The following is a 134,288-nucleotide window of genomic DNA, read 5'->3' as shown; positions in this document are numbered from 1 at the left end:
CCTCTGACCTTCTGAAGAAGCCTACCATGTGGAAGCTTGTCAAATGCCTTACTAAAATCCATGTAGACCACATCTACTGCACTACCCTCATCAATCTGCCTGGTCACCTCCTCAATGAACCCTATCAGGTTTGTGAGACATGATCTGCCCTTCACAAAGCCATGCTGGCTGTCCCTGATCAGACCACGATTCTCTAAATGCTCATAGATCCTATCTCTAAGAATTCTTTCCAACAGCTTGCCCACCACAGATGTAAGGCTCACTGGTCTATAATTCCCTGGACTATCCCTACTACCTTTTTTGAATAAGGGGACAACATTTGCCACCCTCCAATCCTCCGGTACCATTCCCGTGGACAACGAGGACTCAAAGATCCTAGCCAACGGTTCAGCAATCTCCTCCCTCACCTCCCAGAGCAGCCCGGGGAATATTCCATCAGGCCCCGGGGACTTATCTGCCCTAAGATTTTCTAACAGCTCCAACACATCCTCTCTCTTGATATCAACATGCTCTAGAACATTAACCTTCCCAACACTGTCCTCAGTGTCATCAAGGCCCCTCTCCTTGGTGAATACTGAAGAGAAGTATTCAATGAGGACCTCACCCACTCCCACAGCTTCCAGGCCCATCTTCCCACAATGCATACACATTACAGTGATATCCATATGTGACAAATGCTAAGACATTACTGAGGTGTTCCTATCTTAACCAATGCACAGACTTTACAGGAGCATTGCAAATTTAACTAAATGTTCAGGATTTTCAGGGGTATCCCTTAAATAATAACAATAACTTAACTTAAACAATACAAATCCATAAGAGGGGTATTCCTAACTTAACTGATGCAAAGGCATTATAAGGTGATACCTAACTTAACATATTCAAAGAGGGTTATTCTTAACCATCCGCAGATATTTCAGGAGTGACCCTAACCAATGCACTGGATTACAGGGTTTGTACCCTACTTATTTCAGTTTGTACCACTATTTCTGACACCACGGCTGATCACTGACCTTATTCCATTGGCTGTCAGCTGATTGCTGGAACTCCTGCACTCTTTCCTGTTCTTTAAGCCACAAGTTTTATTAGACCTCAGTCTTCAGATGCTTGTGAATATGTTTTTCCACCCTTGTTTCCAAACCAAGAAGTCCTTGCACTTATGACTTACTGACTCCTGGATATCCTGGTCATTTTTGTCAAATCATGCTCAATGCTTTGTACGACTCCCTCTTACCCACTTTCCTCTATTGTTTATGAGGGTGAAGGTTAACAGTGAACAGCACGATGACAAAAACTCTCCTGAATGTTTTGACTTCCTTGGAAGAGGAGTATTGACCAAGGAAATGGCTATTGACAATGCTACAGTAATTAATGATAAAGGTATCACCATACCTAGTTCTCTTTCTCTCATCCCACTTCTTCTGAACCCCTTCAGTACCTTCAGACCAAATATGCTTCAGAGCATAGGATTGCTGTGCTGGAAGACAGCATGGACGATGGGCTGAATAGCCTTCTATGTCGTTATAAGTAAGAAACTAATTAATTAAGGATGTAAGCATGCACTTCTTCCTTTTTCCTCTCCTGTCAATACACTGCAGTGCTTATTCCCTTTGAACTTCAAATAACCAGTATCTAGAATCTGTCCACTTAGGACAGGAAGAAGGAGCTTAACTGATATACTCTCTCACTCTCACAGTTGCACTCACTAGATACTGATACATAGCTTATTTTCTGGAATTGGATAGAGCAGTGAACTGCATATAGTGAGACACTGGACTCGAGTACAGAGGCAAGGTGGAGGGAAAGGATAGAGTTGATGCCAGCTCACTGGAAGGTGATGTTACACATTGTTTTCTGAAAGAACCCAGATCAGACACTGTTGGGACAGATTACAGGTGGCTGATTAAAATAAACAAATGCCTTTGTGCACAGGAAGCTTGCCCTAATGTTAAGATAGGAGTGGAGAGGGTCCGGCAAAGTTGGCAGAACCTGGAGCTTATCTTTTCCCAACATGAACAGGTGATCACATTTTCAGCAACCTTTAGTAGTAACCATGATATCCATAACTCTGATGGCCAATGTTAAAACTTTCGAAAGAATACTTATGGGTCTGAGTGCCATTGTTCAAAGATTATTATTGGGTCTCAGAGACCATCTGTGTGTTGCCCAACCAATGATAGAATTTTCTGAGGAGCAGGTTTGATGCATTAAATCTATTAAGTATGAATCTGTTTTCATCTCCTCAGAATAGTGATGAATGCTCCCACCATGGTCACTCTGCAACAGCCTTTACTGCTGCATGCCATCCTTGTTGGGAGTACTGCAGGCTAGGCTGAAATGTTGAAGTGCACAATTTAGCTATTTTAGGTCAAGAGAGGCTCAAAGCCATTCTCCAAGACAATCTGAGCTTCTTCTACCAGCCTTCTTCTGGACATACTGCAGTCAATAAAGGATCAACTTGAAGGAGTTAATTCAAGGCATATTGCCTTTTGCCCAGCCAGACCTAAACCTACCTTTAATCTACTCCAGCAGAATGCAATCACGGACCTGTGGTATTTGACCCCATTACTTAACCCTGTGCTACACTAAGACAGACCTGCAACCATCAGTGCTGCATTTGCTTTGTAGAGACCTATGCTACAGTATGATAGATTTGTGCCTGCCAATAGTGCACTCTAGTGTTATGCACCCCAGAATCATACCCACCAGAGTACATCTGGGATTAAAGATGTACATGGACCCAGATGTGGACTCTCGATCAGAGGAAAGACTGGGCCTAACATGATCACTGAGCCTCTGGTCTTGGGCCCACTTGGTTCTTGGTGCCAGACTCCATCAAGCCCTTGTTTTCAGGCCCATATAAATAGTCATGGTCCAAGCCCTGGATTCAGATGGTCCCCAAGATTCAATATCAGGTGAGTCCTAAGGTTCAGGGGCCAGTGTTGGGAGGGATCAAAGCTGGGAAGGCCCTAGGTACCCAAATCCAGCATCTTGTGGGTTCTGGGCACTTAGGCACACACTGGGAGGACATCTGGGGGCCAGACAGACAGCAAGGGAAGTGGAGTCCTACTTTGGATCGTCAGCCTCAAACTCCATGCTGCATGAGATGGTCTCCATCCACCTCCTCTGATGATATCCCAGGAAGCCAACAATGGGGGACAACCAATGAAGGAAGCAGGACAGGGGTGGGGTTGCGAAGACAGTGCACGTTGGCGAGACAAACTGTCTTCGCGGATGGCTAAAGCTGTTAGACGGCTATAATCCATCTGATATTGTATTCAGGTGAACAGAGTCCAGAGGATGTGGGCTGTTGCATGACATTTCACATTGATGAGCGTCATAGTCTATCTACATGCTGATGGTGGTTGTTAGGTGTACAAACACAAACCCATTTACAACAATGGAATTTGGAACACTTCTTGTTGGAAGCCTGTTTGTGAATTGCAATAACACTTACAAATACTAGGAGGCAGTGTTGTGCCTTTCATGACAAAACAAGGACCTGAGTTTAATTTTTTTCCCCTCTTTATCTTACATGAAAATACTATTTATTTTCTTGATTCTGAACTGGAAAAGAAATCACATAGACTATCAAGCTGCTGTCTCCTGATACTTGGACAATCAGATACTGCACAGTGTTAGTTGGACTACAGGGATTTCTTTTCCTGAAGCAGTAGCTTTTCTCTGCAGCTGTGATTTCCTTTAGCTGACACAGCATAATATTTAAATGTCAACCTTGGCCCTCTTCTCAGCTGCTTCTTGGAGAAAATGCAGTTGAATGCTCATTTTTTCAATAGCTGGTTGAGTCAATATTTAAATTGACACAATGAATCCCTGAATTGTTTTTTGTACCTTGTAGCCTGATGGAATAATAGGGAGAAAACTCTAAAGTTATGCCCTTTGTTCTGAACTGAAGTGGGAACTAAGTTTGACAAAAGGGCTTTCCTTGAATGTTTTTGTCTTGTGATTAAAGGAGTTTTTTTTAAACTGCAGTTGGCTGGTTCTCATCCCCATGCTGTGATTCATAACTCAGAGGAAGGAAGAATAATTTTTAGATTCTCCTTGACGCCTAGGGACTTCTTTAAATTCTGCAAATGGTGATTAGTGCAAAGTGGAGTGAAAAATAAGGAACAAAATCAACTGTCCCTTTCCTTTCGCAGACAGATATAAGGGTTGAGAGCTTCAAGTTCCTAGGATTGAACATCACCAATAGCCTGTCCTTGGTCCAACCATGTAGACGCCACAGCCAAGAAAGCTCACCAGCGCCTCTACTTCCTCAGGAGGCTAAAGAAATTTGGCATGTCTCCTTTGACACTCACCAACTTTTATCGATGCACCATAGAAAGCATCCTATCTGGATGCATCACGGCTTGGTACGGCAACTGCTCTGCCCAGGACCGCAAGAAACTGCAGAGAGTTGTGGACACATCCCAGCACATCATAGAAACCAGCCTCCCCCCCATGGACTCTATCTATACCTCTCACTACCTTGGTGAAGCAGCCAGCATAATCAAAGACCCTACCCACATGGGTCATTCTTTCTTCTCCCCTCTCCCAACAGGCAGAAGATACTGGAGCCTGAGGGCACATACCACCAGGCTCAAGGACAGCTTCTGTTCCACTGTTATAAGACTATTAAACGGTTCCCTTATACGATGAGATGGACTCTTGACCTCACAATTTACCTTGTTATGACCTTACACCTTATTGTCTACCTGCACTGCACTTCTCCGTAGCTGTGACACTTTACTCTGTATTCTGTTATTGTTTTTACCATGTACTACCTCAATGCACTGTGTAATGAATTGATCTGTATGAACGGTATGCAAGACAAGTTTTTCACTGTACCTCGGTACAAGTGACAATAATAAACTAATACCAATAACCAATACGTATGCCACATGGGAAGTGTGCAGAGAAGAATTCAAAAAAACTGCAGTTGCAGGAAGTCTGAAACAAAATCTTGGAAATACTCAGCAAGTCAGACAGTACATGTGGAAAGAGAAACAGAGTTAATATTTCAAGACCTGAAACTGGTATAAATTCTGACAAAATGTGTTCGACCTGAAAGATTAATTCTATTTCTCTTCCCACAGATGTTGCCTGACCTGGTGAGTGTTTACAACATTTTCTGTTTTTGTTCCAGGGTTTCTAAACCTCTGGGAAGCCTCAGACTAGGGATGTCTGAAAATAAGATCCAAACATTTCAGCAGTGAACAATTTCACATGCAGAAGCTGTTATAAATTCTGAATATTCTTCTACAAATAAAAATTTATGCTAGGTCAATTTAAATCTAAATCTAGTAGTAACCAAGGATATGTGGGGATATAATGACAAGATGAGTAATAGGAGTTAAGTCACAATTCAGCTACAAACTCATTGAATGTTGGAATAGGATTGAGCCAAGTAGACTACTATTATTATACTCCCATCTTCACAATAGATTATAAATTGTGGCAATGAACCAGCTGGTGAAACTTAGGGGGGCTAGACTGTATACTAACCCTAAGAAACATTCAATTAAGTGTGGGCAGGTAACCCATGCCTGTTGGTCCTGTTGCTGTTGGTACTTGTTTTTTGAGCTGGTAAATCTTGCAAGAGTGTATATACATTTGATGCATAAATTAAATTGCTTCACCCATTACTGAGGGTTAAGTGTGAATGGTTTTATGAGTACCATGCATCTGTTGTAATCAATCATGCTAACTGACGTCAGGGTCCTCATTCTTAAAGAAGAGCTGAGCATTTAACCCAACCGCCACTGGAAGTTACTACAAAGCATCTCAATTGCTGCAGAGAACTATGACTACCTAGGACTTGGCACGCATACAGGAGGGAGACTTTCAGCTCAGTGATGTGAACCTTGAAAGACCTTGAAGAAATGACGGCCAAAAGGAGATCTGGTATGCAAGGGGCACAGGAGGCCACCCCTACCACTTCCTTGAAGGTGGAAGGAAGAGGTCAAACCTAGGAATGATACTCCATGGTCACAGTGCTGAAAGAAGTTTAGTGACTTCACTTGGCTAATCAAAGCTGCTGTTGACAGCCACAAATACAATCTGTCTGCACAAACACTATAACATGCAATCACTTATCATGACTCCAACTATCACAGGCTCATCTTACACCTTGCAAGCTATTCAACCATGGTAGCCATTTCATTCACACACACTAAAGCATGCTCTTGAAGTCTGTTGTAGGAATAAATTGTGCACAGGAGTTGGCTGATGCCATAAACTGGAAGGGTCACCTTCATCAGTTCAACCATTTGAAGGCAAAGGTGCGTGCAATCAGCTGACTCAGCTAGTCATCACAGGAGGATTGAGGCGATGTCCTGTCCTGTTTGTTCTCTTACATCTCACTTACCTTCTTGCTGCAGTCTCTCCTGCCTGTGAACTTCCAGTGTCACTCTTACCCACACCTTCACCTCACCAAAACCACACATTTGTAATTTTCACATTCTGCATTAACAGGGAATCCTACCTGTGCAGGAAGTGCCAGATGAGGTGCAGAAGATGTATATCTGCCATTCTCGTCCATCAATTCAACTCCTGGGTCCTCACAGTATATATGAAGTCATTTATGCTCAGGAGTCACATACAGTGGGGAACCTTACACAAATGGACTGCCAACAGGCAAGTGGAAAGGACAGCTTAAGTGTCAATTTCCTGGAGGACAAGGACGCTGTAGATAGTTTCAGCCCTAGTTGTCAGGGATTTACTCATTAAAATAAATGGATAACATCAGTCCTTGATATCAGGGCTGCCCCTGTCAAGGCAAGGCAATATCTTCAGTCCTTGTAATTGGGATTTCACTCGTAAAAGCATTAGATATCTTTTCTCAGTGTCCTTGTAGTTTTAGAAAACATCACTCCCATCCAGGACTTTAACATATGTATGATAAGAAAGTTATCTAATCATTGTTGCCATGGCAGTTTTTCACATAGCCCTAGTCATTTAGTGCCTAGTTACATTATTCCCTGATCATATTTGTCTCATAGGGAATAAGCAATGTTAATGCTGTTGAGTCTTAAGGGAAACAGCTTTGACTTCTGCTGATGTGGCTGGTCATTGGCAATACTGATAGGTCCCATGGCAACTTGCCTCTTGGAATACCAGATGAGGTGGCAAAGCCTAGGCACATTGGGATATGTGCTATCCCAAATGGAGTCAGCAGAAGGGTGGTCCTCAGAAGGATTTCCAAACTAGGAGACGACTTTAACATGTCAAGAGAGAGCCTTTCTCCATTACCATCTGCTGCTATCCTCCTCTCCTCTTCCCCTTCTCTTGCAGCTCTAATTCCTGTTGCTGACAGTAGGTAATGTCTGTGTCCTTATTATAGCTAATTCAACTGGAATGCAGTAGATTCAACACGAGGCCTTTCTTGGACAGTGCCTCTGATGGATCTAAGCACTGGAACCTCCATTAGAGAACCAAGATGTCACTCCCCACTAGATTTTTAGTGGCCCCATAACTTTGGTTGTAATTTCACTCAAATAGAAGCCCAGAGAGGGACGACTAGCCAGGGAAGGAGAGAATAGTTCTGACCCCAGAGAGCCATTCCTCTCACCAGCAAAGCACAGTGGATGACCTGAAAATGGAAGAGTTATACTACACTTAGAATACATGATGCTGAATGGAAAGATTCTGTACTGGTGGTGAATATTCAGGGTGAGATAGCCTTTGTGGTCCAGGGTGTTGTTAGAGTGCAGTCTTTCATTCCCTAAACCTTTGAGAAGCACATGTTTTGGGAAAAGTACTTAAGCTTAAAACTTAAAAGTTTTGGTCTCAAGCAGGCAGAATGACAGAAACCTCTCTCATCTTTACTGGAAAACATATGTAATCCCTTGTGTGGTGAACTTGAACATTTAATTAAATACTGTTGCCATCGAGAATGATCCACTAAGCAGTTCAGGGTGGCAATCATCTTCTCTCTTAGGTCAGAACAGTCCAAGTGCCCGTGCGTTGCCTACAAAAGGTGACAGATATCCCTGATCGCTGAATTTGAAAACTTCAGTTTCCAGACATATTATTCCTGAGAGAGCTGGGGTAGGTGTTTGCCTCTAGGAAAACCTTTGTGAGATAGGATGTCCTGGTCCTGTGCTCCTCTATCTCCATGCCCTCTCTTCCTTTTGGAACTGAGACTGAAGCGCCAGTTTTTCAACTTGCAAGGCAGATTCGTGGAGCTAGTTTCGTCCTGACTCCACAAACGAGTTCTAGCTCTTTCTAAAACGATCTCCAGGTAGGTGGTGATCCCTGTAAGCCTTGCTTTCCCGTGTGTGGCTCAAAGTTAAACATTCGTTAAACCTTAGAGAAAAATCTGCAAATGAGCGTTGCACAAGAATTGACGTCGTTCACGCTCGGTTACTTTGCTCCATGTGGCCGTTATGCACGTAGGAATCACGCGTTGTTGCTGACCGATGGCAGTTTGCGAATGAGTTACTGCTTGAAATCAATCGCGTGGAATGAAAAAAAATCATGCACTGGATAAAATCGTTATTGTAAGTTGTTTCGAATCGTTGACTTATTAGGGCACACATTGAACTTTTTGTCACTAGACTGAAGATTGAGAATTGATTAAACAAATAGGATTAATGAGGATAGGTAAACAAACGGAAATTTGTTCAGAAGCTTTTGCAGCGGCTTAGTTGGCAAGTGCAACATCTGCTGTTCTGACCCTTAGACTATTTCTGTTATCCTTGGAGATCCATTCATTGCTCTGCCTGTCTCTCCATTTATCCAAGTATTATACATTGCAGATGTCATATTTCTATTACAATATTATCATCAAGAGCAATAATTCAAATTTTACTGTAAAGTGAAATTAATAAACATGGCAGCAGATAAATAGGTGGATAATTTCACCCATATTGTTAATTACAATACAAGTCTTTTGATTATACTGGCGGCTTAGAACATGGTGATGGTGATAGCTGAGGGTTGTTTTAGCAATTGGAAGCCTGTGATCAGTGGTGTACTGCAGGAATTAGTGTTGGGACCCTTACAGTTTGCTATAAACATTAATGATTTGGAAGTGAATGTAGGAGGTAGTGATTAGTAAGTTTGCAGATAACAAGACCGGTGTTGTTGATAGGGGGGATGGTAGAATGCAGGACGATATTGATCAGTTGGTAAAATGGGCAGAGAAATGACAAATGGAGGAATGTGAAGTGTTAAGTACTGGGAGGACAAATAAGACAAATGGTAGGTCCCTAGGAAATACTGAGGAAAAGAAGGATCTCGACGAACATGTCCAAGGATTCCTGAAGGCAGTAGCACAGGTAGATAACATGGTTAAAAAGGCAAATTGGAGTTTTGCTTTCATTAAATTTTTTTAAAATTTTACTTACAGCGTGGTAACAGGCCCTTCCGGCCCAACGAGTCTGCGCCGCCCATTTTAAACCCAAATTAACCTACCCGTACGTCTTTGGAATGTGGGAGGAAACCGGAGCACCCTGAGGAAACCCACGCAGACATGGGAGAACGTACAAACTCCTTACAGACAGTGACGGGAATCGAACCCCGATCACTGGTGCTGTAATAGCATCGCGCTAACCACTATGCTACCATGCCGCCCAGGACGTAGGATAGAAGAGCAGGGATTTCATGAGGTTATGGTATAACTATACAAAGAATTAGTTACACAGCTGAGTACTGTGTGCAGTTCTGATTGCCATATTATAGGAAGAATGTGATTCCACTGGTGAGGGTGCACAGGAGATAAGGAGATTCACCAGGATGTGGCCTGGGATGGAGTGCATCACTTCTGATGACAGACAGGAAACGTTGTTTGCCTTGGAACGGAGAAGTCAGGGGAGCAGGGAGTGGGGGAGGTGGGGTGGTGAGGGGACACACCTGATTGAAGTGTACAAAATTATTAGGGGCATATATAGGGAAATAGTAAGAAACTTTCACCTTAGCAGAGGTGTATTTGACCAAAGGGCATTGATTGAAGGCAAGGGGTAGGAGATTTAGAGAGGATTTGATGAAGAACTTTTCACAAGATCACAAGATCACAAGATAAGGGAGCAGAAGCAGGCCATTCGGCCCATCGAGTCTGCTCCAAGGAAAAGGGAAAAAGAAATGGGGTGGGAAAAAAAAACTATTCTAATCCCATTTGCCAGCCTTATCCCCATATCCCTTGATACCCTGACTATTTAGATATCTGTCTATCTCCTCCTTGAATACCCCCACTGATCTGGCCTCCACTGCTGTGCGTGGCAAGGAGTTCCACAATTTCACCACCCTCTGGGTAAAGAAACTTCTCCTCATCTCTGTCTTGAAACTGTACCCTCTAATTCTAAGATTGTGCCCTCTGGTCCTGGACACACCCACCAAGGGAAACAGCCTAGCCACATCTACTCTATCCTTACCTGTCAACATTTTAAATGTCGCTACGAGGTCCCCTCTCATCCTTCTGTACTCCAGCGAGTACAGTCCAAGAGCCGACAAACGCTCATCATACTTAAGCCCTTTCATTCCTGGAATCATTCTCGTAAATCTCCTCTGAACCCTCTCCAACGTCAGCACATCCTTCCTAAGATGTGGGGCCCAAAACTGCGCACAGTATTCCAAATGAGGCCTCACTAGCGCCCCGTAGAGCCTCATCAACACTTCCTTACTTTTATACACTATACCTCTCGAGATGAATGCCAACATAGCATTCGCTTTCTTAACCACCGATCCAACCTGGTGGTTAACTTTTAAGGTATCTTGTATGAGTACCCCCAAGTCCCTTTGTACTACCGCACTATCAATCTTCTCTCCTTCTAGATAATAATCTACCCGCTTATTTCTACTTCCAAAGTGTACAACTGCACATTTCTCAACATTGAATCTCATCTGCCATTTCCTTGCCCATTCTCCTAAACTGTCTAGGTCCCTCTGCATTCTTTCTATTTCCTCTATGCTCCCTACTCCTCCACTTATCTTGGTGTCATCCGCAAACTTAGCCACACAACCATTTATTCCATCATCCAAATCATTGATGTACAAGGTAAAAAGGAGAGGCCCCAACACCGACCCCTGCGGCACACCACTAGTAACCGGTAACCAACCAGAACGAGATCCTTTTATTTCCACCCTTTGCTTCCTGCCAACCAGCCAATTCTCCACCCATTTTGCTACCCTGCCCATAATTCCATTTTCACCCAGAGGGAGGTTGAAACCTGGATTTCACTGCCTGAATGAGTGGTGGAGACATATCTTCTCAGCTCTTTTAAGAAGTCTCTAATATGAGGACTGGAATTGCCATGGCATGGAAGGCTATGGACCGAGTGCTGGTAAATGGGATTAGTGTAGAGAGGTATTTGATGGTCGGCACAGAAAGGGTGAGTTGGAAGCCTGTTTCTGTGCTGTATGACTCCATAACACCCAACAGTGATCAATCATTAATACTTTAATGACACACCATGTGTTTGATTGGAAGATGATGGAAGAATCTCTTTCTAGGTGACTTTAGATGGGGATAGTGAGGATAATTCAATTGTTTTGAGTGTCAATCACTAGAAATATTATTTTTGATTGATAACTCACAGAAAATCCTCCCTTTGTAATGATGGATTAAGTCAGGATTGGCTTACTTTTGATACATGTACAAGTTAAAAGGTTGCTGACACTTACTCTCTGAGTTAATGAAAAAATCTGGCTATTTATCGGTTAATGCAAAGGTAGATAGACGGACAGACAGAGAGACAGACATGGTGATGCACATGGTAAGTCTAGGATTACCACGTCCTTCTCCGTCCTCCTTATTTTGCTTGCATTTCTATTGCTCTTTCCTGCTTGCCTTTTTAACCCTGCATCTCATTTCTCAAGCTGTGCTCCTCACTGCCTTCCTTTTATTTTAAGCAACATGTACTGTAATGTGTATGACACAGTATTAGTTACTGTCAAACAACCTTGATCCTCTTATATTAAAGCGATGCCCTCTAGTATTTGACATTTCCACCCTGAATAAAAGTACGGCAACCAGAATTTCACACAATATATCAAATGTGGTCTAACTAAAGTTTTATATAGCTGCAACATGATCTCCTGACTTCTATACTCAGTGTCCCAAGAAAGCATGCTGCATTCCTTCTCTACCACCCTATCTACTTGTGTCACCACTTTCAGGGAGCTATGGGCTTGTACCGCAAGATCCATCTCTACATCAATGCTCCTAAAGGTCCTGCCATTTATTGTATACTCTCCCCTTACATTTGACCTCCCAAAGTGCAACACCTCACACTTGTACGGATTAAACTCCGCTTGTCATTTCTTTATCTATATCTCAAATTGATCTATATTCTGCTGTATCCTTTGACAAGCTTCTTCACTGTCCACAACTCCGTCAATTTTTCTGCTGTCTGCAAACTTACTCATCATATCATCTACATTTTTGTCCAAATCATACCCTCTGTCTTCTATAGCCAAGCCAATTTTGAATCCAATCTACCAAGTCACTGTGGATCCCATCTGTCTTAATCTTCTGAATCAGCCTACCACAAGGGACCTTGTCAAATGTCTTACTAAGTTCATGTAGACAACATTCACTGTCCTACCCTCATCAATCATCTTCATCACCTCCTCAAAGAACTCAATCAAGTTTATAAGACATGGCCCGCCATTGTCTGTGCTGCAAAGTTAAGAGAGCAGAGAACAATTGAACCAGGGTGTGCAGATACAATTTAGTCCACCATTTTAAAATATTTTATTTATTATTAGTATTTATAACCATATAAAATCTATAGGAATTTAGCAAGCAATAAACATAATTAGTCAGAACATTAGAACTTCTCTTTAGTTCAGGTGGAGAATCTGGGAAGTACAAAACTAAGATATTTAGCCAAGCATACACTGTTCCTAAATGTGTGCATAAAAAGTCTATATAGAACGAGCAAAAGAAAAACATTATGATAGAAAATAAAACAAATCGTAGATATAAATCACATGAAACATAAAACCTTTAATAAATCTTACCTCTATGCATACTTCTTGTCAACGGCCTCACTGCTAGAATTTGTACTTCTTGATCAGAAAACCATGTATTGCAGCCTTATTCCAGGAAAGTACAGCTTGGTGCAGTGTAGAACAGAATGCTGGACTGTCATTTGTGTTGTCTATTAAAAGAAACATGAGAACAAATTTGCTCTTTTAGATGGGTGTAAAAGATCCCATATCACAGTTTGAAGAAGTGTCGTTTGGTATTGGTATTGGTTTTGGTTTATTATTGTCACTTGTACCGAGGTACAGTGAAAAGCTTGTCTTACAAAACGATCGTACAAGTCAATTCATTACACAGTGCAGTTACACTGAGTTAGTACAGAGTGCATTGATGTAGTACAGGTAAAGGCAATAACAGTACAGAGTAAAGTGTCACAGCTACAGAGAAAGTGCACTGCAATAAGGTGCATGGTCACAACAAGGTAGATCGTGAGGTCATAGTCCATCTCATTGTATAAGGGAATCGCTCAATAGTCTTATCACAGTGGGGTAGAAGCTGTCCTTAAGCCTGGTGGTACGTGCCCTCGGGCTTCTGTATCTTCTACCCAATGGAAGAGGAGAGAAGAGAGAATGTCCCGGGTGGGTGGGTCTTTGATTATGCTGGCTGCTACGCCAAGACAATGAGAGGTAAAGACAGAGTCCAAGGAGGGGAGGCTGGCGTCCGTGATGCGCTGGGCTGTGTCCATAACTCTCTGCAGTTTCTTGCGGTCCTGGGCAGAGCAGTTGCCGTACAAAGCCGTGATATATCCAGATAGGATGCTTTCTATTTGCCTGGAGTCCTGGGCAATGTATCTCATTGTTTGTGGGATTTTCAGTGTGCAAACTGCTCCCACTTTCAGAGTAGTTCTTTTGAATGATGTGAAGTCAGAAAGACTCCATTATTTATGCCCCACGTGTCTGTTTATAAGTTGTCCACCACTTATGAGACACAATTCTTCAGTAAACATGGAACAGTATCATCACTGGAGAAATTTGCTATCACATTGCAACAATGTGATTCTTCTTTGGATTCGAAACTGGCTCGCCCATAGAAGACAGTGAGTAGGGGCAGAAGGCTGTTATTCTGGCAGGAGATCCGTGACCAGTGGTGTTCCGCAAGGATCGGTGCTGGGAGCTCTGTTGTTTGTGATAATTATCAATGATTTGGCTGAAAATGTAGATGGGTGGATTAGCAAATTGGCAGATGACACCAAGATTGGTGGAGTTGTGGACAGTGTAAAGGACTATCAAAGAATACAGCAAGATATAGATCAGTTACAGATATGGGCAGAGAAGTGGCAGACGGAGTTTAATCCGGGCAAGTGTGAGACGTTGCATTTAGGGAGGTCAAATGAAAGGAGAAAGTATACAATTAATAGTAGGCCCTTAATAGCATTGACATACAGAGAGGTCTTGGGGTCCAGGTCCATAGTTCACTAAAAGTGGTAATGTAAGTGGATAAGGTGGTAAAGAAGGTGTATGGCATACTTGCCTTCATTGGTGGGGCTGTTGGGTATAAGAGTAAGGAAGTCATGCTGCAGCTATATAAGACTAGTCAGACCGCACTTGGAATATTGTGCGCAGTTCTGGTCGCCCCATTATAGGAAGGATGTGGGGACTGCGGAAAGGATGCAGAAGATGTTTACCAGGATGCTGTCTGGATTGGAGGGTATGAGCTATATGGAAAGGTTGGACAAACCTGGGTTGTTTGCCCACGAGCGTCGGAGGCTGAGGGGAGACCTGATGAAGGTTTTTAAGATTATGAGAGGCATAGATAGCGTAGACAATCAGAACCTTTTCCCCAGGATAGAAATGTCAAACACCAGAGGACATACTTTTAAGGTTAGAGGGGAGAAGTTTAATGGCGACATGAGAGGCAGGTTTTTTACACAGTGGTAGTTGCCTAGAATGGGTTACCGGGGTAGTAGTGGAAGCAGGCAGTTTGGTGTTTAAGGGGCTTTTAGATAGATACATTGATATGAAGGGAATGGAGGGATATGGACGATACACAGGAAGAGGACATTTAGTATAAATTGGCAACATGATCGACACAACATTGTGAGCCAAATGGCCTGTCCACTGCTGTACTTTTCTATGTTCACAAGTTTACAAAGGCAGTTTTTTTGAATGCCAACATGTAACATAAATAAAAATAAATCGTTCTATAATGGTGATGTTGCTGTAGACTTTTACCCTGTTGGCAATGGTTTGCACTTTGGTGTGGCTTACGAGTCCCAGTCTAGCACGACGGTGGACTGAGAAGTTGCAAAATTTGCTAGCCTCTTGAATTTTCTGGGTCAACTGAGCTTTCTGTTTCTCCTCATCTCTTCTGGTGTCTCCAGAAGTCCCAGCCATCGGCAGTTAGCTGTGTTGATTCCCGCTACCTTCATATCTCACTTAGAGTTGTCCTTGTGGTGAGGCGCTGGATATCCAACAGGTTGTTGGATATCCAATTGTCAATGAACAATTGTCAATGGACAATTCATACTACAGAATGTCCTTGGAAGCATTGCTATCATCAATCCAACAAACATAGTTAATTAACCACAAACATCTCAGGCATCTTCTAGTAGACTAAGCATGCTTCAGAATCTTTAAGTTTGTACTGTTGGGAGATGCCTAGGGCAATAAAGGTGGAAACTGTAAAGCCTTTTTCAACCTTTCACTGTTGTCTCTAGGCTTCACTACTGTAGGGGTATACAGTGTAGGTATAGGCATGGAAGACTTGCAACTTAGTGTTCACCATAAGTTTCTGTTGTTCCACACTCCTTTGCTCAGCTTGGACACAACAGCTACAGTTTTGCATGTGTTGATTTCAGCATCAAGTGACAGATCGCTAGTGATTATGGAGCCTAGATACATGAAGCTATCGCATTAACAATGTTAACTGATGGTGGTATAGCAGTGACCTGGGTGATAATGTTAACCCCTTAAAGGTAAAGGGTGAACACTTTTACAATGGTCCCAGTGTAATAATGTGGATGAGTTAAAGGCATATGACAGCAGCAAAAAGAAAATTCCAAAAAGTGTCTCTGCCAGACTGCAACCACGTTGCTGATATCCAAGGGTTCTGATGTTGCAGGTCATAGCTAACCTTACCCCTTCTGTTATTGTGAAAGGAAAAGATCATGCCAAGCACCAAGTAAGTTGAGAACTTTAAAGCTCCCCCTGCAAGTTCAATAAGTAGTTCTTTCATGACCAGCAAACTCTGTATTCTATCTATAGCCTTCTTGCAGATGATGCTTTCCATAGAATACAACCTATGGGACTGTTCCACCCATATTTCTATCTGTTTATTCTGATTGGTGATGACCGCTCTTGCCATTCTTTTCAATGGAGCTGTTTTCTTTGTTGATGTCTTTTTGCCTTTTTCATCTTATCATATATGGACCCCATATTCCCTGTGCCAGAAGGCAACAGGATGCTCTGATACAGCTGTAACCAGTGGTCACTGGCATATCACCCAGCAGTCTATTACATTTTACTTCAAGCAGCTCTTAATCCATTCAGAGTCTTTTCATTTTGATCTCTTTTGTAGCTGTTGATGGCAAATGACCTGGCTTCAATATAGCTTTCATTATAGTAATCTTGGCCTTGAACCTCTTAGACACTTTCTGCTCTTGTTTCTGTCACATTGAGAGTGTATGTTGTAAAGCGTGTCTCAAATTACATTCCAGCACAGCATAAATTTTATATGGGAATACCAGGGTGTGGTTCTTCAATGGAAGTGGGGAATTGTTGACTCTTAACCAGATGGGCAATATGTATTTCTGTTTTGAATGGTAAAACTTTAAGGGTTGTGTCCTAATCTTGGAACATAGAGAGTAATCTGTGTCATAGTCAGTACAGTGTGTTAAGGATATGTGCTGAGCATACTGTTAAGAGACACATATGTCATAATGACCAGATCCAGCTGGTGCCAATATTCTGCTCTTGAATGTCTCTAGGACACATTATAGAATGGTTTGTTTTGAAAGAAGCTCATGATAGCAGCTTGGCTCTTCCTTTTATGAACTAATGCACATAGTATAGGAGCAAGAAAGTTATGATTGACTTATACCCAACATTAATGAGGCCACAGCTAGTGTACTACATATGGTTCTGATCACCACATTACAGATCAGATGAGATTGCTGAGAAGCGGGCACAGAGAAGATTTATGAGGATATTGCCAGGACTGGAAAATTTTAGCTATGAGAAAGGATTGGATAACCTAGGGTTGTTTTCTTTTGAACAAAGAAGGCTGAGGGGAAATTTAACCAAAGTGTATAAAATTATGAAGGGGCTAGATAGAAAATAGTAAGAATCTATTTCCCTTTGCAGAGGGGTTCAAAAACCAGAAGGGCATAAAGTAATAAATTGAAGGATTAGAGGGGAAGATTTCTCACCTAGAGGGTGGTAGGTATCTGGACTTCATTGCCTTAAAAGATGGTAGAGACAGAAGCCCTCATCACATTTGAAAAGTGCTTGGATGTGTGCTTGAGGAAGCTGTGACCTGTAGGGTCCATGGACCTGGTGCTGGAAGGTGCGATAAGGTTGGGCTAGATCCTTTTCAAACAGCCACTGTGTCTGCTGTAAGCTATCTATGATCCTGTTTTAGGATTTTAATGACTTTCTCTCAGCAAGTCTTGACTCTTGTAAGGATGCTATATCAATGTTCAGACTACCTAGTTCCGTGTCATGATGAAGAGTTGTTCCTCACACTTAAGTTACCCTTCATTGCAACAATTTTAATAATGGAGGACTCTTACTATCCAAGTTTACTATACTATACTATATTCACTATATTGAGATAACAAAATCATAGAGAGGGAGGAACTTAAATGGAGCAAGGGAAATAGAAGTCTAGTAAATTTAAATGTGGGCAGAAAACAGAGTCATGGTGAGTGAAAGGAATATGAAGACATTCTTGCAAGCTTCAACAAGCATTTGGTATAAACAAAGAGCTGGGGAATTAAAATAGTTCCTTCAGGATAAGTAAGACAGCAAGAAATCTGATAGTGTTAATATTTTAATTATATTCTTTCTGTGAGTTGAAGTAATTTAATAAATAGAGGTGTGGCAGAGCACCTCAGTGCAGCAGAATGCATGTTCTGTGTAATATGGAAACTCCTGAATGCTTCTTGTGTTCTGGACAACCACAGGTACAGAAGGAGACATTAATGGGAGGATCTTGAGCTCTGGGTTTTGAACTTAAGCAACAGCTGATGCCACCACTGACGCCAATTGAATGCATATTGTTTTTCTTTTAATGATTCTCCATCAGCGAGCCTTGTCTCTTTGTCAGGATGCTATATCAATATACAGACTACTTCGTTCCCTGTCAATCAGACCATGATGAACAGCTCTTCTTCAAAATTAAATTGCCCTCATTGTAATGGTTATGACAATGTAGGATTTGAACTATCCAACCGGATGTCCCCCCTTGACCATTCCCTCTCTGTTACTTCATTCAAAAATTCTATCAAATTAGTAAGACATAAATTGCCTTTAACAAATCCATGCCGGCTTTCTATAATTAATCTACATTTGTCCAAGTGATGCTAATTCTGTATCTGCCAATTGTTTTCGCAACTTTCACTGCCACTGTAGTTAAATTAACTGGTCTGTGGTTACTGAATTTGTCCCTACTTGCTTCTTTGATCAAGAGTGTAACATTTGCAATTTTCCAGTTGTCACTTTGGAGAGGCTGCAGATGAGATTTACCAAACTAATTTGAGGGATGAGGATAGACAGGAACAGAGGAAGTTGCAAGAAAACCTGAAAGGGGTATGTAAAACCCTTAAGGGTAGACAACAGCAGATAGAGACTGTTCACATTTCTGGAAGAGTTAATGAAGCAGGAAATGTAGAATGAAGGTGAATAACAAAATAATCAAAAGTGACATGAGATTTTACACAGCAAGTATTTAGGTTCTTGCCAAGAGCAGTAGAGGAGGGAAATTCAATTGCACCATTCACAAGAGTGCTGGATAAGTATCTGGAATGAAAGAATTTGCAAGGCAATGGGGAGAGGATGAGAGACTAGCTGGATGGGTTTAAAATAGAGCTGGTTATGTACTCGACAGACTGAATGGCCTCTGACCCTGATGAAACCACTCTCCGATTCCGTGATTCTCTGAAATTGATGCAAAAAAGGAAATGTCACGTCCGTAAATTTTATCTGTATTGTCTGCAATACAGCTGCAAAATTTGAGTTCACCAAGAAAATTAGATTGATGATAATTCAATACGAGTTGATACGAATTCAATCTGTTATTTAGCTTGTACATCAGGGGTTACTGCCTTCCAGCTGTAGGGTGTAAGTGTTCGGCTGGGCACATGTTTCGGGTCTTGCTCGGCATCCCCACACCTCCTCGGGGTTACTGGCGGTCAGTGTGACGTCACGTGACCCCCCAGGAGCCCACCCCCAACCCGCTGGTGACGTCAGGGAGTCTGAGAGAAACAAGCAAAGGAACCAGAAGGGGGACGGGGGACCGAAGAGCGAGAGCCGGACTGGATCGCACTGGGCACGGCAGGCACCCTGGGTCTGGTAGCGGAGCCCGGAGCAAGGCGTCGCCATCCGTTCGGGAGTTGGAACGGGAAAGGGGATCAGAGCGGATCTGGGGGGGAAGGAAGAGGAGGCGAGCAGGCAGGAGAGGAGGATGGTGTCGCCGGTTACCGTGGTGAGCGCGGCCCCGGGAGGGTCTGAATCTGGGTCTGGGGATGGGCCCTCATCACTCGCCCTGTCCGCACTTTGTTTACCTTTGAGCCGCTGCTGACGTTTGGGGCAGAACTCACGCCGTTCATTCTGTCGCTTTGCATCTTCTCCGTCCGATCCGGCAAAGCTACCAGAAGCTTCAATTTTTGTCTAACTTTTATCTAGCTCCAACCCCCACTGAGTGAAGCTTTGGTTACGGATGTTATTTCTGGCTGTGCACTTATTACATCTGTTGTGGGCCGCCGATCAAGTTCGCACGACAGGTTCTTTTGCATATTGCCTTGCCGTGAAAGCAGGTGGTGAAAGCTCTTTTGTTCACCGTCTTGTATATTTTTCTTTTGTTTTTGCATTCGTTTTATTCTGACAAGAGTTGTCATGTGACAGAAACAGATGCATGCGTGGTTCGCTGACTGCAGATGCTATTGGACAGGAGTAATTGCGGGTAGAAAGGATGGAGAAAAAGCTAGTTAAAATGGAGAAAATGGCGCAGTGGTCAACTTGCCAGACAAATAAACCAGAGGTTAAAACAGAAATGCTGGAAATACTCAGTGGGTCAGGCAGCATCTGCGGGGAGAGAAACGATTAAAGTTTCACGTCGATGACCTTTCATCAGCTCCGGTCACTGATCTGAAGCGTTAACTAGTCCTGTCTCCACGTTTCCTGAGCATTTGGAACATTTTCTGGTTTTATTTCAGCTTTTTCCACTTTTCTAGTAACCAGAGGCTTGGACGTCAATCCTGAGACCTGAGTTCAAATCCACTATGGCATTTGTGGAATTGAAATCAGGTTAATAACCTGGCATATATGTAAACAACGTCATTACTAGTGATGACCACAAAAAAAAACCTTATTTGCTTCTTACTATGTGCAGTTCTGGTCACCTAACTATAGGAAAGCTATCAGTAAGGTTGAAAGACTGCAGAGAAGAGTTACTAGAATGTTGCTGGGTCTTCAGGAGTTGAGTTACAGGGAAAGATTGAACAGGTTAGGACTTTATTCCTTGGAGCATAGAAGAATGAGGGGAGATTTGATAGAGGTTTACAAAATGATGGGGGGTATAGACAGAGTAAATGCGAGTAGGCTCCTTCGACTTAATTAGGAGAGATAAGTACGAGAGGACATGGCTTTAGGGTGAAAGGGGAATGTTAGGGGGAACTTCTTCACTCAGAGTGGTGGGAGTGTGGACCGAGCTGCCATCTGACGTGGTAAATGTGAGCTCACTCTTAAGTTTTAAGAATAAATTGGATGGATATATGGAGGGGAGAGGTCTGGAGGGTTATGGACCGAGTGCAGGTCAATGGGACTAGTGGAATAAAGTTTCGGCACAGACTAGAAGGGCCAAATAGCCTGTTTTCTGTGCTGTAGTGTTCTATGGTTCACAAATGTCCTTCACGGCAGGAAATCTGCCATCCTTACCAGGTTTGGTTTGTATGTGACTCTAGAACCTGCAACATGGTTGCCTCTTAAATGCCACCTGAAATGACCCAGAAAGCCATTCAGTTGTACAATAGCTGCTGCACTGAAACAGAGAAAGAATGCAACAGGATGGACCAGCTTGACATTGATGTTCTTATGGAATCATACCTTGCATACACTGTACTAGACTCCAACATCTTGGCCTGTTTCACTAGGAGGACAGACCCAGCAGAATAGGCAGCACAATGATATACAGGTGGGAGGGAAGGAGTCCCTGAGAGTCTTCAACATTCAATCCAGGCTTCCCATGTAGTCCCATGGCATCAGGTCACATATGGGCAGGAAACCTTTCCTGATTACCACCTACCCATTCTTCATGTTGAACAACAACTTGGAAGAAGTACTGCAGATAGCAAGGACACAGAAAGTCATTGAGGCAGCCAACTTTGATATCCATGTCCAAGGTGGCTTTGGTAGCACCAGATCTGACTGAGGTTGCCAAGTCTTGAATATTGCTAGATTGGATTTGCAACAAGAAGTTGAGTGAATCAACAAGAAGGATACAAGCCCTGTCTCAATGCTCCCTTCCACTTTGTCTCCCCTTTCCCTTTCCTGGCTCTATCTGCCCATCTTTTGTCTCCTCTCCTAAAGGTTGATCTCGACCTCACTGGTCTACATGTGTTAGATGCATCTGTGACTGCATTGGTAGATATGACCACTCCTTGTAGAAACAAATTCCCATCTTCACACCAGGATACCCTTTTTTTTGGTGCAGTAGTTTTGCTCAATGGATATGAGGCACTATGGGCCATTAGCAGCTGCAAAAGTGTATAGGACACAGTCTGTAACCTCATGTCTGGTATATTTCTCATGATTACTGTAACGCCAGGTTCAATAAGAAGTGTGGGAGTAAGATTAGCCATATCTAAAAATGTGATGATTGTGCAATATTAGATTCTATTCACAACTCCTCAGCAAATGAAACAGTTGACACCTGCCAGCAGCAAGATCTAGATAACATTTAGGCATGGACTGAGAGAGGACAAGTAACATTTCTGCAAGTGCCAGGCAATTATCATCTCCAATAAAAGGGACTCTTTAACTTCCTACCCTTGACATTCAATGACATTATCAAGCCCCCCCACTATCAACATCCTAGGGTCATTATTGACTAGAAACTCGACAGGAACCGCCATATAAACACAGTGGCTACAAGAGCAGATCAGAGGCTGAGTATCCTTGAACAAGTGAGTTGTCTATTGACATCTCAAAGTATTTCCATCTTCATTTAGGCACAACTTGGGGGCATGATGGAATACACTCCACCTGCCTGGATGGTTGCAGTACATCAATACTCAAGAAGCTTGACACCATCCAGCATAAAATAGCCTGTTTGATTGGTATCCCATCGACCACCCTAAAAAATTTATTTCCCTCCACCATTGGCTGCAGTGTATACCATCCACAAAATTTTTTGCAGTTACTGGCTTGTGCTACTCTGATACACCTCACAATTGCATGACTTTTTCTGCTAAGAAGGACAAGGTGCATGAGAACACCAGTATTTTGCAGGTTTACTCCAACTCACACACCATCCAGATGTGGAAATATATCATCATTCCTTCGTCATCACTGGTCTAAATCCAGGATTGGATCTGATCTGACTCCCCAGCACTATACATTGTATGTCATAGAATCATATGGCACCGAAACAGGCCCCTAAGTATCAATGCTGACCTTCAAGCACCCATCTCCATTAATCCCATTTCTCCTGCTTATCCTTTAACTCCCAGCCAATTCCAACCCTGCATCCACCAATCACCCGTCCCCTGCCCCCACCCCCCCCCCCCAACTTTTCCTGCCAATACTCTTCTCTAGGGTAATTTAAATACACTATGTGCTGTTAATACCTAAATCTCGATAATGGGAGAAAGATCAGGATCTTTAAAAAGGTGGGGGAAGGATCAGGATATTGTTGACATTTGTTTTCAGAAGTTCTAATTAATGAACTGCCTCCCTCCATCCTTTATCACAGATTGGCATACTATTTAGTTAGTGATAATGTGCTATTCAAGGAGAGGGATTTTACTGTTGGAGAAGATATATTTTCAACTTCAGATATCTCAGTGTCATCATCAAGCAAGGCGAAATCTGTCATTGAACAGGCAACACCCATGTGACTCGTGACTTTGGAACAATTTCAATGGCAACAACTAAATTTTATGGTATGAGAATACACATTCTGCAACAAGGCTATCCAGAATGGGAGTCGGACTCAAAAGCTTTTTGAAAAATATCCATCAATATAGTACTCTTTAAAAATGCTATACAAAACATTGAATTGATGGTTTTTTATTAATAGTCTGGTATTTTAATGTTCCACGACTGTTTATTGTGTTTATTATCAAAATCCCATATTTACCTTTTGAACTTTTACAATTATATTCACAGCATCAGAGAAAGGTTATGGAATGACACCCAGCAAACATCTAGATATTTCACTTTCTTCTACTGAGGTAGAAGGGTGTTAAGAAAAGTAAAATATAGTATATGCTGCAAATATGAAATGAAAATAATAAACAATAGAAGTACTCAGCAAATCAGGCAGCATCTGTGGAAAGACATCTGTGGAAAGATGCTGAAGCATTAACTCTACTTCCACAGAAATTGGCTGACCTGCTGAAATAAACATTTTCTTTTTTATTTAGTATTAATTTTTATAAAAATCTATGTCCTATGAATGATGTAGAGTATAATTGTCTAAAGAACTGTTCATGTCATTTTCCCACGACAAAGTAGAGTTAAAATTATAGCATTTTTCCATCTAGTACATTTAATGGCCAGTGACTTCATTGATTGTTGCTGACAGAAACAGTGCCAGCTGTCATACACTTACTCAGATTACAGTTACCTTAGTAAACCAGAAGTTTCATTCCTGTAATTTTATACAGGCAAGAAAATAATAATGCAATGATACAACTTCATTGTACCAGGAGGTGCAGTTTACATTTAGAATATATCGACTCAGTAGACATCAAAGGGGTGCAAAGTGCCTCACTTCAATCCTCACCTAATTGTTGCAGTCTCATGTCTCCAAAATGGCATTGGTAATTGGTTTATTATTGTCACATGTACCAAGATACAGCGAAAAGTTTTTGTTTGCGTGCCATCCAGACAGATCATTCTATACATTAAGGGAGTGCAAAAAGGAAAAATGGAATGCAAAATATAGTGATACAGTTTACAGAGAAAGTGCAGTGCAGGCAGACAAGAAGGTGCAAGAGCCACAACGAGATTATTTAAGAGATCAAGAGTTCTCTTTTAGCATATAAGAGGTTCATTCAAGAGTCTGCAACAGGGCAACAGAAAAAGCTGTCTTTGAGCCTAGTGGTATGTGTTCTCAAGCTTTTGTATCTTTTGCCTGATGGAAGGCAGGAGAAGAGAATGACTGGGGTGGGTGGTCCATAGTCTAGTTTATTATTAATGTCACATGTACCAAATATAGTGAAAAACTTTGTTTTGCATGCCATCCATACAAAGCATTCCAAATAATAGGTACATCTAGGTGGTACAAAGGGAAAGGCAATAACAGAATCCAGAATATATTGTTACAATTACTGTTACATAGAAAGTGCAGTGCAGGCAGACAAATAACGTGCAAGGGCCACGACGATGTAGATTGGGAGGTCAAGAGTTCATCTTTATCATATGAGAGGATGACCAGAGTGGGATGGGTCTTTGATTATGTTGGTTGCTTTCCTGAGGCAGCAGGAAGTGAAGACAGAGTCACTGGAGGGCAGGCTGGTTTTTGTGATAACTGAGCTATGTCCACAACTCTCTGCAATTTCTTGTGGTCTTGGGCAGTGTGGTTGCCAAACCAAGCTGTGATGCATCCAGATAGGATGCATCCTATGGTACATCTATAAAAATTGCTGACCTAGATCATTAAAACTTGTAACACTCACCAACCAGTAACTTGTTCAGTGACATTCAGTTCTGATTCTACCAAAATGATTTTGTCACAGACTTATTTATCCAAACTAAATATCATAGAAGTACTGTTATTTTTTAATCATTTACTAGATCTGGGTGTTACTGCTGGACTAGTATTTGTTGTCTGTCTCTAATTATACTTGAGAAGGTGGTGTTGAGCTTCTGCCTTGAACTGCTGCACTAAAGATATTCTCACGCTGTAAGTGGTGTATTTGAAACTAAATATCATAGAAGTACTGTTATTTTTTAATCATTTACTAGATCTGGGTGTTACTGCTGGACTAGTATTTGTTGTCTGTCTCTAATTATACTTGAGAAGGTGGTGTTGAGCTTCTGCCTTGAACTGCTGCACTAAAGATATTCTCACGCTGTAAGTGGTGTATTTGACTTTATTTTGAGGATACTCCTACATGGCATTAGGTACTTAGCTGTTGTGGTGTGACGAGCAGAGGGTGAGTGTTGTTCTGTCTGTTGCTTCCTTTTTGCTTGAATGTCATTACTCCCTGGATGTCTGATGGTGCTTGTCTTGTGAAAATATACAGGCTGTTTATATTGGCTGGTTGAAGGCATCCTGAATTGATTTGGCAAGGACAAAATATTCTCAGATTGTCAATCACAAGCATCCTTACTTCTGACCCTGTGATGGAGGAAAGATCATTGATGATACATTTGAAGGTTGTTCGACCTAGGAGATAATCATGAGGAACTCCTGCAGCAGTGACATGGGGGCTGGGATGAGTGTCCTCAGAATAACCATATCATCTTCTATTTTGTTAGGTATGATTTAAGCTATTAGAAAGTTTCCTCCTGATGCTTGTATACTGGTTAAGTGCTTTGTTGATGGCAACAGCGGTCACTCACTTGACCACTGAAATACATCTCTTTGTCTACGTTTGGTTTAAGTCTTTAGTGAGATCTGCAGATGAGTGATCCTGGTGAAACTCAGATGAAGCATTGGTTAGCAAGCATTTGGTGAGTAAATGTCTCAAAATAGCATTATCTTACATCACTCAGTTGATAATTTAGAGCTGGCTGATAATAAATTAATTGAATTGAATGTGCTCTGTTTTTTGTGGACAAGACATACCTTGGAATTTTTCCACTTCATTGGATAAGTGTTGTGTTTAAACAGCAGTATATGAAAAGAGGGACAGCATTTGGCTGAGTATGGGGCCCAGGAGCTCAAACAAAACTGGGATTAACAAGAATGAAAGGAAAAAATCCTTCCATTTGCTGAAATTGAAGACAGTTGTGGCAAGTCATCAAAACCCCAGAATACAACACAGAAACAGGCTTTTTGGATATAACGAATCCATTCTGACATATGTGTGTAACCTTATTCATGATTTCTTTAATAATGTTACATCTCATACTGGCCTATAGAAGGATGTGAACAACTTACAGGCTTCAACTGAGAAGTTGCATTCAATCAGACATCGTGTAATATTGAGGCAAAAGCACAGAAACAGGCTATTTTGGATATTACTAATCTATTCTGACATATATGTTCCAATGAGCCACTTCTATCACCTACTTATTCGATTTCATCAGTATATCTTTTGTCTAGTTATGCTTATCCAGTCTTCCCTTGTGTGCACCTATACAGTTTCTCTAAATCTCTTGTTCTAACAGAATCCATATTCTTGCTTCTGTTGAGTAAAGACTTTTAACCTAAATTTTCTACAGGATTTACATGGCATAAGTAGTCGAGTCCTCCTGGCTTTAGTGGTATTGCCATCACTATGTTTCCCTTTCAACATCTTGTGAGGAATGGGGTGGGGTGATGTTGTGAAAAGCCAGAATCTTGGTGGGGTCAGACAGAGCATAATATGGCTACAAGTGCACTGGAGGGATTGAATCCTCTGTGACAAGTAATTCACATTGTGAAACCTCAGTGCCTCTTCATCTAGGTTAATGATGTGTTGAAAAGTTTGTTGTTCACTTGAATGAGTTCTGCAGTAACAAGGAATCTCAATACATAGACTGGTTTGTTTTATGGTGTCTTGATATCCATCTCTCCATCTTTGATGCATCAGTTTCTACTATATACACAGTGCTGTATGCCAGCTTGTCAAGCTTACCATGACAACTTTTTTTTTGTTCCTAAAGCAAAATAAATCCAACCTGGCCAATTACCAACCTTGGTCCAAATATGGGCACGGTTTAATTTCCATTGGTAAGGTGAAAGTGAGTGCCTTTGATATCAAAATAGCAATCAATCAAGTATGGTACCAGGGAGGTCTAGTAAATTTGAAATCAAAAGCAATTGGGTGAAACCTTTCTGGTTGCTGGAGTCATAACTGACACAAAAGAAGATGGCGGGTGCTTGTTGGCGTTCAGTTAGCTCATCTCCAGAACAATACTGCAGGAGAATATCCTGGTTATAGATATCTACAGCGATCTAGAGGCCTGATATCAGGACAAATTAGCCTGCCTATTTAGCATTATGCACTTGCTTAAATATCCATCCCTCAACCACTGTTGTGGCTTCAGTTTTGCTACCTGCAAAATATACTGTAGCAACTTACCAAGGGGTTTTCAGCAGTATTTTCCACAAGCACTGATCTTCTTCATCTAGAAAAACAAGGGCTGAAAGTTAATTGGAAAACCTTCACACTGCCATGTGAGTCACACACCATTCTTAATCATGTTTACTGGAACTGGAGCTGACAGCATCTTAGGATAGTGCATACATTTTAGAAGTTCAAGAAGAATGTCTGCCATCACCTTAGGGTAACTGGGATGGACAATATTTGCTGGCCTTACAAGTGAGGGCACATCCCAAAATGAGTAGGGAAAAAAAAAGAAAGTTTATGAGCCCTTTGACTTCTGAGGATGACTATTGTCTTTTGGAAATACTCAACAGATCAAACACCATATGCCTGCTTGCTGAATTTTTCTAGCATTTTCTCTTATTTCATATTTCCAGCATCAGCTTTTTTTTTGCTTTTTGGACTTTTTTCTGTTGGGATTTAAAAAAAAAATGAATTGAATACCAATTTTCACACAAATGGAACTTCAGGAAAGGAGACAAGTGCTTTAAGAGCTAGTGGGAAACATACTTACTTGACAGCCATTTAACAACTGTACGTCAACGAAGATTTTACACAAGAACATAAGACCATAAGGAGTAGGAGTAGGCCATTTGTCCCATCTGAACTTGATACTTTCCTGTCATTCTGACCCAGTATCATACAAGTTAATATAAATGGAAGTACTTCAGATGAGTGTCCAGATCTTAAGTAGAGTTAAATTCATTGTCCACAATCTTAATTTGGCTTAGAAACTGGATTGCAGGAGCATTCAGACCCTTTTGTAACCATCACACTGTAAAGTTAGTAATTTCCAAGTTGCTTATATATCTCTCAACAACAAATTCGGGTAATAAATACAGAAAATGCTGGAAACATTCAGCAGGTAAGGCATGGGTACAGAGAAGCATTTAAGGTCAAAGACTCTCCATCAGAATTGGGAAAGCGAGGGAAAAACAACTTAGTTTTATGTTACAGAGAGATGGAGGAGGAAGGAATCAAGCAAAGGCAATATCTCTGGTAGAGTGAAACCAGAGTTGCTATTGTGATAAGCTGTTGATGAAGCCAAGTGATTGATAGTAGTTTGTGAGAGAGAAAGCAAAAAAAAGTTGGCATGTAAAAGCTGTGAAGTTAAATCTGTTTTTCCTTTTCCAACTGACACTGCCTGATCTGTATTTCAAAACTTTTACATGTTTTTTTTTAAAAAATTCTCTCACAAACTTTGTATCAACCAGGCAGGTTCATCAAGTTTATTACCATGGCAATCCTGGTCTCAGTCTACCAGAGATCTCCTTTTTGTCCTATTTTCTCACTACCCCCCCCCCCCCCCCCCCCCCACCCTACTGTCGGTTTCCCCAAACTGTGCAACTTAAAAGTAAGCTTTTTCCTCTCTTTCCCAGTTCTGATGTTGGGTCTTTGACCCGAAACATTAACCCTGTTTCTCTTTACACACATGCTGCCTGACCTGCTGAGTGTTTCCAGTACTTTTTGTTTATAGTTCAGATTTCCAGTGTCTATAGTGTTTGAATTTCATCAACAGATTCAGGGAATGGCTGCTGTTTGCCATCCCCTGATTTATGTGCAGCAGGAAGGAATTCATTGCGATAGTAGTTCAGAGGAGGGGCAATTTGCAAGTTCCTGTCAGGCGGCTTTGCAGTCAAAAAAACATTTGATCTGCAGGTGTAACTTCCCTGCATTTTTATTGCATTGAAATCAAAATTTATTATATGTAACATTTTGAAATGTTTAAAAGTATACATTTCCATATAATTACAGTTATAAAGAATTAATGCAAAATAGGAAGTCATTCTAAAACAAAATATCTAGTTTCTTGGAATGTCCTTTGTTGGTTAGGTTGAGCCTTTTTATGATGAGTTTGTACTCAACAAAGAGTCAATGCCAGTGTTGAAGAATGGAATACCTTTTTTTTTACTGGCACAGTGTTAATATTAAGCAACCCCAGATAAGCTACAGAAAATTATAATAAAACTTCATTTTGCCTTACGGTGTGGAATGGAAGCATGATAGTTAAATAGACGGAATACTAATCCAGATCCCCAGATTAATTATCAGGAGACATAGATTAATAATAGGGGACATTTTGTAAATCTCGCCACAGCAGCTGGGGAATTTAAATAATCTGAAACAAAAATTAAACTGGTACTAAACAGCAAAAGCAGTGTTGTGAAGACAAAGCTGAGTAATTAGTGGTGAATGGAAGTAGATAGTTACACAGCTAAAGATAAGGTGGCTCTAGGAATATTTTAGTCCTCAATGATTGTGGAACCCAGTACGTGAGTAGAAACGTAGTATTTCTCCCTTATGCCTATTATCCGAGTTTGGCCTGAGTTCATCTAGGTGGAGTAAAACTAGTCAAGAGCAGCATAACCGAAGTTCTATTGTAAAAGTTTATTAAAATTAAGAATACACTATGGTCAATATTATATAAAAATTGCAAGAAGCTACAAAGGAATCATATAAGATAAAATACTACAACAAAATACCATGGGCTGGTATAATCTTTATACTCATATAACACCATATAATTTATATAATAGTCTTACATAGTTTTAATTCAACCGTAGCTTGAACTCATAGGAATCTTTCCTTAACTCTGATTCTGAATGCATTGACCCTGGTGTTCCTTTGAAACAGCCAACTCCCACGTCTGATCCATTCTGTCCACAGTCCCTTGCAGGATTACCTTAAACTTGTTCCCAAACACTTCTTTTGTAATGCAAAAGAAACATGTCCATAACAATTGATTGATTATCTCTTCGGAAAACCCACACTCAGTGATTCAGAAACAGCTTCTTCCCCTCCGCTATCAGATTTCTGAACATTCCACGAACCCATGATTTGTTTATTTTCATAATTTATAGTAATTTTATGTGTTTGAAATGTACTGCTGCTGCAAATCAACAAATTTCACGTCATCTAAGTCATTATAATAAATCTGATTCTGTGCTCACTCTTTTTACGCCCATACATTACTAGATCCAATTAGTCTTATATCATCAGTTTTTATAGGACCTTACTACAGACATTTCTCAAAGCAGTGTCACAGCCCAACCATTTTCTGCAACCCTTTGATTTACCTTTCATCATATTAGCTGATAATTGCAAAGTTTTTGATTCAATTTGCAATTCTTCAAACAATTACAGATAATGCAGCAAGATTTGTATATACATTTGGGATGTCAAGTGCCATTTGTACCACACCTGCCAGACAATGACCATCTCCAACATGAGTGTCTAACTGCACCTCTTTGATATTCAGCCACATTACCATCAAGGAGTTTCCCATCATCGAGAATTTTGGGGGTCTCCATTAGCTAGTAACATCTGGACTGGGCAAGTAAATACTGTGACAACAAGAACAAGTCAGAGGTTGAGAATGCTGTGACATGCCAGTCACCTGTTCACTCTGCAGAGCATTTCCATCACCTATACATCATGTCAGGATTGTGATGGAATTCACTTTGCTGGAATTGTATGTTTTTGAAATGTATTATTTCTCCAGTGCGCATCATTCCAAAATCAGGCAGTGGTAATGTATCTTGTTCCTTGCTTGGAAGCTAACCATGAAGACACACTCAACATGGCTCATATGTAACCCTTTTTCTGAGTGGTGTGCCCCCATACTGTCATTGAAGCCTTTGTAGAAGTTGGGTGAGGGCAAGGTTGTTGGAAGGATGGGGGAGTTGGATGTGGATGGTGAGACGAGATGTCTGTGAGAAATGATTTTTAAAATGTATATTTATAGTATGATTCTATTTTCCCCAAACCACTTAAATCTTTGATCTAAAAGTGAAGGATGACCCATACTCCTGTCATGTCAGCTGGTGGTGAATGTTATCAGGAAGCATGGGTGCAAAAGTTTGCCCCAGACTCTGTGCTGTGTCATCAGTCCACACATTCCACTGAGGTTTACCTTTAAAGCCAAGAAAAATATGATAGGTTAAATCTATGAGTACTTTGTGGATTGTAGGGAAGAACTTTTCATGCTTGAAGAACTGCTATTAGGTGATTTATAACTGTCCTATCCTATTTTCAGTGCAGCATCCTGTGGGATGGGTCTATTTTTTCTTGACTTTATTTATACTCTGGTTTAACCACTGGTCTTTCGTGTTTTTGGGTCCGAATTATGCCTCAACCAACTGAATATAAGGTTTCTTTCTGGATGTAGATACTATAATAAATTCATATAGGCCTCTCATTCCTTCATTGTGTATTAGCTTTAGCTTAAATTGTGATACCATCTTGCTTTGTTGAAAGAAGCTATAACATTGCCAGACTTGAGGAGGGTATGGTCATGTGAGGTCGGGGCTAAGTCCTTATGAGACAAAAAGATTAGAGCTTTCCTCTGATTTGTATGGCAGAAGCACTTGCCATTGCTATACTTTACCTCGGAGTGCTTGACTGGGTGACAGTGAGAACTTTACGCTGTACCTAACTGTGATATACCAAACCTGGGGTGTTACTCAAATATTTGTGGTAGAAAAGAAAGGAAAGATACAATGATGTAATTATCAGGAGAGCAGCCAATGGCTGGTAATTGTAGTGTTTGCCATTGTCAACTTCTCTTTATATGAGCAACACAGCTTGTATGGAAATAATAGTCACGGACCTAAAATAACAGGGATTCTACAGATGTCCAATAGGTATAATGTCATGCTCATTTTCATTCTGAGATTCAAATGAAAGGAATTGACTTCTCACCACGTGGCTCAGAGAAAGCGTTGTTAAAATCATCCCCTGTTGAATGCCCTCATAATTAGACTTCCTAACACATTTTCTTTCTCTTATCTTTCCAACAAGCTTTCTTAAAATGTTAATGTTTCCTTCTCATTTTCCTTGGCATGCACTGCAAAGAATCAGCTTAAATCTGGTAGACTAGAACTCAAAATATGCAAGCGCAGTGCAACAGGTGGGCAAGCACAAAATGCTGGAGGAACTCAGCGGGTCAGGCAGCATCTATGGAGGGAAATGGATAGTCGATGTTTCGGGTCGAGACCCTCCTTCAGGACTGCAAAGAAAGAGGGGAGATAACCAATACAAAAGAGTGGGGGGAGGGGGGGAGCGAGAGCTGCCGGGTGATAGGTGAATGCAGGTGGGGGGGAGTGGAAATGATTTAAGAAGCTGGGTGGTGATAGGTGGTAGTGACAAAGGGCTGAAGAAGATAGAATCTGATAGGAGAGGACAGTGGACAATGGAATAAAGGGGGTGAGGAGGGGAACCAGAGGGGGGAATGTGTGGGTGATGGGCAGATCAAGAGGGCAGGGGAGGGGAAAGAGAAGGGGTATTGAGGCCAATGGACAGGAACTTCAGTACATTTTGTAAACTTGCTTCTTGATTACAATGCAAAAAAATTCATGCAGGAATAAATTAGAATGAACTAGCAATAGCTGAAAAATTCAATCTCATCAGTGAGTAATAGAAAATGAGAGAAAATGAATTTCAAAAAGGCTCTTAATTGTTTTTTTCTTAACTGGAGAAAAGCAAACATCACATGGGACAGACAGTGGAAGTATGTGATAGGGGATATTGAATTACAACAAAAGAAATGGACACCAGCATTGGCATTGTCTGCCAATAACTTAGCCTGTACAAAATTAATACTGAATGTGAGTCAGGTTCAGGTATCGCAATGATTCTCCAAGTGAAGAGAGAGAACCATAAGCCTGCAGTAGTCCAAGCCACTTTTTGGATATGCTGTGAAACTGTTTGCTGACAGTACTGTCCTAGAGGAATTAATCTTGTAGTGTTGTTATTCACGTAGATACTAGCACATGACTTTCCCTCAAACGAGCAGTGAAACTTCAGACATGCACAAATAGTCCATAATCAGCAGGCCTGTGTTTCCTGTTTGTTAACCTTAGTAGATATGCATAGTGAGCAGTCAGCAATTTCTTGTTGAAGGACAATGTGATACCCCTAGAAGCAAAGATTTGTGTGGAGCAGTACTGCTCTCAAAATGTTAATTAAATCCACACAGTTGCAGGAAAATAAAAAAAAAACTGCCAATTCTGGATATCCAAAATAAAAACAGAAAATGCTGGAGACAATCAGCAGGCCCAGCAGCATCTGCGGGGAATAAAAAACAGAGCTAACATTTTAGGCCAAAGATCCTCGTCAGCCCAGCTGAATATTTCAGAATTTTCTGTTTTTATGTCACAGTTGTGTGTCAGGCTACGGTAATATTAATCGATTCCAGCTTCTAATCAAGCATCATGGAGAGCATGTATTTTTTCCTCTCTAATCCTATAGCTGCTAATCTTGTCTGAGGTACTGTTGCATAAGTGTGAGGAATCAGGCTGGTACCAAGTCCCAGATGCCCATTCTTCATGTATGAGCCAGGAGATTGGTTTTATGCTCACTGGAAAATGGTGAGGCATTGAAATTTGGCTGACTTCATGTTTCTTTGATGTAGTGGTAAGAGAACTATGGATAGCAAACAGCTCTACTTGGTGGTTCCAGCCTTGGAACACAGTTCTGCTAATCCAAATCACATCTGAATCCCACTTACCTTCTTGCCAAGTACTATTCCCACAGTCTCTGCTGTCCAGAATCTCTTGTGTGTTAGCTTTGATTTTAGCAGGTTCAGGCAGTAAATCGTGTGGCTTGAGAGTTAAAATATTGTTTATCAAGCTTGATTCTTTTGCCTTCTCCCTCCCCCCCCCCCCCCCCTTCCCCTCTAATCCCCACACACCACAAATTAAAATTGGTCTTAAGAATTTTCTCTGACAAGAAGCTTTGCCTACCAGGAGCACATATCAGAAATTCAGGTTGTGCTGTGCAGAACTTCCTGATTTAATTAATGATTGGAAAAACATCGGCAGAGTGTGCTCTAGATTTGGTTATCATTTCCCATTGCTCCCTGCCAGAGGCAGAAGGGCATAAAAATGTCCTTAATAAATCAGGAAGGAATGATTAGTTTGGATTTTTAAAGTTTTGGGGAGTTTGTGGAGAAAGAGTGATAGAGTTGAGTAGTTCCACTGTCACGTGAACCTGAGGAACATTGTTAACTCAGTGTGATATCTGAAAGGAAGTGAGTGTGTTTATTAATTTGCAAGTACTTTACAGTTCAATAATACATGAAATTCATCAATAATAACTATAATAATATCAATAAGATAGAGAAGATCCAGAAAGTTTGCCAGAAAAATGGAATTTAATTTTAAAAATCTGTTATATCGGGTAAGTGTACAGAAATTCTGGTATCAGTACAGTGACTCATTGTATTTTTCTCTTTTTTTTACTCCATTTGTAGGTTAAAAGTGAGGGGCCTAAATTGGTACCTTTCTTTAAAGCTACCTGTGTATATTTTGTCCTCTGGCTGCCAACCTCTAGTCCGTCATGGTTCAGTGCATTGATCAAGTGTCTACCTATCTTCTGTCTCTGGGTGTTCTTGCTGGCTCATGGAATCAACTTTCTAGGAACACATCCCAGTGCAAGAAAGATCTTGGCAGGCCTGATATTTTCTGCTTTGGGGGATGCATTTCTTATCTGGCAGGAACAAGGATACTTTGTTCACGGTGAGTGCCTCCACAAACATGTTTTAAGCAGTGCTGCATTGGTTGCATGTATGAAAAATTAAAATTTATTCCTTTTTGCTCTTTTAATGGAAGCGCTTCAGTGTCTGCACACCAATGGTGTGAGACTCCAGTGCTAGTACTATTGTGTGTGATCCTAGTAAGCAGGTGGTGTGAGATCTTAGAGAGTGTGTACGAATGGAGTGAGTTCCCAATGTCTGACTACTGGCAGTGTGAGATCCTAATTTGAGTGTGAGGGGTGGGAGTGGAGCTTCTGACAGCTTGAGATTCAGTTTGTTGCTTGTGGGAGATCCCAGTGATTGTGGTTTGAAATCCTAGGTAGTGTTGGTTGACGGGGTTATATCACAGTGGTATAAATGGCATAAGATTCCAGTGGGTATGTACTACTGATGTTAGTTTTCAGGGAGCGCCCAAAGGTTGCTTTAAATACCAGTGAATCCCAGTGTACGTGTGCACATCTTAGGAGATCTCAGTGTCTGCACTGATAGTGTGGGTATTAAAAAGCCTACTAATTTTCTTCTCCTGTTTGCTGTTCTACAGCAAATTTCTTAAGTTTTTATGAGTTGGAGGTAAAAGGCTGATCAGCTCCTTTGCATTTTCCAATGAAGACCTTTTAAGCTCCATAATTGCTAATACAGTAGAACCCTGATTATCCATTATTTGACTATTTGGAAATCCTAATGGTTTGGCACTTGACTCACTGCTTGCGGATTCCCAGGCTCCTGACACACTGGTGCCTTAATTCCCAAGCTTCCTCTGACATATCTGGATCTGGTTTCCACTCTCACTTTCACTCTCACTCTCACTCTCACTCACCTGGATCCATATCCATGCGCCTCCTTTAAACTCAGCAGGGCTCCGTTTTCTGTGCTCCCTTTAAACTCGCTGGGGTCCCAGGTCTTGCACTCCATTTAAACTCACCGGGATCTCGGTTTCTGCGCTCCCTTTAAATTCACCTTGGGCCCTGTTCCCACCCTCCCTCTGACACAACGAGGCCCTGGTTCCCACACTTCCTTTCACTAATGGAGGCTCTGGTTCCCGCACTCCTTTTCACTCTTGGGGTCCCTGGTTTCTGTGCTCCCTATAAACTCATCTGGGTCCCAGTTCCCATGCTCCCTTTAAACTCATCGTGCCCTGATTCGCTTTTCCACACTCCCTTTAAACTCAATTGATTCTATTTCCTGCAGTCTCTTTAAATTTACCAGGTTCATTAGGAAATATTATTCTACTGTGTAGCATCTTAAAGTAGTGAATTAAAAGTGTGTTCAGGTAGTAATGGGAATAATATCCAATAGTCTTGACAATCTTCTAGTCTGGCATCTTCGTAGTTATAAGTGTGTTGGATTGATGGAAATTTACTGTATACAGCTCTTTACATTTTTAAATAACTCAAAAGCTGTACAAAGCAGATTGTTTTTGTTGCATGCTCCCTCAAATCCTACAATCCCTGTGGATGATTTTGAGCTTGTTGAGAGCCTCTTGCTACCTCATTCAGATGCTTGTTGTATTTATTGTGACTATGGGCAATGTTTGGATATTCTGCGTCTGAGGTTATCAGAGGTAAATACAGTCCCGGTCTGTCTCCATTGTCTACAGACACACACTTGCCCAGTGGGGTTTATTGGACTGGGTACCCTCCTGATTTATTTTTCTTTCTCTAATTTGTAAGTGATTAAAACCAGTTGTCTTCTCAAGTAGGATCACTTAACTCTAAGCAGAACAGAATCATTCTGATCAATATGGTTTTGGCTGAGTCCAGGAAATTTATTTAGCAGCAGAGCCATTTTAGATTGCTTTATTATATCTTCTTTCTCAACTCCTAATTTTGGAAACTTGAACTTTTTATTGTATTTTAATTTGTACAGGTTTAAACTGAAAGCCTTTTATTTATGTTTTTCTTGCTGACTCCTCAGGCCTGCTAATGTTTGCCATCACGCACGTTCTCTACTCCTCAGCCTTTGGAATGAGGCCCATGAACCCTGAGCCTGGTTGTGGGGTGGTGATTATCTGTGGACTCTCTTACTGGTTGCTGTACCCGTACCTTTCTGGTCCCTTCACCTACCTGGTGGCAGTTTACATCGCTCTGATCGGATTCATGGGCTGGCGTGCCATTGCAGGGGTGCAACTCTTCAACGACCTCTGGACGTGGACCAAACTATGTGCCTGCCTTGGAGCCATGCTTTTCATGGTGTCTGACCTCACCATTGCAGTCAATAAGTTCTGCTTCCCTGTGCCTTACTCCCGGGCCATCATCATGGCAACTTACTATGCTGCCCAGATGCTCATTGCTCTGTCAGCAGTGGAATGCAAGGATGATAATGATAGAAACACCAGAAAAATGAACTGATGGACAATCTCCCCTTGCACAATAACAAGAAAGTATTGCTGAGTTCCAGTGGGACACAGAAACCTGGAAAAACTATGGTGTGAATCTGATTTAGAGCCACATGATTTATTTTCATCGGTTTGCTTCTGTGTTAGCTCGTTGTTACCTCCATGAAGCAGTCTTCAGTCAGGAGGGTGTAAGGACTGTGGCTAATGCCAGCTTAGGTGGGTGACCCCTGATGAGATGGTCTTTCTCCTGCTGCAGTTTTGTGCAGTGAGTTCTCTGCCCATCAATAACTTGATAGAAGTTGTCCATATTCATTTCTGTTATCATCCCTAGAATCAGAGTGGGAGAAGGAGAGCAAGCGAGCAGGTCTCAAGATAGGAAAAAACTGAATTTTGTGACTGTCAAGTTAATCTCAAACTTAGCCTCCTAACAACATTTCTAAATGCTCTTTCAAAATTTGGAAGCTTTATAACCAATATCTGTGAATTTATGTATGTTTTGAGAAGAGATTAAACCAGCATTTGGATGGAATTGGATAGATTTGAAAGTGAAGAATATAAATGAAAAGGATACATTCAAGGATACGAAAACTAACAAATAGAAAAAGATCAAGTCCATTCAGTTTATCCCACACAAATGTGATAGTTTGCGCATTATAATAGATCTGTTCCCCAGTCCATCTGGAATCTATGTAATCTCGGAGAGATCAAAAGCATAAAAGTCCAGGCCACTTGGGGAGAAAAAAATGCAGAAAATTCTCTTCAGACCTCTTAAAGCAATCAAACTAGTCCAGGAGACTACTCTTGCTTTGATTATATTATACAGTACCTACCTCTTGTTTAAAAAGAAATAAAATCACTGCTTCAGGGAAAGATTAGAGGAACAGGATTACAGTAGACAACTCCAGTTGAATAGCTGGCACAATTTTGATGGCCGAATATCTTCCTCCTGTGCTGTGGCTTGCACAATTTTTTAAAATGGTGTACCTTTTGCTGTGATGCTCTTCTGTGCAAGCATGCTTCATATTCTGGAAAACATTTGGAGCATCCAACAGAAGGAATCTCTCCCTTACAAAATAAGGTGCATTTCAATCTTTTACTCTTAAGTAAACATCATCTTTTCAGCGTTGTGGATTGGAAAAAACCTACCCTTTGCTGTTCTGTGGTGCAGAGAATAACATCTGTTCTTTTTATGCATTGCACTGTGGTGCTATTTTATACATATATGTCTGTTTGTTGTTGTAATTTACTGAGTAAGTGCTGATAATGTGGACAGATGGGCAGACAATTGAGGAAAGAGTATCCCTGATTGGGATGTGTTGGCCAATGGGTGAGACTCCCCATTATTTATTCTGAAAATAATTCCAATGCTTTGGTTTTACTATGCAACTTTCCACAGAATTTAAACTCTTAATGAAAATGTAACAACATCTCTTCAGTGCACAGTTTATTTTGAAAGTACATCATTATGTTATGTTCTGTTTCTCCTGTGATTTTCTCTTCTACCCTCCCCCATCTTGAAGGTGGTGAGACAAGGTGGGATTTGGTTTGAAGGATGCCATCTGGTATCTCATCATATAACCATATACAGTATAAGCTAATGTAGTGAAGTGTTGGCTGATACATTGGGTGATGGAAGATTACATAACTGTGGTGGCTCAGTCCTGCCCTCACCCATTGTCTAGACATGCTCAATTTCCAACAGGGCTTACTGAATACCGATCAGGAAAAGGAGCCTTCCATTTCCTCCCTTTGCTCTTTCCAACAAGAAGCACCCGGGAACTTTGGAACACTTATAGTAATTTGGGAGTGGTTGACAATTGAACCTGAACCTTAATGATTTGTACAGCATAGCTTTTCACTTAACAAAATAAGCAAACTGCTAATTTCAAAGGTCATTTGGACTTAACTTTCTGACAGAGTTTAAACTCTGTAGATTGTTCTTGCATAGTAAGCAGAAACACCAGAAACTGAAGGCCACTTTCTCAGTATACATTCCTTTATTGTATTTATTTTTTTGTACAAGCACATGTGCAATTTGCACGCCTAGGACTACGAATTTACCAAGGTTTCTAAATGAATACATTCAAGATAAAGAAATATCCAGTGGGAGTTCTTTCTCAAATAACCTGTTTTAAGCCAGTTTTCTCTTGTTTCTGCTGGTAGGGAACTCTGAAATGTCAGATCTTTTTTTTAATTATATAATAAGGGTTGGTGAGGGAGATGCTTTGAACCAACAAAATACTGCTACTGGACTTAGCAACACACCCAAAATGCTGGAGGAACTCAGTAGGTCAGGCAGCGTCTATGGAGGGAAAGAAACAGTTGATGTTTCGGGTTGAGACCCTTCATCAGGACTACTGGATTTAGCTTCCCTTTTAATAAGTTTCATCAGAGCACAGCTTTCCTTAATATTAATTTATTTTCTCTCACAATAAGTCACTCAGTGTTTTTCTTATTTAATTTGGGGACTGTTTTCAGCATCACCTGAGAATGTTTATCGCCTAACAGTGTTACTGACAAGAATGTTAAAATGTAGGTAAGACTGCTTACTGAAGATTTCAACATATACAGTCATGAGAATATCTTGTCAGTATAGAGACAGTTATTGTTACAGAGAACACTGCATGTTTGTATAACCATTTCCTGTACAACACCATATAGTATGTAATTGCCTACTGTTCTTACACCACAAAATCAGCTGTGTGCAACTGTCTCCTGTACCTACTGATCAACATGCTTTAATTAAAATCACTTAGAACAGATCAGAGATCAAACTTTGAAACTTCCTTGCTTTGCCATTCACTTGCTTTTATCAGTTGAGCTGTCAGGGATAGATAATCTTTGGATAACATGATTGATTTTTAAAATTATGAATGTTTAGGGTTAACCAATAACACTGTAATCTTTAAGTTTTTCGAATGGAATCATAACCATAAAGGCTGACTTACTCTAACCAACAATTTTGGTGAGGTGCATGCCACAGATGGTGAAAAATAGTAATTTTAATTACATCTCAGTGTTGTGCCCTGCTTTTCAGCAAACTGTAATGGTGGATATGTAAAACCTTTATGCCATGTCTACTTGAGCTTCTGAAAAATCCTTCCAACAGAGGTTGTGATAGGAATGAATATTCTAACTATGTAAAGCTAGGGCGAAGTACTAACTCTTGCAAGTTTGTCTCCAGTGGTGTTAGAGAAGAGACTTTGAGATGATAATGAAGCTTCATGTACAAAAAGCATATTGCATGTTACAATATACTGGTTAAAGTGATTTTGTTCTTTCCCTTACCACTGAGTACATTGTCATAAATACACTAAGGAAGCACAATCTATTTGACTAAATACTGAGGGGCTATTTATTAATATGAACAGAGAATTGTTTATAAAAATGTTTTTATGTTCATAATGTAACACAGTATACAAAATTGTCTCTAGCAAGTGGAGTACATGCCACAAATCAAGTGTTTAAGATTTAGAATAGACAAAGTAAGACCGTTCTAACATATTCTTTGAACATAACATACAAACCTAGGTGAAGAACTAGTGCAGGGTATTACCTAGTTTAAAAAGAGCAGCAATAAAGACAAAATAAGTGAATGTTACAGTTTTTTTTAATGCTGATAACAGGGAAATATGGAGGGATGTGAGAAGTTCCACACCATTGAGCCCATTGTGAAGAATGTGTTAAAGTCAGATGAATTTTGATCTGAACAAAAGATATGTGAGAAGGTTAAGAGTATAGGGTGGAACTGAAAATGAAGAAGAGAGGAAGGTCAAAGGACCATTGACTGCAGTATTACTGTACCATGGGTAAATATAACAGGTTACAATTAAGAAAGGCTAGAGGCTCAATGTCAAGTATCTCTTGTTATGCAGCAACCACTTTCTTGCAAAATGTCCATGGTTATGAGAGAGGGGCAGGAATATATTGTGAATTTTAAAATATGAAATGTAAGATCTTTTTAGTGTTGACTTTTAAGTTAACATTCAGATGCTAGTGAAGAAACCGACCATGCATGCATACAGCAGCTTTTTTCACTTCAGAGAGCACTAATAACTAACTTAATATTTCAAGTTCCTAACATTTTATCATCTTTTCTTCACCCCTTTCCAATTTAAACTTAGTGAGACTGGTTATATCTCCCTTTCTGCTTTTAGTTTAAATTAGTTGACTCGGATCACCAAAAATTGATTTTTGGATTAATTCAGGACAAATGATGCTTTGAATTGCTTTACAGCTATATGTTTTGTGTCTGTTGAATTGATTGAGGTTCAGAAAGGAAGTTATATTATTGCTGAATCACAGGTAGCTATGAGAATGCTGATTGTGGATGAGATTGTGTTTTGCATATATTTCAGGAGTTTGTGATCCCTGTCAGTAGTACTTTGCAATAGATGTTATTTATGCACTGAACTAATGAAACTGCAATTGAAAATCTAGTTAGTTAAGTTGTAGCTTTGGAGTGACCTAATATACATAATATGTACAGTATAAGCAAAGACTAATGGATCAATCAGAACATGAATGGTAAGTGTACATGTTAATGCTGGTACTTGTGCAGTGTATTCCGGGTTAAAGGGAACAATTTCCTGTTGTCTGGCATATTCATCTCTCCATATATCAAAGTTAACTCAGATATAATTTATTCAAAGTAAAAGGGAATGATTCTCTCCTGTCTCAATTTCAGCTCTAGCAACTTTTGTACTGATAAAGATTGTCTGACGTCAAAGGAGATACTCTTTGAGAATGGGGTGTTGATGAAATATTCATACAGCTGGAATATCAAGTGGATATAGCATCCTTTCTCGTGGCATTTTTCATTCATGAAACTTGTAGATATTTTGCTTAAATTGTGTTTGGTTCTGCATGTGAGAATTTGTCATTGTGATTCATTTGGAAGTTCAGTTGACTTTGTCAGAAAGTTGTCATTTCAAATCCTTCAAGAAACTAGTTCATATGTTCTTGGCCTGACATTTTGGTGAGTAGGTGCTGTTTTTTTCTAGATGTTGTCCTTTCATTGAAATGCTAAAATGAGATCATTCTTGCCCATTTATATGTTATAATCCCATTCCAAAGTATTGGAGTGCTCTTGGAGTTTTGGCCCAACATATCACTCTCTCTGTGAACACCACCAAAAAAGATTAAATGGTGAAATCCTTTCTTGGTGGGGGAAATCATTACACTTGAAGGCATTTATAATTCCATCTGCTGCATTTTGAATTTCTGTAATGTTGAAAAAGTGCTTCATATATGCAGATTTTTTTTCATGGATTGGTGTTGGCCTTTGTTTAAGCATTTAATCTAAACTTGGGAAACAAATTTAAATTGTAATCTTTTTTCTAATTCATATCATTTATCAAGAATTTATTGGGAACCAGAATGAAAACAACAGTTTTTATTTCATGAATACTTAATTTTCTCATTTCTTTCCTGGGGGATGGAGCATTTTGCTGAAGACAAGTTACTGGGCCTTGGCTGCCCTTCATTATTTTTCCATTTTGGATGTATGCAAGTAAGCAGCTACAGAGTCGCTGAGACCATACAATCAAGACTGGTCTGCCCTCACCCAGCACCTACATAACATATTACAACAGAAAATATTGGATATGGATTTGGCACAGGAACCCCAAGTGACTTCTCTCTCTGAAAGGCATTATGGCCGATTGTACCTGTTGACCATCATTAAAACCTGTGTATTGCAGTGAAAGGGTTTCACTTTTTTTTTGGATAAAATTCTTGACTTCTACAGTCTGATCACTATCCTACTCTACTTTTTAAAAACTTTTATTGCCATTAGGTCCATGCTGAGCAATCCCATCAGTCCCATTCCCCTTAATATCACATAAAATTCCTTTGAAACTTGTGAATTAGTGTTAACCCATTAATTAGTATCCATTGTCAAAATAGTAGACAGAGAAATTTGACATGGACACATTAAGTGCCTGAACTATGATATTCCTGTGATATTTTTAATCCAGTTCCTCTGTACACAATAATCTATTAAGAAATAGTTTATTGTATATAGGGCAGTATTAGACGTAATCAAAGGAGAAATATTTGATAGAAACGCAAGCAAAACTTTGGTGTAGAGGTGATTTTTCTCTTGATCTTTTGCTGAAGAATTGATGTTTCTTTAACACAAAACAGGGAGGAAAAGGGGCCAGAGATCCGTTATGTTGCACTGCCCTTTAATTATCTGCACCCCTTTCTATGGACACAACAGACCTCTATCTGTTAACATGCATTACAGTTCTAGATTGCGGGTACCCTAGTGTCCTTGATCCATTTTCCTTGGGATCACCTATTGAGTGCACAGGCCTTGAGGTGTCCATAAAAAAAAACTCAAGTGATGTGGTCTGATCTGAGAGCACATTGACTGGATGTTTTCAGAGCTGAGGGGCATGCTAAAGGCAAAATGATAACTGTTTTGTACCTCCTGTCGCTAGTGATGCTGATTAGCTAGAAGGTTGAATGGCATGTTTTCAAGGTTGCTTTGATTACAGGCATTTATGGTAGGTAAGTTGGCAGCTGTGTGCATATCAAATATTTTTAATGATGTTTGTTTGAAACAAGTAAAACACAAGTATTTTTGTAGAGCTTTCTACCTTTCCATGTGAATGATGCATTACACTTATTTGTGGACATAATGGGGTGAGTCTTCATCTCCATTTTTGTTTAAGGATCAAATTCTCAATAACTGCCCTATTGTCTAACAGCTTCTTAAGTCTGGCTTTGAACCATTCTGTAAACTATTAATATTCCTATTTCATCACCTATTAAACAGATTTTCTTCACACCAAGGGCTCCACACCTGTGTCCAGTCAGTATTAGTTTTTGGGATAGACAGTCCATAAAGTCAGTTGTTGTTGTAGCATTCCTGAAATGTATTCCATCTCCAATTTTTCCCATTTATCTTTGAAAGGTAATATTTCACAATGGCAATGGTTCTATTAGCACCAGCATCTTTTCTGTATTTTGCTCAAGTCGCTATTCTGTATCACTCATGAGACCAGAAGCCAAATGCTAGCAGACTTTCATAACTCAGCCTAGTGCTATTCCTACTCTACATCCACAAGCAAACTTGCAATAGTGGTTATCAGGCAGCATTTAGGTATGGGGTATCTGCCTGATATTTATTCTCTTTCTATCCAAGAGTAAGCAGAGGTCAGTTATGGTGTTAGCTGCTTGCTTGGTTGAAATTATATGTTTGTATGATCATTGATGACTTGTGGTCCATTTGAGACATTCTAGTTGTGGGGTTCGGGGTATTTCCCATTGTAAGGCTGCTAACTGGGCCACCTGAGTGCTAAAGTGCTTCAAATCTCTGCACAATCTCTTTGTCCTCATTACTTTATTTTGTGGATAAAGTTTTATTTATATTTTCTAGACTCTGGCCTGGTTTGTGCCATAAAATGATTTACATGATGTGTAAACACATAATCTTCTTTAATTTTTCTTGTGCATTGTACAACGTCCCTATATAATAGTACAGCTAAAGTCAGGAACTTGGAGTAGATGGGGAGAGAAATTTAACCCATGTTTTATTGTTGCCAGACCATTGTCAAATCAGTTTTTCATTTTTTATGTTCACTTTGTCATGTGATATTTCTGATTTGAAGTAACATATATTGGCCACAGACATTCTGTAGGGCATTAGAAAGCTTCATTATAAAAATGTTTTATTTATTAACTGAGTAAATTTATGACATATCTTGTTTCAAAAAAGGGAAGCACAAAGAACTTGATTGTAAAGGTGCTGACAGAGTATTAATTGCAGTTGGATGCTAGGCTGGTTCAGCTGCAACATTAGAGGGACAAGTCTCAACTGCTGAATGGTCTTCTTTTGCCTTTTCCTTTCTTAAAAAAACTGAGTAGATAAACGCATGTTAAAGGGAGCTAAGCCCTGAGTATTAAATATTACATTATAGACATGAATTGTGTTTAAAGCATAAGTTCCATGAATGTTTAAAGGAGTTATTTGGCCAGTAAGGAACATTTGTATGTAAGACATCTGTTCAGCAGTACCAAGTGGAATGAAAGCTGTCCTTTCTAGCTGCATATTCTTTGAAGAGCTCTTAGGTTAAACTGAAGCTCTCCATACATGGTAAAATTGTAAACCTTTTAAGAAACAGAAACAAAAGGAAGTAAATAATTGTAGCTGCTTTGTGGACTTCATTCATATTGGAAATGATTGAGAATGTAGGACTTCAATAAATTCCTGAAGTTAAAAACAAATTTGAGAAACTGATTGCTATTCCTCACTTTAATGGTTGTGTAGAGTTTTTAAGCATGATTAAGCAGAATTCTAAGTGAACGTGAATCTAGCTGCAGGGACAGCACAGGACTGATTGCTGTTGGGTCTTTGCAATAGCTAAAAGTGGGGTTTTCTGTTCTATAGTAATGATCTGGAGAATCCTAGTTTTACTTTCAGAGAGTGCAGGGTACTGACTCTCTCAGACAGATAATTGAGATCTGTTGTATCTTATTATATGCCACTCTCCTCATTTTGGACTGCACATTGATTTTTGTATGAATGTGGCATAAGATTGTAATCCTATTTTAAAGCTATTTCTATTAAAACGTTCCAATTTTGTAATTGTTGAATCTGTATACAGAGCATTGCTGTAAATAACTACCATGCAATAATTGCTGTTGTATTGATTGCTTTACAATGGGACACAAAACTTTTCATAATGGACCATTTCATGATTTGTTGATCTGTTTTGCCTATCCTATGATGCCATTGGCCAATTCACAAGTATAGTGTTACCAAACTGAGCATGGATATGCTGTTGGTGTTACCCTGGTGCATGTAATGAGTAAACTGAATTTTATTATTCAAATGGGATTTGTCTTCCATTTGTACATTTGATTTGTGTATCCTGGTTTTGTCTTTGCTTTCATTGTAAAGTGCTTAATTTTGACATTAAAAATATTGGAGTGAAATTGTTCATTGACAATACTAAAGAATGGTAGGCTGTTGTTTGTTTATAGGCAAAGACCAATTTCACTCCAACTCTACCTGAGACTAATGTTGCAGCCTAATGTCTGTTAATAAATTATATAAACCAAATTGGTGCTCTTATTTAACTACTTACATTACTCTCTTCCCCCAGTACTATGCTTCTACTTATTTGCATTATCCTTGTTGAATATAATTCTGTGGATGCTGTTATACCCAGATGTTTATAGTTCATGTGCAGGCTTGGATAGTGAATATTGACAAGCTCTTCAACAATTCTAATTTCACTCCTTGCCTTGTCATGCACACATGTACTTTTTCCAGAATATTCAGGGCAGTGGTCTTGAGTCACATTATTGGTTGTTCTTCCTCTTCCAACTCAATCAGCATCACTTCAGCTGTGTTCAGACTGGAGTTGGGATCTATGACTTTCTGGCTGTTGAGTTCAATTGCACACTATATTAATTGGGTTGAATTAAATCTACAATTTTCACTTCTGTGGGTTAAATCAGGTAACCAAAATGTGGAAAGGAAAATGTGCCAAATGAATACCTGACTAAATTCTTCTAATTCTTATGTTTCCTGCTTCATCCCTCTGTCCTGCAGTGCCTAAATATGTATCAATTTCACTCTTGAATATACTTATTCAACTGCTCCTTCATAGCCCTCGAGCTGCACATCAAAGATACACAACCTTCTTTATGAAGAACTTTCTCCTCAACTTTGTCCTAAAAGGCAAACCCACTATTCTTTAATCAATGAACCCTAGTTCTAGACTTCCCATCCAGGGAAATCTGCCTTTCAGTATCTAACCCTGACAATCCCATAAAGAATTATATTTGATAAACCAGCAAATTATGACTTATTAAACCCATGTAAGCAGTCTACCTTTTTTTTCCCCTTTGTTCATTCACATCTGCATTACCTTTTGCTCTGAATTGATTCCATCCTGACTCATCTTCATTTAATGTTAATCAGTGCCAACTGATATCTGAACCCAGGATTCAGCACAATAAACAAATTTCCTTGGATCAACTTTGAAGATTCGTTTGATAATTTGGAAAATTCAGTTGGGTCATTTTGAAGTCCCCTAAAGTGTACATAAAACTTCCAGTTAACACCCCAATTTCGGCGACTATCTAAGTTGTACAAAGTTGTATGAATGAACCTTGTCAATTGACTGCTCATGTGATGAGCAGTTATCAGGCCAAAACTTACTATGAAATTTTAATCTCCTACTGGCTTTTAATTGCTACGTCCTGCAACATGAAGAGTACCTTACTGATTTAGCTGATCCTTGAAAACTAGCCACATTTGGCCAGGTACATGAGGATAAGATGAAGGGGTTGGGGAGGGAGGGGAATCAGCACCAACGTTTCTGAAGAATGTGAGTGCTTTGCGCACAATCAGTCCCTCCTCCTCAAATCCATGTTAATTCCAATGTACATCACCAAAAGAGGCAGTGCAACAACACACCAACGGGACATCTACAACCCGTGATCTCGCTACAAGGACAGGGGCAGCAGGGCCAATGGAACACCATAAGGTGAACCTTGCTTTACTGACTTTAAAATACCTTGCTAATTTTTCATCACTGCTGTGTTAAAATCCTGGAACTCTCCACTCAGCAGAATGATGGAGTATCTTCTCTCGCCCACCTTCCACAAAAGAAAGCAGTAATGCTACCTTGCCCTTTTACTGTAAAAATGTAAAGAGTTAAAAACATTTATTTATTTTACAGGAAGTTATAGTTTGTAAAATACAAAGAATGAAAAATTGCACAGTTCCATTACAAACTTTCAGGTGATCAATTTCTCCAGTCTCCTTGGGTTTAAATCATCGGCAATGGAGCAGCTGTTGGTTTAGGCACTGGCTTCTTCAACATTCTACTCCTTGCATTCTTTAGACGATAAACTGTGCTTGCAACCTCATCAGACAACATCTGTTGGGAATTTAAGGTGGAAAAGGACATTTATTTATTTGAAGATAATTCTGAAAATTGATGATAGGCTTGGTACAAATAGGTGGTCAGGGTGGTGTATTCAGTTGACGGAGTTAGTTCTGCATCTATATGCTGTCTACAGAAGATTGGCTTCAGAAGAAGTTCACTCATTAGGAATGAACAAAAAGAGCTGCCCTCACACTAATGCCACGTCCCGTGAATTAGGTAAAGAAAAACTGGAATAAGATATTATAGGACTGAATATGATCATATAGACTGTGAGGAAGCGAATAAGTATGAGAATTTTGAAATAAAGACATTACTTGATGACAGAGTAGGTCAGCAAGGTCAGGGGAAATGGTTGAATGGGATAGCACAACTTAGGATGAGTTTTGGATGACCTCACATTTTCAAGGGAGGCCTATCAGGACTGCATCAAACAGACAAGTCCAGAGTTAACAAGGGTGTTGAGTTTTCATGAGTAGATGAGCTTAAGGCAGGACTGGAGTTGGGCAGTGTTGCAGATAGATAAAAAGTGATCTTATTGGTGGCATGAAAAGTAGATCAAAACAATTTGGTGTCAAGTATTACAGTAAGGATGCAAAAGTCTGGTACAGTTTTGGATAGTTGCCATGGAGGAGGATGGTGGTTAGGGAACAGAGATTGCAAGACCAAATACTTTGGACTTTCTGATATTTAATTGTAGGAAACTCCTGTTCATCCAGTCTTGGTCCTTGGACTAACTGATAAGTTAGAAATAGTGGAGGTTTCAGAAGAGGTAGTGGTGAGCCAGACCTGGTTATCATTCGTTTAAAAGTGAAAACTGATTCCATTTCTAATGATGTTGCTAAGCAGAAAACAAAGGAAAAAGATAGGGAAGTTGGAGGCAATGATTGACCCTTGTGGATCACTAGAGGCAATGATATAGGCACAGGACGAGGAGCTGCTGCTTTCCTTTCTCTGGCTGTGAATGGATAGATAAGAACGGAACCATTTTATGATGGTGATAAGAGCAATTTTGGTGTTGCAGCTGGGTCTGAAGCTGATTGGAGACATTCAAGAAAGGAGCTCTGGGTAAGGTGGGCATGGGTTTGAAATGCTGAATACATTCAAGGATGAGAGAAAAGACAGAGTGGAGTCAGACAAAATCAACAAATTAAATATTCATTTTTTTGAGCAGGTGGTGATGGTTTCAGATTTGTGGGGGAGGGGAAATAACTGAGGAGAGAACACCATTAATAATGCAGTTAATCTGCAGGACAGGAAGGAAAGCTGGGTGGTCAGTAGTTTAGTGGGAAAAGAGTTGAAGGCAAAGGATTTACACCCTGTGGACAAGGTGTGTGTGTAGTCCTTTAGTGGATAGGTGCCCCTCATGGTGGAGGCATAGAGTAATAGAACATGGAAACAGCCCCTTTGGGCTATTTACATTAATCCTAATCCCAACAATCCCCCACCCCCAGATTCTACCAGTCACTTACACGCTGGGTGCAATTTACAGTAGCCATTTAACCTACCAAACAGCGTGTCTTTGGCATGCTGGAGGAAACTGGAGCAGCTGGAGCAAACCCATGAGGTCACAGGGAGAACATGCAAACTCCACACAGATTGCAATGAAGGTCAGGACTGAATCTGTGTCACTTAACTACCAGCTATGCCAACTTAATAAACCTTGGCTCTCATGGTTTTAATTTCTTTCCTGCTATCAGATCTCTTCTCTCTTGAAGGCACTGATATTTGCTGGCGTAGTTTCAAGGACACTGGTAGCCTTATGGTGCCTCACCCAAGTAACAAATCTGTACACATGAACCCAAAGGAATTGACAGCCTGTTCTGCCAATTTTGTCTTAGTCACAAACTGCTTCCGTTTTTCTCCTCTTTATACAGAGTCTCAACCAGTTGCAGTGCTTCAGATTACACCACCACTACAATTAGCTGCTTCATATTAACATCTGACAACCTGTTTATTGAAGTGAACATTTACCTTGAAAACAGAGTCACTTTTTTCTTCATCATTTTTTGATTTTGCCACACTTCCCACCTGAAATAGGAAAATTTTTGGAAAAGGATCAGCCTAAATGCAAAGTAAAATAATGGACAAAATTTCTAGGAAAAGCTTCTTTAAGAAATAGTATGCCTGGGAATTTAATAATGTAGGACTAGGGTTGTGTGTGCTTGTGACACAACTTCTATAAAAAATATTTGGAAAAGAAATTTGGGAGCTCATCACATGCTCTGTGATATTTGTGACTTTCTTACTGGGTCCTCAGTGAGTCAGGTGCACTGGCACATGGGGCACATGTGGCAGGATGGCCTTGAGTCTTTTTGTTACACATGCATGGCCTCTGGGTGGTGCAGGTCACTTTTGCAGAAGCACTTATATGACCGCCTTGTTACTTAAAGGGTACCTTTCTGAGTGGGGAACCAGCTTCCATTGCGGTCTTCCTTAAGTGAAATATTTATCCCTTGTGGCAACCCTCCCTTGTTACTTCCCAACCCTGACTGATTATGGCTACAACATCTTTGATTATAAGCCTGATTCTTGCCTCCCAACAGAATTGTGACAAAGCTCCTCTCAGCAGCTGATTGGGCTCTTACATCATGCTCTCTTAACCCTTTAGACTCCAATTCCTACCTGATTTATACTTAACCTTCCCATTTTGCGTATCTCTCCTCTGCCTCCTGCCCCATGACCCAGACCCATAAGCTACCTGTGAGTGAGAGTCATTTCTGTGCACAACTGATGCACCTCAGATATTCAGGATCTCCACAGGTGTTCTACATTCTCACACATCTGGAAACATGTAAATTAATATTCACCTCCTCAGAATGCGTGAGGTCTTCACACACGACTGCTACTGATCGCAGCCAGTTTTGATAAATGTCATCCTCTTCTTGGTTATGTTTCTTTTCACTGAAAGGAGAAAGTCTTAGGTCAGAAACACTATAAACCAAACCTACTTTTATGGGATATACAATATTTACTCAGTACAGCAGAAGACCTGCATTTATAGGCTGTGTTTAATGTGTGATTCCACTTTATTTACATTGCATTCTTATTTGCCAGCAGAAGCTGATTAGTCAATGAAATACTGACAAAAAAAGGCGGCTGTCTGCATTGAGCTGCTGACATTCTTTAACGGTTGAATTAGAGCGGTCGGGTACCTTTTTTTTAAACCTGATGCTCTTCCTGAAGATTGGCCTGCTGCTGCTGCTCTAAGGCAAGTAAAATGCTTCATGTCTTCTCTCTGTGCTGGTGTACGGGCCATATTGTGAGACAAGTGAGTGCAGTGATGCACTCCCATTGAGGGATAAAGGCATAATTTGTGTTAGAAAGAAGAGGCGTCTAATATGGTATGCATGGTTTGGGAAACACCGGAACTGTATACTCTGTATGTTGGTGCTCATGCTTCTAATATCATGTGTAGATTTAATTTAATTTAAATTAAAACTTAATTTACCATCTTCTACTTTAGTTATTCTGTCTGAAAAAATGGTGTTTTCCCCCCTTTCTCCTCTTACTTACAATTCAGTAGGCTTTTAAAACCAAAAACTAGTATCACCTGGAGTCATAGAGTCATACAGCATTGAAACAGGCCCTTTGGCCCAACTCGTCCGTGCCGACTGTGTTGCCCAGGGAGCTATCCACGTATAAACCTTTATGGTTTACTTTTCCATTCTGGGCTTTGGCACATTACCATAGGCTTCTCACTTAACAAAATGCTACATCCAACTGTGTAATGCTTGATCTTATTTAGATGCAACTTCAAACTACCCTTCTCAACTCTCAATGCTGTTTCCTGGGGGATAAATTTATTCTTCAGGCTTCAGGGACATGGGAACACTGCCACCTGCAGGTTCTCCTCCAAACCACACACCATCCTGACTTGGAAATATATTGCCGGTCCTTCATTGTCACTGAGTCTAAAACCCAAACCCCCCCTCCAGAACTACTCTGTGCGGACGGGCAATAAATGCTGGCCCTGTCATCAATGTTTAGATCCCCATAATGAATCCATAAAAAGTATTCTATATCAGATTACTAAGTTAACACGGAAGAAAGTTTTATTACACAATCTTTTGGATGAGCTCCTTCTGTGCCGCCATCTCACTACATGCTTCTTTCACTCGGCCCTCCATTGTCAGTCGACCACTGAGCTGTGCTGCGTGTATTCCCAGCACTGTTATATTCACACTCTCCTCAACTAGGGAACTGAAAAACAAGGGAAAACAAGATCAGCTTTACTCACCACTCTGGAACTGGCCTGGAACATGGTTTAACATTTTCAGTATTCTAAAATAGATCGATTCATTGCAGCTAATGGAACTGAATGTGCAGAGAGGATCACAACCAGCAGTCAACATGGGTATGTTAAGGGCTTTCATCAAAATTCAAATTCTCCACCATATATTTATAAAAGGATGGGCTTTGTATCACATGGGGGAGTATAGAACAAGGAAATTACTGCAGACGAGTAAGAGAATAGCATCACAGAATGGGTACAGCATGGAAAGGGGCAAATCGACCCATTGAGCTTTATGCAAAAGCAATCCAGTTTGTCTCAGTGCCCTGGAAATTCTTTTGGAATCAATTCCTTTTACTATAGAGGCTACAGGAGGTAAGACCGGCACCACCTCTGACCATGTCATTCAATCTCTCATGGTCTCCACCCTATCACAGACCTTGTCCTTAGCTCTCTCCACTCCCAACAGCTTTCATTACAACTTAAGACCCGTTTCATTTCTAACTTTTTCCAATCCTGATGAAAGGTCATCAATTTAACATTCCTTGTTTCTCTCATTAGAGACGCTGCCTAATCTGGTATTTCCAGCAATTTTTATTTTTGCATTTCCTTTATCTTTGGCATTTTGACTTTGTTGCACAATGCTTTGAGATGGCATTTAGGAAGAACAAAACTGGTGGGAAAGTTACATTGTAACAGTACATAGGGGCTGTCTACATGGTGCATAAATCTACTGGAATGAAAGGGTCATAAAGTACCCAATAAAGATGGAGATAACAAGAACTATAAAACAAAAAAGAGACGTACAAAGTTTTGTCTTAGCTAGTTGACTCCCTTCAAAATGAATATGAACAAATTTGATTAAGGGATCCAAACAACTCTTGCAAGGGCTTTAAAAGTATATTTTTATATATAAGAGCTCCTTCAACCTTTTCATGACCCATATTGCATTGTGGCCAATAAAGTACTTCTGACATTTATTAACTATTTTACTCATGGAAACAATATGCAAATTTTAGATGTGGGACTGCATGTGCGAATGTGTAGGAAATCTTAAAATGAATGCCGGGTGGAGTACCTGTTGTTTGTGATATGTTTCTCCTGACTGATGACACGACAAGCCTTTCTTCTATCTCGAGTGGTAAAGTTTACTTGCAGCTGGAAGGGCAGCTTCTCATTATCCTGGAGAGCTGAGAGAATTGAAATATTTTCATGTTGTTTTAATCAATAAAGACAAGTAATTATAGATTATATAGAACATAGTATGGAGCACTTCTAATTGTGTATGACTACTTTCCATGCTCCCCAACCTTTTCCATCTGTACCCATTACAGACAATTCCTAGAACTGCCCCAACGCTACTTTCTTTCTCTTTGTCAATCTCCTTCCATCCTTTTAGCTTGGTTAATTTCTTTGGGGGATGGTTGGCCTCTGACAGCACATCAAAGCAGCCAATTTTAACTCATACTGCCTAATTTGAGTAGTTGGAAGACTCTTTGTTTCAATGACCGTCGTAGCCAGTTGACACCTTTCTAGAAAGGTCACCAGGAGGAAAAACACTTTCTAGAAAGGTCACCAGGAGCAAAAATGTTGACTAAATTTTAATGACGTTGTCAATCATACTGAAACTGAAAATATGCTCTGCAGATACAGGCTGTTGTTGAGAGATATGTCAGGGGTTGTTCACAAACTGGGAAATGTAGACAAGTATACGGTTGAATCTTTGAGTGTATGGGGTAAAAAAGTAGATTTTAGCTATTGAACGGAAAGTTGTGGCCTTATTCGTTCCATAGCAGGTGTTGCACTTGCCACTGGGAGAATTGGTTTCAGACAGGGATGTGCACAAAGGGGAGGAACAGGAGGTAAGGTCCCCAAACGTCAAGAATTGTCTAAGATAAACTAGCAATTTATGGATGCCCATGTTTAGTTACAAAATTAAGGGACAGCCTTTTAAAACTGAAGTGTTAGGAACATCATGCAGAGCATGGTCAGCCTCTGGAATTCTGTACCCCGGAAGTTTCTGGAAGGCAGATCATTGGAGGCATGTAAAGAGGAAGTAGATAAATCTTTAAAAGATCTGGGAATTGCTGGCAATGGGAATTGGCATGGAAGAGATGAGATCAACTATCACCATATTGAATGGCAGAGCAGGCTTAAGGGGCTGGGTGGCTTACTCCTGCTCTTATTTCCTTATCTATTTGTTTACAATATTGACAAGCTTGTGCTAAAGCCACCAAATTTGAATTCCTGCCATACCCGACTTGCAGAAAGGGGATAAACAATCTTGCGCCAAACCTTTAAGATCAAAAACGTCGAGCAGAAATTTCCTTAATGCCTCTCATGGAACACTTCAGCCTAGAAATTCCAGTCATTTAAAGGGTGTACGAGATACTTGATGTAGTGGGGCATTAATGTTTGTTTCAGTTGTGGGTCTCCCACTGGAAATTTCAGTAGGTTGGCAAGTGAGATTAATGGTTGGGAGGGATAGGGAAAGCGATGCTCTTGCAAGCTGGAGTGAGAAGGATGATGTGAGCTGATCAGAGGGTTGTGAGAGAGTTCAGAAGGTGGAGAGGGTTGTCGTGTGAAAGGGTCAGAGGGCCTAGGCCTTGGCCACTAAGGAGGAGTGGATGAGTGGGATGGTGGTCCATGTTGTATCCCAAAGAATCAACTTTACTGTACAAATCAGCACTGCAGTATCAAAACCTAGTTGTCCTGGGCATGTCCAACAGTAATTGTCCCAGGACAGCGCGATTTAAAATACTATAAACACAATGTTCCACGAGGAACCATGTTATCCCATGCCAGGAAGTTGTGTTAGACTCACAAGGACGAATCACTCTTTGAAGTAGCTGGTTGAATTTCTGGAGTGAAATAAAATGATGCAGAAATTACCTTTATCACTTTTGACTCTGAGCAAAGTCAACTTTGAAGTGCTGAGAAAAAGGGTTACATAATCAAATTTCTTGGCTTTTGACTTTTGTATGAGATGCATTTGTTTATCACCTAGCAGCAGATGTTGATAACACCCAAGATATTTTAAGGTGCCATTGTTTTGTCCATGTGCTAAACATCAGTATTTCTTTTTCAGATTTCAAATTGCCCCAGATTTTATAGTTTTTCTCTTTCTAATTGATTCAGTGCCAAGTGCAGTTTTTCCTGTCCACTTGTCCTCGCTCCAAAAATAGGAAAAGCCCTCCCTGGAAATGTTTCCCCTTCAACTTGCACCTCTTTTCTTTCTTTCCCCTCCCACAGACCCCAGAAATCCATTGGTCCTTAATCTACTTAGCATTTTTTTTTACAGAGATGCAGAAGAAACATTAAAATAATAGAAACATCAGAGGGTGGAGGAAAATTATAGATCCCCAGCGTCAGAAGACAATTAGTAGTCCAAAAGTTAACTGTTGCAAGTACCGGAAGCTGAAAGCTGTAAAGCCAACAACCTGAAATGTTAACTCCATTTCTCTCCCCATTGTTGCTACCTGGTCTAAGTCTCCCCAGCATTTTCTGCTTTATTTAAGCTGTACAGATAGCTCATTGCAAAAAAAATCCTCTTAAGACTTGAAAGGAGATAACCGAAAAAATATTGTATAATCACATGATATTATAGCATATTAGGAAGTTAATTCCTATATGTGACTTCAAGTTAAAAAAAATTAGGAAGTAGTATAATATGGGCAAACACTGAAGGCAAATTTAGGGCCAATATCATGAAGACTGTTTTGACTCAAAGTAGAGTTAACTTTTTAATTAAATTTCTGGGTAGATCATGCATTCAGAATGCTTGAAGTTATCATAAACTTGTTGAATTACTTAATACTATTTGTTGAATATGATGGGTTAAATGGCCATATTTAACCATATTTAAAAAAATAAATAACATACCTCATTACTGCACACTTTCTATGGCTGTTCCTGAACCTATTGAAACATCCACTCATTGCCCTGCCCACCCCATGCTGAAGTATTTCTCCAGGTTCCTGCCTCAAATGTTTTTATTCTCAGCACATCACTAGTTTTCTATACAAGAACCCCAAATATTTTGATCTTTCTTTTCCCTATTTAAGGCCATGAAGATAAACTGCATGACTGCAACTACAGCCTTCATAGCAAGGGTCAGGGATTGAACCTAGGACTTTCTAGTCACTAGTGTTCAGCACCAAATCAGACAATAGACCATTATTGTAGCTTGTGAGAGTTCACCTATATCCACCTTCATAGAAGAAGCCATTGAACCACAGCTTCAAACAAACTATACCTATAAAATAATCAATGGTTTTTATTAACTTAACTGAAGGATTTCAGCACAGTGGCACAGCTAGTAGAACTGCTACCTCACAACATCACCAGTCTAGGTTCAATCCTGTCCTGCAGGGCTGTCTAGGGGAGTTTGCAAGTTCTCTGTGCATTCCTCCCATGTCCCAAAGATGTGTGGGCTGGCAGATTAATGGGCCATTACAAATTGCTCCTCAGGTGTATATGAGTGGTTGAATCTGGGGGGAGTTGAAGGGAATGTGGGGAGAACAAAATAGCATTAATTTAGGATTAACCCAATGTGATGTTTGATGCTGGGCCATGATGTTTGACTCTTCAGTTGTGTGATTTCCTCTTCAGCTGCTCATATCGAACAGCAAAATATCTTGACCAGAAATGAATCAGATATGGAGTAAAGCTCTTTCTAAACTGTACTAACTACATGGCTTAACCCTACCTCAGAAGGTCAATCTACATCTATGTATTTTTTCTCCATTTCTTGTACCGATCAGGGGATGTCCTTTCATGAATTATGATGATGAATTAGCACCAAATCTCAGGCAGTTCTTTGCAATGGGCCAATGCTAATAAGACTGAGATGGAGAGCAATTAATCTGTTTTCCTAGACTCCTTCAAATGAACAATATTGCGTCCAGTTGTCTGGGTTAGAAATATCTCAGTTCATTCTCAGTCAAAGACCAGTGGTGAGCCCACTGCAACATCGAGTCAATGGTGTCCTTTTCCTTTTACAATTCGTGAAGTCACTGAGGGAGAAATTTGCCTTCGGTAGCAAACATTTGGCTGAGTCGGCTACCAATTGTACTCAAATGCTTGTCGCGCTTGACTTCAATTAAACTGAATGCATGGAATGCAGGTATAACTGGTATAGCGCACTCAAAAAGAATTTAGTGTCAGTGGCCAAAGAAGAATTCCTGTTGTTCATTGCCAACTTCAACTTCATATCTTTTGTTTTGTCTGCTGTCCTCTCCCTCCCCAACCTTCTCCATTTTGTATTTTTTTGCTTTTGCTGTATATGCAGCAATTCTGGGACATTTTACCACTGCATATTGCACATTCGTTTGTCTTTTCTGTTTGCCTGTGTGGCCCTTTTGTCAGCTGTCATTTGTTATGCAGTTTGTATTGAATTACCCATAAAGGGATTTGAGACATCCAGAGGCAGTGTGATATTTCCCCTCAACAGATTTACGCCTTCCTGCACCTAGCATGCCTGTTGGTTTTCTCTCCTCTCCTCTGCCTTTTTGTCAATCATTCAATCTACCTTGGTTACTATCTTATGAAGGCATCACAAATGCTGACTGATCTTTGCACTTTTAGTATTTGCAGCTTTGACTCGCTCTGAATTACAATATTTTGCCTGATAAGGGTGAAACAGGCCAGAGTATATGAACTTATGGAACCTGGCAGCCCTCTTCCTCCAGAATAATGTAACTCCCAATTTTAACAGTGATAGTCACCAACTGTGGGCTGTTTAGTTTGGTACAATTGGCAGTTTTTCTGACACTTACTTTGAATGTGAGATTCTTTTATTCCAAATTCAAATGTCAGCTCAGTATCTTTGGTCACATTTCCAACATGCTTCACTAGCTTATTTCCTTTTTGCTCTTCATATCGAAAATACCTAAAAACAAAATAAAAACAAGTTTTCTCCTTGTGCCATAAACAACAACAGCTTGTATATAAGATTTTTGAGGTTATAAAACATATCAAGGCACTTCATTGGGACATAATCAGACAACTGGCAACAAACTAAAGACAGAGATAGCAAGAGACAGATTAAGATACAGATAGCCTAATTTTGGAGAAAGTTTAATTTATGGACTGTGAAATAAGTACAACATCCAGGAGACAACAAAATAGTTATTTGTTGCTGACATTAATTCAGTTTGACTGGAAACAGCATTATTGGTGCTCAAAGACAAACTTTAATAATTGTATGGCTTGGCACTGTTCAGATCCAGCAATGCACCAATCATCAGGGCTTATGTCACTTAGTATTAGTTAGGCTTAGTCTATAACATGAGAACTTTGCTTGTCAGGCTCCGTGTCTCTTATGAGGAATATGTAAAGTCTAATCTGTAGGGCCACCTTTCATAGCCCAGATTTCAAAGAAGCAAATGCAAGAAAATGTATGCAAATAAATAACGTAAAGAATGTTCAGAAATATTTCCTGGTTTCCCAAACTGCTAATGATATAAACAAGAAAATAATTGTGAATGACAAAAATATAACCCTGTGTCAAAAAATGATACCCTTCAGTGAAAAAGTAAAATCAATGAAATTGAGCTATTTACACAGATTGGCACGAGGTTGTCTTCAATGTTGACAGAAAATTATTATGCAAGAATATCAGTGCCTTGGATATTTATTGGAAGTTGCTATTTTGCTGCCAAAATTGAAAGATTGCCAGAGTAGTGATGGAAATCTACTCCCCTTTGTGCTTTACAAAGTCCAAGGTTTTTCTCTCATCATAAGTGATAATGTTTAACTCTGATGTACCTACACCTGGAATTCTCCGCCTGATCTCTCTCCACTGGCTGCTTGTTACATTTCTTAACATACTTAGAAGATTCTTCAATATTGAGCTGCAACTTTACACTCTATTCCTCTTAATTTCTACTTAGTGTCTTTTCTGCACCTTCTTCTGTGAAGCACCCTGGAACATTTTACTGAATTAAAGGCATTGCATAGGTGCAAGTTGATGCTGTTGTTGTTGCTGCTGTTATATGCACAGAGAAAACAGTTGACTTCCAGTGAATTATTAGGTCATTGTCCAAACTAATGCAAACAGCAGATACCTTCAGAGACACATTTTAGCTCAGTAGATTTCACTTACATCTGCTCAGTGACTACAAAGGTCACAGTAACATCAGTTGCAATTACATCATCTTCCAAAGTCGCCTGAATCTCATTTGGCAAATTAATTGGATTAACAATGTTGACCTGAAATGAGAAATAATTAAATGAGCATGCTTGGCAGGAAGAAAAGAAAGTCAAAACGAAGAGTAAAAGGCACAGATCAGCTGTGCTTCATTGGACTTTCAGATTAGCATTGTAGCAAACAAAATGTGTGTCCTCAATACTAGCTGCAATCTTGCTGTTATGGCATAATAGAGCTCATTTAGGGATTGGATAGCTCTTACTCATTGACAGCTAAAAGTTAAGGAAAATAGATATGATGTGGGTATCTGGGCAAACCTTGAATGAAGAAAGGTACAACTGGAATGATCACTTTGAAGGCCCTGGATAACCCTTATGCATGCAGTAGCACCAATTGAAACTCTTGTATATCCAGTAAGTCTGATGGGCCACTCACTCATTGTTTGCAACAGGATACTTGAGGAATGTGACGCTGCCATCCTAAAAACATTCAGTCTTGGAGAAAGGAATCTAGTTCTGGTGGATACACAGGTATTGAAAAAAAGGTTGACAAAACTAGCAAGTTTGAGGTTATCTTTTACCATCTTTTGAAATGCAATTGTAATTGTTTGCCAACATGTTGTTCAGTGCTGGGAATTCCAGTGGTTAATTTAACAAGGATAACTTCACCTGAATAGTGAGGCCATTGAATAAATGGATGGCCAGGCAGATGGGTGTGTGCATATTGCATCTAGTTCACACTTGTTCTGTTAATAGAATTCCATTAGCTACAAGGTTTTTTTCCCCCTTAAGATGACCAGACACTCACTTCACTCCCCAATGCCAGACAAAGATCCTGTGCTTTAAAAATCTGGACTTGCAATGGAAACAGCCAAACCATTGACAGTCAGTAATTTCTAATTAGAAATTAGTTAGTCTAATTAGTCAGTCAGAAACTTTATACTCTAATAAGGGATATAACATGAAATACATCCAGCAGAGAAAAGAACATCAGTCAAATAGGGTTAGTGATTATCTCCTGGTTACTCGATATCTTTCTGGAAAGTAGCCACAGCTAATTTGTTTCTCCTGCCCCAGCAAACCTAGTCATAAAACATTCCAAATGCTGTCTCAACTAAGATCAATTAACTCATTACATGCCAGGAATTGAAGTGGGCCTTTCTTGTTGTTAGATTTCAATTCCATGTCACATTAAGCATTCCACCACTGAAACACTGAAGGAGATTAAAATTGGCACAGGATCAATAAGATCAGAGTTAAATCTGTGGCTCAAAGATTGGTGTGGGACAAGTGGGTTTGAATTCATGAGTCATTGGCACCAGTATTGAGGAAGGAGGGAGCTGTTCAGATTGGATGGGCTCCACCTGAACCATGCTGGGACCAGGGTCCTGGTAAATCACATAACTAGGGCTGTGGATAGGGCTTTAAACTAAATGGGGGTGGGGTGGGTCAACAGATTGTTAAAGTATGGATAAAGTAAAAGGGAAGGAGAGTGCAGGAGAGGTTACTGAAGTCTCTAGAATAAAGAATGAGACAAAGTTTAGAAAGGGATAAGAATTTAACTTCAGGCAACATGGAGACAAACTTGAGAAGAAAGGTGATGAATACAGAACCGAAGGTTATATTTGAATGCACACAGTGTACACAATAAGGTAGATGAGCTCATAGCGCAATTAGAAATTGGCAGATATGAAGTTGTGGGAATCACAGACTCGTGGTTGAAGGAAGATCACAGCTGGGAGCTAAATATCCAAGGATACACATCCTATCGAAAAGACAGGCAGATGGGCAGAGGGGGGGTTGGGTGGCTCTGTTGGTAAAAAATGAAACAAATCCTTAGCAAGAAGTGACATAGGATCAGAAGATGTAGAATCCTTGTGGGCAGAGTTAAGAAACTGCAAGGGTAAAAAGATCCTAGCAAGGACATGGGGTACAAATTACAACAGGAGATAGAAAAGGCATGTAAAAAGGGCAATGTTATGATGATTATGGGCGATTTCAATATGCAGGTAGATTGGGAAAATCAGGTTGGTACTGGATCCCAAGAGAGAGAATTTGTAGAATGCCTATGAGATGGCTTTTTAGAGCAGCTTGTGGTCTAGCCCACTAGGGAAAAGGCAATTCTGGATTTGGTGTTGTGTAATGAACCAGATTTGATTAGGGAGCTTAAGGTAAAGGAACCCTTATGAGGCAGTGATCATGATATGATAGATATTTGCAATTTGAGAGGGAGAAGTTTAAATCGGATGTATCGGTATTACAGTTGAGTAAAAGTCACTACAGAGGCAAGAGAGAGGACCTGGTGAAAGTTGATTAGAAGGGGACCCTAGCAGGGATGACGGTTGAGCAGCAATGGGAGGAGTTTCTGGGAGTAATTCAGAAGTTGCAGGATCAGTTCATCCCAAAGAAGCAGCAGCATCCTAAATGGAGGATGAGGCAACCATGGCTGACAAGGGAAGTCAAAGACAGCATAAAAGCAAAAGAGAGGGCATACAATATTGCAAAAATTAGTGGGAAGCTGGAGGATTGAGAAGCTTTTAAAAACCAACAGAAGGCAAATCAAAAAGCAATAAGGGGAGAAAAGATGAAATATAAATGTAAGCTAGCCAATAATATAAAAGAGGATACCAAAACATTTTTCAGATATATAAAGAGTAAAAGAGAGGCAGGAGTGGACATCGGACCACTGGAAAATGACACTGGAGAGACAGTAATGGGGAACAAAGAAATGGCGGATGAACTGAATAAGTATTTTGCGTCAGTCTTCACTGTGGAAGACACCAACAACATGCCAGAAATTCAAGAGAGTCAGTGGACAGAAGTGAGTGTAGTTGCTATTTCCGAGGACAAGGTGCTTGGGAAGCTGAAAGGTCTGAAGGTGGATAAGTCACCTGGATTGGATGGACTACCCCCAGGGTTCTGAAAGAGGTAGCTGAAGAGATTGTGGAGGCATTAGTAGTGATCTTTCAAGAATCACTACTTTCAGGAATGATTCAAGAGGACTGGAACATCGCAAATGTCACTCCAATCTTTAAGAAGGGAGGGAGGCAAAAGACAGGAAATTAAAGGCCAGTTAGCCTGACTTCAGTGGTTGGTAAGATGTTAGAGTCCATTATTAAGGATGAGGTTTCAAGGTACTTGGAAGCACATGACAAAATAGGTCAAAGTCAGCATGTTTTCCATAAGGGGAAATCTTGCCTAACAAATCTATTGGAATTTTTTTGAGGAAGTAACAGGCAGGATAGATAAAGGAATCACTGGATGTTGTTTACCTGGATTTTCAGATGGCCTTTGACCAAGTGCAGCAAATGAGGCTGCTAAACAAGATAGGAGCCCGTGGTATTACAGGTAAGGTACTAGAATGTTCCACAGTGTTTGGTGTTGGGTCCGCTACTTTTCATGTTATATGTTAGTTATCTGGAAGATGGAATTTATGGCTTTGTGGCCAAGTTTGTGGATGATACAAAGATAGGTGGAGGGGCAGGTAGTGTTGAGGAAGCAGGGAGTCTGCAGAAGGACTTGGACAGGTTGGGAAGTATATGGTCATGCACTTTGGTAGAAGGAATAAAGGTGTAGACTATTTTCTGAATGGGGAGTGAATTCAGAAATCAGAGGTGCAAGGGCACTTGGGAGTCCTAGTGCAGGATTCCCTAAAGATTAGCTTGCAGATCGACTTGGTAGTAAGGAAGACAAATGCAATGTTAGCATTCATTTCGAGAGGACTAGAATATAAAAGCAAGGATGTAATGCTGGGGCTTTATAAGGCATTGGTTAGACCACACTTGGAGTATTGTGAGCAGTTTTGCACCCCATATCTAAGGAAGGATGTGCTGGCATTGGAGAGGGTCCAGAGGAGGTTTACGAGAATGATTCTGGGTATGAAAGGGTTAACGTGTGAGGAGTGTTTGATGGCTCTAGGCCTGTACTCACTGGAGTTCAGAAGAATGGGGGGGGGGATCTCATTGGAACCTACTGAATATTGAAAGGCCTGGATACAATCGATGTGGAGAGGATTTTTCAGGTAGTGGGAGAATCTAGGACCAGAGGGCACAGCCTCAGAATAGAAGGACGTCCCTTCAGAACAGAGATGAGGAGGAATTTCTTTAGCCAGAGGGTGGGGAATCTGTGGAACACATTGCCACAGACGGCTGCGGAGACCAAGTCATTGGGTATATTTAAAGCAGAGGTCAACCAGTTCTCGATTAGTAAGGGGGTCAAAGGTTACGGGGAGAAGACAGGAGAATGGGGTTGAGAGAGAAAACTAAATCAGCCACGATCGAATGGCGGAGGAGACTCGAATGATCTAATTCTGCTCCTATGTCTTATGGTCTTAAAATGAGACTGACACCTCTGAACTTGTAAAAAAAAATCGATCATATGTTGACATTGTTCATTGATCTTAAGATACATCTATCCGGGTGCTGTGGTTTCTTTTTATTTCATGGTATTAATTGCACTTTTAAGTGAAGTAACTAACAGTGTTATTGCTTCCTCTCCTTCCTCTGCATTCTTACCCTTCCTCCTGTCCGATCTGCCAGCTTTCCGAGCTCTGCCAGTCTACAGTCTGTGCCCTCTATTGTCAGAACCGATACAATTACCCTGGAGCAAGGACAGAAAACATGAAACTGTGGAGCAGACCATTTTTATTTTGTGACTCTTTTGCTACAACTTTATGACCAGGAACTCTGCTGTAGTATAGATCGAAGCTGTTAGTAAATAGGCTTTATAATAAACATGCAAGTGTATACCTGGAATACAGTTTTTTTTAGTTTAAGGTCCAAATGGAAAACTGATGAAAGGCAAATATCAGTTGGATATCAACATTAGTTTTAAGAAGTCTACATGTTTTAGGAAGGAGGAATGTCTAAAATGGATAAGAACTCCACACATTTGATTATCATTGTACTAATTCAGCAGGACATTGTTGAATTCCAGTATTGATTTCAATGCAGTGAAGGTGAAGTGAGCGGAAATGATTCAGAGCATGTTGGAGGGGTCATTTGTAACCTTGAAAGAAGAGAAGGGAAAGATTCACAGAAAACCAAGGAAGATGGAAAAGTCAGAATCATGGAGTCAGGCAGCAGAGAAACATGCCCTTGGGCCCACCGAGCCTGCCCTGACCACCAAACACCCATTTATACACATTTGATACAAATCCCAATTTTTTTTTTCTTTCTACATTCCCATCAATTTCCTCCAGATTCTGTAATTCACCTACACACTAGAGGCGATTTACTGTGGCTAATTAACCTACCTACATGTTTTTGGAATGTTTGCAGGCAGGAACTAGACAAGGAAGTCCAAAGGTAAAGAGAAGAAGTTTATCAGAGGTCAAGTTATAAATTAGTAAGAGAAAACAGATCTGGAAAATGTCAAGTTAGACAGACTTTTGCAGGTCAATCTGATTCAAATTGGCAATCTGCAGGAACTCATGAACAAACTGATATAAATTACAGCCTTTTTAAACAGTCCTAAAGAGCATTCCCTTCATGTCATTGGTACCCCTGAGTGATCAAAACCATATAATGATGCTTTCATTTACCCACATAACCACAGACCTTTCACAGAAGTTATTCACTGCACATAAAATCCTTCAAGATGTTTCTTCAATCTGCTAAGATGCTTTTTTTAAAAAAACAGAAAATGCTGGAAATGATCAGTGTGGAAAGAGAAACAGAGTCTCTGACAAAAGGTCTCGGATCTGAAACATTAACTTTGATTCGATTTCTACAGATGCTGCCTGACTTACTAGTGTTTACAGCATTTTCTGTTTTTATTTCAACTTTCGAACATCTGCAGTTTTTTTTTTGATTTTCATTAAGGTGAAATATAAATGGAAGTCTTTTTAAACTTTAAGTGCAAAAACAACTGTGGAGCATAAAAAAAATTGCTTACCCATTTAAAGTTGCTTGCTCGCCTAAATCAGTGTAAAATTGTTTGGAACACTCATACATATCTTCCTCCACACTCTCCAAGTATCCCAGGCCTATATTTGCCTTCCCATCTGTACAGATGATTACCTGAAGTTGCAGAATTCACTCGAGTTAGAGAATGGTTCTTGCAGATCCAGCCTTCTACTGGAGATGCAATAAAGATTCTACAGGCTTTGTACTTGGGTCATGCTAGACAGAAGGATCCAGTTACAATTCTGGCTTGGTACTGGGTAAGCAGATCTCAGACAGGACAGCAGTCAGGACACTGCCATTGGTCCTAGTGCTTCTCCTGTACTTCACTGGTCTCCACCAACCCTTGAGCAATGGGCACTCTCTAGTATCATGCTCATGGAACACAGGACTAAGTGACCCGAGGTGAGGAAACGTCTTGACATATTTTTGTACCATCCTGCACATCTGCCATTCCCATGTGATCAATTAGCACAAGCTAGGGGTTTATATAACCTCACTGATAACGATCTGTTTGCATGGAGTGGCCAGGTACTGTGGAGCAGAAAACTGTTATCTCCTCCTGGGATTGTGCATGGCAGATAAAATTTAAAGCAGACAACAACAAAGTGATATATTTTGATAGCAAGGGCAAGAAAAGGCAGCGCTGCACCTTGCAGTTGTGTGTGTGCGTTATTCTGCCCAAAAGCTGCCACTCAAGCCGCGGAGGTATAATAGGAAGTCAGGCCTTTGAGGCTCAGAGCTGCTTGGAGTTCAGCTGCAGTCTGTTCCACTTAAAGCCAGAAGCCTTATGTCAGGCCTGCATCAACCATTGGGGTAGCATTGTGTCAGAGCACTAGGATAGGCAGGTAATAGCAAACTGTTCAAGGTTATTAGTTGACATTTGGCATGGGTTGATTTATAAATTTAGCTTTGAATTTTTTAATTGTTCTTTAATTTTGCACTGCCACCAAATGGACACCATTACAATCAGCAACAGAGAGAAGGTAGGGTGTAGGGCAGATGATGAAGGGGAAATTGAGGTTGTGTTTATTGGATCACAGTCAGATGAGTTGGGCACTGACTGTACCCAGAAGGCCAGTGACCACATGATGACAAGACTATGCAATATACAGACCACCAGAGAGTTTGAGGGCTGCTCTGCCCAGTAATGCAGAGATCATCTAGATATATCAAGGTCACAAATGATGTTTGAGTCCACTACTGTTCTTTTCTAACACATTTCATGAAGCTCAATACATGCTATCCATGCACAGACCAGAGTTACATCATCACTATTAGCACATTAGCAGCAGCCACCTTTCGATATGTTATGATAGCTAAAGTGCAGATGGTGTGGTGGACTATCATTGAGTGATGGGTTCTCAATTGGTGCCTGGATGTAGAGCGCTAACCTGCATGATGTGCTTGTGCTTGGCCAAGTACTAGGTGGAGCCTGAGGAAGTGGAATTCCTTTTGGTTGTGAATTGATATGCGTGCACACAGTGGCATACTGCACCACAGGAAAGACAGCAATTCTCATTGAGCCGCATGTTCACTTTGAATGCTGCACTTTGGCAAGAGAGAATAAAATGTACTCAGCTCTCTGGGACAGAGTATTTTGCAGCTGTGAATGGTAAATTGCAGATGCTGCAAAATCTCCATCTCCAGCCTGGAAGAATTCTGATCTACCAGAAACTCATGTACAATGAGACATTGATACCCACTAACAAAGTAGTCCTTGCCCTGATCAGAGGCTGAAGTTGTGGTTGGAACAATGGTTTATTTCATCGAGGATGCCCTTGCTACATTGCAGGTGGCTCATACAGAGGTACCCTGAGGTTAAGGTATTGCTTGGTGAATACCCTGGTCAGCTATGGCCTCCCACTGAAAAACCTCACTCCCTCATCTTGCTCCATATACTCCCCGCTCAGCTACCCAGTGATGCTGTATTCCCAAAGGAATGACTACTAATGGGCCCAGGGATGGGAAGAATTGGTTTGTACAGAAACCTTGATGTAGGCAAAGTTCTTTAGCAATTGGCACATTAGACTTTAGAAAACACCAAACATTTCTGGGTCATTGCAACAGCCAGAAGAAATCAGGAACTAACCTACAAGTTAATGCTTAATAGTCCCTTTAAGTTGTACCATTGAGGGAAAGGTGCAGTTGTTCATGCTATTGTTTCAGAGATAAGAGAGGAGCTTAGTTGAAGCATTGATCTTCAATTTTGTTGTACTGGTATCAAATCACCATTAGATTTTGATCGACATGATTAATAAATTTAAAAGCACGGAGGATCACTCAGTCCATTGCATCTGTCCTGGCATTTTGAAGGAGCAATTAGACTCACTCCCCAGTTATTTTCCTGTAGCTTTGGTTCTAAAGGCTTTAAATTATAGATGCTACCCAACTCACCTTTGACCTAGGACTCTTTGATGCCATTGACACTGCAACAAGTGCAGCTGGACCCAGGGCAGTCGCACCTTGTTCTCTCAGCCTGTAGAGAAGAATTACAAACAATGGGTCAAATTGAAGCACCATCGTGGCTCAGCTGTGCTGAGTTACCCAAACCTAGCAAAAGTAAGCAGTTAAACTGTAATTGACTAGGAATAGAGTCATAGAGCACTACAGCACAGAAATAGGCCCTTTGGCCCATCTAGTCCATGGCAGCCTGGTTTTCTGCCTAGTCCCATCTAGCTGCACCCGGACCATAGCCCTCCATACCTCTCTCATCCATGCACCTATCCAAACTTCTTTTAAATGCTACAATTGAACCTGCATCCACCACTTCCACTGGCAGCTCATTCCACACTCACACCACTCTCTGAGTGAAGTAGTTCCTCCTTGGATTCCCTTTAAATATTTTACCTTTCACCCTAAACCTATGACCTCTAGTTCTAGTCTCACCCAACCTGAGGGGAAAAAGCCTGCATGCATTCACCCTATCTGTACCGCTCATAATTTTGTCTACCTATAATAGAAAACAATTTAAAGACCGCTGTTGGACAGTGTGTGAACATTAGTTGAAGATGTGAACACCATTGACTGGGAAAGCCCCTGATAATCAATGGTTTTAGAAGAAGACTTGTGGATGCTTACTAGCCTGGGCAACTAGAACGAGATCCAGTGCTTTCTGCAAAGCCCAATATTAAAAACAAACAAAAAGAAACTGAAAAAGAAATGATCAAATGAGCTAGATCACAGAAATAAAATAAGAGAAAAGAACAGGTTTCTCATTACAAAAACTCCAGCTCTAATATTCAATCTCTGCCAGCCTGTCGTCCAGTTCAGCAACGGTAGTGTAGTGGTTAGCGTAACGCTTTACAGTGCCAGCGACCCAGGTTCAATTCCGGCTGCTGTCTGTGAGGAGTTTGTATGTTCTCCCCATGTCTGCGTGGGTTTCCTCCAGGTTTTCCAGTTTCCTCCCACATTCCAAAGACGTACAGGTTAGGAAATGTTCTTGCTGCCTGTGCCTCTACAACTCTACCTGACAGGTTATACCAAGCACTTATCGGTGTTCACAAAGAAAGAATCTGCTTCTGTGCTGCTCTAAGTATATTTTTGTGATATTTTATTAGTGAAAGAGCACTTGAATTTTCGTAAACAAGATGAGTTCAGAGTGTCAAATTTGGAAAGTAACAAAGGGCCCACTGAAACCGTCTAGAGCATTCCTTCATATTCTGGTGGTGTCAGAATATCTCCATGAAACTATGTTGTGCTATCTTTATACTACACAAACCAATTCCACAATAGTGGCTTGCATCCTTTAATTGATTGCTTATTAACATTCAGTTGGTAAACAATAAATTCAGTACTTACTCATTGACTCTATGGCTTAGTGTTTGAAGGCTTTCTGCAATGCATCGTGGGCAAGGATAATCCCTCCCTTTTTCCTTTAGGTAGTCTGAATCCAACAGTTGATAATTACTCAGTCTTGTGGGCACCTGTGTTCCATCACCATAGATTGTTACCTGGTAACAGAAAGGGGATAGAGACCGAGTATGACTTGGAGTTTCCACGCAGGTGTTTCTTTTGGTGCATTTCACTCAGAGTTAGTGTGAGAGGCCCAAAGGATTGCAGAGTTTTAAGCATAAGTGATGCTCAATGAAACTTGGATTTCCAGGACTTATGGCTCCAGTTTTAAAAATATTGGCCTGATCTACAAAAATGATCATGTTCCCAGTCTGAATTAATCATCCTTGGGAGTTTTTGTTAATTACTGTATGCTTGTTTGTTGGCCAGAGAGGAGGCTTTAAAAATTATGTTGGATCTTTTGAGAGCAAAGGCATTAATTGGACACTTCAACTCTTAAGTAAGCCAAGGAATTTTTTTTTTAATAAAGTCAATATAAAAGAAAATGTGTTTTGAAACACTGCCTGATTGTGCTAGTTCATAGATATTCTGTTTGGTGAAATGCAAAGTAGTATGAGGGGAAAATAAGTTTAAAAAAAAATTCTCAGAAATTAGTTAGTTAGATCAGTGATGTCAAAGAATCTTTTAAAAATTAAATTTAAACCAAATAAACTTAACACCCAAAACTGAAAGTGTTTAATTACTTAATATGTTAGTATTAGCATAAGACACCAGAGTGAAGTGGTCCCATGAAATGCATGAGATTCTGAATTCTTTTTCAGATCTCAGCTTGAACCTTCACACCATCAACTGAATCCAAACAAATGTGAATATTTACTTCTCATTTAATAATTGAACCCAGAAATGCACTTTACTGGCCTCTGGAAAATATTGTTAAAAAATTGATAATTGCTAAGGACTGGGAACAAGAGATTTGGCACTGGACTATCAAATTCGGAGGTAACTAGACTAATGGTTCACTGGATATACAAGTCCAGTGCATAGTGACCAATGAACAGTCTTAGTCCAGCATTCCTGTTAACATGAGCCATTCATGCAAGCAAATCCCCATTTTAACATAAAATGGTAACCTTACCTAGCAAGATTATGGGAAGGCTGCAAGCAAGTGCAGTCAGCAGAAACTCCCGAAGTGATTAATTCATAAGAATAACAAAGCTGTTACTGTGGACGGTGTTCAATTGTGATTGGGGCTGGGGAAGCTGAGTAATTGGAGGGGACTATATTTGCACCCAGTGCTTTTACTGCACATTGCTGACACTGGGTGGCTGAAATGGGAAACTGGTCCATTTCCTAGCAGTTAAATCTTACATCTTGAGAAGTAGAAATTTCATGCAAAATCTTCTAAGCCATGTCATCTATGAGTAGAGTCAATGCACATAATGAGAAGGATCATTATCCTCAGATATCAACTGCAGGCCCATCTACACATCAGCCACTCCCATGAGACCTATTAGCACAAGCCAGGGACTTGTACTACATCAGCGAGGTGTGTGTGTGTGTGTGTGGCTCAGTGGAGCAGGAATCTACTTTCCCTCCTTGGGACAGCATATCGCAGATGAAATTTAAAGCAAACTGTCCAAAATAATGCAATCCTTTAGCTTTGTTAGTGATCTTGTTAGTGTAACGCTATTACAGCACCAGAAACCCGGGTTCAATTGCTGCCACTGTCTGTAAGGAGTTTGTACGTTTTCCCTGTGCATCTGCGTGGGTTTCCTCCGGGTGCTCCGGTTTCCTCCCACATTCCAAAGACATACAGGTTAACATCTGTGGTCCTGCTATTGTTGGCGCCAGAAGAGTGGCGACACTTGCGGGCTGCCTCCAGCACATTCTCAGTAACGCAAAAAGACGCATTTCACTCTGTGTTTCGATGTACATGTGACTAATAAATAACTATCTTATATACCACAAGACAATCTGCCCACCAAGCATGCTGCCCTCTAGTGTATTCAGTTAGGCTTTACATTTGCTCAAACTAAAGACTCACCCATCTTCTATAAGCACCTCACTAGTTTATCTGCTAGCTAGTTACTTTTTAAGCTTGCCAAATCAACAATCTAATGTGCCCATTTGTAATGTCGACCCATCCACTGTAACATCACCATTATTTCCCAAATGACACCATACCTCATCATTAAATGTCACCAAGGCAACTCGCTTCTGGGGACAAGTCTGTGTCATGTGGTTCAAAGAAGTCAAGATGGCTTCTTGGACATTCTGCAAAATCAAGAAAAAAAAATGGTCAGTTTAACAAATGATAGTTTCTACACAAAAGCAAGTCTCATTTTATAAATGTTTCAGTATCATTGAGGTGGGACAATGAGGATTGATGAACATAATAAAGTATACCAACTAGTGTGGGATGAACTCCCCAATGGGTTTGCTGCAACTTGCAGGATGAACTATTCCTGCAATTTCTGGTTTATTTTTAATGGAGCCCGGGCCACGTATGTCTTCATTGCAAGGTTAGAAACACAGCATGAGCCATGTTTCAAAAATATAATGTCTTTTACCAAAAATACATGCAACTAATGTTCTATAAACAGAAACTGAGTTGGTTACTTCTTTGTAGGCAGTCCGCTGGAGCAGAGGATGACTGGCTAAGGGCAGTCTTCCAAAACCTCACATATATTTTGCAACAGGACAGAAATAACTGCAAGTACCCACACTGTGCAAGTCAGAGGTTAAACTTGGGATCTTTTAGTCTATGTGGCACTAGGGTACCTATACACAGAGCTATTATGAAAGTTATTCATCTTGCTCTTCAATTAAAATTCAAATCCAGAAATTTCTTTTCAGCTTAATTCCTGCAATTAAAAAGACGGCTCAGCACTCACAAGGTATAATCAAATCCACCAGCTATCCCCATAGCTAAATGATTTGTTCCTGGAATCTGAGGTATCAGTGGTTTTCAAAACTTTTAGTAACAAATCGATATTCCCAGTATAACCAAATGTCATTTCCACATCAATTAGAGAGACAAAAATTCAACTTTGTTCTCTTTTTTAATTTTATTTTCAGCAGAATTTTTTTTCAATAGCTCCTGGTGTTGAGACACCATGTTGCAAATTTCAAGGACCTTGTAGCCCATTCTGCTGCGTGTAGATACAGGTCGAATAAAGACATAGGAATGAGGGAGGGTCAGATACATTGGGTCCCAGGTGTTTCTCCGCTGCAGCCTTGAAGATTTGTACGAGCCAAACCTACACACTGAACACAAATCACCAGCATCAACAGAAGCATTTTCAGAGAGAGAGCACTGGAGGCCCAGAATTATCCAAGCTTGGCACTGGGCCCTGCCAGCTGGCCAATACTACCAGGCGCTAGAGCTGCCTACTGGGGAGGTCCCAGTCACGTGCCTGCAGATTGAAGATGTTCCAGATTACTGGGTTTGGGAGCAGGTGCTGGGTTAATGACAGTGCATTTAGAAGCCTGTTGCAATGCAATGACTGCCGCATTTAACTGCCATCTATTAGGTTGCATATGAACAATCCCTCAGGGAGGTTATATTGACAATTTCAATGCCTTAATGGTTCAATTAGAACTGTATTAACATGTAACTTTGGGACTATGGGTTTCCCTCCTTGGAACTCTCCAGGGAAGTCAATACAGTAACAACTAGAGAGATTGAAGACTTGACAGCAAAATAAGCCAATAGGTCACTAAGCCTCACAGCTGCTTTCTTGCCTGGTTGTGTAAAAGTCTTTGTTTATAACATTCGTGTGGAGATATTAATTGACATCTTCATGTCATTGCATGTCGAAGTTCCACTTAGGAACCCTGATCTCAGATTAGTATTGGTGAGCTGTTGGATTGGTGAGGTTATGCTGTGTTACTCTGGACATCCAATGAAGTGAAGAGCACAAGAAGCTGCAGCAGCACAAACAGTCGGCATTGGATCAGCTCCTCCAACAGCAGCAGCCTCTTCCCCACAGACATGCGGCTGCAGAGGAGAGAGCAGATCGGTGAGAGTGGCAGCTTGCAGGGCGCGACACCTGGCACATGGGCACAGGCAGATGATAAACTTCCCAGGGGTGTAGGATCAGGTACTGTGGGTATTTGCAGTCTGTTAGAGCAAGACCTTCTGCCTAGTATGTAGTCAGACTTTACCAGTGGTTGTAAAAGTCCCAGCTGGCCTGAAGCTCTTTGTCTCCGGACTCTCCAGGAACTTGCTGAATCTTGCAGTTGACTAATTACAAATGAATAAATTAGGTGTCTGTTGGCTCGTTTTCCAGGGTGACCATTAATTGCCAACATTTCCTGTGCTGATACCACCAAGAATAACTGGGTCCTCAGGGTTATTGCCCCGACTGGCTTTCTACTGCACACACACGACAATTAAAGCATCCCTAGGTCGCCCTGGAATATTCATCAGCTGCAAAGCTACATGGTTGGTAGCAACATAGGATCTTTATATACAAGTATGTGCAAGATTCCCAGGCAGTTACCATGGTGTGTTTAGCCTTTAGTCCACCCTCACTGATCTCTCTTCAAGCTGGCTGGTTGGAGATGAGAACGTGGGTGTGACATCCAGGAGCAACCTGATAGGAGCTATATATTCTGATGGCTTGGCCAATGACAAGCAGTTGTGTCATAGGGTAAGCCATCACCATACTGAAGATGTACCGGTAGCCTGCACAGATCTGGAATCATCCTTCAGCACACTTGTTAGAATCTCAAGAGTGCATGTGGTGTCCTCCCTACAATATAGGCAGCAGCAGAGTTTGGTCTTGAAGGAATAACAAAGTTTGGAGCACAATTTCTGAGAAGGAGGAAGCAGAAGATGATGTGGCTAGTGCATCAGAAGTGGTAGATATATTGCTGCCTGGATGTAATTACGATAGCAAAGTTCACTACAGTTCCATAAATTGACCCATATGGCATCCACATACAACGATTCATCAACAGTCCCCTTCCACCAATAAAAGCAGTCCTAAGACAGCCAAGACCACCCACTGGACAACCTCAACACGTCTTATTATTCATTGCAAATAAATAAACAATTTGCCAGGCATCAACTTAAAATGGGCATAGCGAGAAAGTGGAGGAAATAAGTAAGATTTGTAAGGGTGATGATTATAATAGATATTTAAATAGTGTAATTTTATATTAAACTGGAGGATTATATTAAAGGATGACTGATACTGTGAGAAAAAGTAGAATATGAGCAAAATATATAAAATAAATCAGAAGAGCTTTTATAGGATATAAAATAGATTGGGATGAGATTAGCACAAGTAAATACATATCTCTTATAGGCAGAGATAGAAGACAAAGAAACATTCTAGAATAAGCAGGAAACAAGGATGGAGAACTCCAAAAGAGATTCATTTGTGAAAAAATAGTACTGGAGAAACTAATGAAACTAAAAGTCAACAAATCCCCAGGGAATGATGGCCTATATATACTGTATATGGATGTTATAAAGCACATGTCTACAGAAAATGATGGATCCATTGGCTTTGATCTGTCAGAATTCTCTAGATTTAGAAGGTAGAAAACATAGCTCTACAACGCAAGAACAGCAAAAGGAGAAGATAGAATCTGTAGTCGTAATAATAGTACTCTGCCATCAGTAGCAGGGAAAATGCTAGAATTTATTACCAAAGACTTAAGAAGTCAGAATATGATTGAGCAGAGTTATCATAGATTTATGAAATTAAAGTTGTATTTACAAATTTGTGACAAGATTTGTGAGGTTGTAGCTAGTAGGAACCATACACTGATATCAATGAATATCGAAAGTAAAAAGATTAAGAGAAAATGGTTGTTATATAAATCAAGAGGCTAATAGAAAATACATGATAAACTAGGTTCTTTTACTGTTACTGGTTCAGGTTTTTCCTGGGAATGTTTTCTGTGGAGCTACTGGACACCAATCAGTATGCCACCCTACTCAGCTATTTTTTAGGCAGTAATTTTTCAGGGTGTGAGCATTACTGAATAGCTCAGCGTTTACTGCCTTTCCCCAAGTGCTCATTAGAAAGTGGTGGCGAGTCACCTTCTTGAACAGCTATAATCCTTCAAGTGAGGGTGCTCCCACATCCAGGTGTTATTCTAGGATTCAGACTAGCAATGACGAAGAAATAAATGCAAGAAACAGAACCTGCAATTCTCAGTGTATCCTCCCGTCCACCCTGAAATATAACAGCAAATATGTACCTGCAGTCTTGATATATGAGTTGTTCTGAAACCATTAACAGCCTTGACCTAAAGAACAGAATCAATGATCTTGAATTAGTTTAGACATAGGTTCTGGCTAAATTGTAAATGATTTTAATGACCTCAGTTCAGCAGGATACTGGATCTGTGGTTGCTTTACCCAGGAAGTTCTCCTTTGGGAGATCTGCACAAAGTAAGTGCACATTTAGTTAGTAAGACAGTGACAAGCTTAGGTAGTTCATTGCTGTCCTCAAAACCAGGCCATTACTTTTAGTGTTATGGCAGAGCTGTACAAAAAGACCAGCTTGTCTTCTCTTGTGATGAATTAAGCAAGTACATTTGATGATAATAGAAACTTGAGATGCAATGGGGAGCTGCTTTGGTTCCTGAAGTTCCTTCCATGACATAACATTCAAGGGATTATTTCTCAGAAGCCCCAGGGCTTGTCCTTACCTCATTGGTTACACACATGCTTCCAGAGATGTCCACACAGAAGACGACCAAGGAGTCATCCACATTGATGTAATCATCGTCAAGGGGTCCAGGGACATAGAGGACATCTTGACTGTTGGGTACTGTTCTGAAGGATCGAGTGACAACATTATGCTTTTGACAGAATTCACAAGGCCATACCTGGACAGGAAAATAAAGACAGTTCAACACCTAATGAAAGGAAAGCTCAGCTAACAGAGATAACAGACAACATTACAGGAAACTTTATTCTCGGGGACCAGTAGGCTGATCCCTTAAAATGGTATACTTTCAGGACAAGACTGTTCAAACTGCACCAGTTAGAAAAGCACAGTGGTGTACTGAAAACGAGGGTATAATTTATTATGGTTCCTTGAATTATAGCAATGATGAAGTTATAAGCGATCTGGGCCTTTATGCTATTTCTAACATTCACCATTAAAGGATGCAAGGAACTCACTATGTCTGCATGTTTATGGTGAATCCGGCTGATGCTGGACAGGGCAGCTGAACAGTTCTGGCAGTGAATGGCTTCCATAGTCTGGGTTTGCACTGTAACAGAATTGAAAGAACAAGATTTGCTAATATTAATAATATTTAATCTCAATGGAGTAAAATGAGGTAGCACCTAAAATAGCACGGCATTTGAAAAGGCACATTACATCATCTGAGTTGCATTCAGAAGATGTGAGATAGAATCTTGCAAATCTTAACAGAAATTAGGAGATTTTCACTCTTGCTTAAAGCTTTGAAGGCTTTCGGTCTAGTTTAACCTAAATTTCTTATGATGTTAGTATAAATATACATGGTGTTAGGGGGAGAAGGAGGAGAGAGATAGATGCAGTAAAGACTAGGATAAGGTTTGATTGAGTTGGTTTTGTGCCAGAGGATCCTATCAGTGGAATTCTAATCATATACAAGGCCCTAGATTCATGTGTGAATTATGCATAGAAAGACCTTTTTCCTCTAGCTCTGGGAAAGTGGGGTGGGCTAAGGAAAGTGGGTGGGGGTTGGATAAGGGAGAATTAGGTGGGCTCAGTGATAATAGGTGAGGTTGGCTGGACAGATGATCAAGAGTTGAGGGGTTGCTAGTTGGCCAGGCAGGCAACCAATATTTAGTGTTTGGTTGGACAGGCAAATGGGATTTAGAGTTGATAGTTAGTCAGGCGAGCATTGAGATTTAAAAGTCAATGATCATTCAGTTATGCACATCCTAATGATAGGTAACCAGTGGTTGGGTGAGGAGAGGCAGAGAGGTACTAGGAGGGGTTAACAACATTGAAATGAAGAACAAGGTGGGAGGTGTTGGGAATTTGAAGAAAAATGCTCAATATCTGACCTATGGGGAAGATACCAAATGCCTCAGAAACCCAGGCAGCAGAACAGGTACGGTTGGGCCCCTTCTGGCTAATGCCTCAATTTACCAGTTAAGGCCTGCTTCAGTGTGTGAGGCCTCTGCTATTTTATAGGCTTTATTTGTGTAGAATATTTTGCACAACTGACATCAAGACACATGTTACAAATTGTTTGATATCACCATGCATGTCTGGAGGCCTCCGTCATATACATAGAGGACGCAGAGATGGTCACTGGTTAGGCACTAAAGGCATATAATTGGGTTTTTGATCCGATTGAATCACAAGCTGCACAAAAACACTGTGCTATGTGACAGAATTTCAAGGTCAGTGTAATTTCCTGTGTCATACCAATGAGCATGGGATAAAATGCTGACAGTTTTTAAATTAACAGTTCACAAATATGACAATAGGCCACCAAAGAAACCTCAAAACAACAGAAGCTGTTTCTTTGAGCAAATAATTATACAAAGGGTGCTTAAGATACTTCTGAGAAATATGTCGATGCACTTTATAAATACAAGCCTTCCTTCCTGTATATATGACCTAGTGATTTACAACCATGGGAAGGAGACAATTGCACAAAATATGCCAGATATGGGTAAATCTCTGTCCCCAGAGCAGATTGATATGTCAACATATCAGACATGTCTAGAATGAACATCCAGTGCTGCACCTTTTACATGCAAAAGGACAATGAGCCTGGTCATCTACTCACCATTATTGATATCTACCAACTTTCCCAGGTTAAGAGAAACCACGTTTATATTTGCTTTCCGGTTTGTCTGAGAAGTGGACTTCTTTGAGGGTGGAAGAACTGTAAGAAAATAATTGTGTTCAAATGTTCAAACATCCAAAATATTATAATTTATTATTGTCTTAAGCACCTAGTTACAGAGAGGCTAGCAATGTTAATCAGTCCAAAGAAGTGTCAGCTACAGTGTGGAGCTGGACCCATTTGGAGACCTTGTGGTCCTTTTGCTGATTTAGGAGGGGCAGCAAATTTTAATTCCTGAGCCTCAGAAGTGAGTAACTGCAATGTTGATGGTACTCACAGCAGTCATAATGTGTTGGTGGTGGAGGGAGAAAACATTTAGTGTCCCAGATGGTAACAAGCTTCCTGGGCATTGTCAGAGTTGCTTAGATAATAACATGCTCAAAGCATGTATGGGAATAATATCATTCCAGTGGGCATGAGACAGACAATCTGGTTTTAGAATAGTGGATACATGGGAGTGAATTATGGGAAGGAATCTAATCAAGGGTTGTCCCAATAGTTTGTTTTTTTATTTAAACACCAAATGCTTAGTTTTAATGTATTTTTGAATACATCTATTCTTCACATTCAGCCAAATCTAACACCCACCATATGTTTGTGAATGCATTACTGATACTGTAGGGCATTCAGTCCAAGATGGTGCAATAATGGTTTGGGCACTGATAGCAATAATATTCAAATAGATTGTTGGAAATTAGGAGTAACAAGAAAATAACGGGCAGAATATTTTTGCCCAATGGATAATCAGATTTTACTGTGTTACAGAGAAAGGTCTGTGAAGTAAACAGTATATATTCAAGGACCTTTTAGTTGATATGTTTAGAAAACACTTGAAAGTGTTGATCAATCAAAATGGACAAACTTTTTCTATATACATTTACAGAGGGCATTAGCAGCAATGCTAGCATTAATTGCCTGTCTCTAATTGTTCTTGAGCAGTTGGTGGTGGGTTGACTTCTTGAGTGGCTGCAGCCTTTCTGTTGAAGGTACTCCTATAGTGCTGTTGAACAGTGAGTGCCAGGATTTAGTTGCAATGACAATGATGAAACAGGGAAATGTTTCCAAGTCAGGATGGTGTGTGACTTGGTGGGGAACTTGTGAGGGGTGGTATTCCTATGACTCTTTCCCCTTGTGCTTCTTGATGGTTAAGGTCATGGGGATTTGCAAGGTGCAGTCAGAGTACCCAAGGCAAGTAACAACAGGGGATTTTGTAGATAGTGCACACTGTGATGGAGGCTAGTGATGGAGAGAGTGTATGTTTAGGATGCTGGATGGATTAGTAATTCAGGTAGTTGCTTTGCCCTGAACACTGTGGCACAGCCAGTAGAATTGGGTTCAATCCTGACCTTCAGTGTTTGCACATTTTCTCTGTGACTGCATGGGTTTTGCAAAGTGCTCTGGTTTCCTTCCACGTCCCAAAATCATGTGGATTGGTAGGTCAATTGACTAGTGAAGTTGCCCCTAGACTGTAAGTGAGCAGTAAAATCTCAGAGGGGGGTGAAGTTGGGGAGAATGTGGGGAAAATAAAATTGATTAGGATAGGATTAATGTTAAAATGGGTGCTTGATATTTGGCGTAGACTGAAGGGCCTGTTTCTGCGCTGCATCTCTCTTTGACTCATGAGTGTCGTTGGAGCTGCGTTCATCCAGACCAATGGAGAGTGTTCCCTTGCACCCTTGACACGTGCCCTATAAATGGTGAAAAGGCTTAGGGGAATCAGGAGGAGAACTATTCTCCAGTTCTTGAAGCTGCATAAAGCTGGTCCAGGTAACCTTCTGATCAATGCTAGCCTCAGGGCATTGATTGTGAGGGTCTCAGTGATGGTAAAGGCACTGAGTGCCAGAGGTTAGTGATCCGACTCTTCCTTGTTGGAGAAGGTCATTGCCTGGCACTTGTGAGGTATATATGTTCCTTGCTACTAATTAGCCTGTGCCTGAATGTTTTCCAGGTATTGCTGCACAGCCATGGTCTGTTTTATTTCCAGAGAAGATGCAAGTGGAAATAAATGTGTGGTCATCAGTGAACACGATAATGACTGAAATGAATGTTAATGCTGTGGAAACAAATCTGATTTTAAAGTGACAGCTAGAAGCCTGAGGCAAGGATGGGTGTATCTAGATCAAAGAAGAGGTTAGTAGAATGTTTCATCTCAAGTTCTGAAATGAGGTTTGCCACAGACAGAAATCTGCAAAACTAAGAAACTTAGTGACTTATGCTGAATGTCATTTTAATCACCATTTACTCCTTTTCCTCCTTATGTCCTGAAAAGCCCAAAACTTTGCAGGTGGTTTCACAGGTATTTGGAATCCTACGTTGCATGGGCCAATGTGCTGTTTTACACACATTAGTCAGTTCAGTACGTGCTCCAGTTTTTTTGGCCTAAGGTGCATCAAATTCCAGGACAACCTTGCCCTCATTTGTGTTCCACAGGTCTGCCATTCCAAGTGGAGCTCACTGGATAGTGATGTGGAGCGAGTCCGTGGCCGAGTTCCTTTATAATCCTTCACTCCCAGTTTAAGTAAACTGTCATGGCCAAGATTTATTATGATGCCCTCCATTGCTGAATGGCCTGTGAATGGTCTGTCTAGAAACATGTTATATAGGATTCACATTGAAAGAATCATCCTCAGTGTAAGAGGGACAGTTAGTTTATTAGGCTCCCTGAAAGAAAATAATAAATTGCTTAATGTTCACTGATACTGTGGAATCCTTGACATAAATACTGGGACCTTCCTTTGTATTAGTGCGTCTTAATAAACATTTGAAATACAGGTCGTCCCCAGGTTACAGCGGGGTTCTTCTTGTGAACTGTTCGTAACCCAAACAGTTCACAAGAAGGCGCAAACCAAGTTCCCAGGCAGCAGAAGATGCCTGCAGTCCCGCAGCAACCGGCACATCCATCCTGCCCATCTCCCAAATGCTCATTTGTATGTACAGGCTGGACATAAATTGGGCATTCAGAAGCTGGGAAGGACCTGCAATCTGAACTTATAGTGGAAAGATTGGCCTAATCCTCCAAACAACCAGTTTAATTGAAAGAAAGATGGTGTTAATTCAGTCATTGTTCCAAGGATGACCCAGTGTGCTTTTATGCCAATTAATTATTCTTAAAATTCATCTCTTGTTATGTAAGCATATAATTTGCAGTACTCAATCATTTTAAGAAACAAAATATTCTGATTGAACATTAGCTTACTTACCCCGCTTGGGCCTCCGTGGAGGGAGCTGGGGATGTGAGTGCAATTTTGCCGGTAGAGTTGTGCTGAGCTGATGTGTAGTGAAGACGTTCGGCCTCTCGATACTGAGGCGTGGAGGCAGAGGAGGAGCCTGGCTGTCTTCATTATCTGATACCAAACACAATAAAAGGGTTCAGAACTTAACAGAAAACAAAAGAAAGCATGATATGCATGGCTCACAAATCTCCTTCAGTGGAGGAAAATCTATCATTCTCGCTCAGTCTGGCCTGTATGCAACACCAGACATAATCTGTGTGGTTGATTCTCGTCCTCACATTGACATACCTTCCATTGTGTTGTGTGACATAACAGATGTGCTAAATGGGATTGACTCAAACCCGGGCATCCATGAAGCGCTGTGGTCAATCAGCAGCAACAGGGATGAGCACTACCACAATCTGTTACCTCATGGCCTAGCATATTCCTCACTCCACCATTACTAACAAACCAGGGGATCAACCCTGGTTCAATGAAGAGTACAGAGTAGCAATGTTAGGTACAACACTGGGCATACCTAAAAGTTTTGAAATACTAGCCTAGTGAAGTTGCAATGCAGGACACGCATGTGCTAAACAAAGAAGCACCATACAATAGACAGAGCTAAGCAATCTCACAACCAAAGGATCAGATTGAAGCTCTGCAGTCCTACCGCATCTAGTCATGAATGGTGGAGGATAATTGAACAGTTAACAGGAGCAGGAGGCTCCAAGATTATCAGTATCCTCATCGATGGTGGGGCCCAGCATGTGAATGCTAAAGGCTGAAGCACTTGCAACCACATTCAGCCAAGAGCACTGAATAAACGATACATTTCAGCTTTCACCCGAGGTCCTCTGCATCACAGAAGCCAGTCTGCAGCTAATTCGATTCACTCAATGGATATCAAGAAATGGCTGAAAGCACTGGATACAGCAAAGACTATTAAAGTGATATTAAAGACCTGCACTCAAGAACTAGCAGTGTCTCTGGGCAACCTGTTCCAGTATTGTTACCTGACAAAAGAGAAAATTGCTCAGGCATATCCTGTTCACAAAAAAACAGGACTAATCCAATCCAGCTAATTACTGCCTAATCAGCAAAATGATGGGACTGTCATCAATATTACTATCAAATAGCACTTACTCACCAATAACCGACACACCAAAGACCCATTTGGGTTTCACCAGGATCACTTCACTCTGGACCTCATAGTCTTAGTCCAAACATGGATCAATGAGATGAATTACAGAGGCAAGGTGAGAATGATTGCCCCTGACATCAAATGTAGCATCAAGGTGCCCCAGTAAAACTAAAATAATAGACATTAAAGGGAAAACATTCCAGGATTGGAGTTAAACTTCACACATAGGAATATGTTTGTAGTTGTCAGAGGTCAATCATCTCAGCCTCCAGGGCATCATTGCAGGATGACTGCTTTGTCCAGAATGGTGTTGAGTTTCTTCAGAATTGCTGGCACTCAACTCAGGCAAGCAAATGGAGAGGATTCCTTCATACACCTGATTTATAACTTGTAAATAGTGGAGAGGCTTTGGGATGTCAAAAGGTTGCAGATACCCAATCTCTGACTTGTTCTTCTATTTATGTGACCAACACTATTGAGTTTATCCAGTTCCTGGATGCCACACTTGTACAAAATATAATACACTTCTTGCCTGGGCAACTCTGATACCATTTCCCAAATGCACAACTTCTACCATGAAGAAGGTTCAGGTGCATGGGAGCATCAGTCCCTGTAGATTTCCCTTCAAGTTGCACACCATCCTGACTTAGAAATATATCATTGATCCTTCGTCATCACTGGGTCTAAATTCTGGAACTCTCTACCCAATAGTACTGTTTGATTACTTTCACCAGAAGGACTAGAGTGTTTCAAAAGGACCATACCACCAATATCTCAAGGGCTATTAGGGGTGGGCAATAAATATTGGCCTTTCCACAATGCCCAGATGCTGAAGATGAATGACATGAAAAGCCTTTTCATTATTATTGTCTCTTGCAGCATTTCTCTTAAGTTTCTTTCCTGAAATCAAGTGCTGCTTACACTTGTCCTCCCCCCTACATACACACAGAATTGAATTCAAGGCACACTGCACAGTGTGTTTGCTAACTTAAGCTTTGTTGCTCTTCAAAACATTCCCTTACCTAACCTCTGTTGTCTTTGGTTTATGTAATTTAAATGTTTATAAGATATAAGCTTGACCTCCCTTAGTCAAGATTTTCTCCAGTACCTCACCATTGTAAGATTAGCTATTAACAGTTTTGGAAGCAGCTGCATGGTACAGTCACTGAGTCGTACTTCATCTTTTCCATCCTCCTCCTCTTCCTCCACGAGCCTCACATTCAGCTTCTATTTGAAACATGGTGGCTCCCTTGGCAGACACTGTAAGGCAGATCTAGCAAGTCAAATACTCCCTGCACTCTATTCTCACCACTGAGAATGGTCCACGTCAACGTGACAAAATATGTCTAATCTTAATTACCCAACCTGACAAACTTCCTCTCTTGTTCCTTCCTGATTGCTGTAAAATAGAACCACAAATCCAGCTGTTGTACATAGATAGACCAGGGACCAACAAGAAGGTTTTACCTCGCAGCTGTGTTGTCCTGGCTACAACAGGAGGCCCTAGACTCTTTGCTTGGTTCCTCCTGTGTGCAGGTTTTGGCACTGTGGCGTACAGACATTCTTTCCCAGCTGGAGATGATACCAGGAAACGATTGTCGTATTCATGAACACTGCCTTGGCTCTGTGCTGGTGGAGGTCTGAAGCTTGTGCTTGAATAAGTTTGATTTTCAACAGGACCTGAAATAGAAGTCAGTTTACTATGTCTTTGAATAAAACAAGAGAAAACTTATACACTTGTTAACAATATTTTAGTGTTTTTCATGGGTTGGGAGGTGTGTTAATTCTGCATACAACAGTGGGCCAGAAATTCCATAGCATCCACATTATACACAGTTAATGGCAGGACCCTTAACATCTTTGATGTACAGAGGGATCTTGGGGTCCAAGTCCATAGCCCCCTGTAAGTGATCACACAAGTTGAGAGGCTGGTAAAGAAGGTGTATGGCACGCTTGCCTTTATTAGTCGAGGCATTGAGTTCAAGAGTCAGAAAGTTATGTTGCAGCTTTATAAAACTCTGGTTAGGCTAGATCTGGCATATTGCATTCAATTCTGGTCGCTCCATTATAAGAAGGATGTGGAGGCTTTGGGGAGGGTGCAGAAGAAGTTTACCAGGATTCTGCCTGGATTAGAGGGCATGTGTTATAAGGAGAGGTTGGACAAACTTGGGTTGTTTTCTCTGGAGCTGTGGAGAATGATAAAAGTTTATAAAAGGTATAGTTATAGCAGACAGCCAGTATCTTTTTTCCAGGATCAAAATGTCTAATACTAGAAGGCATGCATTGAAGGTGAGAGGGGGAAGGTTCAAAGGAAATGTGCAGGGCAAGTTTTTTTTGCACACAGAAAGTGGTGGGTGCCTGGAAATCGCTGGCAGGGGTTGTCCTGGGGGCAGGTACAACAGGGGCATTTAAGATGCTCTTAGATAGGGTCATGAATATGCAGAGAATGGAGGGATATGGACCACATGCAAGCAGAAGGGATTAGGTATTATTAGCTTAATTATTTCAGCACAACATTGTGGGCCCAAGGGCCTACTCCTGTGCTGTGCTGTTCTATGTTCTATCTGAAGAGGCATGTTAACAACAGTGCATGGGGAGCCCACACCAGTATTGTGCAAGGACCCTCTGCAAGATAAAAGGAATATTCAGGAGGCCCAATGCATCAAATAGAAATCAGGCCTTGCACACGCAGTGTGAAAGTTGGCCTTTCCCCTACTACCCCCATACTGGACGAGCAAGAATGGGGGGTGGGGGGGGGCACACCTTGCACCGGGGACAATAGCAACTGAAGTCTGAGGGAGGCTTTAGCCTCTTTGGAGAGGAGAGCTGGTGAGGCATTAGGCATGGAATGGCAGTGATTGTCTGCCAGATGACTGGCAGTGAGAGTGCCAGGAGTTGGATAGGGGTGGTTCAGTCGGACATGCACTTAAGATACAGCAAGGAGGACCTACTAGTGCATAACACTGGATGACTTGGACTTCTCAGCCTTAACTCTGGAATTAAGTACTGCCACATTGCAAGTAGCCTGCATGTCACTGGATTGAATTTTGCAAAGTGTGCTACAGGCACAAAGTACAAATTGGTTTCAGATAAAATTCACCTTTCAGTGAACAAAAATGTTGCACTATGCGAGGGAACTTCGAGCCCAGCACTCCCAGTTTCAGGTTTGAGTAGAAGCCAAGCAAAGCTGCCTCTCCTCATTGCAGCACTGTACCCAAGCCTGTGCTTTCAAATCATTCAGCACAGAAGCAGGCCCAATAGCACTTTGTGCCTGTGCTGGCTCTTTGAAAGAGTGATTCATCATGCCTTACTTTCCTTTGGAACTATAGATCTATTTCTCACTTTTATTACCCTGTAGCCTCTCAGAGCCACAAGTCCCAGAGCCATAGAGTCATAGAGAGATACAGTACAAAAACAGGCCCTTTGCTCACCAAGTCTGCACTGATCACCAAACACCCCTTTGCACCAATCTTACATTAATCCCATTTTTAAATTCTCATCATCCCCCCAGATTCTACCACTTACCACACACTAGGGGCAATTTACACTGGCCAATTAACCTACCAACCCATAGGTCTTTGGGAGGTGGGAGGAAACAGCACATCCAGAGGAAAGCCATGCAGTTACAGAGAGAATGTGCCTATTCCATGCAGACAGCACCCGAAACCAGAATTGAACCTGGAGTTTGCGCTGTGAGGCAGCAGCTCTTTGGAAGGCAAAGACCAAGCCAGCTGGAGAACCGAGATATACCAGGATGATGAATGTTCTCCTGAATTTAACAGTAGAACCAGATTAGAATTTTGTTTTTAAACCTTTTCCCACACTTTACAGTGCTGCTATAACTGCTGTAATGATTGGAGTGGCCTGTGCACGTACAGAGTGCATGTTCCAAAGGAAGGATCAAGCATTAAATGACTGAAGGTTGCTGCCTTTAAAAGGTTATAGAATGGCCATCAAATGGAAGGAGATTGCATGCAAGGCCATAGCTGAGATGGTGAACATTTAGTGCTTGTTGTGATTAGTGAGAATGGGCAAGTGGAGAGCACATTGGTGACATCTGGTTATTGCTAATGGGCAGACTGATTGTGATGATGAATTGTCTGGGGAAGTACAGAGAAGATTAATATAACATATGTCTAATAATGAAAGAACGAGATGTCAGGAAACCTATGTCTCCCCTGGGCAAATGATCTTCTGCGAGGGTGTTTGCCCACTAAATATGTTCCATGGTTTAGTGCCTGAAGCTTCTGTAACTGCCATGGAACTGCCAAGGACAAGCCAGGGAACTACAGGCCGGTCAGCCTCAAATCAGTGGTGGGGAAGATACTGGAGGGAATTCTGAGGGACAGGATCTACCAGCATTTGGATAGACAGAATCTGATTAGGAGGAGTCAATGTGGCTTTGTGCATGGGAAGTCATGCAAGTCACGGGAAGTCAAATCTCTTAGAGTTCTTTGAAGAGGTAACCAAAAGGGTAGATGAGGGTAGGGCAGTGGATGTTGTCTATTTGTACTTTAGCAAGGCCTTCGACATGGCAGGCTGGTCTGGAAGGTTAGGTCCTATGGAATCCAGGAAGAGCAAATTAGGTGGATTTAAAATTGGCTTGGAGGTAGGAAGCAGAGGCTGATGGTTGAAGGTTGTTTCTTGGAATGGAGACCAGTGACTAGTGGTGTGCCGCAGGGGTTGGTTTTGGGACCCTTGTTATTCATCATTTATAGAAATGATTTGGATGTGAATGCACAAAGCTTGATCAGTAAGTTTGCGGGTGACATGGAATTAGGAGATGTCGTTGATAGTGAAGAAGGCTATCGTAGATTACGGGGGGGGGGTGGTGGGGGCGGAGGGGTTCTTGATCAGTAGGGAAGTTGGTTGAAGAGTGACAAATGGATTTCAATACAGATAAGTGAGGTGATGCATTTTAGGAAGTCAAACCAGAATAGGACTTATAGTATGAATGGTATGGCATTAGGGAGTGTAATGGAACAGAGGGACCTAGGAGTACAAGTGTATAGTTTGTTGAAAGCAGTGTCACAGGTAGACAGGATGGTGAAAAAGGTGTTTAGCACACTGGCCTTCATCAGTCAGGGCATTGAGTATAGGAGTTGGAACTTTATGTTGCAGTTGTACAAGTCATTGGTGAAGCCACAGTCGGAGTACTGTGTACAGTTTTGGTCACCCTGTTATAGGAAAGATGTGGTTAATCTGGAAAGAGTACAGAAAAGATTTGAGGATGTTGCCAGGACCAGAGGGCCTGAGTTACAGGGAGAGGTTGGCCAGGCGTGGTCTTTATTCCTTGGAATGTAGGAGAATGGGGGACAACCTGAGTGAAGTGTTTAAAATTATGAGAGGCATAGATAAAGCGGATGATAACAGTCTTTTCCCCAGGGTAGGGGAGTCGAAACCAAAAGGGCATAGATTTAGGGTGAGAGGGGAAAGATATAAAAGGGACCAGAGGGGCAACCTTTTCATGCAGAGGGTGGTGAGTATATGGAACGAGCTGCCAGAGGAAGTGGTTGAGGCAGGTACAATAGTAGCATTTAAGAAGCACTTGGATAGGTACATGGAGGGGAGGGGCCTGGAGGGATGTGGGCCAAATGCAGGAATTTGGGACTAGCTGGGTGGAAAACTTGGTTGGCATGGACTAGTTGGGCCAAAAGGCCTGTGTCTATGCTCTATGACTATGAAAGTTGATACCACTGCAAATTGACCGTGACATGGTCCTTATTTAAGTTATTCTGATAAAGGATTGCATTAGATTTACAACAGATAATGATTTCAACAACACACAAGTTGCAATGCCTGTCACAAATGTTCTGCAGTTGCTTATTGCAGCGGAAACAAGCCCTGAAGTCATTGAAAACTCTCACCTCCTTTGTCTGGTTAGTAAATTTTGAGCGTGGGGGTAAAACAGGAAGACATTGTATCACACCTGCTGATGCAACCTCAGAAAGTTTTATCAACAATCTTTAAACATATTTAACCACAAGTGTAATGTTACTCTGGCAATGACTCTAGTGACAAGGGTGGAAGTTCCACTTTTAACATGGGTTCCTAAATTTTCCAGCCAATCTTTTTCCTTCATTTAATTTTCTTCCCTCCTTATCTGCTATTTAATGACTCCAGAAGGCCTCCACTCATTCTCCAGGCACGAACCTTGACCATGACTGTTTGAAGGTTTGGTCACTGATGGAATAGTGACAAGAAAATTAGAGATTCTGGTCCAGTGAAGATAAAGTTCCATTCCTCGGGCAGGATGGTGTCAAACAGTGAGCTCAAAAGAATGGAGTTCTACTGAATAAAGGACATTTGTTATGGCTGATTTCAAAATACTTACCTGGAAAGTGATTTTACTGGAATTGAAACTGAATGTTGAAATCCTTGATAACATATATCACACAATTTATTAGACTAAGAGAAACCAAGAATTTAAGTACATCAGTTAAACTATTGGAATAGCATCATCACTCTTCAGTCTTCATTCTCGTGGTTAGATCTAGTCAGAGCTATTCCAATCAGAGTAAAAGGACTCCACACTGTCACAAAACACACTAGATGGTTTGCTTAAGCTTCATGTTTTGCTGCCATGTTGAGCGAAGTAGTTTCTGGTGAATACCCATAAAGTCAACAGTTTATTAGAACACAAGGCCAGAATGAGAAAAGTCAGCCAGTAAGATTTTCCTCTTTAATTCAATTATTCCCCATCCTATGAATGGGAGAGGAAATACCTAACTAAGAACTGGCTAAGTAATATTTGCAAGATTTTATAAAAGTCACCTCACCAGCAGAAAATCTGACTTCAAAACACTGGAAACATTCAGCAAGTCAGGCAGCATTTGTGGAGAGAGAAACAGAATCTGATTGATCTTCCAACAGAAAATCTGACTGCTCTGGCATGATTTCCTGCACTGATCTATTTGGGACCTGCTGCATTACATTAGTAAGAGTAGAGAGAAAAAAAAAATCAGAAATTCTTTCCCCAGCACAAGTAGCCCTCAGTTTGCTAAACACATGAAAATTTCCACCAACGTCTACCCGCAACTCCCCCCACCACCCCCAAAATAATTTTGCACTGTAATCTTCTTTGCCCCGTCAAGGTGCAGCAGCAGATGAGAAACAATGATGTGCTTCCCACAGAAACCTGGCCAATTTTAAAGGTTATCAGCATCTAATGATAACTACTCTAAAGATTGATACAGTCAAAAACAAAATCTTTCACAAATTGAGCCTACACATGTGGTTGAAGCCACTTTCAGACTTTTTTTCAGACAGGGGAGAAAAAAACTCATAACTTTAAAATCTATAGAATGTGTACTAAATCTCAGGTGTTTGAAGGTGTTACTCTTTTTAAAATCAATAATTTACACTAAAATCTCACATGTGCTTTGGGTCCTTAGATTCACTGAAAACGTTGTAGTATATTGAATGTGAACCTTTATCTTTATATATCATTATATTCCATGTAATTCACGTGAATAATGGACGTGATCCCTTATCACACATCAGTTTCAAGAGAAACGTAGGAAGCAAAGTCAACCAATATACATGCTTTTTTTTTAACCTCACAAAAGCTTTTGACTGTCAATTGAGAGGAACTGTGGAATATCATTCTCAAACATGGTTGCCTGCAAAAGTTGGTCTCCATGTTACACCTGCTACATGACAGCATGCAAGCTGTAATCTCAACCAATAGGTCCATAATAGACCCAGTCTCTTTCTCACTGCAAGTACTGACCTCACCTCCAACAAGATTCTCATTGGAGTGGAGCTTATGTACAGAATAAATAGGAAACTGTTCAACCTATGTCACTGCCACTCCGTAAACAAAGTTACTCCAACCTCGGTCACTGAGCTGCCATATGCAAATGACGTTATGCAGAAGATGAGGCCGAGTCTCAGATCATTGTTGATGCTCATTCACTGAAGCATGCAAAAGAATGGGCCTGAAACTATACATTGCAAAACAAAGATCAACCGCTCCCTTTGCGTAACACTGTCCACTAAAAATAGATATCCATAATGAGACCTTAGAAAACATGGACCACTTCCCATATCTCGGGATCCACCTCTGAATGATGGCAGACATTGGTCATGAAATTTACCAGTGAGTGGGAATAAAAAAATAAGAAACTTTTTCCACAGCACTAATGGCCTTCAGCTTCCAAACGTATAATATTTTCACCAACATTCCTCTCCAAACAAAACTTTTACACTGTAATTTTACTTTCCTTCATCAGGGTACGAGAGCAGATGAGAAAACTTGACATGTTCCCTAAAAAGTCCAAGCCCACCTCGCATGTCATCAGCATATAATGATCTAATCACTGCTTTCTAACATATTGACAAGGTCAAAAGTGAAAACAAATTGAGCCCTCACACTGTGGCTGAAGCCATTTGTCCTATAGGCAGTGGAATAAAGTTCATAACCTTAAGATCTGCAGTAGTCAAAGTAGACAATACTTTGAGCTCTGAGATAGCAAGAGATTTCCAGATGGACAGAGGAAACAACTTACAGATGCTTTCAAAGTATCCTTAAAAATAATGTAACAACCTCACCGACCCATAGCCGGTCAGAATGGAGGAGCACACAGTTGACATTGAAACATAGACTCCATTTATGTAGAGCACACAGAAGCCTCGCATAAATAATAATGGAACAGCCCATCACCTCCCAAACTACCTACCCAACTGCCCCCAACAAGCACCTCCTGCCCATCTGTGGCAGAGGCTCTGGTCTCACATTGGCCTCATCATTCATCTCAGAATCCGCAGAACAGGAGTGGAATCAAGTCATCCATAACCCTAAGGAACTGCCGAAGCAGAAGACAAAAAGATAGACCAACAATCTCCTCAGTTGTGTGATAAATAGAAGGTTATTGATATGAAGATGGAATAGATGAGCAAGAGGTCAGATCACTGAGTATTCATTCCCTACCTGCCCAAAGATGCCAAGCTAATTGCAAGAACCCACAAATTGATATCAGTTACCTTCTCCTCACAGAGGATCTTTACCTACATGTCTTAGCATTGCATGTGAGCTATTTATCCACAGAGATATTAGGAGACCAGAATAAATGTACTTCGATGATCAATGATGCGCTTACCGTATGCCCTGTTTCTGCCATTTTTGGAAGTTATGCTTTGAGAATTGTATACAATGTGACTGCATGCAAATTCCATGACTTCAGCTGACCATCCAGTTGGTAATGATGTGACCTAAAGAAAGAAAGGAAAATGAACACCGGAATCACTCCTCTATAGTGACTTAACTGCTCACTATATAGACTCAAACTTGGTGGATGTCAGCTTATTGAATGGATGTGTTAGGGATTGTTTCATTTGGAAAGGAAACCACTTAGAAGGTAATCTAAGTGGATTTAAAAATTATGGAGGGAATTGAGAAAAAGTTAATACGAAAAGTAAATGTTTACCCAGTGTCATAGGACATTTCAGAAAGCTAGGAGTCATTAGGAATGCAAATGGAACTTTTTCATTCAATGAACAGTTAGACCTCGTGAACATGCCACCTGGAAAATATATTGAAATGAACAGTCTAAGTGGACAGAAGAGACAATTGGATACACTTCTGGATGAAGAAGGGATTGAGCATTTTGGTGGGGAGGAATCAATTGTGTTTCTTTTTATTGCAAACAAGGTATTTTTAACCAACTCCCTTTTGTCATTTAGAAACAGGTTTATCATTTCATGCAAGCGTTGGCAGCACTCATGTTCTGGAACAGTGACCTTTACATGTCATGCACCAGTAAATATCCCCAACACATGTCTACTGCATTTTTGCAACCACTCTCTATAGAATTCTGCACATCTTTAGAATTAGAAAGATTTTAAAAATATGATAAGAAACATTTTGTCAATGCACATTCAGAACAGAAACAGACCCTTCAGCCCACATATCCATGCCAATCTTTTTGCCCATTACACTTATTCCATTTGCTCATATTAGGTCTGAATCCTCTGATGCCTTGCCTGTTTAAGTGCATGTCTAATTATTGCTTAAATGTAGTAATTGCATCTGATTTCACCACCTCCTGTGGCAGCGCATTCTAGATTTCAACCACCATGTAAAAAACTTTCTCCTCAAATCCCCTTTAAAATTCCTTCCTCTCAGTTTAAGAGGGTGTGGATTTATTTTTGATACCCATCTCACAGGAAGAAGATCTGACTATCTACCCTATCCATGCCTTTTATAATTTTATATACCTCTATCAGATCACCCCTCAGTTCCTTCACTCCAGGGAAAACAACCCCAGCCAATCTAATCTCTCCCTATAATTAAAATCCTCCAATCCAGGTGACATCCTGGTGGATCTCCTCTGCACTCTCTCCAAAGCAATCACATTCTTCCAATAGTATGGCGAGCAAAACTGCACACAATACTCAAAATGTTTTGTAAAGTTCCAACATAACGTTCCAACTTTTATATTCTATGCCCTAAGGGTAGTTGGGACTGTTGTCAACAATGGACAAACGGTTGTGGAGGTAAGACAGAAACCAAAGAAAAAGGTCTGAGTTGAACATGAACTGGGTGAATCTTACACTGCATCATGAACAGAAGGAGAATTAAAGACATGATAAAAAAAACTTTGCAGGACACAATTCCATAACAATAAGCATGATAGAGATTTATGAGGATGCTGCCAGGACTGAGTATTTTAATTTTGAGGAACAGATTGTTTCCTTTAGAACAGTGGGGAGATTTGATTGAGGTGTATAAAATTAGAACCTGCCATAAGGGAATAAAAGCTCCATTATCGTCAGAGATGTCAGTAACCAGGGGGCAAGGATTTCAGGTAATTTTAGGAGAATGACCAGTAGGCTAGAAAAATATATCTCATCCAAAGGGAGGTGGAGGTCTGGAACTTGTTGCCTGAAAGTGTGGCATCCAGTAACATTCATCACAGAAAATATCAGGATCTCCTTTGCACGAGTATAGTCATATATGTGTCATATTCTTGGAGTACCAGTGCTAAGCCTTGACTAACTAACCACAGGCATGAGTTCGAATCTCAGCACAATGGTTGGGGACATCAACTTCATTTAATTTTATAATTTTGGTCAAAAAGACAGGTGTCTAGAAACTGGATTTCCCCCTCTGAGTTGAACATGTGTTGTGCATAGTGCTAACTCCCAGTCAGATGTACTGCAAACATTTGTGAAGTTGGCCAAAATTCTTTCAAAAGCATCGCAATGTCAGTTTGCACACAGAGTTTTGCATTAAAAACAGTACCTGTGCAGTTCCTATTGAGAGCTTCATGTAGAGCTCACAGCTGCCACATACCCTAAAGGAGTTCAAGCCAAAGGGCAGCTGCATAAAAAGTTGCCTTGGAGGTGAGGAAAATGCAGAGAAGAGACACGGAGATCTCCTGTGTGTCCTGGTTCTGCACACGAGTGTCAGCCCCCATCAAGGCGCAAGCATCATGGCCTGCATCACTGTATTCAGCCAATCTGATGTACTCTACATTTTGTCAAGAAACAGCTGAGCTCTTTCGTAACAGAAAACTTTGAAGTTCCCAATGATATCCAGGTGTTGTGCTGAAGACTTATGCTATTTCTGGTACAGATACAACACTTGCATCTGCCTTATTTTTTCAAGGCATGTGTGAGAGAGAATAAGTTGTAGGTGTACAAGAAAATAAGGAGCAGAGGAATAGGACTGATGGGAACTGGCAAGGTTCTGACCAAGGGTCTTCAACCTGAAACACTAATTCTGTTTCTCTTTACACAGTTGCTGCCTGACATCTTGAGTATTTCCAGCATTTTCTGTTTTAGTTCACATTTCCACCATCTCCAGATTTTTTGATTTTCATCTACCTTATCTTGAGTTTATCACAGCACAGAAAGGGGCCATTGGCACCCAACAGGTCCACGTTAGTAATTATTTTCTCTCAAACATGCCCATCAATCCCTTTTTTGTTTCCTTTTGCCATTAACTTACACTTAGGGGTAATTTACAGCAGCCACTTAGCTTACCAGTATGTCTTTGGGATGTGGGAGGAAGCGCGTGCAGTCACAGAGAGAACATGCACAGAGAGGACTTGATTTCAGAATTGAACACAAGTCCCTGGAGCTGTGAAGCAGAAGCACTAACTCCTGTGCCATCGTTCACTTTCCTGACAATGTAGAAATCTGCCTTGGGTATGTCCTATGCACAAAAGTCAGACAAATCCAATTCATTGATATCCTATGCCATGAACCTTCCATCAACCTTAATGTGGGCAATTCTCCCATGCCTAATGGGATCTCAATCTATGTTGAGAGAGGTGAGAGAGGAGATCACTGGGGCCTTGACAGAGATCTTTCATCTCTCTTTAGCCACAGGTGAGGTCCCAGAGGTCTGGAGAATAGCTAATGATGTTCCTCAGAAGAAGGGCAGTAGAGACAAACCAGGAAATTATAAGCTGGTGAGCCTTACATCAGTGGTAGGGACTTTATTGAAGGCTCTTAGGGATAGGATCTACTTGCATCTGACTATTAGGGATAGTCATCATGGCTTTGTGTGGGGGAAGGTCATGTCTTACGAACTTGATTGCACTTTGAGGATGTGACGAATATGATTGATGAAGGGAAGACAGTGGATATTGCATACCTGGACTTCAGTAAAGCTTTCGACTAGGGCCCTCATGGTAGGCTGATCCAGAAGATTAAGGCACACGGCATACATGGAGACTTGGTAGATTGGATTCAAAACTGACTTGGCCATATGAGACAGAGGGTAGTGGTAGAAGGGCATTATTCTGACTGTGATTCACAAGGATTAGTGCTGGGACTTCTTATATGTAGGTGGGCTGATTAGTAAGCTTGCAGATGACACAAAAAATTGGCAGAGTTGTGGATGGTGAAGAAGGCTGTCAAAGGATTCAGCAGGATATAGACCGGTTGGAAACAGGGCAGAGAAATGGCAGATAGAGTTTAATCTGGACAAGTGCGAGGTGTTGCACTTTAGGAAGTCAATTGTAAGGGGAAGATATACAGTAAATTGCATGCTTGCCTTCATCGATCAGGGTTTTGAGTATAAACATCAGGAAGTCACATTACTGCTGTATAAAACTTTGATTAGGCCACATTTGGAGTATTGTGCCTAGCTCTGGTCACATTACAGGAAGGACGTGGAGGCTTTGGAGAGAGTGCAGAAGAGGTTCACCAGAATGTTGCTTGGAATAGGGAGGGCTAGCCCAAGGAACTGATTGTGGACTTTAGGAAGGGGAAATCAGGCAAACACATACCAGTCCTCAAATGAAGGGTCTGCAGTGGAAAGGATCAGCAAGTTCAAGTTCCTGGGAGTCAATATCTTGGGGACCTATCCTGGGCCCAGCACATCAATGCAACCACGAAGAAGGTGCACTAGCATCTCTACTTTCTTAGAAGTTTAAGGAGATTCGGTATGTCATTGAAGACCCTGATAAACTTCTACAGATGTACGGTGGAAAGCATTCTGACTGCTCGCATCATGACCTGATATGGAAACTCCAATGCACAGGAACGCTAGAGGTTAGAGAGTGGTGGACTTAGCCAGTCCCCTCATGGGTACAGCTCTCCCCACCATTGAGGATATCTACAAGAGGCGATGTCTCAGGAAGGCAGCATCCATCAAGGACTCCAACCGTCTGGGCCATGCCCTCTCTACCATCAGGCAGGAGGTACAGGAGCCTAAAGATCCACACCTCAAGGTTCAACCACAGCTTCTTCCCCACTGCCATCAGGTTCTTGAACCAACCTGAAAAACCTTAACACTACCTCAGACTATTATTTTTTTCCCTCTGTCTTGCACTATGTATAATTTAAGTTCATGTTAACTTATCTTTGTCCTCGTCTTGTTCTGAGCTTCTCCTGCAGAAAGCTAATTTTTCCATGGCATTTATACCCTGTGTATATATGCCTATGATGACAACAAACTTGAACTTGATAGAGAGTATTAGCAATAAGGTAAGACTGGACAAACTTGGGTTGTTTTCTCTGGAGCTTTGGAGACTGATAGAAGTTTATAAAATTATGAGATGCATAGATATGGTAGACAGTCAGAGGCTTTTTCCCAGGGTGGAAATGTCAAATACTAGCGGGCATAGCTTTAAGGTGAGAGGGGGAAAGTTTAAAGGACATTTATATGGCAAGTTTCATTTTTACACAGAGAGTGATAGGTGCCTATCATGCAGCATGATGCCAGGGAAGTGGTGGAAACTGATATGAATGCATCATTTAAAAGACATTTATACAGACACATGAAAGGCAGGGAATTCAGGGATATAGACCAGGTGCAGGCAGATGTGTTCTTTAAATGGGCATCATGGTCAGCAGAGATATCATGGGCTCTCGGGCCTGTTCCTGTACTGTACTAGTCTGCATTCAATCATTAGGAAAACAATGGAAGCATTAATTACTCACGAATAAGCTGCTCATTGATGCTCAGTTTGTGTTTAGTGAGGACAACTCACTTCTAGACTTCATTAAAGTCTTGAGCCATCCAGGACAAAGCAACCTGTCTGATCATCATCCCATCCTCCACTTTACGCATTCACTCCCTCTCGGTGCACTAGGTACTCGAAAACAAGTGGCTCTTTCACCAGATTCCTTCAACAGTATCTCCACAACCCATGATCTCTACCACCAAGGAGTAATGGGAACACCACGACCTCTAAGTTCAGCAAGTGACAGAATCTCCCGGCTGGGAAATAAATCACCATTCCTTCATTGTCATAGGGTTAAAACCCCAGAACTCACTACCTAAAAGCGATCATCCGCACTGATGCAGATCAAAGAAATTTAAGATGGTAGCTTTCATCAGATTTAAAGGGGCAATAGATACTAGTCTAGCCAGCGAATCTTAAGAATGAAAAAAACATATCGGCTGGTGGTTGGTGCAGATGGTGCTGGGTGCAGAAGATTAATTAGCTGAAGTCAAACCACGCTGCACAATTTAGTCTGGGTGTTTGGGTGAAAGGACAAGCAAATAGAGGGTCAACGGCAGGGTGTCAAGAGGAGGGTTTTGGAAGTTGAAACCTCTGCCACCAACATTGGGATGAAGGGACGTGGGGATGGAGGTGGTCAGGGTCAGACTATCAAAGGGTCTGGGAGGACATTTAAGATGACAGGATGTTGGAAAATGAAGATTGGGGAAAGGAGGTGGATAGGAAGATATGGATGAAAACTTTAAGTGTGTTGTAGATGTGAAACCAACATAATACAGGCAGTGCCCTGGTTATGATAGGGTTGTGTTCTTGAGAACCGTTCGCAAGATGGAAATGAACAAAAATAGCCGCAACAGGAGGGCGAGCGGATGCGGGGAGGGGAGAGCAGGCGTGGGGGAGGGGAGCCACCAGCTAGACTCAGTGAGTGAGTGAGCCTGCTGAGCAGTCCCTGCTCTGCCTAGCTCGACCCAGCCTGTGATTGTTGCGGCTCAGGGGGGGTGGGATGTGAAGGGAGAAGGAACATGGAAGTAGTCCATTCCCACCCAGCAGATGCCTGCAGCCCCACAGCAGCCGGCAAATCCATCCCCATCCATCCCGCCAGTCTCCCAAACGCTCGGTCGTATGTATGGGGTGTCCACATTCGCCACCTGGGGAGGACCTGTAGCAGGAATAGACCAGTGATTGTTTTTTAAATGTGGACAGCTGAAGTTTTGATGGATCAGGAACAGAATATTGACAGTGAGAGCACTGGAGGTGACAAAACAATCCAGCATGCTGAGTTAGGGAATGGTACTGAGATCTTGGTGATGAACAGGATGCCAAATTTGTATTGTCAAGTTCAGTCTGACCAATGTGAAGGTGGGGTGGGTGGGTGGCCCTTGATGTAGTGGCAAGCCAACACATAGTGAGGGACAAGAATAAGGAGGCTGGAGGAAGACCTTACCCTTGAGATGATCTTGGGGGACAGGTGGATGGGTTGGGAAGTGTAGCGAAATGAGAGGATGGGGACTGGGATCTAAATTTCACAGTATAAAGCAGTTCATAAGCTCATTGTACTTGTTTGTGGGCTGGTATCATGTGGTAAAGAGAATAGAAGAGGGGGATTGTTAATTTACCTGCCGAGATGATTCTTGTTTGGAGAAGAATTAGGGAGGTGAGAGAGGGAGAGACAGTAGTGACTGACACAGTGAACGGTGGCACCAGTCGTTTCACAGGACCTCTCAGTACACACCTCAATCCAGTGGTCCTGAATAATACACAAAAACTGTAGAGCCTTTAAAATAGAGGAACCCACCAATGTGTTTCATGGGGCATTGGGGGTAAAAGGATGCAGAACCTGAGGAGTTGAACTGGGAGCACTGGTGATAAGCTTGGTCAAGGAGGTCAGTGTCAGAGAGCTGCATCTCTAATGCTACATGCCTGTGTTTTTCTTTGCACCTGTGCATACACGTACTCGTGTTTAAAGTCTGTGCTGGAACATCAGGGTCCGAGAATGGAAACTTAATTACAAAAGGAATGCACACCCAAAGTATTTTTAATCTGATAGCCAAAATACAAATTTAATTTGGGAATCAATGTAGTTAGGTACATTTCTCAGCCTTTGTATTATTTGACTCTACTTTTTTGGTCTCACATCCATAATTGGTGGTCGTCAGGATTCCCCATCTTGACACACAAGAGGCAGGTGGGCAGAAAAAGTGGGTGAAGTTCTGCAAGTGGAGGGGAGCGGAAGGTACGGGACTGGAAACTCAGCACAGGGTGATGGAGGATGCTGATGTTGTGAGCACGGTGGTCGGGACAATAGCAGCTGATTCACACAGAGAGAAGCCAAACAGCACCCATTAACACAACATATCTGACAGCATCTATAAGACATAGGCCACAAGATATAGGAGCAGAATTGGGCCATTTGGCCCATCGAGTCTGCTCCAAAACGTGAAAGGTTAACCCACTTCGAGATAAGGTTAGATCAATTTTAAAAAAGCATGATGTGGCCAATCTAGCCTTCCCGCGATTCACAGTTATTTGTAAAAATCTGCATTTCCACCATTATTTCTTTTTAATTCCAGTTTCCGATATTCATAGTTTATTTTTATTTGGGAGGAGTTCCTGAACTGGGAGCAGCATCCCAGGAAATGGAGGTTTCCCACCCCGGGAGAAGCTCCTGTTTACCAGTACGTGGAGTGCTCACTGACATCACTGGCCAAGCAGGTTCTGACGGGAAATAAAATGCTAAAAATTGCTGTTAAAGTCAAAGAAAATGCAGATGCTGAAAATATGAAATAGAAACAAAGTGTTTTATACCTGAAACATTAACTCTGTTTCTCTTTCCACAGATGTTGCCTGACCTGCTGAGTGTTGCCAGCATTGTGTTGAAAATCGCTTCACTCCTATATCCCTGCCACTCAGAAGATGTTTTCAAGTTTCCCGAGTTAGGCAAGATTATATTTTTTTAAGTAAATTATCGTAGTAATAATGACTAAATGTAGTTTGTGAATGAATCAGTAAAACTGAAAAAATTAGTATACAATAATTTACTGAGCAAAAGTTGCATGGTGCATATATTAGTATTGAAAATAATTAATATGGATCAAGGTTTTAACCAGCCAGAATCTTTAAATTATGAAGGGCATTAAAATGAATCCAAAATTGTTAAAGAAAATATGACATTTTTAATTTAGATTTGAGTAATTAGATAGGGTTAATTAGTCTCTTAAGAAAGGAACCTCAGGGAAGATTCTCCATAATATGCTGAATGTCATTATAAATTGGAGGGTGATGTGGCTAGATCTGAAACAAGATTCTTAAATTTTGTTTGTTACACATGTTTGGGAGCCAGAGGCCTGGGGGAAATGTAATTAACTTGAATTGAAGATGTTTTATTGAATAGAAGATAGATAATAGAAATAATTCTTAGGAAGGCAGGGTATAACTGATGGGACACTACAAAGATTAGCACAGGGACATTGGCCATTTACAATGACTTTTTTGTAGGGACCAAGTGTAATGTATCCCAAGTTTCCTGATGATACAATGCTAGGAGGGAATGTAAACTGTGATGAGAACGTAAAGCGATATAAATTAGGTAGGAAGATACCCACTGGAATATAATACTTGAGGCGTGAAATCTCCCACTTTCAAAAGAAGAATGAAAAACAGTACTTTTTAAAAATAGTGAGAGACCAGTTAATATTGAGATTCAAAGGGATTTGGATGTGCTTGTGCACAAACCACAGAAAGTTGACATGCAGATACAGCAAGCAGTCTGGAACCACAAATCAGTAAAAAGTTCTTAGAGGACCTGATAAATAAATGTTTCTCTGGGGCACTTTCAGGAAACAAATAGGTGGAATCCTGAATTGATCATGAGCAAGAAACAGAAGTCTTGTCTGCAATGCCAGGAGTGAAAAATGAATAGAAATACTTCTCTAATGAGGGGTTCTGTGTAAGAATTTATTGGCTTAGCAGCATCGTAAAGGAGGAAACATTAATGTTTTTGGTAGAAGCATTGAAGAGAAGTGATCACCATGAACCTAAGGCACATAATGTTTCTTAACATACATCTCCTTAGAACTTACCACTCCGCACTAGGCCTTCCCAATTATAACACATCTATCAATACAGCATCCTCCACTGTTGCAGGCACTACTTACAGCTCACTCACTATTAGTAAAACAATTTAAAACATTTTCTGTTCAAGAAACCATCTCTACAATACGCTCTATTTGGTTACAATCAAAGCAGTTGTAGTTACACGAAAAGCACTGAAGGAACTCAGCGGGTCAGGCAGTATCTATGGCGGGAAATGGACAGTTGACATTTCCCTCCATAGATGCTGCCTGCCCACCGAGCTCCTCCAGCACTTTTTGTATTGCTTCAGATTCCGGCATCTGCAGTCCCTTGTCTTCACCATTTGTAGATGTTCACGTGCCTGACTACATTTTTCTCCCATTCAAAAGGTATAGTTTAATATAGAAAAGAACAAAAGTTTGTCCTACACTATAATAAGTTATTCTCGTACCTGAAAATGAGGAAGAATTTGTCCAAGGATAGCGAGGTTTAGTCCAAATATTTGTGGTGATGAGCACCTTGTTGCTCTCGTAGACTCTGCTTAATCACCTTTCAAATGGTGAAGTACAGAGCTGAGACTGAAACAGGAAATAGCACATCACTATCTGCATTCCTTCATCAGCAACTATTTATAACTAAGAAAAAAAATGTATATAAAATATGGTTCTGCTCTGCACAGGAAACAGAGAGAGCAAGGTTTCACTAAGTTATATATAAACAGGAAACTACAAGAAAAAGAATCAGATTTAATTACACTAACAATTGGCTGAGTTTAAATGGTGATTTAGAGTTGAATGAGATGCATGCTTTTATTTTTGCATGTTGAATTTAACAAAGATGCATTTCTATCCAAGTCACTGAGTTCATTACCATAATTGTATCACTTATAATCTCTAATTCTGTATCATAAACACTAAGTCATGAGTACAAAATACTAAACTGGGTATATTGAAAAATTCATGCCATTTAATAATATCCATGAAGACATAGACAAGCCATCTTTGTCTCTATCTGAGTAACATTCAACTTCAATGCTACATGATGCTACACTTTACCACTCTCTGAAATGACATGGCAAACTAATCAGCCGTAAACAATCACAACAAACTTCAATAACGTAAAGACAATTAGACAGATCTTTTGGCAACAATTGGAGCTCAGCCCTGGAAACTCTACAAACCTGTGAGAGCTGTTTCTTGGCAACAGAGTAATTAAAATAAAGAGAATCAATGAAATCTCCTCCAGGCAACTATGACGCACCCTAGCAAACAGACACAAGAGACAGCTGCTTTTGGAGAAGTGTGCCGAATCTTATTCCTTGAAATAGCTGGGTTAGGGCAACAATTAAACAGCAAGGGTTAGTTAACTAATATGTCCAATGCTCTTGAGAAGGGAATGTTTATCTCAGTGATGCCTCCATAAAATATTATGTAATGCATAGTTTGATCCATTAAATACTACTAGGGCATCAAACATCTACAGAAAACCTGTCTAATTCAGATTACAGGCTGTCCCCAGGTTACGAACGCCTAACTTATAGACACCCGAACGAGCTCCCATCATATTATTAAATTCAAAAGTCCGACATACGTACATAAGTTTGTTCCTACGATCGGCAGAATTAGTTTCATTTCTCTCTCTTTCTGCTTTAAGTAATTGTACTTTCTTATCAGTCTTGTGTTTTTGATGCCACTTATTACAATACTGTGGAGGCATGGTTATCATATTGAGTGATTATTATGTATTTCTGATTTATGGACAAAATTGATTTAAGGCTGTCTGTACAAACAGAACCTCTTAGTTAGCCAGGGACGGTCTGTAATTAGAAACCTTCCATGTCTTCTGCAGTAGTCAAACCCACATGGCCTCACAAGTGGATTGGAAGTTGGATGCTTATTCTAGTCAGTGGTTTCATCCTATGCATTCCTCAGCATTGTTCCTTGACTACACCTCTTCCCAACCCACCTGTAAGGATTCCTTTCCATTCTTTCAGTTTCTCCATCTCTACCATATCTCCTCTTTCTCACACTTCTGCTCTCACTCCCTCTCCTCCCAGCCAAAGCAAGGATTGGGGTTCCCCTTGTCTTCACCTTCTACTCCATCAGCCTCCACATTCAATAGATCATCCTCTGCAGTTTCCACTACCTTCAATAACACTCCAGTACTGAACACCCCATCTCTTCCACTCCCCTTTCAAATTAAGGGACCATTCCCTCTGCAACTCCCTGGTCTGCTCTTCCATCTCCACCAACAGCTCCCTTCTCACAGCACTTTCCAATGCAACCACCATAGATGGAACACCTGTCCTTTTATCTCTTCCCTTCCCACCATCTGGGGACCCACTTGATTTACTTGCACTTCTTCCAATTTTGTGAAGTGTATTGGCTGATCAGTACTTGGAGAAACCAAATACTGTACAGATTGAGTTACTGCTTTGCAGAACATTTACATTCAGTCTGCAAGGGTGACCTTAAGATTTCAATTGCTTGTTACTTCAATTCTCCACCCCTCTCCCATTCTGACCTATCTGTCTTTGGCCTCCTACACTGCCTCAACAAAACCTAATGTAAGCTCGAGAAATAGCACGTCCTTTTTTTTCAGATAACCAGATCTTCCTGTTTGAGACAGAACTGGTCAGTTTTGACGTAAGGTCATTCACACAACTTCTGTCTCTCCACAGGTGCTACCTGATCAGCTGAGTATTTCCAGCATTTTCTATTTCAGATTTCCAACAACTGCTGTGTTTGGTGTTACAGCCACAGCAGTTTTTTTCCCCCATCTCCCTCATTCATTTCACTCTATGTGTACTCCTCCTGACAGATCAATCCCTCCCTTGGATGGCACTGAGAGCAATCAGCCTTGGATTCCACCCTGCAAAGACATATTTATGCTCTTTCCACTCTTCCCCCTCGCTGTAATTTAAGCTTATTCCCCCCCCCCCTCAACTTTTCCAGTTCTAATGAAGGGGTTTTGACCTGAAATTTTAAACTCTACTGCCCTTCTCACAGGTGCTGCCTGACCTATTCACAACATTTTCTACTTTCATTTCAGATTTCCAGCATCCTCAGTTTTTTCTTTTCTTTCCTCCAGACCACTGGACTGTCACAAAGTGCACTTGGATCCCAAAAGCTTTCTAAGCACTTGAGCAGAAGGCTGCAAGATTCGTTACATTTTCATGGATTGGGAGTTTTATTCTTTGAACACAGCTGCATTGCAGCAAATGTTTGAGGGAGCAATGCTGGCCAGCACCAGCAACTATTGGTTTGGTGTCAATAAATTGTGGTCAAAGCAGGCAATGCAGATTTGCCAAAAGAGCTAGGTGGATGATTCCTAGTCAGGATCCTCTCGAGATCTACAGCTTCAGGGAGACCAGTATCATCCCATGTGACATGAAGCAGGTGAGTGTACTACTCATTGAAAATGGACACCAACATCAGTACTGCTGTGTTGTTTAAGCCTTATGTTCTCAACCCAGCCATTGATCAAGGCAAGCTATTCTAATACAACAATGACATCCATTTTGACAATAAAACAATCCTTTGTTACTGCCCAGATTATGACCTAATCTTTCCTCTAAACAGGTACTTGTGGCTCAAACAAATGAGGTAATGAGAGGAATATGGAATTTTGGACCCAACAAACTGAGCAGTAATTACCATAATCCCATGTTCCATTTGACCTTTTACATCCATCCATCAAATCTTCTGTCAGAATGAAGTTCTGCCCTTTAGATTCCACATCCGAGACTCTGACATCTGATAAACTCCCAGTTGTGATTGCTTGTGGGTCTTTCAAATGGTTCCTCTTTCTCAGAAGCAAACAGTGTGGATGCACAAAGAGGATGTGCTTGTTGCTTTCTCAAAGCTCAGGAGGGAGCAGTGAAGGTCATCAGAGTACTTAATAATAATGAAAAGTACCAGTAATGATCAACTTGTTGGGGAAGAAGATAAGAATAGGCATGTATTGGTCAACAAATTTTCTTGTAGCCTTTGCAGGATTTGGGAGCTTTGAAAAATTAATGCGTGATTGTGAATTCAAACATATGACATTTGCTTAAGCCCAGGTAGAATAGGAAAGTTCCAAGATGGTTAGCTGTGGTTAGAGGTGCAAATAATCTTAGCCAGGGTAACGTACCTGGAGATTGCAGCCACAGCTTCCGAGCTGCATGGAAATCTCACACGAGGGTCATTTCACACCAGCTGATGTGTTGCTTGGTGGAGCAACCTCTGATCACTGGGCTACATCTGACCGTACGGAAGGTGTAGACTACACCACAGAATGGTATAAAGTTTGAACATGATTCTAAACCCACAAACTCCTCTCATACATCCATTAAATGTTTGAAATAAAACTGCTCAAGCAAAGGGAAAGAAGGTCAGAGGGAGGGGGAGGGAGGGGGAGGTAAAGTCGAAAATCACAAGGCAACTGAAAAAAATGTGAGATGGGCATAGAGGCTGAAGGAGGCACGCATATAGAGAAAGATATGAATACAGAGGTCAGGGGGAACAGCAAGAATACAATGGGGGGAGGGGGGAGAGGGGGAGAGGGGGAAATGTACTGCTGACATAACCGGTCACAGACTGGGGTTGTGGTCAGAGAAAATGAGAAAGGAAGTTGGGTGGAAAGACTGACAGGTGCAGAGAAACATGAAGGGACTGACAACTGAAGAGAGCAAAGAATGGAAAGGGAAAATGAGGAAGTCCTACTGTGAGAATGAAGGAAAGGCATTGAACAAATGTGACAAAAGCTGAGCCAATTAAACAGATAAATAAACAGCTAGTCAGAGAACAGAGGTCAAAAAGCAGAACAAAGAGGAGAAATTAACACCATATACAAGAAAAGTAAATGGAATATTGGGCTTAATTGCAAATCTAGTGATAAATCAGTGATAAATCAACATTGCTGTCTCTTGCCACTGTCCCATTCTATGCAATATACCTGACAAGGCCGAAAGCAAATCCAAACTCAGCTAAAACTTGCCACCGAAGAGTCATCAATATTCTTCCACTAACATTTAACATCCATCTTACCAATCTGTAGAGTCTCTAAAATTGTATTGAGACCATGTGCACATATGATGAGGTGAGCATTTATTTATAATACAGCGCTTTAACTACTGAGATATTAAATGTCTCGGTGCAAAGTTGAAGGTCTATGAAAGTGTTACATTGAGAAGTAGGCGTACTGTGTCTGAAAAGATCACAATACAAACACCCACATAGATATAAAGAACAGATATGATTTTTATGCCATAAAGATACATTATAGGAATGGAATATTAAATCGTAAAGTCAGATTGTACAGGTAGAGGGCTTTAGTGAGACCACACTTGAATATAGTTTTGATCTCTTTTTTTAGGGAAGAATATACTTGCTGTGAAGGCAGTACAGCAAATATTTCCTAGAATGATTCTTGGTCCCTAGGATGAGGATGTTGTTTTATGAGGAAAGATTGAGATTACATTTTGGAGATTAGGAGAATGAAAGATGATTTAATAGAAATATACTGACGGGGCTAGCTGCTGTGAGGATTTTTCACCTGGTCAAGAATTCTGGAACTAAGGAACATCGTCTCACGACAAGGAGTTGGCCACTTAAGGGTGAGATGAGGAACTTCTTCTCAGAGGTTTGTGAATTTTTGGAATGTTCTGTGAAAAATGAATCATATTCAAAACAGAGATAGACTTTTGGGATAAAGGGGTATAGGGCTTGGGCAGGAAGTAGTTGAGACTAAAGATCAGATATCATTCATGATTTTATTGAATGGTGGAGCATACTTGTACGTCTACATAGTCTACTCTAGCTCTTATTTTTTATTTCCTTAAGGTCGTGGGCAATAATAGCCCCATCCACAAGCAGGCCAACGTATTATGATACCATGCTAGTAACCATCTCATTGTCTGAGCTAATAACAACTCTGAGAAATTGAATGCTTGCAGGAATCTGGCCTACAACAGAAATGGTGGAAATTTGAAAGCTTAGGCCAGAAGTAACGGAACTTTTCACTAGAAGTATTGATGCCTTAGATAACACAATAGAATATCATCTAAGCTTGTCGATGATGCGAATATTGGTGGTACAGCAAGCAAAATAAGTGTAAAGCACTTAATTGATAGATTAAACAAATAGACAAAGTTAATGCAGTTGGATTTCAATGCATGCAAATGCAGGACTATTTTATAATATAGGAAAGAGATGAGTATTTCTTATAGATTATAAAATTAGGAGCATTGGACACTCAAAAAGAGTCGGTGTATACAGATCACTAACATGTAGTAGGGTCAGTGAGATTGAGAAAAACAAAAAAGGCTAATGAAATGTCGGCTTTTATAAACAAAGTTGGTGGTGAGGAGTTTTGCTGTGGGTGTGCAAAGGGCTGCTTAGACTACAGCTGGATTATTCTCTACAATCTAGACTTTTTAAGAAAGAGTTGCTGCAGCATAGATTCACCTGAATGTTATCTATTTTCCTAATGTTTAGTTATGAAGAGATATTGCACAAGGTAACCAATTCTCTGAAATGTAGAAAGATAAGGTGATTTGATTGACGCTTTAAAGTTTTGAAAGTCACTGATAGATCAGTGAGGGAAAACATTCTTCTGCTAGTAAAGATATCTAGGACAAGAGGCAGAAGTGAGCTGTTTATGAGAGCAGTTGGCAATGCATAGTTTACAGGGCCCTCAACCACATCAATTCCATTTCCTTCACTTCTGCTCTCATCCTCTCTCTTCCCACCCACAATTATACAGTTTCCCTTTTCCTCATCTTCTACCCAACCAGCCTCCACATTCAATGGGATGTTCCTTTGTAATTTCCAACATTTCCCACATGGTGCCACCAACAGATGCATTGTCCCCTCTCCTTGCAGGATTCTGACAGGATCATTCCCCTTGGATGCTCTGGCTCACTCAAACATCTCACCAATATCCACTCCCTTTCCGTCTGATCCTTTCTGCACGTGACTTTACAGCTCCCCCCAAACACCTTTCCAGGTGAAGCATTGGTTTCCTTGTTCTCCCTCCAATTTACCGTACAGCTTTCAGTGCTCACGAACCTTGGGAAAACTAAACTCATATCGGGTGACCACTTTGCAGAACACCTCTGTTCTGTGCACAATGATTCCACTTGCTAGTCTCTTAAATTTTCCATCCCACTCTGGTCTCTCTCTCTCTCTCTCCCCAGGTGTTCCAACAAAGGTCATGTTAGAGGAACAACACCTCAGCTTCCGACTAGACGATGCTAAATTCAACAGCTCAAGGTAATAATTCCAGCCTTGTATCTCATATCTTTAGCATTCACATTTATTTTCTTTTACTGGTTATTTTAGATTTTATTCATCTCCTGTTTACCCAGTCAAGTCTTTGTGTTGTTCACTGATACTTCAACAACCCACTTTCTCTCAGTTCCATCACCCCAGAGGAAGCAATAAAACCAGCAACAGCAGCCAGAGATTCTGGTGGAAGGTCTTCGGCCTGAAGCAGTAACTCCTTTTCTCCCTACACAGAAGCTGTCTGACCTGCTGAGTAATTCCAGCTCTGTTTTTACTCCATCATAGTTTTCCCCTCAATGTCACTGACCCTCCACCCTATCACAGCTTCCCCTCCTTCTCTGCAGCTTAAACCTTGTTTGTGCCTAATTTTTCCCAGTTCTTATGAAAAATCAACTCAAAATGTTGACTCTATTTCTCTCTACTCTGATACTGCCTGGCTAGTATTCCGATGTATTACGAATGGGTGGAGGTAAGGGATAGGAGTGGGGTGACCACAGGCCCTGTTGTGGCAGAAGAATCACAACCCATTAAGATCCAAACTCTAAAATGTTCTTAGTAACCATGGGCCAGCACTTTATCAGGGGAACGATGGGCGAGAGGGGCAGCCAGAAGGAACTGTCAGCTGGGAGGGAGAGTGGGAGCAGCTGCAGCAAGAGGGTTCAGAGGGTTGGCAGTGGGAGAGGTGGAGGGGGCAATGGGCATGAGTGGGCTGGAGGTGGGAGTGGTGGAGGGGGCAAGAGCTGTCAGTGGACTGGAAGTGAGGAGCAGCAGAGGTGGCAACAGTAGTTATGGTAAAAGAAAGAATCTGCAACCTCTTTCAGCGGAGTGAGTGTTTGGGAGCAGTAAATGAGACTGCTTATGACAGAATTCACCCTGCAGTTTGAGAGAGAGAAGCTAAAATTGGATGTATCGGTATTACAGTTGAATAAGGGTAACTACAAAGGCATGAGAGAGGAGCTGGCCAAAGTTGATTGGAAGGGGACCTGAGCAGGGATGATGGTACAGCAGCAATGGCAGGAGTTTCTGGGAGTAATTCGGAAGACGCAGCATCAGTTCATCCCAAAGAAGAAGCAGCATTCTAAAGGGAGGATGAGGCAACTGTGGCTGACAACGGAAGTCAAAGACAGCATAAAAGCAAAAGAAAGAGCATATAATATTGCAAAGATTATCAGGAAGCTAGAAGATTGGGAAGCCTTTAAAAATCAATAGAGCAATAAGGGAGAAAAGATGAAAGATGAATGTAAGCTAGCCAATAATATAAAAGAGGATACCAAAAGTTTTCTCAGATACATAAAGAGTAAAAGAGAGGCAGGAGTGGACATTGATGACTGGAAAATGACACTGGAGAGACAGTAATGGGGAACAAAGAAATGGCGGATGAACTGAATAAGTATTTTGTGTCAGTCTTCACTGTGGAAGACACCAGCAACATGCCAGAAATTCGAGAGAGTCGGGGGCAGAAGTGATTGTAGTTGCTATTACTAAGGAGAAGGTGCTTGGGAAGCTGAAAGGTCTAAAGGTGGATTAGTCACCCACGGTTCTGAAAGAGGTAGCTGAAGAGACTGATGAGGCATTAGTAGTGATCTTTCAAGAATCACTGGATTCAGGAATGGTTCTGGAGAACTGGAAAATCATGAATGTCGCTCCACTCTTTAAGGGAGGGAGGCTAAAGACAGGAAATTAGAGGCTGGTTAGCCTGATTTCAGTGGTTGATAAGATTTTAGAGTCCATTATTAAGGATGACGTTTCAGGGTACTTAAAAAGCACATGATAAAATAGTCTGAAGTCAGTATGGTTTCCTTAAAGGGAGATATCACCTGACAAATCTGTTGGAATTCTTTGAGGAAGTAACAGGCAGGATAGACAAAAGAGAATCAGTGGATGTGGTTTACTTGGATTTTCAGAAGGCCTTTGACAAGGTGCCGCACATGAGGCTGCTAAAGGAGACAGGAGCCCATGGTATTACAGGAGATTGGACAGGAGATTGGTTGACTAGCAGAAGGCAAGAATGGGAATAAAGGAGGCCATTTCTGGTTGGCTGCCAGTGACTAGTGGTGTTCCACAGTGGTCAGTGTTGGGTCTGCTACTTTTCACATTATATGTTAATGATCTGGATGACGGAATTGATGGCTTTGTGGCCAAGGTTAACAATGGTACAAAGATAGGTGGAGGGGCAGGTAGTGTTGAGGAAGCAGGTAGTCTGCAGAAGGACTTGGACAGGTTGGGAGAATGGACAAAGAAGTGGTAGATGGAATACAGCGTAGGGAAGTGTATGGTCATGCACTTTGGTAGAAGGAATAAAGACGTAGACTATTTTCTAAACGGGGAGAGAATTCAGAAATCGGAGATGCAAAGGGATTTGGGAGTCCTAGTGCAGGATTCCCTAAAGTTAACTTGCAGGTTGAGTTGGTAGTAAGGAAGACAAATGCAATGTTAGCATTAATTTTGAGAGGACCAGAATATAAAAGCAAGGATGTAATGCTGAGGCTTTATAAGGTGTTGGTCAGACCACATTTGAAGTATTTATTGTGAGCAGTTTTGGGCCCCATATCTAAGGAAGGATGTGCTGGCGTTGGAGAGGGTCAGCAGGAGATTTGCGAGAATGATCCTAGGGATGAAAGGGTTAATGTATGAGGAGCATTTGATGGTTCTGGGCCTGTACTCACTGAAGTTTAGAAGAATGAGGGGGGAAATTTCATTGAAACCTACCGAATATTGGAAGGCCTGGATAGGGTGGATGTGGAGAGGATGTTTCCAGTCATGGGAGAGTCTAGGACCAGAGAACACAGCCTCAGAATAAAAGGACATCCTTTCAGAACAGAGATAAGGAGGACTTTCTTTCACCAGAGGGTGGTGAACCTGTGGAATTCACTGCCACAGAAGGCTGTGGAGGCCAAGCCATTGAGTATATTTAAAGCGGAGGTTGATAGATTTTTGATTAGTAAGGGCATCAAACGTTATGGGGAGAAGGCAGGAGAATGGAGTTGAGGGGGAAAAATAAATCAGCCACAATCGAATGGTGGAGCTGATTTGATGGGCCAAATGGCTTAATTCTGCTCCTATTTCTTGTGTAGAACCAGGCCAGTAAGTCATTGTAACACGTACCCATGGAAACCATCCCCTGCCTGACCTGGAGAGTCCCTCTCACCACCAGCGTAAGGACCCTGGTGCAATGTGAGGACTCACTCCCACTCCATGTCATTGGCTATGGCTTGTGATAAAAGCATGAATTTGTAAGAATTAATTAGTGCTTACTACAACATACAGTCTAAAGTCTGCTCTATTCCTCCTGGTGAGGGTCTGCATGTTGACAAAGCTTCCCATGACAAAACCTTCACTTGGCAGGACCAAAGGAACCCAAAATACAAGTGTTACATTGTAACATCAAAAAAAAAACACTGGAGGGCGAGTTTCATCCTTTCAGAAGGACATGTATCTTCTTCAAGTCTGCTGACTGCATGTAGCTACAAATATGGCCCTTACAAACATCATCCAAAATGGCATCTGCCCAAGATCAAAACAATGGCACAAGGTGAACCCCTAAAATTAGCATAATCTGTGTTGCCTTGGAGGAGAGCACATTAACTATAATTCACTCAATAATATATTACTACAGTACATTCCACCAATCTGTGACACCTGTGTTCAAATCTTTCATAAATTATGTATTGCCTAAATGATAACCAAATGTAGTTACAATATTCCATCCAGGTCCTTCATAATGGGAGATCCATGCAGGTAAACATGAAGGACTCATTTCATTTCACAAAGGGATGTGTTGGTGGCTCAGTAGTTAAATTATTAACACTACAGAAACCCAAGTTCAAATCTCATCAATGCAATCGAATTTAAATTCTGTTAATAATATGGAATTTAGAAAAAAAATGCAATGATCATCACAAAAACTACTGTTGTAAAAATCCATCTAGTTCACTAATGTTCTTCAGGTGGAGAAATCTCATCTTTGCCCAGTTTGCCTTGATGTGACTTTAAACCCACCAATATGGCCAACTTAAATGGCCTCGTAAACCACTCAGGTTGAAGGCAATTAACAATAGGAAATAAATGCTGGCTTTGCCAGCAATACAGAGATCCTGAAAAGTGAATTTAAAAAACACAGCAGAGGTGGCAACGTGGTTACAGTTGTAAAGTAGAAAAGCCATTCATCTTTCAGTATGCAACAGCCTAGATTTAAAAACATGGAATCAGAAAATTAGAGAAATCTATGGTACATAAAGAGGCCATTTAATTGATGTCCAAAAGAGCTATTTAGGCTAATTCCACCTCTTAAGTCTTGGTTATAGCTCTTCAAAATGTTCATCAAATTATGCTTTAAATGTGATGTGGGTCCCTGCCTCCACCTGCCTCCCAGGCTGCAAGTTCCAGACCCTCACCACTTTTTTGTTGCAAAATTTCCCCTTCTCCTCTAATCCTTTCACCAATTACCTTAAGTCTGCCCTCTCCTAGTTACTGGTCTCTCTGCTAGAGGAGAACAGGTCCTTTATTTCCACCCTGCACAGATTTCCTTGATTAGATTTCTCCTTGGTGTCCTTTGTTCTAGGAGAAATCAATCAGTGCAGACAATCCCAGCTTGTATCTAAAATTCTCCAGCATTGGCAATATCTCCACAAATACCCTCTGCACCCTCTCTCATGCCATCATATCCTTCCTATTGTGTGGTGACCAGAACTGCACACAGTACTCCAGTTGTGGTCTAACTATTGTTTTATGCTGTCCTGGCACAGCATCAACACTCTTCTTCAGTACCTCAGTCAATAAAGACAACTATCCCACATTCCATCTGAAATAATGTTAATCACAAAATGGTTACAGTAGGGAAGAAGGCCATTGAGTCAATACTGGCTGTGTATATGTACAAGCAATCCAGCTAGTCCCACTCTTCTACCTGCAAATTCTTTTTCCCCAGTCCCCATTAAATGCTACATTTGAACCTTACTTCACTACTTACATTGCATCACAACCCACCTTTTGATTCCTTTGCCAATCACCTTCATTTTATGACTCCTGATCCTTGCCCCTTCCACCAATGGGAACAGTTTATCTCTATTTACTCTGTCTCAACCCTTAATGATTTTAATTACCTCTATTAGATCCCCTCACAGCAACCTTATTTCCAAGGATAATTACCTGAGCTTCTCCAGTCTATCCACATGATTTAAGTTCCTCAACCCCAGAATTATTTTAGTAATTTTTTTCCTGCACTCCCTCTAAAGCTTTTACACTGCTTTCTAAAGTTTCATCATGACCTCCTTGCTCTTGTACTTAATGCTTCTATTTAGAAAGCCCAGGAACCTGTAAGGTTTTTTTTAAACACTTTCTTGACTTGCCCTATCAACAAATTGCATGTATACCCCTAGGCCTGTTTGTTATGTACCCATTTTTGAATTATGCCTCTTATTTATATTGTCTCTTTTCATTCTTTCTACCAAAATGTAATATTTTACATTTAGTTTCATTGAACTAGTCCATGCTTATACATAGAACATAGAACATAGAAGAGTACAGCGCAGAACAGGCCCTTCAGCCCACAATATTGTGCCGACATACCTACAGAATACCCATAATGTGACTGTCACCAGCACCAAAGTTAAACTGACTGATCTGTAATTAGTGAGTTTATCCTAAACCCTTTATTGAAAAAGGATATAACATTTGCAGCTTACTGGTCCTCAGGCAGTTTCCCTAAATTCATATATGTTTGAAAGTTGAAAAGCTGGAAACTTAAAGAAGTTGGGCTCTGTGTTGAATTAGCGTGAGGTGAGAGTGACTGCCAATAACATCAAGGCACCAATTGATCGAGTGTGGTAAAATTGGTCAATGGTCATTAAAGAGAAAACACTCCAGTGGTTTGAGTCATACCTCACACAGAAGAAGGTGGTTATAATTGTTGGTCAATCATCCCATTCTCAGGACAATTGTGGGAGTTCCTCAGGGCAGTGTCTTAGGCTTAAATATGTTAAGTTGTATCATCAATGTCTTCCATTGTAAGGTCAGAAAGTGTTAATAATTACACAATGTTTAATTCAATTTGCAATTCCTCAACAAATGATGCGGTTTATGCCTGACTGTAGAAGAAAACCTAGACAACATTTAGGCATACACTGATAAATGGCAAGTAACATGAGTGCACAAAAGGGCCAGGCAATGACCATCTCCAACAAGAGAGAGCCTAACAGCCGACTCTTGACATTCAATGGCATTACCATCGCAAAGTCCCCTACCATTAACACCATGGGAGGTCTACACTGATCAGTCTTATAAATATGTTGACTACAAGAGCAGACAGAGACTGGGTATCCTGCAGTGAGTGACTTAACTCTTGACTCCCCAAAACCTCTCCATCATCTACAAGGGACAAGTTAAGAGCATGATAGAATACTCTTCACCTGCTGGACAAGTGCAGGTCCAACAACACTCATTAAGCTCAGCACCAGCCAGGACAAAGTAGCCTGATTGATTGGCATCCCATGCACCGTTCTAAACATTCATTCCCGCTACAACTGGTTTGCTGTTGCTGCAGTATTTGCCATTTACAAATGCACTGCTATACTCAGTTAGGTGACTCCAACAGCATCGCCCACACCTACAACCAATAATGGTGAGGGCAGCAGATGCATGGGAAGATCAGCACCTGCAGATTCCCTTCTGTGTTACACACCATCTTGACTGGAAACATATCGCTGTTCCTTAATTATCAATGGGTCCACATCATGGAACTCCCTACCCAACAACACTGAGGGAGTACTTTCACCATAAGGATAGCAGTGATTCAAGAAGACAGCTCACCACCATCTCTTCAAGGGCAATTAGGGATGGGCAATCAATGCTGGCTTTACCAGCAATGCCCGCAGTCCGAAAGATGACTAAATAAAACAAAAACTGTTGTAAGTTTATGGTGTAATACAATAGGCAAATAATTGCTCCAACCTATAAACTCATGTTACAGGTCTCTGGAGGAAAGGCCTAACATTTCAAAAGGAGGAACAACCTCACCAAAGAAGTCATACATTTGTTTTAATCACAGACAAATGGCCAATATTGGAAACTTGTCAGTGACTTGTTTAATGCAAGCTCTAAATTTAATTTTGCTTGGCTATTTTTGCAGCATTCAGTATAGCTCTGTTGTACTTAAATGAAATAAAACTCAGCTAATATATTGTGATATACCTGAATTACATTTGTGCCCATGCTTTCAGTTTGACAAGGAACAATCTGTCACTCAATACTCATGGCTTAACTTCCTGATGATGTAAGTTATTTTATGATGGATATTGTTAAGTAGGTCTTATTTAATGTGTGGCTGAATCTGAATCATCCAGCATGACTCGGGCAGGAAAGATTTAATTATACTTTACAATATCTAACCACATTCCACTTTTACAGGGTAGCTGTCAAAGATTAATATGATTTAGCCTGTAAGGCAGTCCAAATTATATTAAGCATCTTCTAAACCTGAGTGGTAGATCCTAATCAAGTTACAAAGAGTGGAAAATATTCGCCTGATACACTTGGATTGAAAATGATTACTTGTTTGGATTTAGATTCAAGAGCCCAGGCTTTCTAATTGTAATGCCAATGGTAGAGTACTTTGTTAACATTGGTTACCAGCAGAATGACAAGTAGAAAACTTAGGCCAATATTTCTTATATATTTTATAAATGTTAACATTCTTCCATTGCAAACTCCACTGTATGTTTTGTGTGCTATGTGCTGACTTTTGGGGGTGAGGGGGTTGATGGGGGAATGCATATGTCCATAGTGTTCTGGCCCAAATATGTGCATGCGTCCATAACCTCAAGACTATTTTTGTGTTTATTGGGGGTGCCATACTCCTGATTGCCCCTATTATACATGCCCGTGTTTATGTGTCAGATTTCCAACAGAATACCATACAAAGCTTGGAGCTGTCAAAAAATCACATTATTTCCACAGGCTTAGTTAAGGGCCAAGGTATGGAAGAATTGTGACTTGTAATGTTCGATGTGGGTCTGGGGCCAATGGAAGTGGTGACTGGAATAAATGCTGCGGTAATGCATCTAAAGACCCCCACCAGATGAGCTTGTTTATTGATTTATTCATGTCTCCTGTCCCATTAGATTGGAAAGAGAAGCATAGTCCGTAGGGAAACAGAAACAAAGCAGAGTGTGGGAAACAGGCGGAAACAGAAAGAGTCTTCTGTGTGCGTGATTTTCAGAGTGAATAAATGATGGGTGGCCTTTTTATTTCAGATTAATTAGCTAAATCATCCTTTTAAAGTTACATCATCTTAGCTTTAACAAAAAAACAAAAATGCCAGAAATACCTAACAGGTCAAGCAGCATCAGAAATGGAAAAGTGTGAAAGCAATTGTGTTTAGAGTTACAGAGATAATTGAAGAACTTCTCCCCAATTACAGTGCTTGTTGCCAAGTTCTTCCATGTGCTCTCAGCACAGTTTTCTGAGAAAGCCTTCCACAGAGTCACTCAAGGCAGGGCTTGTGAGGCTGTTTATTGAGAATTTGCCTGTCAATTCTTTAGCAATGTCCAATAGTGCTTTACCCTCGCCTTGTTTTAATGACAGGTTCCAGAGAGCTCAAAAATTCATGCCTACTTGATTAAAGTTACAATCTCCCAAGCACTGTTAATGAGTGATTGCTGCACTGAAAATGCCACCCACTGCTCCCAGGTGGGCTTTCCCACATGCAGGCTGGTGCTTTCAGTTTATTACCGGGGTTGGTGTTGCTTTTCCGATATGCCTTTCACTTTTAGTGCATTTAATCTCCCACCTCTGCAAATCCACCAGCTTGCAAGTGATAAATAGAAGCAGAATAAGGGACAGTCAGGGAAAAACTATGAGGTGGGAAGGACAAAGTAGGAGATTCCCAAATATTGTGTACACTGGGAAAACCAGAGATAGACATGATTAGGATACAAGCAGCAAGATATAAATAGAGGAAGGCAGAGACAAAAGAAGACACTCAGAGTGAAGCAAATAACTTCACATGAATAGAAAGGAGCAGATACAGAGAAAGATGTTTGAACAGGAAAACCACAATGGTGAAATAAAATTTAATTATCAAATGCAGATTCAGTCCAAGGATATAAAATAAGATGGCTCTATACAGAGACTAATAGCATTTATTATTGAAAATCAAAAAAAATTGCAGCAAATGGAAATAAGACATAAAACCAGTTAGTGTTGGAATCACTCAGCAGTTCAGGCTGCATTCTTTGAAGAGAGAAACAGAGTAAACATTTCGTGTCGATGACCCAGTTCTCTTTCCACAGAATACTGCCTGACCTACTGAATGCTTTCAGCACTTCTGTTTTTATTGCTTTTAGAGGACTTCACACTGTGAAATGGAGGTACTTGCCAAGACTTGTCAGTTCCTGGTCCATATATGTATGTGGTTTACTCAGAGTGCAGGTTCAGATGAATGGAACCTCTTGAAAGTCAGATTTGAATCCCTGTATAGCTTTTACAATCATTTTTTTCCACTATCTCAAACCCAGATTAGAAACAAACAAACAAACAAGCTCTGTAAACTGCCTTCGTTCAGTATTATAAAATAAAAATGGAATATGTACAACCCTGCAAGTGAACTGGATAAAGAGGTTGCTTCACTCCCACTTACAAACCACACTGTCATTAGCATGCCCTGATTAATATATTCTTAAGCATCGAGGACTGGTCTCATGACTGAGAGGCAAGGCTACTACCCACTGCTACGAAGACCAGAAGGCCTCAGGTTTCTTAGTTACCCAACCTTGGCCATGGATTAACAGTAAAATCTCCACAGTTGGTCTCATCTATGTTGAGCTGTGATATAAAAAATGTCAATCAACATTTCTTCCCTAGCTCCTACTGGTAAGTCCTTCCTGAAGTTGCAAATGTGTGGAGGTTGGATGAAGAGAGGGATTGGAATTATTTTGATATATTTGGATAATACACTGCAGCCATTTGAATCATTGCTTAGGTGATGTTACTAAACTGGTTGGAAGGATGGAATTTTACATTCCTTGCATTCTTTTAACTCACCTTGCACGCTGGATATGTGCAGAAAAGGCAGAACATGCTGTCAATGAATAGTGCTGGTATGATCCAGTTGAATCTCAATGAAGCAGCTAATACTGTGTGTTTATGCTACCTTGGCACTCTAGCCAGAAGGGTACTTCAGAAGGGGATCATCAATTAGTTGCGGGTTGATTGGTGATTGATTAGACAAAGTGTTGGATGTGGAGAAGTGACACTGTTTACTCTTTGGGGAATATAACAGTTTCAGAAATGTGGTGAAAAACAGACCTCTGAACTTAAGTCATATCCTTTTGCTGCCTGACAGGAAAACTTTGGAGCCCACTTCTCTCAGTCATCAGCAGAATAGGGAAGAGAGGCTGATATATGAGTGAATCTCAGCATCTTGGTGCAGATTGAAAGGAACAAATAGTCTTCTGTACTGTCATCATTCAATAACTCCAAATCAGGTGGGCAGAAAAATGGCCAGAGGAATACAAAGTGTGAGCTCGTGTTTTGGGAAGGTAGTAGGTGTGGCAGGGCAGTTAGCTTTGCTGCCTCACAGCTCATGTAACCTGGGTTTGATCCTGATCACCACTTCTGTCTGTGTGGAGCTTGTGCAGTCGTTCTGTGACTGTGTGGGTTTCCCTGGGTGCTCCTGTTTCCTCCCACATCCCAAGGACATGCTGGTAGGTTAATTGGCTGCTGTAAATTATACCTTAGGGTAGGTTAATATCAGAAAGAATCAAAGGAGAGTTGATAAACCTGTGAGAGAGAATACAGGAAAAACAGGATAGGAAGAATAGGGCTGGTGGGATTGTGCTATAGAGAGCTGGTATGGAACATCTATGTTGTAATAAGTAGGTTGTAGGCAGCAAACAATACAAGGGAATAGAAGTCAAAGGTAGGATACTGGGAAGTGTAGAGCAGAAGGAGACATGCCAAAAGGTCCAAGAAGGTAGCAAGATGGGTGGATAAGATGATTGAGAAAACACATGAAGCACGTTTCTTTATTGGATGAGACACAGAATGTAAGGGCAGGATCATCAAACTCAAGCTGAATAAAACATTAGGTAGGACCCCAAGGGTATTATGAAGTTTTTTGTCACCTTACTGAAAGGAAGTGATGGTGCTAGGGAGAGTACAAAAGAGATTTACCAGGGCATTGGCAGCATTGGGGAATTCTAGTTGTAAAGAAAGGTTAGCCAGGCAGGGATTGTTCTAGTTTGAACAGAAGAGACAAAAGGATGATTTAATTGAAGCTATAAAATTATAGGAGGTCTGGATAGAGTTGGTAGAAAGGATCTGTTTTCCTTAGCAAATATCAATAATAAGGGTCTATTGATTTAGCATGATTGATTGGAGGATTATCGGGGGAGTCGAGGAGAAACATTTGGAACTCATTGTCTGCAAGAATAGTGAAGGCAGAAACCTCAGCACATTTTCAAAGTATTTTGCAGAAACACTTGCAAGGTCATTGACCAAGATTAGGCTGGACAGTTTTATAAATGGTAGGGTATGGACCAAATGGACTCTTCTGAATTGTGAACTTCTGCGATTCAATTAAGTGCAAGATGATGCCTGTATGTGTGTTTGTGTGTGTGGATGTTTCTGTATGTGTTGTGAACAGGTATATTGAGACAAGAAGCACACTTCTGCAGGGATTTCTACAATTTTTTTGTCTATATTCCCTTGACCTGAGTTTGAGATTTTCCAAGGATGGAGGAAGCCTGGCTGTGATCTGGTACCCCTAACACACTGCTGTGTTCACAGGGAATGCATCTTAGGAAATGCCATTGATTTATCACCACCAACCATAACAATTCTGTCCACGATCAATGTTCATACACACACACCAACTCAACGAGGAACAAGGCCAAACCTGGGACATCATTGGTCTTCATAGCTTGTTTACCAGGAAGACCAAAGCCACTGTCTCTTGCTCCATTGCAAGTTGCACAACCTAGCCACTGAGTTTGTTTTGCCAACACTTATCCAAAACTGAACTAGACTAGTCACAAACCTACCAATTGATCCCCAAAATAAACTTCAGACCACATCAACATTAATCACTGCCTTCTTACATCTCCATTATATTCTCTGACTCTGCCCACACCTTAGCTCATGTATCTGTATGGTTATTACTTCTGGATTTGACTATTCCAATCCAATCCTGGCCGGCCTCCTTTGCAATCAATTTAAATTCACCCAAGCTCTGCTGCTTGTGTCTGAACCAAATCAAATCTTATTGACTCCTAACTTTTGCAATTGCCAATCTATGTTGACTCCCGTTTGGAGGTCTAAGTTTTAAACTTCTCTCTTGTTTTCAGATTTCTCCATGGCCTTACTCTTCTATATAATCACAAAAAGTGCTGGAGGAACTCGGCAGGTCAGGCAGCATCGATGGAGGGAAATAAACAGTCGATGTTTCGGGCCGAGACCCTTCATCAGGACTGGAAAGGAAGAGGGCAGAAGCCAGGATAAGAAGGTGGGGGGAGGGGGAGCAGCACACGCAGGCAGGTGATGGGTGAGTTCAGGTGATAGGCGAGTCCAAATGAGAGGGGGAAGGCAGGAGGGTGGGGGAGGGGGGAGATGTAAGAAGCTGAGAGGTGATAGGTAGAAGAGGCAAAGGGCTGAAGAAGAAGAAGGTCCGGTAGGAGAGGACAGTAGACCATGGAATAAAGGGAAGGAGGTGGGGAATAGATGGGCAGGACAAAGGTGGTGGAAGGGGAAAGAAAAGGGGGTAGGTCCAGGTGAGAGGGAGAAGGCAGATGGTTGGGGGAGGGGGGAGATGTAAGAAGCTGAGAGCCTATCACCTGGACTCATCTATCACCTGCCTGCATGTGCTCCCCTCCCCCCTCCCCTGACCTTCTTATTCTGGCTTCTGCCATCTTCCTTTCCAGTCCTGATGAAGGGTCTTGACCGAAAACGTTGACTGTTTATTTCCCTCCATAGATGCTGCCTGACCTGCTGAGTTCCTCCAGCACTTTTTGTGTGTTTTGCTCCATATTCCAGCGTCTGCAGAATCTCTTGTGTTTCCATATAATCATCCCTGTTTCGTTGGGGATCCATGCCACAGCTGTGGGAGTCCTTCTGACTGCCAGTCCTGCTAACACCATTCACTGAGTGAACCTTTGTACCAGTCAGTGGAAGAGTTTCTGACTTCGGTGATGCCCATGGGAAGAAGGTGAAGATTGCTCTGCCAGTGGTGGCCATGGCTTCAGGTGCCAAAGGCCTGACCTCTGGAATTCACTTTCTAAACCTCTCACCCCACCCCACTTCTCTCTTCTCCCTTAAGAGGTGCCATAACAGCTGATGCTCTGATCAAGCTTTTAGTCATTTCTCTTAATATCTCCTAATAACCTGATAATAAATCTTGTTTGATAATGAACTGAGAAGTGTATTTTACTGCAATGAATGCGTCATGTTGTTGTGGAATGGTACAGCATCAAGCACTGCAATTATAAACTGAGCCATCAGGGCAAGAAAAGATTTTTTTTCAAGTATCTCAGATCTTTGCAGAGGCAAAGATTTATTGTAAACATAGACCATAGCTGAATCCTGAAAGAAATTCACAATGAAATAAATCGGAAATATACGTAGCTTTTTATTGCAAGTGAAAGATATTTCTTTAATAAGCAAAGTTCTGGTTTAACCGCTAGGACCATTAGGAAGCAACTCCTATTACTTCCAACTTACTGCTGAGTGAAGTCTGCACTGGTGAAAGACCTAATACTAACATTGAAAAATAGCAGGTAGTCCTGCAGTGTCCTGGTAATTCCCCACCCCCCCCCCACCCCCCGCTCCCCCCCCCCCCCCGAAACACCACAAAAACGTTAGTGGTTTGGGGTCTTACTTTGCTAAATTGTTTACTGATTTTCCATATTTTGGTGTGGTGACTACACGTCAAGAACATTTAATGCTTTTTGGATGCTTTGAGAAGTCTGATTCACTCTGTCTCAATCTAATATGACTCGTGTACTGAATAAATACAGTAAAAGTTACAATATTTTAATAGGACTAATGTTAAACACAAATTGATCTTTGAATCCTAGATCTGTCAAACTCGATACTTAATGTCGTTAAATGAAGCCTCGATAGACATGTGCCATTGCAGTGTACATTGATTGCCATCATCTGATTCAGAAACCAACATTGTTCCTTTAATCAAATTCTATATCGATTAGCTAATGTAATATGAACTTTATCAATTGCTTTGAAACTTCCCCCTATTCCTTGCACCGTGTGGAACGGTATCTAATACAACTGATCTGCCAACCTTGTATTTAAGCCTTCTAAGCACAGTTTATAACAACGAGTGGCACAGTCAGACAATAAATCTATTTATCGCTGTATTTGAATCTGTAGCTTTATTCAATCTAATTACTAATCCAATGTACCTGCTCAGTTTAATTTAGATTCTACCATCTAGTTATCTTACCCGTTATGCACACCCATATAATTTCATCTGGTCGCGTTTACTAATATTTTAACCGAATTTTCTCCATGTTTGTCCACTAGTTTGCTAATCTTTGATCTGTGTGGAAAGACCCCTTAGCGTGCTCATCCATCAACCTGTGTAGCTGGACTCAAATGAACACTAACAGGATCATGTCTTCTTTGTCTTCGCCGAGATTTGTGGCAGACCCTCGATAAATCGAATTAGCCCCTTTCTATTCGCACGGTGTGATGTGTCATTTGGCAGGTAGGGCGAAGGATGACGTCCTTGCACTGAAGTTGAGATGGTTTATAGGTAGTTCGCTGTCCCCTGCCCTCCCGGTTGACGGATATAGGAATCCCTGTGATACCAGGAGTCTTGGGAGCGCACTACGATTCAGCTGAGCAGAGTGGAGCAGGCGATGTGTGCATAAGACAACAGTGAATGAATCGCAGTCTTCAGAGGGACATCCAGTGAGGGAAACTGCTCGAAAACAATTAACATGATGGTAAGATGATTAGATTTATTTTGAATGAAGGGGCACGGGGAGGAAAGTTTAAATCAAAGGCGTGATTACCTCCACACGGTTTCCTTCAGTTGCTTGGATTCTAGTTTATGAGAAAGTTACTGGTGGAAGAATCCAGCATTGAGCTGGAATAATGAGCTGAAAGCATCCTTGAAAAGGCCCCCCTCGGTTGGGATACCTACCTCGGGAAATGAAAATTCCATGGAAGTTCAAAGAGCTGAGATGTATTCCACCCAATGACTTACCCCAAGTAACATCGACACGATCAAAATAATTCACCTCCAGACTATTTATTGGATGCGCCCTTATGTAAGGGGCCTTTATATTTGCTGCAGAACACCGTCACTTTGTGGAGATGTTTGAAGTTACTGGGCACTTTATCCGTGCAATTAACAATAAACGATTGTCTCAACAAGACCTACAGTTATCATCTATGGCAGCCTAGGATGCCTGGACTGTCTCAAGGTGTGTACTATGCCAGCGCCGAGTGATGTGGTATCAGGGGTAGGGTTACACATGGATAGGAGCTGGTATCAGAATGTGCATGAGCTGTACAGTAGAAGTTATCAATGTCAACAGTGGGCTAGTGAGGCAGGTGGTGTAATATTTGCTTTTAGTGATATCACATGATATTCCATAGTCAGTTCGTTAATGATATCTGCATTCCAAAGCTATTCACTGTTACCCACTTTAAGGTGACTTGGAAATAAAATATGCTCTATTTTGCTGGTCTTTTTCCAAGGGACGTTTCCTTTTCCTCAACAGTGACCAAGTCGTCATGTGTCAAATAAAACTTGTTTTGTTTTCGAGTGATATTGCCACAAAACGCACACCGACCTTTTCTTTTCCATAAATATGGCAAAGCAAATGGCATCCAATGGCGTCTCTCAACTAACTGCAAAGCTGAGAGAGAGAGTTTGCATTTTGCACTGTTTGCACCCATTATGATACCAGGCTGTGGGTAAATGGGTCAGTTGGAATTTAGCTTATCGAAGTGAGTTGGCACTTTTTAAAATTAGGATTTCTTATTAACCTCATATTGAACCTTGTGGAGATTATTGAATGGAAGGCTAGGTGTTCACGGTGCCCCCTGATGGGGCAGCATCCAGGTTTGGGGAAATCCAGTGCCTCCACTGGGGCTTGCTGTGGTGGTGAGCACTTCCTCTGGGACGGCTGGAGAGACTCAGCTGCTGACCGAGCAACAAGTCAGCATCCACTCAAACATGGAAAACAAACTTCTTTCTTGGAGGCAATAGATGGAAGTAAACTGCAACATGAATCATGGGACTCAGGGGAAATAAAATCTTGTGAGGAAACAGGAGTGAGCAGCTTGATGAATAATTCCACTCAAAACAGGAATCTCTCCTTGATATCTGCTTAATCTGTTGTGCATTTTCGACCATTTAAATTTTTTTAAAGATAACTTTGTTTTATCTTTTGGGATGACAATCTTTTTGAACATGGCAATGCACCTTGCAATTCTCAGAGACCATCTGACGCTGTTCCTCTCAATTCTCTTCCTGCAGAAAGCCAAGATGGCAGTAATCTGCGCTATCTTAATTACCTTTCTCATTGTGGAGTCCTGCTGTACTCCAAAGGTAGGATCCTGAAAAAGAATTCAAATATTTTTAAGGGACTGTTGTGATATGTACTTATACTTCTTATTTTTCCCTTCCTCAGAGCAAAGTTACTCCAAGAAACTGGGGTCCACAGTCCATGCTATATCTGAAAGGACGATGTAAGTCTGAAAAATGAGTAACATTCATTCAATATTAAATGACTCGCGTAGACTGAGAATTCCCAGACATTGTGCAGAACAACAAAAGAGCTGGAGTGTGAGTGAGTACACTACATCCAGCAGCCAGTTAAATGTATGGACCTACTGGAAATGCATGTGACACCCCAATCATCTCCGAAGTTATGAAGTCAGACTTGTCCAGACTTTCTTCAATATTAACAGGATTCATTGAAGTTTGGATGATTGTTATGACTACATATCATTGAGACATATTAAAATACACAGTTTTCCTTAAACCATTACCAAATATTCGTAATGTATTACTCTAAAGAAAGTAGAATCATTTTTGGCTTGGCGGGAAAGCCAATGACTCTTAGACTAGAGAAATATTTTTTGTTGCTTAAAAAAGTTGCAGCATCAATGTCAGTTTTCTCTCTGGCTTTTTTATATTAACGACTAGAGGGTTTTTTTAAGATTGCAAGAAGGGCATCAGATGTTTTCCAGAAACTATATTTATCCATTGACAGAGGCATGATATAAGAAAGGCATTGATCTGTCTCCTCATCTCCTGTACTGAAAGAATTGACTCCATCTGGGATGGCTTCTCAAGCACCAAAGTTTTTCAATACTGTGTCCAATATGCATACTTGTGGACTTTCCAGAGTGGGTCACTGTATAATGATGTGATGTTAAAAAGCTGTCTGAATTACCTTTCAAGCACAAGGCCAATTGTAATATTTCAGCTGCTGCCCAGGTTGAGATGAGCTGAGTTAACAAGGTTATGTACCATTGTCAAAAATTCAAAAACAGATATCCAAACACATTAGTACAAAGCTACAGACTTCCAACCTGCTTCTCCTTCTTCTTGTGTCCATTTTCCAAATCATACTCTTGCACTGGCAGATAATAGCATTGGTTGTCTTTGTGAATGGTGATAGCAGGAAAGCAGTCTGATGATCAATCAAGGTTGTGATGCAGGTTTATTCCAACTAAAACCTATTTAATTTACCTGGTATCACATATAGTTTGGTTTGTTGTGTGTGTGCGCAGTATGAGCTGAATAGCAGATTCAGACTGTTTTAAGAAGTAAAAGACATTCTCCACTATTTCCTTTACTGTGGTAATCAGTAGCTCACACTGGGGAATAATGCCATCAGCATCAGTCACTCTTGCCCCTTCTTCAGCTATGAGGCTGGTGGTAGATTTACTCTGTTTCTCCTCATGGTGTACACAGCCATTCCGTGAAGTAGGGGTATAAAGTGATCTGGCTATGCTTTACCCAAGCACTCTTTTGGTACACAGTGTATGTATTTTACACTGTAAGTAAACTATGTTATATGCCTGGATTTTGATTGCCTTTTGGGATACTGCAAAAGAAACATTAAATCATTGAAATATATAATGTATTTGATGGATTTGGAAAAAAAATCCATATCCTAGAGCTGGCATCTAAAAAACTAAAGGCATCATAATTGTATTTTATTATCTCTTTGACCGTCACAGACCAGACATGATAGAGCCTCTGATGGTCAAAAGTCCTCATGAAGAGAATAATGATTAAATACTGAAATCTAAGTTCAATCTGGTATTGTTTTTCCAGATGGGAGGAGATCTACTGAGGACAATGGTTCTTATAACTCTGAAATAAACACCTGGAACCTTCTCCTTGGAGGTAGTGTATGTTTTCTGCATGTCAGCCATTCATCAGTTTGCTAAACACTGGAGCCCAATACTAGAAAGCACAGCAACAGAAAAAGCATGCCCTAAATGCATTCATTAATAGAAAATATATGTTTCTGTTTTAAGAATATTCTTTTCATCAAAACTGTATTCTCTTCCAAGATCAAAGCATAAAATAATGTTCTTTGGATGGAACCAGGTAAGGATTTATTGTAAGATTTTCAAAGGTAGTCAAGTATTGGATAGCGTAGCATTAATACCTGAAAGCATTGGAGTGAATCAGCAGTTTATTATCATTATCCTTATTCCCATTTTAACCTATATTCCTAAATAAATATTCTAACTATATTTAAACCGGCAGAGAATTATATTTTTGTAGGTAGGGGATCAGTGGCACAGATTGTAAAAAGTTAAACTGACAAATATATGAACACAATGAATTGAAAAAAAAAGTTAAAATTACAGTAATTCAAATATAAGCAGTAAATTCAAAATGAATAAACATTTCTCTCTCTATTTCCAGCACCTATTGAAAATCCTGTCAATAGGCCTGCATTAATAATTACAGGAGATGCTCATGGTGAACTAATAGCCATCAATAGAATATGGAACAGTACAGCACTGGAACAGACCCTTTGGCCCACCTTGTCTGTGCTGACCATGGTGCCATTCTGAATTAATCCCATCTACCTGCACATGATCCATATCCATCTATTCGCTGCCTGTTCATTTGCCTCTCTAAATGCCTCTTAAACATTGCTATCCTATCTGCTCTACCACCTCCCCTGGCAGTGCATTCCAGGCACCTACCACTCTCTGTGTAAAAGAAACTTGCTTCACAAATCTCCTTTAAACTTTTCCCCAGTCACCTTAAACCTATGCCCTCTAATATTTGACATTTCCACCTGGGGAAAAGACTCTGACCATCTACCCTACCTATGCCTCCCATCATTTTATAAACTTCTATCAGGTCACCCTCAGCTTCCGATGCTCCAGAGAAAATAATCCAGGCACAGATAGGGTTGTCCAATCTCTCCTAATAGCTAATATACTCCCAATCCAGGCAATATCCTGGTGAATCTCTTCTGCACCCTCTCCAAAGCCTCCACACCCTTCCTATAGTGTGACCAGAACTGCACACAATGGTCTAAATGAGGACTAACCAAAATTTTATTCAGCTGCAACATGACTTAACATGTTTTATACTCAGTGTATCAGCTGATGAAGGCAAGCCTGCCATATGCCTTCTTACCACTGTATCCACTTGGGTTGCCACTTTCAAGGAACTATGGACTTGCACCCCAGATCCCTCTGCACATCAGTACTTCTAAGAGTCCTGCTATTGTATACTTTCCTCTTGCATTTGACCTCCCAAAGTGCATCACCTCACAGTTGTAGGTGATCCAATGTTGCTAACATATGGATTTTAATTAATAGCTGTGGATAATGTTGTGGATAATAGCTGTGGATATTGCCCCAGGCAATAATCATTAATGATATCCGTAATGATTTATATCATTAGCCATTGATCATCTAGCACTGCATTCAATACCATTGATAACACTGCATATTCATATCTACTACCACTGTTTTTAGTTTAAGTTTCTACACAGTGGATCCAAAAGGTACAACACTAGAAATGATAAATTCTTTCTTTCAAAATTAATGAAATTTGACTCATTCAATGAACACCTGTTCGGAGCTATTAACACAGCTCCTTCATGAGGACAATTATCTGGCAACTAATCATAATCTTGATGAACTCTGTGTTTGAAGCAGACCCACAAGCAATGGGCTTGTTAGGTTTAGTCATAGAAGGCAAGGACACCAGATTACTCAGTTACCATGTTGGCCTTTTTCTCTCTCACCAAGCATGGCATCATCATCACCACCATAAAGGCAGATGTTGGTGCAACCTTGTAGCTAGTTATATCGCCATCGTCATCATTTAAACAGACTATCACAAGTAACGTGCAAAACAAAATCCCATGCTTGCCTGCGAGATTATCATGGTTACATATATAAGTCAGATCTTATCAGTACCAATCTAAGAACAGGTATTCCTAGAAAAGACCTGTATCTAGAATAGTTGTCATGTCAACACAAACTGATATCTCTCTGTGGAAAAACTTACAGTGAGGATTTCCTGTTCAAGCTCAGTCATGTTGGTCAGTGTTCAAAAGTCTTTCATTGAGCTAGGATGTCTTCATCAGTGGAAGGATCCCCAGTCTCCATGACCATGTGGCCCACCAGGAGTCTGGCCTAACAAAGAACACCCAAAATAAACATCCCCACTGAGATGGATGAGTGTTGGAGTTTTTCTTTGTACCCACCCCTCCTGTGGCTAATGTGACCATGAGTCATTTGACCACCTGTGTATTCCCTGCCAGTTGACTCTGCCGGTACTGAAAAATCAATATTGCACCTTGTCAGGACACCTGGGGAAGGTATTTGCACTTTTACGTTAAATCCAATGATGGGAATGCATGTCTTGCAATATATATATAAAAAGTGGTCTAGAACAAGCAGGATATACATAGCTAACAGTAACTTGACAACATCAAGGTCCCTCCACTGCACTCAAGCACAGACAGAGTCAACAGTCCCAGAGAGCTATTAGTACCCCCATTCCTTCAGAAATCCACTTTTGCATCATTACATGTGCTCAACTGAAACTCTTTCCTGAAGTTTCATAAAAATCCCCAAACTATTAGCAGGCAAGGGTGTCTGTAGGGAATGACTATTTTAAAATTATCTAGGATTCTCATAGAACCTTTCATTCAGAATTTTTCTTCAGTCAAGGAAAAGCTGAAGGTGGATTAGGGTTGAGTGCTAGTTAATTTTGTAAATGGCTATGCGTATCAGTACAATCCTGTAATTTGGAACAATGAGGATATTTACTATGATTCAGGACCGGTTAACAGAGAGAAAACAGAGAGTAGGAATAAATGGATCATTTTTGGACTGGGAGCCATGTAACCATTAGGTGCTAGAGGGATTTTTTGCAGGGGCCCAGGCTGCTTGAAATTGGGTGAGGAGACTCGTTGTAATAAATCCAAGTGTGCTGATGATACAGAGCTGGATATGAGGAGAATGCAAAGAGGCATCAAGGGGATGAAGACAAGCTAAGTGAATGGGCAAGGACGTAGCAGATATCATAAAATGTGGAGAAATCGGAGGTCATCCAGTTTGGTAGCAAAAATATAAAGACTTATTATTTTTTAATGATGAGAGGGTGAAAGTTGCTGGAGGTTACATTGAAGGTTAATGTGCAGGTACAGCAAACTGTCACAAAGGCAAGTGATACGATGGCCTTTATTCCAACAGGCTGAGTAATTACAGAGGCCCCAATGAGACTTCACCTGGAACAGTCTGCACAAGTCCAGATTTCCTACCTAAGGAAGGATATACTTATGACAGAGGGAGTGCAGTGAAGGTTCACCAGATTAGTTCATGGGATGGGTGGTTTGTCCTATGAGCTGATTGGGTGATGCACAGATCTTGAGTTTAGCGGAATGAGAAGTAATCTCTTTGAATCATGCAGAATTCTTATGGGGCTTGAAAGGGTATGTGCAGGCATGATGCTTCCTCTGGCTGGGGTGTCTAAGACCAGGACGTCCTCCTTTTGAAGCTGAGAGAACTTTCTCCATCCAAAGGATAGTGAGTCTTTGAAATTCCCTGCTTAGGAGGGCTGTGGATGCTCAGTCACTGAGTAACTTGAAGAAAGGGATTGTTAGCTTTTTAGATAGCAATGGAATTGAGGGATATGAGTTATGAACAGAAAAGTGATGTTAAAGATCGGCTGTGATCTTATAGAATGGCAGATATTGAACGGTGGAACAGGCACAAGTGGGCAAATGCCTAACTCCTGCTTGTACTTTTTATGTATTTGTGTTTGCTCCAAACAACTTTGGAGTGTTGATCTAGATATTGTGCTGAAGACCTTAGAGTGATGCTGAAATCAATGATTCAGAGATGGAGGAGCCACTGAATATTTTCGAAGGGTGACCCAGGGCCATATGGTAAAACTGCAATTACAGAGACAAAATGCTTCAGTAAATTTGCTTTGCAATTGGGAATCAGGCTGTCAGAAAATATTTTGGAAAGCACAAACACTGCACATAAGCTTGAAACAGAAATCGAATGCACAATGAATGCACCGCATAGAAAGGTAAACACATTGAACAATATCCCTCCATCAACAAGATAAAAGTTAGAATACTAACTACAAAAATACTTCACTTGTTACGAAGCATTCTGGGATGTCTCAGATTTGTGAAATGCACTCTAAAAATTTTCCCTTTGCAAATTTGAAGTCCTCAGTCATGTGCTTTTCCTTGGTGAAAAGTCCCAGCTCTCTAATCCTGTTAATGTCTCAGACTGAAACAAGTTGTCTGCAGTTTTGGAATTCTTTTCAAGTTGAGAATCAAATCCCATGATTACAATAATTTGAACAAAATAAACATAAACTAAAATACCCTTGTCTAAAAACATATTAAAACAAAATCTACACAATCTACTTAAAGACCAAATCTTTATCTGAAAGTTGAGCTGAATTTTATGGATGAAATCAAGTAAACACATAGTCCAGCCAACTTTTCCTTACCAAGGCTGGCCATTTCTTCTCACACAATATTGCTCAATTTTGCGCTTTTAACTGCTGCAAGAACACTCACCTGTGCCCCTGTCACCTGGTGACCCAAACATTTCTATTGACAGCATCTCATTTCCTACCTTCAACCCAGTAAATACATTGGCACCTTTAAGCTGTTCTGTGCCACAGCATTTCAGACTTAAAATTCAAAATCCCCTCCATGTTTTAACCAACCATACTTCTGCAACTTTCTGCAACTTATTTTTAATATGACTGGAAGGTGCCTTGTGCCAATTTCCTACAGTAAAGGGATTATACAAATACAAATAGATGTTACTGTTATGAACCTGTATGGTGTTCTGGTCAGACTACATGTAGCACACTGAGACCTGCTCAAGTAAACAACAGAAAATGGATTCGTTCTAATGCTGCAGAGAAGATTGCTAGTATTCAAAGATGAAAGTGTGAGGGAATGCGAGAATGTCAAGCTTTTCAATCTGGAAGGGAATAATGTTATCATGCTATGAAAGACTTAAAAGAATGGTAAAGGTTGTCCAGAATTTTAAATTAACCCTGTGGTCCACTGTACTGTCTAATAAACTGATTGAAGCAGGATATCTTAAAGTCCTTCACATAAAGTAGGAGTAATTGTCTTGGTTTTTTTGAAAGTGTTGGCTCAGTCCGGAACTGAGCTAGAGATGGAATGCCACTGAGCCTTGGAGGAAGAAGGCTTTCAATGTAAGCTTCACTGTAGTGTAGTGGTTGGCACGATGCTATTACAGCGCCAGTGATTGGGGTTCGATTCCCATCACTGTCTGTAAGGAGTTTGTACGTTCTCCCATGTCTGTGTGGGTTTCTTCCCGGTGCTCCAGTTTCCTCCCACATTCTAAAGACGTACGGGTAGGTTAATTTGGGTTTAAAATGGGCGGCGCGGACTGGTTGGGCCGGAAGGGCCTGTTACCATGCTGTAAATAAAATTTAATTTAAAAAATTTAATTCATCTGGCACACAATATGCACACTACCAGGCTGGTGGGCAGGGCTGTATTATGGCAGGGACAGTGAACCTTGCTCTGTATCTAAACTTGAACAGGAAACAATTGAGGCTGAAACATACCATCCAAAATGGAAAGTTCCATACACTGCCTCATCCCAACTCTCTTCTTGATTAGCCCAAAGTAACAATGCACATGTAAATATATTTTCTTTTAAATTACATAAATATAATTGCAGTAATAATAATTGTGAGGGATCGTGGGTATTTTTTAAGCTTACTGAATCAAATATTCACATGAAGCCTCCTGGTTCAGCTGAAGGGCCTTGATGAGTGCTGCAGCAAGAGGTGGGAACTGTGAGACTGCTCCTGCAGCTTGGTGCCGTGCAGGTCAGGGTGCAATCACTTTCACTGGTATTAATTGGTAAAGGATGGTGGGAATTAGTGCCCATTCTGTCATTGCTTTATTTTGTGATAATGCATTTGTTTCAAGCTATGTTATCTAATCAATTTGGATGAAGTCTGCATACTGTAGCTCAGAGCTCCCATTCACAGCATGTGTAAACTGGAATTTTAAAATTGGAATCACCTGACCCCCGCGTGGCTGCTGCTTGGGTAATGGAATCCTTACAGAATTCACAAATTGCTACCTAAAAATTTGAGATATGGAATAAAATTTGCTTTCATGGAATTCATGTGAAAAAATTAAATAAATAATTGTTTTCAACTTGCGTTTGTTGACACATGATGCTGCTTTGTTTTATGGAAAATCACGCTACAGACTATTTTCTAGAAATGCAACCACCTTCCCCCCCCCACCCCCTCCGCACGCTCCACCCTCCCGTAACATGGAAATCACCTGTATGTTGCTGTATGTTAGATAGGGGAGATGCAGTTGCTGGAGACAGCCCTAATTCCATGAATCTACATCTTTTGAGTGAGTCCCTCCCTCAAAATACTTCACAAGTTATTTCTTTGAATTCAAAGGACTCCTTTGGGTTGATACAGATGTGATGTGGAACATGGAGACAACTTGTGAGTAATTGATAAATACTGCAGTTGTTCCATTCAAAACTGTTTCCATGTCTTCCCCTTTTCCAGATTACAAAAGGACACGAGCTCTTGGAGACCAGGATCACTGGAAACAAGCAAATGCTAAAAATATCAACCATATGAATATGAAGTAGAATGTTTTCTGAGTAACCTAATGCAATACATGGACAAACATTCATTCTATTATAGTTAAACTTCATGAAGCATTCTTAAGAGATGGGTGGGAGAAGGAAGGTCCAAAGGCTTTGTCTACAACAGAATCATGAGTATATAAAAATTGTGTGGAAAAATATCGATGGTATAAAAATTTGGTTCTAAGGAGAACAGGTGGTTGTAACAGAACAAAACAAACTGACGTTTATTGGGCCTACAATATTATTTATTTCTTTATTACCCTTTTCTTCCAATTCCAACATATTACATACCATAAACATTTGGCTGTATGTCTGGAAGACTGATGCTAGCCCAGTTATGGCTCACAAGGTATCCGATCAGTGACTATGGCAAAGAAATCATGAGAAAAGAATGGTGAAACTTTTGCCCTTCAAGTTTATGATGTTAATTGTAGAAGCTGATGGTAGAAGTATGTTCTGAAAAATAGAGCAGAAATAATTCCAGAAATCTGTTTCACTTTAATTTACAACAATATGAAAATTTTCAAACTGGATGAAGGAATTAATCTTAGTAATCAGTATTTGCTCAAAGTGATCAATAAGTGGAATGGATTTCTGGGTGGAATATTGGGGCAGGAAAGCTGAGGTATCACAGGAGTGGCCACATTGATGGGGAAATTACATTTCTTGATGGAGGAAGGTTATTTTGTGATTTTTA

At 40.8% G+C, this 134,288-nt stretch overlaps 3 protein-coding genes across 4 annotated transcripts; 2 read left to right on the top strand and 1 right to left on the bottom strand.

Annotated features, from left to right (window-relative positions):
• Positions 1-19,402: 19,402 nt before the first annotated feature.
• On the top strand, positions 19,403-46,558 carry tmem86a (transmembrane protein 86A). The gene is made up of 3 exons (XM_052029516.1): positions 19,403-19,630; positions 34,879-35,143; positions 37,075-46,558. The coding sequence occupies exons 1-3, from the start codon at positions 19,610-19,612 to the stop codon at positions 37,506-37,508; spliced, it is 720 nt and encodes a 239-aa protein (XP_051885476.1). The 5' UTR covers positions 19,403-19,609; the 3' UTR covers positions 37,509-46,558.
• Positions 46,559-48,155: 1,597 nt separating this feature from the next.
• On the bottom strand, positions 48,156-101,734 carry si:dkey-9k7.3 (circularly permutated Ras protein 1). Of its 2 annotated transcripts, XM_052029412.1 has the most exons (20): positions 101,608-101,734; positions 91,767-91,878; positions 84,133-84,345; positions 81,510-81,653; positions 78,250-78,348; positions 76,637-76,728; positions 76,159-76,338; positions 75,706-75,753; positions 71,671-71,760; positions 69,493-69,644; positions 68,089-68,170; positions 65,684-65,808; positions 64,303-64,387; positions 59,745-59,851; positions 58,417-58,529; positions 53,718-53,829; positions 52,468-52,608; positions 51,216-51,309; positions 50,380-50,436; positions 48,156-48,399 (listed from the first exon to the last, which is right to left on the bottom strand). In XM_052029412.1, exons 2-20 carry the CDS (start codon positions 91,840-91,842, stop codon positions 48,289-48,291), a joined length of 2,121 nt encoding a protein of 706 aa, XP_051885372.1. In that variant the 5' UTR covers positions 91,843-91,878; positions 101,608-101,734; the 3' UTR covers positions 48,156-48,288. The 2 variants fall into 2 exon arrangements, with proteins under 2 accessions (XP_051885372.1, XP_051885373.1); XM_052029413.1 differs by lacking the exon at positions 75,706-75,753 and having other exon boundaries at positions 101,608-101,713.
• A 6,620-nt stretch (positions 101,735-108,354) lies between these two features.
• On the top strand, positions 108,355-133,683 carry LOC127577827 (spexin prohormone 2-like). The gene is made up of 6 exons (XM_052029411.1): positions 108,355-108,412; positions 123,189-123,381; positions 124,926-124,997; positions 125,080-125,137; positions 126,738-126,809; positions 133,506-133,683. Exons 2-6 carry the CDS (start codon positions 123,376-123,378, stop codon positions 133,589-133,591), a joined length of 294 nt encoding a protein of 97 aa, XP_051885371.1. The 5' UTR covers positions 108,355-108,412; positions 123,189-123,375; the 3' UTR covers positions 133,592-133,683.
• The last annotated feature ends 605 nt before the right edge of the window (positions 133,684-134,288 follow it).

This window comes from Pristis pectinata, chromosome 14 (assembly GCF_009764475.1).
Source record: "Pristis pectinata isolate sPriPec2 chromosome 14, sPriPec2.1.pri, whole genome shotgun sequence".
In the NCBI taxonomy this organism is placed as follows: domain Eukaryota; kingdom Metazoa; phylum Chordata; class Chondrichthyes; order Rhinopristiformes; family Pristidae; genus Pristis; species Pristis pectinata.
This window is presented reverse-complemented; position numbering and strand designations above follow the sequence as displayed.

Coding starts and splice junctions, on each gene's coding strand:
- tmem86a (XM_052029516.1), top strand. CDS start 19,610: ATGGTGTCGCCGGTTACCGTG. Junction 19,631..34,878: donor TGGTGTCGCCGGTTACCGTG/GTGAGCGCGGCC, acceptor CTCCATTTGTAG/GTTAAAAGTGAGGGGCCTAA. Junction 35,144..37,074: donor ACAAGGATACTTTGTTCACG/GTGAGTGCCTCC, acceptor CTGACTCCTCAG/GCCTGCTAATGTTTGCCATC.
- si:dkey-9k7.3 (XM_052029412.1), bottom strand. CDS start 91,842: ATGGAATTTGCATGCAGTCACATTGTATACAATTCTCAAAGCATAACT. Junction 81,654..84,132: donor CAGGACAACACAGCTGCGAG/GTAAAACCTTCT, acceptor GTTTGGTATCAG/ATAATGAAGACAGCCAGGCT. Junction 71,761..75,705: donor CTCATATATCAAGACTGCAG/GTACATATTTGC, acceptor TTGATTTTGCAG/AATGTCCAAGAAGCCATCTT.
- LOC127577827 (XM_052029411.1), top strand. Junction 124,998..125,079: donor AGTCCTGCTGTACTCCAAAG/GTAGGATCCTGA, acceptor TCCCTTCCTCAG/AGCAAAGTTACTCCAAGAAA. Junction 126,810..133,505: donor CTGGAACCTTCTCCTTGGAG/GTAGTGTATGTT, acceptor CCCCTTTTCCAG/ATTACAAAAGGACACGAGCT.